The 144,179-nt window shown below is 40.8% G+C and overlaps 1 protein-coding gene and 2 non-coding genes across 6 annotated transcripts; all 3 read left to right on the plus strand.

Moving 5' to 3' along the window:
- Positions 1–11,035: 11,035 nt before the first annotated feature.
- Positions 11,036–119,828, plus strand: tnc (tenascin C). 4 transcript variants are annotated; one of them, XM_041194096.1, is made up of 24 exons: positions 11,036–11,512; positions 11,838–13,340; positions 18,118–18,381; positions 20,868–20,983; positions 26,642–26,795; positions 39,015–39,278; positions 40,510–40,695; positions 42,734–42,823; positions 53,045–53,308; positions 60,357–60,752; positions 71,137–71,445; positions 73,426–73,689; positions 90,120–90,392; positions 93,296–93,418; positions 93,874–94,017; positions 95,246–95,365; positions 97,238–97,381; positions 104,751–104,881; positions 108,168–108,303; positions 109,240–109,391; positions 111,133–111,229; positions 116,605–116,766; positions 116,973–117,136; positions 118,600–119,828. In XM_041194096.1, exons 1-24 carry the CDS (start codon positions 11,044–11,046, stop codon positions 118,720–118,722), a joined length of 6,048 nt encoding a protein of 2,015 aa, XP_041050030.1. In that variant the 5' UTR covers positions 11,036–11,043; the 3' UTR covers positions 118,723–119,828. The 4 variants fall into 4 exon arrangements, with proteins under 4 accessions (XP_041050030.1, XP_041050031.1, XP_041050032.1 ...); XM_041194097.1 differs by lacking the exon at positions 71,137–71,445; XM_041194098.1 differs by lacking the exons at positions 60,357–60,752; positions 71,137–71,445.
- Positions 119,829–138,800: 18,972 nt separating this feature from the next.
- On the plus strand, positions 138,801–138,872 carry trnae-uuc. Its single transcript has one exon. It is a non-coding gene; the product is annotated as a tRNA-Glu (tRNA).
- Positions 138,873–139,033: 161 nt separating this feature from the next.
- Positions 139,034–139,106, plus strand: trnam-cau. The gene has a single exon. It is a non-coding gene; the product is annotated as a tRNA-Met (tRNA).
- The last annotated feature ends 5,073 nt before the right edge of the window (positions 139,107–144,179 follow it).

Below are 144,179 nucleotides of genomic sequence, written 5' to 3' on the forward strand. Positions count from 1 at the left end.
AACATTTGTATTTGACATTTACAATTCTATTAGTTTATAAATCAAGGTGTGTTATTCCTGTTGTCAAATCTTATTTTCTTTCCTCACAAGTTTTGTTCATACACTTGTGTCAACATTTATCATTGTAAATTGCTATGTTAAATTCTGCTGTCAACTGTCACAATGTAATAGCAGACTTGAAACACTAGGTGGCTCTCTGAAGCCAATTTCTAAAGCCTTCCTCCCAATTCTGACACAAGCTTCAACATAAAGTAAATTACATTTGTGGATTAACTGTGGGCAATATCACAAGACAAGTTGCTAGTTTTAAATAAGAATCAAAGCATATTCACAAGACTGAGAATCAAAGACAAAGTTCAAGAAGTTTTCCAAATTAAGTGTATCCAATTTTTTGAATTATGATGCCGTCTACATTTTTTTGAATTTTTTGGTTATGATGCTGTCTATAGTGATTTACCTTCAGTCAGCTTTGCTATTTAACTTTGACCATTTCTGCTTTGCAGATTTTTATCTGTGATCCTAATTGTAGCAAAAGGTCCAGCAGGGAAAAGAAGAAGATTTTTTTGTTTGTTTTTATGAGCTGGAATGCATTACCTGGCAGGATAGTGGAAGCAGATTCAATGTAATTTTCAAAAAGAGAATTGGACCTTCATTTGAAGAGGAGAAATTTGTAGGGCTACAGGGGAAAACAGTGGTTTAGATAAAAACTTTGAAGTTCTGTCGAAGGGTCATGAGGACTTGAAACGTCAACTCTTTTCTTCTCCGCCGATGCTGCCAGACCTGCTGAGTTTTTCCAGGTAATTCTGTTTTTGTTTTTGTTTTGGATAAAAACTAATTGGATAGTTCCATCAAAGAGATGGTATCAACAAGATGGGCTGAAGGGCCTTTGTGCAAAATAATTCTAGGATCATTTCCCTCTATGTAGCATTGCCTCATGGAACAGAAAGACGGGCTTTATCAAAAGGTTACTATGGTAGACCAGGATTATGACACGAAGACAATTTCTTTTTAGACTGGGTTACAACATTTTAAGATTATTTTAATGTTTGTAATATATGCTGTTGGTCTAATTTTCTACAAGACCCTTTCTACAGTTAAACATACTAATGAGAATTGCTCGACTTTAAAAATAAGTTCTAATGTAATCTATAAATTACTCAGGTATTGTTTAGAAGTGGAGTGAATTTGAAGCATTGGGCTTTATTTTGAACCATGCTGCTTGGTGGTAAGGTGGTAGTGCATGTAACATGTCAGTTTTGGAAACCACCCGGTTTCTGTTTCATCACAATAATATGATTGACAGTCAGGCGATTTCCACCAAGGGCAAGTGATCTGCACAGGCAAGTTACTGGCCTGGTGGCAAACTTGAAAATTCTCTTCATTACCCAAGTAACTTTGTAACACCCATGATTTGCTTTTGTGCAATAATAGGAACAACATAGGAACATAGGATCTAGGAGCAAGAGTAGGCCATTTGGCCCTTTGAGTCTGCTCCGGCATTCAATAAGATGATGGCTGATCTGGTTGTAGTCTCAACTCCACTTTCCTGTCTCCCTTGATTCCCCTGTTTATCAAACATCTGTTTAACTCAGCCTTGAATAAATTCAATGACTCAGCCTCCACTGCTGTCTGAGAATTCCACACATTAATGACCCTCTGAGAGAAAAAAATCCCTCATCTCTGTCTTAAAAAGGAGACCTCTTATTCTTAAACTGTGTCCCTTAGATCTCCCCCACAAGCAGAAACATCCTCCTGGTGTCTACCTTATCAAGTTCCCTCAGGAATATGTTTCAATAAGATCAGCTCTCATTCTTCTAAACTCCAATGGGTATAGGTCCAACCTGTTCAACCTTTCTTCATAAGATACATCTTTCATCCCAGGAATGAGACAAGTAAACCTTTTCTGAACTGCTTCTAACATCTAGTGTCTTATTCAAATGAGATCGAAACTGTGCAGCAAGGCCCTGAAAAGCTGCAGTAAAACTTCCCTACTTTTATATTCCATTCCCCTTGGAATAAATGCCAATATTCCATTTGCCTTCCTAATCACTTGCTGTACCTCTATACTAATTTTTTGTGATTCATGCACCAGGACACCAGATCCCTCTGTACCACTGAATTTTGCTATCTCTCTCCATTTAAATGCTTTGCTATTCTTTCTGCCTCGTGGACAAGTTCACATTTTCCCACATTATACTCCATCTGCCAATTGTTTGCCCACTCACTTAACCTATCTACATCACTTTGCAGACTCTACTTCCTCTTGACAACTTACTTTAGTACCTATCTTGATATCATTGGCAAATTTAGTTTCCAAACATTCGGTCCCTTCGATTATTGTATGTCGTTACCATATGAACTCATTAGCACATTCAGATGAAACTCTTGTTATTTTAACAAAGGCATTAACCCTGTTATTTTAGCAATTTGATGCCTTTTCTAAAATGCCAGACAAAGGAATGTCATAAAATCATGTTGATGAGCTGGGTGTTAATATGGTTAATGTCCAATTTTACCTCATGAAACTCATGACTTTCTTCAATGGCTTAACAACAAATTAAAGAGATCATCATGAAGGAAAGACACCTGGTCAATAATAGAGTAGAAATTGGCAAAGACTTCTCCATTGCCATATTTGAGTGCCTCCTGATGCCTGGCTAAAGGCCAGCATTGGCAGCCACAGTGAAGGTTTCCTGATATAACTGTATGATTTTTCTGTTGGAGTTCAGGGTGTGAGGTCTGGCAGATTGCTAGGAAAACCAAAATGGAGAAAGTCCCTTTAGCCTCAAGTCAGCAGTTAGAAATCTATGAAATTTTGAAAGTTGCACATTGCAACTTGCACGTACAATTAAATTAAAATGTGAGGTAGACGGGGGATTTGCCCTAGATATTTTAGGCACTGAAAAGCCTCAGAGGTGGCCAAACTGGAGCCTTAGGCTGAAACACTGATTTAGCCTGCGTTTAATGCAAGGAGTTGAAGCCTACATTAAGCACGGCAGCTTGGAGGATCTTTAAGCAACTGATTATCACTTAATGCTTGCTAGTAATCATTAATGAGGTTGAATGGCACTTTGGTGGCTAGCACCTAATCTAACACTTTCTCCTAACAGCGACCAGTTGCATGGGAGTAAACTGTTTTTTGCAGAGGGTTTTAAAAGGTACTTTGAGGTAAATTACTTGTTACTGTTAGGTTGCTGTGGAGGTTTTAAGGGAACCTTTGAAGTGCATTGGGGAAATTTTCTGGAACAGTTTGTCAAGTCTGCGCCAACACTCTTATCAACATTTATTCTGGAAATCCTCTGAGGACCTCTGAGTAAGTGCTGTGCCATTCTATCATTGGACACCTTTTAGGAGTCACCAGGAGAAAGGCAGTGCTTGGTCCTTGGCATTTTGCTAAGGGCTCCCCTTGATCTGCAGGAGGAAGATGTGAGGCCTGGCAGAGCAGCTGCTGCTTCACACAAGAGGTGGAGGAGGTCAAGGTCTTTCCTCTTACGGGTACAGAACATCCCTCCTCCTTTGAACCTCTTCCACCAGGACCTTCAGTGTCATTCACCTTCTCATTCAAATCCTGAGCCATCCTGTAATATACCACTGTGTGTCAGTCAGCATGCTTCACACCTTCAACAGAAGTGGGTACATGGATTCCACATATACCACTCCATGAATATTGTGTCCAATCGGCCTTTGAGTGCTAAACCTGCAGGCATCTGTTTTGGTACCTCCAAGCAGGTTTAAATTGTGGTAACCAGCAATTAAAACCAAAATTGTACTTTCAAACACGTATGCCTTCTTAACACAGCACCTATTCAGCACCTGTTTTCATCCTTTTACTAAAATAACCCAGAGTAGATGTAAATAAAGTAACATATAATAGATTGAGAATGAGAAATGTCATATATTAGAAAACAGCTGCAATGGTAAAAATATGTAAACCCAATATATTTATCAAGCAATGATACCCATCATACCTACATAATCAACAATTGCACCGTGTAATTCATTCTGTGTTCTCAAAATGAATGACACTGACAGGGCTACATGTAAGTCCAACCCTATTTGCCTTAGAGGGTGATGGGTCACCATATCCTTGATTTGTTTCAATGTCTTAGACGATGGTTGTTCCAGAACTTTCCCTTTGAATTCTAGGACATTAGCCCATCATTAGTCCAAGTGTAGATGGTATGTAACTTAGAAGAGAAATTGTTTTTAAGTTATAATTGAGGTAAAAGAAGAGAGAGGGTGGAGAAAGATGAGCATCACACACAATATAGGTGGGGTTGTAAGGAACACAGTGGTATAGAGGTGGGGTTAGGAATTTGTCAGTTGCTAAAGGAGATATTTGGTCGCAAGTCATCATGTTAAATAATGACAAGTGTGAGAATTAACATAATTGTGATATAAATCCCTGAGATAAATCTTTTTACTCAGAGATTCCTTAAACTCTTATATATTTGGCAACTTTCACATTTGTTCTACCTAAATACAATAATGTTGTCAATGCCTTTGAAAATCACTGTCGGTATTATCTGAAGCCCCTTGGATGGAAAATAATATGCTGTAAAAGCTGGCACTGTCATTTTTGGCTTTCAGTTTCTATCTATTTAATAAAAATACTGGCTTCTGTTTTCCTCTTCCACTAAGATGGTTGATGCACAGTTGATTTGAAGGGATTCAGATCTATTTTGCCCATTAATTGGCAATCCAGATCACAAAAAGCGGCAATTTCTTTTCATGTCAAACATGTTATATGTCCAAAATGGGTTATTATTACTCAATCCTACTCTCCAGCACTGTTAAATGAAAAAAAAAGGTTTATTTTTCCTCTATAATAAAGTCAAGATCAAGATCCTAATTAAAAATCATCAAAAACCATCAAGCATGGCAATTTGGTTTGTTTGTATCATGCACCACTTTCTCGTTATGTTCTGAAAGGGCATATTCTTTGTATTAAAAGGCTACTCGTTAATTATTTAGTGTGAGTTCTCTTGACCATCTTGTCACTTAGTCTTGCCCAGCTGTGAAATTCTGCAGTGGGTTAATTTGCCAATTCTGCAACAATCTATTTTACTGCTATTATCAGCATGTTAACATTTGGCATTTAGACTGTACTGTTAATGGGAGGAATGCATAGAGTTTTGCCATGAGCTGAGATCTGAGGTTAAAAATGAATCTTAACGATAACATACATTAACTCAATATTTAGAATTAGCTTGAATATTATGTAAATGAAAAGAGGAGTTTTAAGCTTCGTGTGTATTTGATTTAGTTTAGCTTTGATTAATCCTCTGAGTGTGATGAAATTCCGATTTACTACTTCCATTTCTAGAATACCTCTAAATATTTTGAACTTATGCTATTTTACAACCTAAGATCTGCCAATGGTAATCAATGTACAGATAAATAGATGTATACAGTAACATACAATTGTTATGCAATTGATAAAGTTATTCGCTGTTCCTACATTTTATGATAGCAAAATCTGTACAGCGTATCAATACTGTGAGTCTCTTCTAAGGTCATTTTTTAAATAAATTATTATAGTTATGTTTGCCCTTTATTGTAACTTTAGTACTTGTGCTCATGGAGACAATCTAGTTTCTTAGGCCTGACTACTACTCATCTTGTATTTTGGCAACTGGTAAATCTACATGAGGGCTCAGTGCATTTTCTGAATTTCTAAATGGCTTCAAAAGTTAGAAGTTTATACTTAGAGAAGTGTCATGAGAGTTTTAATTGACTCTACTCATCACACGGTCTGCATACCCTGTCATTAACCTGGCCATGGTAAATTCCAAATTGAAGAATATTATCAGGGCGTGGTGCCAAGTGAGATTGAAACATTACTCCATAGGAAGAAAAGAAAGGTCTTCCATTATTGCAGCACCTTCCACAACCTCAGGACTTCTCAAAGAGTTTTACAGCCAATGCAGTACTTTTGAAGTGTAGCCACTGTTGTAACATGTGAAACACTTGCACATCAAGGTCCTGCAAATGGCATCGAGGTAATAAGGGATAAATATTGGCCAGGACATCAGGGAGAACTCATCTGCTCTTTGAAATAGAGTCATGGGATCTTTTACATCCACTTGTGAGGGCAGGTGGTGTCTCTTTTTAACATTTCATCTGAAAGGTGGAACTTCAATGCAGCACTCAAGCACTACCCTGAAGTATCAGGCTAGAAGGTGTTCATATATTTCGAATTGGACTTGAGCCCACAAACCTCTGACTTGAATGTCAGAGTGCTACCACTGAATTAAGGCTGAGACAAAGAGGGAAGAAAACCTAAGTCTGACTTAATCCAAGGATGTGCCCCTTCTTGTGCCCCTCATTTTAGCCTACTGAAAGTTCATAGATTTGGTGCATGAGCCAACAAGCATAAAATAGTGAGTGGGGGGAGGATAAAAATATGAAGTAATTGTAAAAGAATGAACCTGCAGCAACAGTAGTATAATGGAAAAAAAGTATATATTATTGTGCTGTAAAATGGAACTCTTTTAGTTATGCTACATATTTAATTCATAATCCATATTTTAAATGTCATTTTCGGTATTGTGTTTTATATATTGGTCCAAATAACCTATTTATCATAAAGCAAAACAGTGATTTCCATGCAGTAACAATTTTAAATTATATTGATATTTTTCCTCACACCATCAAAATCACCAGGCTCAGTAATAGATATGAGCTGTTTGACTGAAGCCTTCTACTATGTGCAGAAGACACTGTTGTTTTATTTATTTTTCAACAGGAGAACGATTTTTTAACAAATTGTGTTAGTTATGTTTGTATTTCATTGTAACTTTAGTATTTGTGCTCATGGAGACAATCGGGCCATCTAGCTTCTTATGCTTGTATCTTATACCTTGGCAACTGTCAAATCTACATGACAAACAAATCTAAATGAGGAGAACAAACCTGCCATAAGTGGACTGCATCTCTCCTCTGAGAAATTCAGAAAATAAACAATATTATTTTTAAAAATGTAAAGCAACAAATTTGTTAACTTTTAACAACATGACTGTTTACCCCAGGTTGAACTAATGCGGCCATCCCTCCCACATGCTGCTGCCAAAAGGTTAGGGACGGTGCATGTGTTTGGATCATTTAAAATATCCATTTTCTGGCCTCTGTGGGAAAGTGCACAGTGGCCATTTAACTCCTGAAGTAGAGTTTGAGCCTGACTTTGTATCATTAGCTGTCACTGTAGCTGAGGAGAATGAAATTTGGGGAAGCCTTCAGATAACCCATTTCATTCCTGTAGATAGGCTTCAGGTTAGAATCCGCAATGGGCCACTGTAATTCAAGTCAAGAACAAAGCATTCGTGCAATTGAAGCAATTCTTTGTATTTAAATTCAAGCATTTTTCAGTGCATGGAATTAGCTTTATGGCTTAAAGAATTGATTTTCCTTCGCTCTTGCATCACCTAAACTACAATATTAGACATTGGGTAATATTGGGAAGCAATTCTGTTTTGAATTAAAATTCTTTTGTCCATTGCCTGTATGTAAAACTCAGCCGCCTGCTGCCAAGTTTGCAGACAGTGAGACATTCCCAGACTCATTTACTGTACGTTAATAGTTATACCGTGTGAAAATGAAACATGCTGCAATTGGAACTTTTTCAAAGTTCAAATGTTTTTAGAATAAAATTGTTCAACTTGACTTTTCTCGTTGTATCAAGGCGATCTAATCACTTTATTTGCAGCTAGGATTTCCCTGCTAAGTTCTCCCCACTGAAACCTTCAAAGTGGGACAGATCACTGTTGCTCATAGTTTCAGACAATTGTTGTATTAAGCGCCTGCTAACTAGGCAGTGAGGATAAAAAGGCTTTGCATATACTCAATGAACTAAAACTTACAAGATGCCTTGCAGATCAGGAAAACCAGCCGTCAGTTGAAAGTGGCCATGGCAATGAAACAGATCAATAACTTGGGCACAATGGGGCAGAGTTTCCACTTCAGGCAGATCAGAGATTCCAGTGTCACTTGCACCCAAAATCATGCCAGTTTTGTAAAGTGTTTTATTCCCCCATGTTTCCACCCAGAATCATTTGCATTTTGCCAAACAAAATCTGTCATGGTCCAACACAATTGGACAGCCTTTTAAATGCAAGGTTTTCTTTAAAAATTGCATTAAAAATATTCCTTGATATATTCAGGAGTGATAACTTGGTAAAGTTAGATTAATTCAGCTAAAAATGGGTTTATCAGAAAAGCATAAGCATTTTAAATCACAGTGAAATCCAGGACCTATGAAAACCTAATTTCAAATTAATGTAAAAGACTTTTCAAAAATATATAAAACTATTTTCTGGTTAAATTGGGCTACAGAGGTCAGTACCTTAGTAAATTAAAGAAGTAATTCAAAACTTTCAAAAATGTACCTATTAGTGTCCTTGCACCGTAAAGATCCTGCTTAAATTTTGAAGCCTCCATGAAAGCCCATAAGTAAACACAATTACTGGAACTTTAGTGGACTGGGCCCGCCTCAACATGATGTTTTTAAAACCACTGTATAAGATCGCAACAAACTCAGGTTGAACTGTATGCAATATGGACCTAAGATTCTATGGTTTTATATGCCAGTTACACCAATACTGATTGAACTGCACCAGAAAAAAAAAATCAGAGGATTTACATGCAAATTCCAGGCCAACGTTTTGTAAAGCGCCCTGATGAACATTCCAAAACCTTTTCTATATTGCAGGGAGCAATCTGATATTGGTACCTACTTTACAGCCTCTTCGATTCATACGGGAATGAGTCCAATTAGAAATTAAAGCCATTCAGGTTCTAAGGCAGGACCCTATCTGCATCTGATGGCTCCTGTATGTGTTGAACTCTAAGGGTTGGATTTTTACTGGTTGGCTGGTGATCCCAATGTTGGCCTCAAATCTGGGTTGGTGACCCGGAAGTGGCTGTGGTGGGGTATTGCTCTCAATCCTTCCAGAGAAGGCCACTTAAGAAGCCACCTCCGATAGCCCTGTCCAATTAAGGATGGAGTGTAGATCAATCATGTTGGAGGCCTAATGGGAGGGCTCACAGCGATCTCTGGCCATCAACCCAACTGGGAGAGATGGGAGACCATGGGGGTAGCTCAAAATGGAGGCACTCTCTTCAGGATTGTCAAGTTTAAAAGTTTTTTTAAAAACCCCATGGCCACAACTATCAGGTCATCAGCCTAGAGGGGAAACCCCTCCATTGGATGACCTGCTGTCATCCCTATGGTTATCACATACTCAGTTGATGGAAAGGAGGCATTGTTGGTCCCCTGCCCACCACCAGGAGGCCTCCTCAAGTTAAGTGATCAGCTCTGGCCTCAGCCGGCTCCCGTCTCTGTCAGGAAGATCCCAGCAGTGTCGACATCTCTCCACCCCCCCCATTTGGTTCAGTTATGGGCCTAATTGGCTACCCAATGCTGCCAGGCAGTTAATCTCTGCCTCTGGAAATATTGCTTGGAAGTGGGAACACATTGTGTAGCTGTCATGACACACACTTTTCCACCTTTTCTCCCAGTCCCACCTCCTAACCAGCCTCCATGGGACTGGCAAAATATATCCCTAAGTTTTCTCTTCGGGAGGGAACTCTCCACTTTTCTGATTACTAACGTATGTAGAGTTATAATCTCCCAAAAAACTTCAGGTCCAATTGATTAGAGAACAGGGTCAGAGAAATCTCTACATCTCTCTTTCTAAACATTAAAATTCATGTCTGCAAAGCACCCAGCTGTCTAAGAGATTTGCTTAGCATTTTGTAGTGTGCGGTGTGAAACTCGAGGTGTGAGACTACCACTTCACAGCAGCATCACTCCACAAACAGGTGAAACTCTAACTCTGAACTCATACTTCTGTTAGCGTCAAATGGAAAGGACTTCCCACCAATGCTCAATACCCCTTAACTGTTAGTGAAGAGCTAATAAGATTACTCCCTCCCTAACACTCGCTGCTTCAGAACAGAAGGTTGAAAGGTTCCCTGCAATAATATGGTCATAGTTATATGTCAGCTGATGTGAAGCCACAATGATATGAGGCTGTCTTCAAGCTGGTGCACACACTTGCTTTAACTCAATGTGCACTCAGTTTGGTTCCTAGCTACACTGCACTTTTATAACTGGCATCAAATAAAATTTGTACATATCATTGTAATTCATTGATGCTCCTGTTATGCGAAAAACATAGAAATTTTTCATAGAAATAATAATCTGTTATTGATTGATTTGCAAAGATGGTTGAAAGAAGAAATAATTTTTTTAATTTCAGATTTTCACTGTTGCTGATCTTAGCCTGTGACAAGTACTGCACCAATTTCCTTTTCCCCATCCTGAGAAATTGGCCATGATCAGCGTTAGTGACAGTGCTGCGGCACGGAAGATCCATTGCTTGTGTGTTGAAGAGGAACATACACCCTCTCTGATTTAAAATTCCCATCTGCTCAATGCCAACCTGACTATTTTAGATAAGCCTTTGCTCTTCATCTGAACTGACAAATGTTTGGTAGCCAATTAAGTAGTAAAAGCTAAGTCAAACGTTACACAATTTGTAACCCATCCATCACACAAACCAGATCGGGGTTGACTGGAAAGAGCAATTTCTCAGTGGTTGTCACATTACTTACCTTAGATGTACCTTGCTGTGACATGTTAATGCATTTCAATCACACCTGTGACTTCAGTATTTGCAATGTATTTGAGACTGTAAAACCGCAAGCTTGAGATTAGAGTGGTTTAATCATCAGTAATTAATGAATAGCCATTGCATAACAAAGTCAGCATATAGATGGCAATATTTTTGATTTAGTTGCTTAATTTAGTTGCTTTAACATGTTTGCAAATGCAATCGTTAATTTTTGCTCCAAATGCATGAAGGTTTATGAAATGTCATGTCAGTTTGTGAAGAGAAATGGGGCCCTTTCACATTTTTCTTCTTGATTTCTTACAGATAAATTAAGCTGAAAAGGAACCCAAGGCTTTCACGTTTTATTGCTCTGTTGAACATCGGTAAAGAAAATTGACTGCACTAAATAGGAAGATCAAAAACCACCAAAATGGGGCTTAAGTGGCACATTTTAGTTTGTTTTGTGACAGCTATTCTGGTGGAACAAACCCATGAGGGACTTATCAAGAAAGTTATTAGGCAGAAGAGAGACATTTTACAGCCAAAAGAAGAAAATATCACTTTACCAGTTGGAACACAACCTATCAACTTCAACCATGTCTACAACATCAATGTTCCTCTTGGTTCTCTCTGTTCAGTGGACTTGGAGTCTCCTGATGGTATTGTGAGACCCAAAGCTGACTCTAGTGACCAACACATAGAGCACACTGTTGATGGTGAAAATCAAATTGTCTTCACTCATCGAATCAATATCCCACGTCAGGCCTGCGGCTGTGCAGCAGGTCCAGATATCCGTGACTTGCTCAACAGGTTGGAGGTGCTGGAAGGTCACGTATCATTATTACGCGATCAGTGCGCTAATGGAGTTTGCTGTGGAAATGGTGCACAGCAAGGAATAGGTATGGAAGTAGCAGCTATATGCAATAGTTAAATAATTGTGGGTGCATACATCACCAATGTAAACTGAGAACTGTCATATCTATATATATATATATATATAAAATATATAGACTTTTTTTTATATATATAATTTATACACAACTTGTGTTACCAGAAGGTATATACTTAACTTCATGTTGTTGAGTAAATTATTACAATATCTTTGGCATTTGACAGCACATATAACTGTGATGTCCAAGCAATTAATGTCTTTAAAGCGGTTCAGTCTTAGTTGCCTACTCTCTACAAATCATGTCTTACTGTACACTAACATTTTTTGCATAGGTCGTGTTGACGTAAAACCTTTTTGTGGTGCACATGGAAACTACAGCACAGATACCTGTGGCTGTTTATGTAACCCAGGCTGGAAAGGAGCAAATTGCACAGAACCTGACTGCCCAGAAAACTGCAATGAAAGAGGTACCTGCATTAATGGCAAGTGCTTGTGTGAAGAAGGTTTCACCGGTGAAGACTGTAGCATTGAAGTATCCTGCCCTAACGACTGCAGTGATCAAGGCAGGTGTATAAATGGAGTCTGCCAATGCTTTAGTGGTTACACAGGAGAAGACTGTGGTCAGGAGTTGTGTCAATTTGACTGTGGTGAATATGGAACCTGTATCAATGGAGTTTGTGTCTGTGATGAAAGTCATACAGGTGAAGACTGCAGGATAAAGCTCTGTCCCAACAACTGCAGTGGCCAAGGTATTTGTATTAATGGACTTTGTGTCTGTGATGAAGGTTTAACTGGAGAAGACTGTACGGATCTGGCCTGTCTTAACAACTGTTATAATCGTGGCCGCTGCGTGGATGGAGAGTGTATCTGTGATGAAGGTTTCACAGATCAGGACTGTTCAGAAATTATTTGCCCCAATGACTGCTATGACCGTGGGCGTTGTGTTGAAGGGGTATGTTACTGCGATGAAGGTTTCACTGGTGAAGATTGCGGAGAACTTGTCTGTGTGAACAACTGCAGTAACAATGGCCTCTGTGTCAATGGGCAGTGTGTCTGCAATGAAGGCTACACAGGTGAAGACTGTAGTGAATGGGCTTGCCTGGACAATTGCAACAATCGTGGAGTCTGTGTCGATGGAGTGTGCATCTGTAATGAAGGCTTCACTGGAGAAAGCTGTGGTGAATTGGCCTGTCCAAACAATTGTAATAATCATGGGCACTGTGACGATGGACGTTGTATCTGTGATGAAGGCTTCACAGGGGAAGACTGCAGTGAGCTCCTTTGTCCGAGCAATTGCAATAATGTGGGTAGCTGCGTCAACGGACGGTGTATCTGTGACTTTGGCTTCACCGGAGATGACTGTGGTGAATTAGCTTGCCCAAACAACTGCAACAACCGAGGCAGCTGTGTCAGTGGTCAGTGTATCTGTGAGGAGAGCTATTCAGGAGAAGACTGCAGTGAGCTGATTTGCCCTAATGATTGCTCTGACCGTGGACAATGTGTCAATGGCCAATGCATCTGTGAAGAAGGTTTCACGGGGGAAGACTGTGGTCAGCTGGCCTGCCCAAACAACTGTAATAACCGTGGCCGCTGTGTCAATGGTCAATGTGTCTGTGATGATGATTTTACTGGCGAGGACTGCAATGAACTGGCCTGTCCTAACAACTGCAATAACCGTGGCCGCTGTGTCAATGGTCAATGTATCTGTGACCCAAATTACAGTGGCCTAGATTGTGCAGATTTGGCCTGTCCCAATAACTGCAACAATCGTGGGCAATGCATTGATGGTCGATGTGTTTGTGATGAAGGCTACATAAAAGAAGACTGCTCTGAGGGTAAGTGATACCAGTTTTTGTTTCCACTTGGTTTGCCGTAGACAAGTATCTATTTCATTCAAGATCTATCTTCTTTATTAGCTTTTATTGCATTGCAGAAATTCATAATAGTATCTCCTAACAGGAATGTTGGGCAGTAACTCAATGCATTCAACTGTATCTAGCTGTGTATTATTTACAATACAAAAGGGATATGAATTATATTTTACATGTCTTTCTAACAATTTGATTTTGCTTTGGTTTCATAATGTAATTTTTAAAATCTGAAATTAAACTGTAAGATCTTTATTCATTCCCAATCTATTTTGTTACAGCTTGCTTTTAGATATTTTAGTGCTTAAAATGCATAAAAGGAAGTATGTAGGAAGTACTGGTGTATATATCTTTAAATAAATGATCCTGTGGTGAAAAACACTTAGGTAAGCAATTGATCTGCTCACTGTCTGGTTTTGAAATTTGAAAAAAAACACTTCCGTGTGAATCCAAGAGATTTTTTCCATATGCTTGATAGACCATGCCAAAAACTCTGTAGTTCATAACTACAAGTTATACACAATGGAATGAAACAAGACCTTAATCGTTTATTGTCCACCCCAATTAATTTGCTGAGATAGTCAACAACTGACAAAGTAGTAGCAATGTTTATTTTCTGCAGTCTCCTTGTCTGGTATGTCCAGAGCTTCCTGATTTTAAATAAATAAATAAATAGGATAATTATCATTTCTTCCATTCCTCCAACATGACGCATTGATTCTCCATTCTTTTTGGTCAAAAATATTTATCGTAACAAAAGCAAAATTCTACGGATGCTGGAAATCTGAAATAAAAACAGAAAATGCTGGAAAAACTCAGCAGGTCTGGCAGCATCTGTAGAGAGAGAGAAACAGAGTCAGCGTTTCCAAATGACTCTTCTGCAGAACTGGAAAGAGGTAGAAATGTGATGGGCTTTATGTTGTTGAGAAAGGAGGGTGGGGGCAGGTGGAGCAAAATAGAAGGTCAGGGATAGGGAGAAGGCAGGGGAGATTAAATAACAAAGATGACATGGAACACAAGACAAAGGGAGTGGTAATGATAGTATTAAAGGCTAAAGTATTGGTTCAAAGTAGGTGTTAATAGCAGAACAAAGGTCAGCACTGTCTGAAAGTAAAATAGCAGAATGTGTTAATAACAGAAAAAGGATCAGCACTGTCTGAAAGCAAAGCATAAGAACAAGATACAATTGCAGGAAAAAAAAATTCAAAATGGAGGGCAAAGTTCATGGTCTGAAGTTGTTTTTAAACTATTTATTCCCTTTTGTACCTTTTTCTCCTTTTGTAGCCTTATTCCTCTTTACCCATGACTGCTGTTCTCTATCAGTTCAGTAAATACGCTTTATAGATTGTTTTTTCTCCACATTCTTCCCTAAGATGGAATGTTCCATCTATGACTAGTTCTAATGAGTTTCCTCATAGTCAAGGAGAGTTCTAGGGCTGGATTTTCATCCTCAAAGTAGCTAGCGGGAGCCAGGAAAATACCTGGCTTGATTTCCACCCCCCCCCCACCCCCACCCCCCAACCACCCCGCCTTGGGATAAAGTGCCTGCAAGAATCTGATTTTCATTGTGGGGGAGTTGCCTTGAACCATGATTCTTTGAAAAGCTGGCCCAACTCCATGAAAACCAGCACATGCCTATCTCCGCAATGGAGTCAGCAGATCAGAGGCACAGGATCCCGCACCCTTAAAAGGCACATCTGAAAATCAGAGACCCCAGGAATGGGGTCAGGAATCTTGGAATCAGGTCCTGACCGCCATTTCTAAAAGGCTTCCAAGTCATCCCAACTCAGTGAAAATCCAGCCTCTAATGCCAACCAAAACTATGAAATAAACCCCTGGTTTAAGAAAAATGAAGTATTATGGCCTGCATTTGGAACAATCTGGTGAGTCTTAGATACGTCTTTTTCGAATTGGTAAAGCAATCTAAAGGCAACAGTTATATTCTCTGGAATGTTATCGATCATATTTGAAATATTACTCTCAGAATGTGGGGAATTAAAACTTGGAATCTGGCCATCAGCCTGACAGATCAGTTACAATCTACTGTACCATGAACCATACCCTAAGTGTTTCACCTCTTGAGGGAAATTAAACACTCCCTAATCTCAAAGTAGTTCAGCAATACATGCTCCCAACCTCTTATTTCGATTCCCAATTTTAATCAACTGATTTCCAAAGCACGTCAGAGTCTTTATTGCTATAACCCTCAATCCTTGTCTTAACCAGATTTCTATTTGATTATTTTCAAAGGAATTAATCAACATAGATTTTGCCTAGAATCTTTTCTGTATATTCGCCACTGTGTGAACATTGAATTCCTTATTGGTCTTCATGCTATTTTTGCATCTTTGCAAACACCCTTCATCTCCACCATCCCATCGGCCCAACTCCCTCCAGCCAGTTCTACATTCACACAGAGTTAAAACAAAAATTTGCTCAAATCGATAATGTCCACACCTTTTATGGATTATGTCACCAGCTTCTCCAGTCTTGTTCATTCTCATCTTCTGAGAGTCACTTCACAATCAGGGGCAGAAAATGTGACCTTTGTCATTCTTCTTTGAACCTTTTCCATACATTAGCATCAAAACTATACGGAACGTGTTGCTATGATCTGGAATGCACTGCATGAAAGGATGGTGGAAGCAGATTTAATTGTGGTATTCAAAACAGAATTGGACATATACTTGAAAGGAAAAATTTGCAGAGCCATAGGCGAAAGAGCAGGGATGTGAGACTAATTGGATAGCACCGAAAAGGTCCTGTTCAGCCAAGATGGGTTGAAAAGCTGTGTCTGTGTTGTGATTCTATGATTTTATAACAATACGCTGAAGGCCTCACTGATAATCAACACAAAGTTACAATATTTGTTTGAATGTATATGTTAAGAGCATGTTGTCCTAAAAAAAACAGGAGCTAATTTCATTTTAATGGAGAGACCTACTTGTAAACAACTTAAGTAACATACCCTTAAATAATGTATTTAACCCATTTGAAATCCATGCTTATTTTAAAATTATCTTCAATTAATTAAAATAAAAAACATGTCCAGTATATGGCACTGTAACATTTGAATATACTATGCAGTGAAACCTGCTCACAGAGGATCCAGATAGTTATGAGAAAAGACAAGTGTAATTTTATTGATCAAAAAATAAATGTGGGAAAGGCCTATCAATAATCCTCCTGAAAATAAGCAGGAAGTAATATACCAACAATGTCAAAAGAAAGTCAGCAACAAACTTTGTGGTGATAGTGTAATATTTTAAATTTGTTGCTGACCACACCTTTAGAAGAAAATGCTATTCATTGACTTTGTTGATAGACACCTTACTCTGACTTGACACTTCTGGATCCACTCTCTATATAAGGCACTGGAGGTGGGTTCTACCAGCAGTTTGCAGAAGTATAATCTGGTATATTAAATCACAGAATATGGGTTTCTTCCCAGATGGAAATAAATGATCTAACAAAAGTAACTGGAAAGAAAGCAAAAATTGATATGACTGTCCTCCTTGCCTCTCATGTATTAGTTAACTGTGATGGTAAGGATTTCCCAGAGACTCGCCCAATCATCCTTGAGTGGCCATACTTCTCATGACTCAGAACTGTATTCTTAAATTATTTAGCCTGGATTAACACTGCACACTGGAATTTCCATAGGATTTCCACTCCGTCTTCTGGGGTGATTACATTTCAAAGAGTACTTACTTCATTGACAGTAAAACACTTTGGGGGCGACCTAAGGTTATGGAAGGAGCTATATAAATACAAGTCTGTCTTTCTTTCTTGTTAATCTGGAATGTGGACAATATCACATGCTGGGCCTGACCTGACTATTCCACACACTTCTGACCAGTCTCCTACATTCTATCCTCTTTAAACCTGAGATCATCTAAAACTCTGCTGTCTGTGTCCGACCTTGCACCAAATCATCTTCAACCATCATCTTGGTGCTCACTGATCTACACAAGCTCCCAGTTAAGCAATACCTCAATTATAAAATTTGTATCCCTGTTGTCAAATCCATCCGAGGTCTCACCCTTCTATATTTTCCTCCAATTCCATAACCCTTGAAGATATCTGTGCTCCTCTAATTCTGGCCACTTAAACACCCCTAATTTTAATAACTCCACCATTGTTCACCATGCCTTCAGCTGTCTGGGCCCTAAGCTCTAGAATTCCTTCCCAAACCTCTCTGCCTCTTTACATTGCTTCCTTCCTTTAAGTTATTCCTTAAGACGTGTGCCTGTGAACAAACTTTTGATCATTTGTCCTAATATTTTCTTATGTGGCTTGATACCATATTTTGTTTTATAATGCTTCTGTGAAGTACCTATAGAAGTGCTATACAAATACAAGTTGTAATTACTTGTAGATAAATAATCAAATTTATTTAAACTTGGACATATTTACTAAAACAAACATATAACAAGATACTATACTATAGAGGGTTACAATACACTGTGCTATGTTGGTTTTTACCACTCATTTCATATTATACTGTTGGCTCTTTTTTACTCCCTCCCTCTTCCTTTACGTACCCTTGCCTCATCCTTATAATGTCTAATTTCTAGTCTTTTCAACAGTGGTATTGCATTCCATTAGGGGCACTGGGCCTTTGCCCAAATTTCTCAGTTTAGAAATTTTGCTTGAAGACAGGATTGTAACCAGTGTTATACTTTATTTACTTCAGTACTTTTTGTGTTCAAAACTTTACCACATATTTTGTTTCTTCCTGCAGTTTCACCCCCTAAAAACCTAAAGGTGACTGAGGTGAATCCTAAAACTGTGGACCTAGAGTGGTATAATGAAGTCCGAGTAAACGAATACCTTATCACCTATGCCCCAACTACTCCTGGTGGTCTACAAATGGAAATAAGAGTACCCGGAGACCAAATGTCATCCACTATCCAAGGACTAGAGCCGGGGGTTGAATATTTAATCAACGTTTATGCTATCCTTAACAACCAGAAAAGCATTCCTGTCAGTGCCAGGATAGCAACACGTGAGTATCGCCAGTCTCTGTAAGAATGTTAATTTGCATATTTGAGCCTGTGAACAGCAAACTTATCCATCTGTCATTTGTTAATAATGTTGGTGCAAAAGGCACTTTAATAAGCTTCTATTAACATGAGAACAGTGCTAGTTGTTAATTGGGAAAAAGCAAATTTACATCCCAGGGTCAAAAGTAATGAGGCAATAAAAGTCCCTGAAAAAATAATATATTTGACAAGCACAATTATTTTCAATTAAAAAGTGGCTTCAGCATTTGAGCTTCAGAAGGAACATGGCCTGATATTGGGAATATGCATATTTAAAACTATGGTATAATATTTATCTGTTATAAAGAAGCATAAATCAATCCACGCTTAGCTATCCACCTGTCAAAAATCAAGCTTTTAGGTGTTTTTGTTTGGAGACTTGAAGCAAAATTATAGATCATTCAACTATAGATAGAAAAGAAGTTACTGTTGTCAATAGCAACAAGAAGACTTACCCCTAACACCTGGGAAAATGAGCAGGAAACTATCATTGGTGATGAAGGCACCAATCTGCTTATGTCAAATTTCTATCTCTTCCACTTTAATGGAAGCATTAACCCATTCATTTTACGTTAAAATTACTAACACCACCATTAAAGTAGAGGGATGGTAAGAGTCCATTAGCTGTTTGCCCATTGCTGACAATTTCTATTCTGTAATACCTCCAATTGTGATCAGTTTGTTTGATGCAACAGGTTAACATTTTGATGAATTACTGGATATTAACTTGTCAACAAATGTTAATGGAATGAAGCAATATGCTACAGGTGGAACTTCCAGCAAAAAAAAAATCGACAAACTGTCACACCTGAAATGTGTTGCATTGATTCCAATTCAATGATAAACAAGAAATAGGAATTACTTCACTGGTCTAGCTGCAAAGAACTAAATTGAAAAGTTGTGCATTAAAGTATCTAAACTACATAATCTGGATGACTTCACAATTACTTTTTTGTTGCCACTTCCAATTTAGCATCCAAAACAGTGACAGTAGACATAGAGCATCAATAATGCAGCTTCACTCACAGTGATGTTTGCTTAGAATGAAAAATAGTCAAGCATTGTCTTTTTGCAGCCATTCACTATCAAAGGACTGTGTTATTTTGTAAAATAACAGGTCATTTTTTAAAAGGTTTTAAGTTGCATTAGTAATCAAATAGCAATTATATATTTGCCTCAGAGAACTCATTGGGAGTTCAGGTCTCATACACATTTATTCTGACCTTTCCGGTGTATGGTTTTCATCTTCTGTGCTTTTAAATGTATTGCCCAATTAGTAGTGTTTCATTTTGATGTGTGTGAATGAGCCTGATCCGAAATTCCAATTAGATTGGTAATAGATCGAAAGAAAGCTCACTAAGGTGATTGTAAAAGCATCTTCTTTCAACTACAGGTCAATCAGCCTTTTCTGTCATAAAAAATTAATTGCCAGAAAACTGAACAGAAATGCAGAAACCATAAAGATTACATATTTTCCAGTTAGTTCTGTTTCATTATGACCCATCATTCATCAGCAGGTAGTGTTGACCCTTAATCAGGGACATTGGTAGTGAATGCGGCTCACTGATGTCATGAAGCACAGGTTCAAGAAAATGAAATATTTCTCATTTTTAAAGTTAAATTAGCTGAAGGTTATAGGAAATTCTTGTTTGGAAGACTGGTGAAAAATTGCACAAAAGGTTGCACATGCGACCTTGAGAATATGAGAATGGCTTCAACTTTTCCACTTCAGGCATTCTAAGTTCTTTCTGTAACCTTGGGTCTACATTTTACTGTTGCTGCCACCAGCTGCAGGCTGTATTTGTACATCATGGTATTAATCTTTTTGCATTGATCTCTTGTGATGGATATACCCTGTGAATTATTTTTTTATGTGATCTCGGCAAGAATAAAAGTGAATCAAAACTGTAATATAGAAACAATTCATACTGGAATTATTCATTAGATTGATATCAAAATCAATGTAAGACGATAGCAATCAGCAGCAAATATTTCAAGTGAATGATTTTCAAGTCTGGTTGTTTGAGTAAAGCCACTCTCAGATTAAATATTTAAGAGTTACATTTTAACATGTGCCTTACCTTTCGGGCAAATTCCCTAACATTGCATATACTAATAACTTACATGAAAGAGAAATAGAAATCATGTCCTTATTCTTAGCCTTTAAAGTAAATTGAACATGTATTCCTGCAATGCTTCCTAAAATGTTGATTTTTGCTGAATGAATAGCTTGTTCCAAATTGGTAGTCTTATCAATTTTGCTCCAATGAGCCACTTTACCAACCTCAAAACAGGCCATTTTGCAACATCTATGCCTACTTAAACCACATTAAAATTAAAGACTATTGCTTGAAGCTAGTTCTGCTCTCAACCTATAATTGGTCTAATAGAAATGATCTATTTTATGTGAAGTTCCAGCTTTCTAAAATTAATCCCTCCTGCCCTGCAGATCTACCCACGCCAGATGGTTTAAGATTCAAGTCTATTCGTGAGACCACCGTGAATGTGGAGTGGGAACCTTTGGACATTGCGTTTGATGGTTGGGAGCTCATTTTCAAAGCCCCAGTAAGTCGAATGTCTATGGCTGCCACCACGTTATTGATTTCTTTTAACATGGGCCAAATTTATTGATCAATTCTGGTGCCAATATTTTCAATCCGTTGATAATCGTATACTTTAATTTTCCAATTTTTTTTTTTAATTTCATGTGAAACAAGATCCTGGATCATTTCTTGTGATCTACAGTAACTGTGAATCGTATGTTTCTTCCTTGGTATGGAATTAAAATCGAAGAAGCGTCTCCCTTTGTTATATTGACTTCAGAATCAAGTCATATTATGTGGGATCATCTATTCCTGTGTGTCTTTTATATGTGATGTTATCTTTGTAGCTGTTCCCCCTAAAAGTATTTCTAAAGGTTACCTTCATCTCAATAAAGTCAGTGGGCTGGATTTTCGGCCCCCAATGAGGTTGGGAGTAGAGGCAGACGAGTTAAAAATAGCCACACTGGCCAGCTCCATTCCACCTCCGGGCGGAAGTGAATTTGGGCGGAAGTGAATTCAGGGGGAAGCAGAGCTACCCACCCGCATGAGGTAGGTGGAGCCATCACAGCTCATTTGGAGACATTTAAGGCCAATGAAAGGGGGCTGGGTGGAATTTTCCAGTCAACATCCAGGCTCCCGCAAGCATCAGGGGTTGTTCTATCGGTGGCAGGCTGGGGCGCCAGCATTCCAGGCAGTGGGCCCATCGTTTGAAATCTTCAAGACCCATCTTGAGATTATTTCCATTTATAAGTTTTAATTTTCAGGTCCTCCATTTCAGCAGGTCATGGTTGGTTTAACTAGCGCTACCCCTATAAACATTAACGGATATGGATATTATCCTTGATGCTTATGCAACTAAAGCACTTGCAGAAGAGGCTCTCTTTTTTCTTTTCAAGAGATGTGGATGTTTATTGCCCATCACTAATTGCCCTTGAGAAAGTGGTGGTGAGCCGCCTTCTTAAACTGTTGCAGTCCATGTGGTGTAGGTACACCCATAGTGCTGTTAGGAAGGGAGTTCCAGGATTTTGACACAGCGACAGCGAAGGAACGGTGGCAATATAGTTCCAAGTCAAGTTGGTGTGTGACTTGGAGGGGAACTTGCTGATGATGGCGTTTTCATGCACCTGCTGCCCTCGTCCTTCTAGGTGGCGGAGTTTGCAGGTTTAGAAGGTGATGTTGAAACAGCCTCGGGGAGTTGCTGCAGTACATCTTGTATATTGTACACACTGCTACCACTGTGTGTCCGTGGTGGAGGGAGTGAATGTTTAGGTTGGTCAATGGGGTGCCAATCAAGCAGGCGGCTTTGTTCTGAATGATATCAAGCTTCTTGTGTGTTGTTGGAGAAGCACTCATTCAGGCAAGTGGAGAGTATTCCATCACACCCCTGACTTCTGCTTTGTAGCTGATGAACAGGCTTTGCGCAGTCAGAAGGTGAGTTACTCGCTGCCGAATTCCCAGCTTCTGACTTGCCTTTGTAGCCACAGTATTCATAAGATCATAAGAAATAGGAATGGAGTAGACCATTCAGTCAATCAATTCTGCTCCATCATTCGATGCGATCATGGCTGATCTGATTCTGGCCTTAACTCCACTTTCCTGCCTGCCCCCTATAATCTTTGACTCCACAGTAACTCAAAGATTTGCCTAACTCATCCATGCATATATTTAATGACCCAGCCTCCATTGATTTCTAGGATAGAGAATTCCAAAGACTAACAACCTTCTTAGAGAAGAAATTCCTCATCTCCAACTAAAATGGGAGAACCCTTATTTTTTAACCATGCCTCTAGTCCTAGATTCCACCACAAGAGGAAACATCCTTTCAGCATCTACGCTGTCAAGCCCCCTCAGAACCTTATCTGTTTCAATAACAACGTCTCTCATTCTTCTGAACTCCAATGAGTATAGGCCCAACTTGCTAAACCTTTCCTCATAATACAACCCTTTCATTCCAGGAATCAATCTAGAAACCTTCTCTGAACTGCTTCCAATCCAAGTATATCCCTGCTTAAGGAAGGAGACCAGAATTGCACACAGCACTCCAGGTGTGCTCTCACAATGCCCTGCACAGGAGTAGCAAGACTTCCCTACTTTCATACTTCATCCCCCTTGTAATAAAGGCAAACATTCCATTCGCCTCCCTAATCACTTGCTGTACCTGCATGTTAACTTTTTGTGATTCATATATAAAGGCACGCAGATCCCTTTGTACTGCAGCATTCTTCAGCCTCTCTCCATTTAAATAACATTCTGCTTTTCTATTCTTCCTGCTAAAGTGGACAACCTCACAATTTCCCGCATTATGGCCAGCCAGCGTGAAGCACGCGCTGAAAAGCTCAGCGCTGCTGGGGTGGGGGCGGGAGGAGGGCGGGTCAACGCAGGTGCAGGCGAGCGCTGAGAGGAAGCTCCTTGAAGGCAGGGAGCTGCAGACCCAAAAACCATGAAATAAAGTTTTGAAAATCAGAAAAAAAATGTCGACGCATCGCAATCAGGCACCTGAACATATAGATGATAAAAATGTCCACAGATTTTTATTTTTATTTTATTCAATAACAGAAATTTCATCCACCTTGGATGAGGTTTGACGAAAAATGCCAAGTCCGCCTGGCTGGTTCACCCGTCCGCCGCTCGTAAAGTTGGACCGGCCACAAAAATCGGAGACAAGTATGCCATTAATGGACTTAATTGCCCTCTTAATTGTCAGCGGGCCCGCTTCCGACTTTTGCAGGAGCCCACCGAGCGAAATATCGAATGAGCACGGGATGACATTGGGACGCTCAACCGACGTCTTCTCGCGCTATTTTACACCCGATCAGGTCGGGCACGTGCCCGCCTACAAGGCGTAAAATTCTGCCCCTGGTGAATTAAGGGAGCACTCCCTTTAAAGTCACAACGAGTGACATTTTTCCCCCAGGAGTGGGTACATAATCTAGAAACAGTCCTGACCTCTGTTTTCCACCCAGAAGGGAAAATCCAATCCAGTGAGGCAGCCCGGGCTATGTTGCCTCCACTGACCCTGATATTATCAATGGGAATTATTTTTTTGATTTACCAGCAAGCATGCCTGAAAAATGTGTAAGAGCAAACCAGCCTCCACCCCCATTCCTCAGCTCTTTTCCTCCTTCATCCAAAATAGATACCATGTTATCATTAAGGTGCGGAATTTTCTTTCATGTCAATCCTCTCATATCACTGTCATGTTTATTTATTAATTTGTAGCGCAGACAGCTGTAAAATCTTTGTACATCTGTTCCTGAAATATGCATGACTAACACATTTTCGGCTGTTACATGTTGTAACAAATGACTGTTACAAGAGATTTTCTTTCATCAAATCCAGTAAGCCACAGCTAACATGATGATACACCAGAAAATGGTGTCAGATATTTGGATTGAGTAAATAAAGAGAAATTGTTTCCAATAGCTGGAAGGCTGATAACCAGGGGGCACCGATTTAAGATGATTGGCCATGAATCAGAACTAAAACATATAAGATCCTGAGGGGACTTGACAGGGTCGATGCTGAGAGGATGTTTCCCCTAGTGCGAAAGACTAGAACTGGGGCACAATTTAAAAATTGTCTCCCAATTAAGACAGAGACGAGGAGAATTATTTTCACTCTGAGAGACCTGAGTCGGTAAAACATTCTTCCCCAGAGGCAGTGGAGGCAGGGTCATTGAATATTTTTAAGGCTGAATTACATATATTCTTGATTGACAAGGAAGTCTCAGGATAGGGTGGGGGATGGTGAGTAGGAAAATGGAGTCGAGGTCACAAGCAGGTCAGCCATGATCTTGTTGAAAAGCCAAGCATGCTCAAATGGCTGAATGGCCTTCTCTTGCTCCTAATCGATATGTATGTTCATATTGAGGAAAAGCTTTATTAAGCAACAATTGGATTTGGAATTCACTGTCTGATAGGATGGTGAAAACGATTAAGTAGTAGTCTTCAAAAAGGAATTGGATAAGTACTTGAAGAAAATAGATTGAAGGGATATGGGAAGAAGCAGAATATGCTAACTGTATTGGTCTTTGAAAAAGGCAGTGTAGATGAAACAAATGGCCTCCTTTTCTGTGCTGCACTATGCTATGACTGGGATTTGGGAAGATAAAAAGCAAAAAGAGCCAAATGTCTGGGATTCAGAAATATAAATAAATGAAAGATGCTGAAAACATGCAGAAGTAGCTCCAATAGTGTCTGAAATGTGAAAAGACAGTTTGGGGCAAAGACCCAACAACAGGCTTGGGGTAAATTTGACTCATTTTTATAATTTTAATCAATTTTAAAACGTCTTTCACATTGTTTCCTTAAACTGAAGAATGGTATGTGCAAAGAAATAAAGTTTAATTCGAAATGCATGTCCGTCGGTCTGCTTGTTTTAAGACCATGTTTTATTTTGACCTTTGGATTTTAAGATTAAAGTAATAGGCCAGAAAAAACTGAAGAATTAATGACCCTTAACTCTAAGGCTCCCAACTGTTCCACATAGCAACAATGATGTATTGACATCCATAACCAAGCTCTATAAAAAAAAATGTAATGTTCAGTCCAGCAATGGAATAAGATTGATAGGAGTGGTAACCCATATGGAGTTAAAAGAAATAAAACAGAACATACTGGAAACATTCAGCAGGCCAAGCAGCTTCTGTGGTGAGGAACAGAGTTATGTTTCAGGTTGATACTTCTCATCAAAACTGGAAGAAATTAGAGATTCAACAATTTATAAGCAAGTACAGAGCCAGGGAGAAAAGGGACAGGGATGGTCGGATTGCAGGGGTGCGGGGACAGGAGAAAGGAACAAAAGGGAGGTCTGTGATATTGCTAAGGGTAGTTCTGAGGGATGATGGTGCAAGGCAAAAAAAGCAGACACTCGGATCTACAAAGAATGAAAGGCTGGATCCGGAGGAGGTGTAACTGGGTAGAGCAGAACCATTACCAGCATCATCTGACTGAGAAAACGGGTACAGTGCTTCTGAGTGCATTGTTGCACTGAGTGTGAAGGCTGGAAGATGTAAAGTGCCTAACCAAAAGATGAGACGCTATTCATAGGGCTTGTATCGAGCTTCATTGAAACAGTGCAGGAAGCGGGGGAGAGAAATGTCAGAGTGCAAATAGAATAGAGAATTAAGTAGAGACTTAGAGGGTCCCGGTTGCAGCTAAATTCAGATTTAAAAATGAAAATGAAAAGGAAACAAATAAAAAGGTCGAATAGCGTCATGTTTTTCAAAATCTCTCATGGCATTGGCACTGCAATTTGGACTCTAACTTGCCATTTGTCTCCTTTGGGCTATGAAGATGATAGTCATATTACTAAATACTCCATGCCAAACAGTGGCTGGTGGTAATGCTAGATTATTGTTTGGTATTCTTAATAATGCTACCTAAATTATAATCTGGACTCGATGACAAATCCCTTTCTTAACAATAACATATCTCTGAAGTATGGGATTTCAGCCATCAGCTTCACATAGATACTCTTGTTGCCCATTCATTACAAGGCAGCCTTATCAAACACAATTAGTTGACATCGTTGCACTGGATGGCATCAGAAAATGCCATGCGTCTACCCACATGTCTGGGGCAAAATCTGAAATAATGAACCAAAGAAATGTAACTCTCACACATCGCTTTTATGTCTCTTTGCATTTCTTACCAAATTTGAAATATTCTTTCGGTTGCAGAAAGAAGAAAACGGAGAGATTTCCACCAGCCTGAAACAACCAGAAGTATCATTTGTGCAGACTGGCCTGGCTCCGGGACAAGAGTATGAAGTCAGCCTTCGTGTTGTGAAAAATAAAACCCACGGCCCAGAAATTAAGAAAATACTGACAACAAGTGAGTAAATTCAAATGTGTTACTTTATCCCTCTGCTTGATTGTATTCCAGCTTGTGCAACCATCAATTTGAGTCAGTGCAAGAATTAAGTTCATATCACATACTGAGCTGATTAAAGTAGACTTTAAGTGAATTATCTCTAAAAGGTCCCTTTCCTTGACTGATGATGTCACATGGTAAGACCATAGGAAATAGGAGCAAGAATAGGCTATAAAGCCTATCGATCCTGCTCTACCATCCAGTAAGGTCATGGCTAATCTTCTACCACAACTCCACTTTCACATCTTATCCTCATCTCCCTTGATTTCCTTCATGTTCAAAAATCTATCAATCTCAGGCTCAAATATATAAGGGGGAAATGGTGGCATAGTGGTAATGTCACTGGACTAATAATCCAGAGTCCCAGGTTAATGCCCAGGGGACGTGGGTTCAAATCTCACCATGGCAGCTGGTCGAATTTAAATTCAATTTTAAAAATCTGGATTTGAATGTTAGTCTCAGTCATGGTGACCATGAAATATCATTGATTGTCATAAAAACCCATCTCGTTTACCAATGGCCTTTTAGGGAAGGAAACCTGCCATCCTCGCCTGCTCTGGCCTACATGTGACTCCAGATGTGGTTGACTCTTTAAATGTCCTCTGAAATGGCCTAGCAAGCCACTCAGTTCAAGGGCAATTGGGGATAGTCAACAAATGCTGGCCTTGCCGGCGACACCCAGATCTCATGACAGAATAAAGAAAAAGAAACTCCATGACTGAGCATCCACAGCTCTCTGGAGTAGAGGGTTCCAAAGATATACAAGCCTCTGAGTGAAGAGATTTCTCCTCATCCCAGCCCTAATTGGTAGACTCCTTATTTTGAGATCAAGACCCCACAGTTCTAGACTCTCCAGCCAGGGGAAACAGCGTTTCATCATTTGCCCTGTCAAGCCATCTAGGAATGTTATTTGTTTCAATGACATCACCTCTCATTTTTCTAAACTCCAGAGAATACAGCTCTATTTTACTCAATCCCTCCTCAGAGGACAATCCTCTCATTTCAGGAATTAATCTTGAGAACCTTTGTTGCACTCCCTCTAAGGCAAATATATTCTTCCTTAGACAGCAGGACCAAAATAGTACACAGTGCTGCAGCTGTGGTGTCACTGAAGTCCTATAAAATTGCATTCAAATACATATGCAAGAGTTTGTAAGCTATTTTCAACAGGTTATAAATATTTGATATCTTAATAAAATCTCTTTGTTAAAAATAACTTAATAAAAAAGGATTTTGACCACTCATTGCAATGCATTGATACTCTTAACAGCCCAGGAAACCATGCTTTACCTAGAGTTCTGGCGCTCAGCAGAGGTGCTGCTTTATGTGTTTCAGAATCTCCATTTATAAGCCAATCGCAGAATATTGCTAAATCTGGGATTCAGCATCTGACACTTTCCTTTACTTTCGTGAGTTGAAACAAGGAATGCTATCTTAGCATCTGTAGAAGAAATTAAAATAAATAAATAAAACATTAAAGCTCTCCTATCCTTCGCCTCCATTTGGTAGATGTAGGGCCGACTATTCCACGGAATGACAATCACCATCAGATTGCCACTCCGCTCCTTTTAAATAACCTTGGTCTAGAGCTACACATTTCCTGCCCGGAATTCCAACTCGGGCCTGCTGAGTGCGGTGTGGTTGCTCCTGGAACAGCCCCCTTTTTATGGCGTTAGACAGGACAGAAAGTAAATGTGTAAGGTAAGTGGCTACATTGGGTCGAGAAGGGTGGTTCAGGTGTGTTCTGGGGGGTTGAGGTGTATAGTCGGGGGGGGCAGGGTCTGTTGGGGGATGGGAAGTTGGGGAGTGATCGGGTGGTTGGGGGTGGTTGGGAGGTTGAGGAGGCTAGCCGGGGAGCACAGGCAGGTGTTTGAGGATCACTCATATAGTTACTCAGGAGTTTCAACTGGTTTTAATCCTTCTAACTTCTCCTGGTTAACTATTCTGTTAAGAGAGTCGGAGCCATCCGAAGTCCCCAACTTTAAATCAAAGTTTTGGAGAGTTCTAGACACAGGGTAATTGCTCAACAGATGTTGAAACTTCCCGGGCAATTCCTGTGCACTCCTAGTGTGCAGTCTTCCTAAGGGTCCCCCAGCGCATCTTCCAGGGTACGTAGGTACCTCCGAGGTATAGCCCTTGGGGAACGGAAGATTAGGGCCATAGATCACTTAACTCACCTTCCTCAATTTTCTCCAATTCTTACTGGCCTCTGCTTCAACTTTACTCATGGTTTTCTTGACACTCTTCTTGGCTGGTTACAGCTCCTCAGTCGGCATCACATTCATTGAGGTGAATTACTCGATGTAAATCTGCAAAATGCTGAAGTGGGTTCACCCTAACGCATCTCTCCCACAGCTGTGCGCATTGTGAACTCCTTTGTGAACAATATTTTCAAGCATATTGCTGGTGAAGCTTTACACTGGCTCTTCACAATCATCACCTGCAGAGAGGTCCAGACCGCCACGCGCCTGCTGCTGCTGTCCCGGAGATCTGGCCAGGCACGTCCTTTTACAAGGGACTTGGAATGCACTGCCTGGAAGTGTGGTGGAGGCAGGTTCAATTGAGGTATTCAAGAGGGCAGTGGATTATTATTTAAATAGAAACAATGTGCAGGGTTACAGGGAAAAGGCAGTAGATCGGTACAAAGTTAAAATGCTCAGAGAGCTGGTGCAGGCACAATGAGCCGAATGGCCTCCTTCTACACCGTAACAATTCTGTGAGTCCGTGACTATAAGCTGTGACCAAGTTCACCAGTTCCAAGTAAAAGTCCACTTTGTATTGAAAAAAATCTACCCTAGCCTCTTATATCAGGGAAGTATTTAGCCTTGACTTAGCAACTGCCCAGGACGATATGAACGAAATCGAAAAATCATATATGAATCTACAGGGGCAGAATTCAGTCCTGTCATTCCATATTGCAGCTTGGTAGAGACTGGTCCTTGTGCAAGATTATGGCCTGAACAAAAAATGATCAAGAAACGTCTGGTGGGGGAAACGAGAGTGGGATATCAGGGTAGGGGGCCACGTTCTAGCCCACATGGCTGCTGTCTGTGCATGGTTTAAAAAAATGAAAGCATCTGAATCTTCAAATTGGCCAGGGCAGCTGGAGAAATGGAACCCGGGATAAGGTTGGGAAGTGTTTGTGTAGTTAAAATTTCTTTGCTGCGGAATAGATTTTCTTCAAGACTTCTATTTTTTTCAATCAAACAAAACATTTTCCATGCTGCTGACCCTGTTCCCAATAGGCTGGAGAGTTTTCAGCTTTACACAGCTCCCAAAACCACACATCCCTGTGAAAGTTTCCAGATCTTGGAAGGCGAGGCTCTTGAGGAGCTGCTTATGTATCTAAATGCGCCCAATTAAAGGTGTGAGAAACTTCACCTTCCTACCTTCCCACCACTCTCCTTCCACCCTCTCAAAAATCGGCAGGAATGGAGGCAGTGTGCCATGACGCAAATGTTGGTGCCATTTATTTTCTGTCACGCACCTCTATTCCGATCCAATTCCAGCAGTGAAAATCCGGCCTCAGAAACTGTTGTCAGTTTCACCAGGTGCAGAGTTTTGCCCCTGTCGGGCGAGCTCGGCGGGGGTGGGCGGGGCTGATCGGGAAGCTGACCGCCCGCTGCGATCGGGGCCGGACCATGATTTCACGTTGACCGGACAATTAAGGCTCACTCAGCGTGAACCACAAGCATCAGTGCTCAGTGCTGCCTGTGTAGAGTAGGGGCGGGTGGGGTGTGAGGAGCGCGAGTGGGGCAAACATGAACTTCATGCATGCTTGAAAATCTCCCTGAGCCACACAGCTGCCTCAGTGAGATGAACAATTTTCAAAAGAAATAACAAAGGTTTGTAAAACTTATAAAACATATCTCCTCGTGTGACTCCACCACATGAGTAAGGACATATTACAAATTAAATTTAAAAAAATTTATTTCACTTTTATTTGATGTTGGAAACCTCATCCCGCCTCTGGATGAGGTTTCCAAAAAAAGTGCAAAGGCCGCTTGGCCTTTTCGCCTGCCCGTCTACCGTTAGGTTAGATGGGCAGCGAAAAATTTCTTTCAAGTGCCCTGTCAGTGGCCTTAACAGATCTTTTAATTGCCAGTGGGCACACTGCCGATTCTCGCGCTCACCCACCGACTGGAACATCACGCGACTGCGCATTGATGTCAGGACGCTCACCCAACGTCAACGCACGTCATTTTATGTTCAAGCAGGTCGGGCACGTGCCCGCCTGCTGAGGTAAAAATTCTGCCCCAGGTAACGATGATGAATTCTGACAGCTTCACCATCATTGCAACTGCAAAATCCAGGCAAGCAAAAGGTCCTGGATACCTAATGTCACCACATCTGGCCATAAATGAAATTCTAAACAATGCAGTAATCACCCTTAAATGTAACAGCAAGCACCCATTTCATAGTTATAAATTTATAATTTCATACCTCATAAAAGTGCACCACCAGGAATAGTAGATTCTGATAATTCAAGTAATCTGCCAATATATTTATTTTATTTGCTGTGAAAATTGAACAACTGGCACAGCTGACACAATGGATATGGAAATTGTCCAATCATTGATTTTCAATTCCGTTCTGGGAATGTTACAATATTTTAGTGCAAATTCTGCTTCAACTGGAACGGTTTCCCAACGTGGCTGTTTTCACAGGGCCTGTGGAGTGTAATCATTTTACAGGACTGTAAATCATGCGCACACACACAACCACACCAAATGAATCTTCCCAGTGCTGGATAGTAAAAACTGGCAGACTGATAGATTTAATTAGGAAAGAATGAGCTAATGGCCACCTGTCAGTTGTAATAAAGTGGTGATGTGGAAGAATGTTGGAACATTCAAAAATCTGTACAGTATATGCCTGGCCTTGTTCTACAACTCAGTTTATACCTGACCAGCATAATATTCAGCATAATACTTATAGAGGCTTTACACCAAGAGATCACTGAAGTGCACGCTCCCAGATGTTTTGCTTTAATTTTTTGGATTCAAGGTATAATTAACTTTACAGCAACTGTAAACCATTAATGCTATCCTTTTCTATGCATTAAATTCAAGATTTGATCACCGTTATTACTGTGAATTTCAACTTTTGTAAGCATGCACATCATGCTACATATGATACAGTTTTAAAAATGAGAGGACGAAGGGACATTATAATTATCATTGTAAGCTTTTAAGTTCAAGCATACAGGGTTAATTTCAAAAGGTTGCTTCAAATCGTGCACCACCTTTTAGGAACCATGGGGCTTGGTTTGAAAGCAAATTACTGACCTAAATGACTAATGACAATTCTTCACAAAAGTAATTGCCAGGCCTTTTATTAAAAAGTAAAATGCCTGAAAGGTAAAATCTGCCAAAAATTTGTCTTTCTTTCTTTGTCAAATGTATGTTGTTTCCTCTATTTTCAAAGAGGTTGAAGTCAGTGAGGCAACACTGCAGGCCAGGCTTAGCCTTTTCTGACTGAAAAGGAGGAGGCATCTAGGACGTGATTTTAGAGAGATATGTGAGACTGTTGTGGGGAGGAGAAAGTAAATCTGTCTTTATTATATTAAGAGCATACGACAAGGAGACACGGTAAAAAGGCATATTTATGACTCACCTCGTGAAATTCTTCTTCATGTACAGAGCAATCAACTTGTGGAAGAGATTTCCAAATTGAGCGGTGGAAACCTAAAACTCTAAATGGAAGAATTAATCTGGGCTGAATGGCCTTCCTCACTGTAATTACCCTGTGACCTTGTAAATTGAAATGATTCGGAAAGGAGCTAGCAATATATATCTGGCAATGGAAGTTACAGTGTAAATCCATTCAGGATTTTCAACATTTAAGCTTTAGCTCATGAAGCATCTTTTGTGGATTGGTATGCTTACCAGGTGATAATTAAACTGAAGCAGTCCTTGCACATATTTAAAAGTATAGTTGCCTTTTCTGTCATTATCTTGTTTTAATGAAGTGGAAATTATCAAAAACATATTTTAAAACTCACAAGCTTTTAACGAAATACAATAATGGTAAACTGTAGATGTGATGGCTTTGGGCTTTACAAAAATATGCACACAGGCACATACACCGATGCAAAAGCACACACTCACAGGCACACAGCATGTATGCACAGGATCACAAACAAAGATACACATACACATTTACAGACACACACACGCACAGGCACACCCTCATACACACATACACACAAACACACACACAGGCACAAATCCAGGGCATAAAATAATGAGACTGAAAGATAACAGCCATTAAACAGCTGAACTCCTGCCATCATCTAGCTGGTGGAGATACTGCAGCCTTAATGGAAATGCTGATAATAAATTTGAAAACTTTGGCATTTATTTGTGTGATAAAAGCAAAATACTGCGGATGCTGGAAATCTGAAATAAAAACAGAAAATGCTGAAAATACTCAGCAGGTCTATGGAGATGCATCTGTGAAAAGATAACAGAGTTAATACTTCAAGTCCATTTGATTCTTCTTCAGAGTTGGACTCTTCTTCAGAGCAGATGTCGGCTCTGAACAAGAGTCATACAGACTCGAAACATTAACTCTGTTTCACTCTCCACAGCTGCACTGCCACAGACTTGCTGAGTTTTTCCAGCATTTTCTGTTTTTATTTATTTGTGTGACCCTGGAAATATTATTTACGAGATATTGCGTGGAGGGGAGAATTTTACATTCTAGTGAATCAGCATTGAATCACCTTGGACCAAAACTTGCTGGAATGGGGCATCCCACAACATACGCCATTAACTGTTAAGTTAGACTTTACCCTGCACAATTCAACTTAACAACTTTTGCACCCTTGATAATGGCAGAGGTAACAGGGCATCAGGGGCCTTAGTGAATGCAGGACTGATGGTTTAGCTTCTTTATCAATAAGATTAAAGGATTGGGAAATAAACAGAAGGACTGACAAGGGAGGTGAATTAGAGTGGATAAATTCAATATCAAATGAGACATAGAAAAAGAAATAATGAGAGTGAAACAAAGGTTAGATTGAAAGAGAGAGAGAGAAAAAGAGAAAATAGAGACAGAAAGGAAAAGAAAGAAAAAAATAAATTCAATGTTTTTGAAGTCTGAACAACGATTCACTACTTGAAGGAATAAGACTCAACAGTTTGAATTGCCCACTTTCCGGGCCAGAGAAGATGATTGACAGTAATTAACAATTATCACATGGGTTAATTGATATTTAAGCTATTAATCACTAAACATAAGTTTCAGTGGCAAGTTTAATGGTCAATTAACATGAAAATCCAGCAAGTACTGAAAAATAATGCTAAGAGTGAGGTGCATATGTGTGAATCAAACAGTGGAACAACATAAGTCAAACAACATGTTCTGGAGATTTCAACTCAGTGTATCTTTTAATGTCCTAAATATGATGTCTGATTTGTATGTCATCCACATGCTGTTATTTTTCAGCATGTTGCAACCTGTTGTGTTACTACCATAAGACATAGGAGCAGAGGTAGGCCACTCGGCCCATAGAGTCTGCTCCGCCATTCAATGAGATCATGGCTGATCTGATAATCCTCAACTCCATTTTCCTGACTTTTCCCCATAACCCTTGATTTCCCTTACAGATTAAAAATCTGTCTATCTCAGCCTTGAATATACTTAATGACCCAGCCTCTACAGCCCTCTGTGGTAAAGAATTCCACAGATTGACTACCCTCTGAGAGAAGAAATTCCTCCTCATCTCTATTTTAAATGGGTGCCCCAATACTCTGAGATTATGCCCTCTGGTCCTAGACACTACCACAAGGGGAAACAACCTCTCGGCATCTACCCTGTCAAGCCCTCTAAGAAGCTTATATGTTTCAAAAAGGTAGCCTGTCATTCTTCCAAACTCCAGTGAGTACAGGCCCAACCTACTCAACCTCTCCACATAAGAAAATCCCTCCATACCCAGGATCAACCTGGTGAACCTTATTTGGACTGCCTCCAATGCCAGTATATCTTTCCTCAGGTACAGGGACCAAAATTGTTCACAGTATTCTAGGTGTGGTGTAACTGGTGCCTTGTATAGTTTTATCAAGACTTCCCTATTTTTATACACCATTCCCTTTGAAATAAAGGCCAACATTCCATTTGCCTTCCCTAGTATCTGTTGAACTTGTATTTTGGCTTTTTGGGATCCATGCACAAGGATTCCCAAATCCTTCTGTGCTGCAACCTTCTGCAGTCTTTCTCCATTTAAATAATATTCAGCTCCTCTATTCTTCCTGCCAAAGTGCATAATCTCACATTAGATTCCATCTGCCAAGTTTCTGCCCACTCACTTAACCTGTCTATATCCCTCTGTAGACTCCTTGTGTCATCCTCGCCACTTGTCTTCCCACCTATTTTTGTGTCATCCACAAACCTGGTGATAGTACATTCACTTCCCTCATCTAAGTCATTAATATATATTGTAAATAATTGAGGACCCAACACTGATCCCTGTGACACTCCACTAGTTACAGGTTGTCATCCTGAAAATGCTCCCCTTATCTCAAATCTCTGTCTTCTATTAGTTAGCCAATCTTCTATCCATGCTAATATACTACCCCCAACACCATGGGCTCTTATTAAGCAGTCTTATGTTCGGTACCTTACTGAATGCCTCTTGGAAATCCAAATATATTATACCTAGCGGGTCCCCTTTATCCCGCTTGTTACCACCTCAAAGAATTCTAATAAATGTGTTAGGCATGATTTCCCCTTCATGAAGCCACGTTGACTCTGCTTGATTATATTATGTATTTCTAAATGCTCTGCTAGTACACCCTTTATAACAGATTCCAACATTTTCCCAATGTTAAGCTAACTGGTCTGTTTTTTGTCTCCCTCCCTTTTTGAATAAGGGTGTTACATTGGCCGTTCTCCAATCCTCCAGGACTTTTCCAGAATCTAAGGATTCTTGGAAGATTACCAGCCTTACTACTATATCTGTAGCTACTTCCTTTAATATCCTAGGATGCAACCCATCAGGTCCGGGGAACTCATCGACCTTTAGCCCCATTAGTTTCCCTAGTACTTTTTCTCTATTGATAGTTATTGTATTTATTTCCTCCCCCTCTTTTGCCCCTTGATTACTTAGGCCAGGATTTTTCAGTCATTGTGCGGGGGTGGGCCTGACATGCTGACGCGTAAAATGACGTACAATGATGCTGGGCATGCATCCTGACATCATTGCGATGTTTCGTTCGGCGGGCGTATGCCGGAGTTGCCTGCGCGCCTGCCGATGATTGATAGGCCTATTAAGGCCACTAACAAATTAATTAATGTCAAATTAACACTGCCTGTCCCACCTTATGGTTGGCGGGCAGGTGAAAAGACCAAGCAGCCTTTACATTTTTTTAGGAAACCTCATTCACAAACGTGATGAGGTTTCCTAAAACTTTTATGAATTAAATAAAAAGCTTTCCTGAAAAGTAAAAACATATCACATTTCATGTGATACAGTCACATGAGGGGTCATATTCCATTAAATGTTTATTGGCCCACCAGCGTAAAATAGCGGCACGGAACCAAACGCGGCCAGCGTCGGCTCCGCAGACATCTCCATCCACTCCTGCCGAGCCTGCCCAGTGTGGGAAAAATTCAGGCCTTAGTATTTTTGGAATGCTCCTAGTATCTTCTACTGTGAAGACTGATGCATAGTATTTATTCAACTCCTCTGTCATTTCCTGGTTCCCCATTATTATTTCCCCAGTCTTATTCCCCAAGGGGCCTATGTTTACTTTGGCCTCTCTCTTCCTTTTTATATATTTAAAGAAACTCTTCTTGTCCATTTTTATATTACTTGCTAGTTTACTCTCAAAGTTTATTTTCTCCCTTGTTGGTTTATAAAACTTTCAAAATCCTCTGGTTTAACACTAATATTTGCCACATTGTAGGTATTTTTCTTTCGGTTTGATACTATCCTTAACTTCCTTGGTTAACCTTGGTTGGTTTATCCCCTTCCTTGAATCCTTCCTCCTCACTGGGATATATCTTTGTTGAGAGTCATGAGCTATTTTCTTAAACATCTACCATTGTTCATCAACCGTCTTTTCTGCTAAACTCCTTTCCCAGTCCACTGCAGCCAACTCTGCCCTCATTCCTTTGTAATTACCCTTATTTAAGTTTAGCACAGTTGTTTCTGAACTAGGTTTCTCACTCTCAAACTGAATGTTAAATTCTACCATATTGTGGTCACTGTTTCCTAGGAGATCCTTTACTCTGAGATCATTTATTAAACCTGCCTGATTACACATTACCAGATCCAAAATAGCCTTATCCCTGGTTGGATTCACAACATATTGTTCTAGGAAACTGTCCTGAATACACTCTATGAATTCTTGCTCATGTCTACTTCTGCCAATTTGATTTTCCCAACCTACATAAAGATTAAAGTCACCCATGATTAATGTACTGCCTTTTTTACATGCCCTCATGATTTATTCTCTGTCCTACAGTATAGCTACTGTCAGGGGGCCTATAGACTACTCCTACCAGTGTCTTCTTTCCATTGTTATTTCTTACTTCCACCCATATGGATTCTACATCTTCCGAACCAAGATCCTTTCTTGCTATCATGCTTATTCCATCTCATTACTCACATAGCTACCCCAGCACCCCTTACTTTCTGCCTGTCCTTTCGAAAAGTCACATACCCCTGAATATTTAGTTCCCAGCTTTGATCTCCTTGAAACCATGTCTCCGTAATGGCTATAAGACCATACCCATAAACCTCTATTTGTACCGCACAGACCTGTTACTAGTGATAATTTTTGTGAAATAATGCAGGAAGGTATAGACCCTGTACTTTATAAATGCATATGTTTTACTAGAATTGCTTAAGCTATAATTGACACAGAATATTTGTTGCATTTCGATAGCACAGAGACATCTTTTACCATTTGTCACCAGTCTAAAAAAATGGGTTCCATGATAATCAGATATGACACTTTTGAAAAGAAGTATCTTCTAGTGGATAAGGGTTAAAATCAGCCATTGGTTAAATAAAGCTTTGAATTGGAATATTAGTCCCCAATTGATCCCTGACAATTTGTATTTTTATATAATCTGCACAATTCTGTTTGCTTGAAATTGAACTTTAAATGTCTAACTTGGTCTGTTCAGATGAAATTCTTTTGCTCATTATTTGAAGAGATGATAGCTAGTTTCAAATAACAAAACAGAAGAATTCCAAAAAAAATTGTTAACTGCTTATATGTTGGTATTCAAAGTGCCTAATTTCAAGGCATTTATTCTTAAATTTCTCTGTGGGAATTGACTGGAAATGCTCCAAGCTGAAAATCAATGTTCAGCTTATTTTAATTAGGAAAACAGGGCATAAATTCCTTAACATCCCAAACTTGCTAGTCTGGAGTGGAGAAGCAAGGGACTGAAATAAGTTTGTCCTCAGGCCTATAAAAAGAAATCGAGTGGTCTTGGCATCAATTAGGCACCTTGACACAACTTATTTGTTGGGGCTTTATGTATTTCAGTACACAAGGCCCAGGGTTAAGTGCAGTACAGTTAAGCTAACCAAAAGTTGGGTGCAAGGCAGCCTTGTAGCAGCCCACTGTATTCCTGCACCTTGGGACTCCATAAAATATGAACATTTTTCCAAGTTTATGGGTCTCCAGCAATGCCTTTAAGGAGTGCTGGTCACAATGCACAAGATCAGGAATGCTGATCAGATTTTGCACATTGCAAGGTCCAACTAGGCCAAATAGATTTTGGAATCTGCACCTGAAATGAGTGCAGGAGCCTTATTCCAACACTGCCGCCCAAAATAAAAGTCCCCAACCAATTTAGTGACAGCCTGAACTCTCCTATAGATGGAGCGACATCTGCACTGTGTTGTTTTCATTGCATCAGGTGTTGATGCATAGGGCAGGATTTTTCCGGCCCTGCCTGTGCCAGGTTTGTCTGGTCCCGCCGAAAGTCAATGGGCTTATGGCTGGGACACTGCATCCCCCACGGCGGGTCCGGAAAATCCCGGTTATATAAAACAGGAACAACAATGCTAAATTTACACCCCAATGTGAGGTGGAAAACTCCAGTTTCAGAAAATGATTTATTATCTTGATCGTTTGGTTAGCCCTTCTGGAAATGCACTGAGGCTCGCATGTCTTTAAAATGATGAATGATGCAATTTTCTCTCTAACCCCACAGAGATTGATGCGCCAAGCCAAGTGGAAGTAAATAAAGTCACAGACACCACCGCTCACATTACCTGGTTCAATCCATCTGCCCAAATTGAGGGAATCAGCCTTTCCTATGGGACTCCAGGCAGTGAGATGGCAACTGTTGACCTTCCTAACACCGAGACAGCCTATTCCATAGCTAAGCTTCAACCAGACACTGAATATGAAGTTTCTCTGGTTTCTAAACGTGGGAACATGAAAAGTAATCCAGCTGTCAATACTTTCACAACAGGTAAATCAATATTTTTAAACGGATGAAATAATTTATAACAATTCTGGATTGTGCTGGTTTGTCACAATTGCAAAAACATCAGCTGAGCAAAATATCTCCTTACATGGCTACGTCAAATATTATTTTATTACATAAAAGGCGCTATATAAATGCAAGTCATTGTTGTACTATCATAGCACGTCACTTCCATTGCTGGTGAGATCCAGCGTCATGGGCAGCACTGTCTATTCGTGATTCAGTTTCTTCTTTGCAGAAAAATATCCAATAATTTGAATTAATCAATGAAAACCCACAGAAATGTGAGAATTCAGTGTCAATAATGAATCAAGTTATTTTAATTAGTTACTTTTCCCCATCAAATGCCCTAAATAACATGCATTGTAAGACATCAGTGTTCTAGTTCTTCATCGACCTGTGGCCTTAAGCTCGTACGTCATTTTAGTTAGGCCTCTTGCTTTTGCCTTTGCACTGTACAGCTGGCCTGTGGCATTCTCTTCACCTGAGTAATGTCTGTGCACCTCCTTGCCAATCTCAGGTAAAGAAAGTAAAATCACCTGGCCATTCCTCCTTTCTGAGCCATGGAAATCTACTTTGAAATGTTTTACAGATGTTCATACCTTGGTATTGGAATTTTGTACAGACAGTTGAAATCCTGCTGCAACTCTGAAATAGTTCCCCGTCCTTCATACAGCTCGTGCCTTACATGATGACTCTACAAAAATAGACAGCCATTCACTAGCATAAGATCATGTTAAGTTGCATTCGTCTGAGGTCTTCACTCTAAGCTTCTTAGTGACAAACAGCTTAACTCTATGATAGGGCAATCTTGGTCATTTAGGTAATCAATTAATTAATATCAAATTAATATAAATTCAATATATATTATACAGCTTTAACTTTTGATAGTCAATAAATATCTCTGAATGTTGCTATATCATTTTATAATTAACGGTTTTTAAGAATCAACAATAAATGCCACATAATTGTGAGAGCATTAATTAATTTTCTCTACCATTCCTCAAATAAGTCATTATTTTGTTACAGTAAGTTAAAGCTTGACAATATGATTCTGATACTTAGGACTACTTTGAAATTAAGTGTCCATTAGACAGCAATGTACAGCATCCTGGTATGTGATTAAAGACTCTTATAATTCTGTGCTCTTGGTATATACTTCAAAATCCCTTTGCTTGTTCTTGCAACCCTGCTCAATGCTATTTTTTACAACTAGACCTTGATGCTCCCAAAAACCTCAGAAATGAGTCTCAAACGGATGACAGCATCACCTTGGAATGGAAGAACACCAGAGCTGCTGCTGACAATTACAAGGTTAAATATTCACCACTGGCAGGAGGAGAACACAAGGAAATTACTGTCAAAAGAAGCAATCAAGCAACCACCAAAATTAAGATTTCTGGTAATATTTACTATAAGCTCATGGTATTCTTCAAAATATGAAAAATTGACATAAAATCCAACACTGAGTTGGAGTGTTTTAACATTAATTAGCTAGTATTAAACTGAAAATGACTGGTTAGAATGCAATATCTGAGTGGAACACACTTGGGTTTTTAATGATACGTTAAAAATAAAGGAGTCCAAACTATGGCCTCTTCACTACATGATCCTCAGGTCTTGGCAGTCCAGCCCATGAAGTCCATACAACTATAATTTGCACTTGGATTTCTTATTTGCTAATTTGCCCTGTTTGATTTTTGTAAACATTGAGGTTTGGGAAGGGCTGTTTCCACTCTCCTTGAGGGGTGAAACTGGCTTTCCCCTGTAGTGTAAAATAGGCTCATGGAGAATCCGAAGCACCATTTAATGCTATTCCTGACTTTCCTCTCCATTGTAGTAGAGAAATATTGCCACCAATGCCCATTTGGTGAATAAATCCTAAATTAGCACACCAAGGCCTATTAGTATCAATTATTTGAATGATATGCAAAAAAATGCGAAATTTAGGTGTGACCTCAAAGGCTTCATTCACACCTACACAACCCACAAAAGACAAAGAGATGAGACATCCATGTGATGATGCATATGAGCATGCCCAAATCCAGGGACTGTCTCGAAACCCCCTCAACTACACTCCCATGTGCTTTTATGTTGTATAATAATGGCAATTCTTTATCATTTCCATGTTGCTATTTCCCATTTCGTGTTATCGGTTGGAAGCAGTGTTGAATTGTCACCACAAATATGGGGAAAACTGTTAATTAATCCATCAATTATCAAAACAATAACAGCCACAAACCAGAATCATTCATTTAGAGGCACCAAAATCTTCGAAACAATGATTGTTTTTTTCTTTAAATAAAGTCCAGAGTTTACTCACATCACCAGTTCATACCCACATAGGTTTTTTTTAAGAATGCTTTGTTGAAGCTACATTTTTGATAAAGTTACAAAAATGTGCACTTATAAACCTCTTTATTGCATACTGAAATGCCTCAAAGCACAGAATGGGGTTTTTTGGATCGACTATTATTATTAGGAGCAAATGATTGGAGCCAAGACGCTTTTCATAATTTCCTGCTTTTGTGTTTCATCTATCAGGATCATGTGGAGAACACCTTACCTTAGTAATTTTTTCCTCTTATTATCTTTAACCACAGGAACCCAAGCTTGGCATTCCTGAGAACCACAGCCTTTTGTTTCCGACTCTTTTCAGCCTTGATTTTCGGCCCCAGTCTATCATCAAAATCCCTCGTGTGTTTTTAAAAAAAGAACTGCTAGTTAATTCTTATTCACTCCCTGGCTTTTTGCTTCAGATAATGGACAGCTCAATCAACCTCATCACTGACTGAACTGTCATTGAGTGAGCACATTGAACAATTTACGGCTAACTGAACAAAAACATATCGCCAAACAAGTCAATGAATCTTTTAATTGACCCTTTTTGACAAGTAGATTAAAGTTTTAGAGCTGTAAAATATTAAAGTAACAAAGCGTGTTATATTAAGTAATAGGGGCCTTTTAATTCCTATGATAGGTTCACTTTGGAGAATCAATTTTCCTTGGTCTACACAGTTGCACAGGATTGCCTCAGGCAGCAAATATTTGTAAATCTGGGTCAGAATGCGCACCTGCTTGATTGTTCTTCTATTTAAATAAATAAAGGAAAATTGGCCAGCTTCTATTACAAGTATGTGCTTCAGCCTGCCCAAATTCTCAATACTCAGCCAATGCTATCAAGCATAGACCCAGGATGATCTCTCCTCAATATTTCTGAAGGATAACAACCTTATCATGGATATTCTGCATCATAAACAGTATACTATCATCAATACTTAAGTGAACTTATCTGAGTTTGTATATCGCAGGATGTTTCCACAAGCCATAAATAATGTTGTGTTATATTAAAAGAATGGCAACCTAGAGAGCAATCCTCTGCAACTTTATAGCTGCAATAAATATTTTAAATTAAATATGAACTACTTTGCATTATTCAGATCTGCAGCCTGGTACCGAATATGGTTTTGGCGTTAGTGCCATTAAAGGCAACAGAGAGAGTGCTCCTGCTACCATCAACGTAGCCACAGGTAAGACTTGGGCATCAGATAATAAACTGAGTTGATTGATTACTGTACAGAAAAGGAGAACATAAAGGAGTAACAATTATTCTGGGTGTCACATCTGAGCTGCCGATACAAGAACGCAAGAATAGATAGGAACAGGAGTAGACCATATGGCCTGTCGAGCCTGCTCCATCATTCAATACAATCATGGCTGATCTTGGGCTTCAACTCCACTTTCCTGCTCACTCCCCATATCCCTTGATCCCCTGTAGGGTGTACTGCCAAATTTTGGGGTGCCGGAGCTCTAAGAAAATGTGTTGGCCATATCATTCCTAAATCTACTATTACATTGTTTTCTTATGTACTAATCATTCTGGTCCGCAAATGTCAGTGAAACTATACTTTTGAAGTGAAAAATATTGTTGTCCCCACTGCCATTTTACCCTTCCCTCCAACAACCTTCCCCAACCCCAATGCCCTCCACCCTCCCAAGATCCTCACCCACCCCGCCCCCAGTGCTTTCTGCACCCCAAACCCCTCCAACCTCCTCTCCACGCCTCCCCAACACCGCCCAAACCCCCTCCCCAGCCCCCAAGCCCCCCTCCCCCACAACACCCAAATCCCCTCCCCACTCCCCAAACTCCCATCCTCCCCATCAGCAACGCAGCAATCAGTGAAATTGGCCTGACAGACCAGCTTCAAAAAATTAGAACATTCAGCCCGCAAGTTCTGATGTTTTTTAAGCTGGTCTGTCAGGTCTTAAGCTCTGGGTATTCAGTGTGGATGATGAGAACTCTGTTTAAAACATTGGGCAGAATCTTCTGGCTGGCGTGCGGGTGTCGGAGCCCGCACACCAGCGCTTAAAATGTCACGCGCTGACATTGCGCAAACGTCCCGACATCAGCGCGCGGCATTGCGATATTTCGGTCGGCGGGCACGCTATGCATTGGGATGGACACCCACCATTAATTAAAGGTCTCGTTAAGGCCCTTAACTTGCCAATTGTAGACGATTTTGAGCGGCCTGTGCAAACTTCAGCTCAGCACACGGGCCCAAGGTGCAGGTGGTTTTTTTTACAAACCTAATCAGTGGCGGGATGATGTTCGATAGCAGTTTTTAAAAAGTTTAATAAAGTTTTTGTTTATTTCATTAACGTGTCCCATCTCGTGTGACATTTTCACATGAGGGGGACATGTTAATGAATTTTTTATTGTTCTACTTTTTGTATTTGGCAGCCTTTCAGCGATCTCCCTGAGGCAGCAAAGTGCTGCCTCAGGGAGATGTGCGCTCTTTCATGAGCATGTGTGAAAGAGCGCACTATGACAGTTGGGGAACCCCCCCCCCCCCCCCCCCCCCCCCCCCGCACAGGAAGCGCATAGTGCTTCCCATCGGGTGGTCCTTAATTGGCCCGCCCACTTAAAATGGTGGCGGGGCCTGTTTTGCCGGCGGCAATCGGCTGCCCGCCCGCCCGCCCACCCATCAAGGGCAAAATTCTGCCCATTGAATCCAGGCTTCTCGAGCCCTGTTGGCCCCAGTTTTTGGAACCGTCCTCAACCCCGCTCTCCCAGACCTTGGCTGGAGGTGCCCAAGAAACGCGCTAGTGTGCTCCGGCAGCAATACACCCCCAATCCCCTGAGAGACCAAATACCTGTTTAACTCAGCTTTACATATAATCAACGATGGAGCATGAGAATTCCAAAGAATCACAACCCTTTGAGCAATGAAATTTCTCCTCATTTCAGTCCTAAACGATCTTCCCCTTATCCTAAGTGTGGGCAACCACAGACCCGATCGCCATTTTACACGGGCGGGCCAGTTAAGGCCCGCCCAGCGTGAATTGCGGCTCCCGAGGACAGCTCAGTCGGTGCCTCATGATGTGCCTCTGGAGTCGTCCGTGTCGCAGCAAACGCAGGAAATGTGGCCGAGTGTATGGGAACACCTGGTGGAGATACATGAGGCTATGGTTGGCTTGCTCTCCATGGTGGAGCAGTGTACACAGACTATCAATGCAATGAGCCTCACGCCCGAGCACCAAGCGTCCTCCATGGAGAGAGTGTCGACTCTCGTGGAGATGCTCCTCCAGAAGACCAATCAGGGCTTCCTAGGGATACGTTCGGACCAGAAAGCCCTCAGAGCAGCATTGACCTCAGCTGCTCAGTGCCAGTGTGGGAGATGGTCTCCAAGTTTCCCAGCTCGGTACCCATCTATCCACGGTGAGCAGGGAGGTCCGAAACGACCTCACGTCAACACAGCAGCTGCCTGTCATCGCTGTGGGCTCCTCTCGGGGTGCTCTGGGTGAGGGCGGCAGCTCCTCCGCCCCTCTCCCAGTGACCGTTGCATTCGGTGAGGCTGTGACAAATGGGGAGATGCCAGCTGTGGAACTGGCAACTCCCTCCCAGGCTGGGCTAGCACAGGCTTCATGGGCCAGAGGACGGCCGCCAAGGCATCGAGGCCAACAGGACAGCAGGGTGAGCAGGCTGTCTCAGATGCCACTCCCAGCGATGGGTGCAGCACCAAGATGTAGCACCCGGAAATGTAAACATAAGGCACCTTAGGCACACCACGGGTTTATCACTGGTGCTTTTGTGTTGGCCCAAAATGAGGTCTTTATGAGTTGGTGTGATTTTTAACACCTTTGTCATTTTGTTTTCTTAAGTTCCTTTTGTTGTAGCATTAAATTCAGACATGTCACCATGGCTGGGGGTGCCTCTTTTCTTCTGCCGGTGGATGGTTACCAATAATGTTATGAGTGATTTGTGGGACATTCAGCTTTATTGACTAGGCCCTTAGTTAATGTTCCTATCCAGGAAGATTTTGCACTCAGGTATCGAGTATGGAGCCTGCAGCCCAGGCTTGTCCTGGAGGTCCAAATGTGGTGTGCTGGCTGAAGGTTCATTGGATTAAAGCCTCCCGGGTGTCCCCGCCTCCCTGGAGTAGTCCCAGGTCAGAGTCTACCCCCTCAGCATTTCCCTGTGCGTGCTCATCCTCAGACTCACTGCTGGACTCATCGTGTGCAGCCGCTGCCACTGTGTCAACATCTTCATCGTCCACAGTGTCCCCCCTTTCCAGCACAAGATTGTGGAGAGTGCAGCATGCAACCACTATCAGCGACATACGATCTGGGGGTACTGGAGTGCTCCCCTGAGTGGTCCAGGCATCGGAAACGCATTTTGAGAAGACCGATGGCTCTCTCCACCACAGCCCTTGTGGAGGCGTAGCTCCTATTGTAGCGATGCTCAGCTTCTGTTCTTGGATGGTGGAGAGGCAGCATGAGCCACTTTCTGAGGGGATAGCCATTGTCACCCAGCAGCCATCCATCCAGCCGGGCCGGAGCACTGAAGAGCCCTGGCACCTGGGAGTGTCTGAGGATGTAGGTGTCGTGGGAGCTGCCTGGGTACCTTGCACAGACTTGTAGAATCAGCATCCTGTGATCACACACTATCTGCACGTTCATGAAGTGGAAGCCCTTCCTGTTGACGAAGACACTGGGCTCACCTGCTGGCGCCTTGATGACCACGTGTACAGCCTATTGCACCCTGGACATGGGGGAAGTCAGCAATGGCCGTGAAGCCTCTGGCTCGTTGTGTCTGGCTTGCCTGGTCCCAAGGGAAGTGGATGAAAGTTAATGCACGCCTGAACAGAGCGTCTGTCACCTGCTTGACACAAGTGTGGACAGATGATTGGGAGACACCACAAAGATCACCCACCGAGCCCTGGAAGGAGCCAGATGCATAGAGGTTGAGGGCAGCTGTGACCTTCAGAGCCACTGGCATGGGGTGTCCACCCACATAGCTCGAGATCATCCCAGGCCCAATCATCTGACAGATATAGTTGACTGTCTCCCTTGAGAGATGGAGCCTCCTTTGGCACTGCACCTCAGACATATTAAGATAGCTGCTTCGCCACCTGTATACCCTGGCAGCAGGATAGTGGTGTCTTCTCTGGCCCCTTCTGCCTTGGACTACCTCTTGGCCCTTCACCCATTGTCCCTGTGCCTGTCCTCCCAAAGGTGGCTCCCCTGGAGACTGAATGTGTACTCCTGGTCTCCTCCCGCTTCTAGCCCTCCCTTCCTCCTCAGAGTGGAGAGTTCAGTTCCCATTCCCAGGCTAAAGGAAGGCTTCCTGAAACCTGCAGGCCCAAAAAACATTCCTCACTGCAGAATGCTTACCTGAAGGTTTGAGTCCAGTCCAAGCAGCTGGAAGCGTTTTGAAGTATTGTAGATCACACAGGTAAGTATCAGTAACTTTGAAAAATCAATATTTGACAGAGCACACTCGTAACCCCATTGAGCCCTCTTATCCTGCCCGTGGATGAGGTTTATACAAACGTGTCCTACCCGCCTGCCCATTGTGCCCGTGCGCCGACCCAAAGATCACACAGGCCGCGAAAAATCGCCGTCGATTAGTGCCTCAAGTGTCCCGTTAATTAACGACGAGTGCGCATCGGATATTATCATGCGCCCGCCCAACGAAATATCGCAATGGTGTACAGTGAGATCAGGACACTCACCCGATGTCACCTCGCAAAATTTTACGCGTCGGCATGCGGGTCCTGCCTCCTCATGCCAACGGGAAAATTCTAGCCCATATATATGTCATCTTTTGCCTACTCACTTAACCGGCCTACATCTTTCTGCAGTCTCACTGCCTCCCCCTCAAAGCTTACATTTCCACCTAGCTTTGTATTATCAGCAAACTTAGATACATTACTCTCTGTCTCTTTTTCTAACTCGTTAATATAGCTTGTAAATAGCTGAGGCCCCAGCCTTGATCTTTGCAGCCCTGCACTAGTCACAGCCTCGCAACCTGAAAATAATTTACTTCCACACTCTGCTTCCTGCCATCAACTAATCCTCCACCTATGCTAATATATTACTCTTCTATCTAGGCTCTTTGGTGGAATTTAAATTCAATTCATGAACCTGGAATATAAAGCTAGCCTCAGTAATGGTGACCATGAAACTATCATCGATTGTCATAAAGCCCCACCTGATTCACTAATGTCTGTTAGTGAAGGAAACCTGCCATTCTTACCTGGTCTGGCCTACATGTGGCACCAGACCCACAGCAATGTGGTTGACTCTTAACTGCCCTCTGAAATGTTCAGTTCAAAGCCAGTTAGGGATGGGAAACAAATGCAGACTTTGCCAACAACACCCATATCCCACAAAAGAATAAAGAAACTCCCAACTCAATGCACCCTTATTTTGAATTAGCCTTTTGTGTGCCACTTTATCAAATGCCTTCTGGGAATCTGAGCATACCACATATTTTGTTTCCCTTGTATCTATCCCTCTTGTAGGGGAAGAGGGTCCTACAACAGATGTTAAATACCTAAAATGTATCCAGAAATTTATCAGTGGGATCACTGCCTATGCAGATTGGACATGGGCGGTCCAATTGTTAACCTGATGTGCTCTGTGCTCATTTTACACCCTAAAACAGGCAGAACACATAACCAATTCCTACCATAGAAAGTTCTTAAAGACAGGGAAAGACCATTAGACCCAACATAGCTATCTCTTTTTGATTGTTCTCACTCCCTCACCTGCCATCTTATCATACTATTCAAAATGCTGCCTTTTGATACCATTTAGGCTATTTTCCTTCCCTTCCTCAAAAAGAACAAACCAAACTTCTTAGTCTATCCTCACAACATTGACTCTTGAAGCCCAGAATCACTTGGAGGTGAACTTTACGGGGAGATGTATTCCTCGCCCCCACCATACCCCCACCCCAGTTGAAAAGTCAGTTGGCACCACACCGACACTGGCCTGCAGCCATAGCACACAGGAGGCTGCCTTAATGAGTTAAGAGCAGGAGTTCCATCTCTGAGGCACAGGAAGTCTCCACCCTCAATCAGATTGACCAGTAGCTCTGTGGTACCAGCAGCGCCAGAAGCAAGTAGTGGCTGCTGCTGGGACCACATGCAGTCCCCAGAACAGAAGAACATGGACACCAGACTTTAAGGTATGTCTGGGCATTTTGGTTAGCAGGAGAGGGAATTGTGTGGTCGATTTCTAGAGGCATGGTGAGGTTAGACACAAGATTGGGAGGTAGCCCCCACTAAGGAGGTACCTGCCCCTTCCTGTCCACCTTTACACATTTAATGAAACGTGCCAGGCTGACCGCCTCCCTTCCGCCTTTCCCTGCCACACATGTTACTAGGGTGGAGTTGGAATGAGGTCCTTATGTGGCCATTAATTGGCCCCTTTAGCGGTCTCAATAGGCCTAAGAGTGGGCGGGTCGGCAGACACTTTACCCACCCACCTTAACATGGGAGACAGGCTGGGGGCAGGTGGGAAGATGGTGGGCTGGCTGCCCACTTTAAATCACGTGCACCAGCCCCATCTCCACCTTCATATATGCAGGAAGGGGTGCCATAATATTCAACCCTTGGTTTCTTGTCTCTGTATCCTCTTAGGGACAACAACAGCAACAATAACAAAAAATATATTAACAGTCACTTGGTAGTACAGAACTTGAATATTGCTGAAAAGAGAGACATGTTGCTGAAGCTTGGGCAGAATTTTACTGGTCCATCATGGTGGGGGTGGGGCTGTAAAATACGGCAAGACATTCAAAAGTCCATTGACTTCAGTGGGACCATAAAATCTTGCCGGCGTAAAATTCACCCCTTTATGTCTTGCATTCATCAAGATAAATGCAAGAACGGCAACTTCCAAACGACCACAATACCTTATACAACAGGAGAAAGGGGTGCTGATTGCTTGGCAAGTTGACTCTAACTTACCCAGGATCATTGGAAGCCTATGGTTCCCTGTTGCTTTCTCCATGGCAACGTCTCAGCCAGTCAGAGCCAACTTATCATCAAATCCATACCCTTTACTCCTGTAGTATAAATGGTTGTGATTCTTCGAAATTTGGTATTCTTGCATTTGTCCATGTGAGTGCAAGATGAAAAGCTTCAGCAACATCTCTTTTTTCAGAATTTTCAACAAATGTATTGTGTTTAGATTCATTTAACAACATATGTCTATATGACACCTTTAACATAATGAGATGTTCCAAGGCGCTTCACTGGAGCATTATGAAACAAATTATGACAGGGGTCACATAAGGAGATACTAGGTCAAATGACCAAAAGCTTAGTCAAAGAGTTATGTTTTAAGGAGATGTCTTAAAGGCAGAAAGAGAGGTAGAGAGGCTTAGGAAGGACATTCCAGAGCTTGAAGCCTTGGGTCAATTGACAGCATGGCCATTAATGGTGGAGCAACTACAATTTGGAATGCACAGGAGGCCAGAATTAGAGGAGTGCAGGTATCTCAGAGGGTTGTGGGGCTGGAGATTACAGAGATAGGGACGTGCAAGGCCATGGAGGGATTTGAAAGCAAGGATGAGCCAATGTAGGTCAGCAAGCGCAGAGGTGATAGGGGAACCGGACTTGCTGTGAGTTAATACACAGGCAGCAAAGTTTTGGATGACCTTAAGTTTATGGAGGGTAAAATGTAGGAGACCAGCCAGGATTGCATTGGAATAGTCAAGTCTAGAAGTAATGAAGACATGGATGAGATTTTCAGGAGCAGATGAACGGGGCAGAGTCAGACGATGTTACCGAGACAGAAGTAGGTGGTCTTAGTGATGGCACAAATTTGAGTTTGGGAATTCACCTCTGAATTAAATGTGACACCAAGATTACGAAGACTGGCTTAATCTCTTGTTGCCAGGGAGTGGGATGGAGTGGGTAGCTAGGAAACAGAGTTTGGAGTTGAAACTAAAAACAATGACTTCAGTCTTCCCAGTTTTAACTGGAGGAAAGTCCTGCTCATCCAGTACAGAATGTTGGATAAGCAGTCTGACAATTTAGCAACAATGGAGGAGATGAGAGAGGCGGTGTAGCTTTGTCACACTATACATTTTACAATCAAACACAAGTCTTATTAAACATTAATCACCCTAGACAAAGCAGGACACCAGTCAGAGGACAAGTGCTCATCACATCAACACCGTTAACTCCTACAAACTTGCACCAGACATGGCTGTCTCTGATAAAAGCAAAATACTATGAATGCTGGAGATCTGAAATAAAAACAGAAAGCTCTGGAAAAACCCAGCAAGTCTAGCAGCATCTGTGGAGAGAGAAACAGCGTTAACATGTAAAATCCAATATGACTTCCGAAGAGGAGTCATATTGGACTTGAAATGTTAACTCTATTTCTCTCTCCTCAGATGCAGCCAAACCTGCTGAATGTTTCCAGCACTTTCTGTTTTTATGACTGACTTTGAGTCTGGTTTCTCAAAATTACTTCCACGGACGAAAATGGAAAGTGTCAATACATCTCTCTCACTTCCAATAATATAAATACTTAGAAAATGTTTAAATGGTTTAAAAAAACAGATGTTTAGTACATTTATGGGTACAACATATTGTATAGGAACTTTGGAATAAAGCTAATTCCACTTGGGAGGAAAATCTTCATCATGCCTCACGATATTGTCTCTCATGATTTATAGAGAGTTCTGGAGTAAGTTGAATATTACGAAGTTTCCCACTGTGAACTTTGTTTAATATATTAAATACTTTACAATAAACCCTAGTAACCAGACAACAAAGGCGTTCATGTCATGATAACAAGATATCACGTCCAATGCCAAAACTGTCTGTCATCCTACTACAGTAGAAAAGTTACTTGGAATCTTTATTGCAAAAGAAATACAGCTATTCATTAAAAACAACATGAACCAATCTGGCAAATTCCTTTCTGAGGTCACTAAGTTACAGATCAGTTTTGTTAGTGTTATGGACCGGAGGGGGATTAACTTAAACAACCCTGATTTCTCCTCTTGTCACCCGTCCGTAAACAGAAAGGTGCTTTTGATTTGTTTCCCCCTTTGTAAGCGGTGGTGTATTTCCCAACCCTTCAATTTTGGTGTGATCCAATTTCTATCAATAACCCCACAGCAGACTCGATAGGATGAACTCAAAGGGTTTGTTTATTTGCACACACTCAAAACACGGGAGGAGGGATTGCCACGTAAACCCCTGTGCACTCATACAGTAAAAGAGGGATAGAGAAAATAAAGATTTACAGGGCAAAGACCACAGAGAAAAGAATTATTATTTCATGTGAGTCCAGAATGCAGAATCAAAGTCCAATGATGTATCCTTTCACAGAAGTCCACACTGAAACCCGATGCTGTATAATTCACTTTTCCAGTAGAGTTGGCTTCACACACGGAGATAGACACAAAGAAATAAATCAGTTTGTAGACAATGGGACAGAAGTTCCAGCAGAAGCAGTGTAGATGGGGTCAGGTATTCAATCTGGACAGAGCCCTTTTTCTGTGCTGCCGCAGCTATCTAGATGGAAAAATGGCAGACCGAGGTATTATCCAGTACAGCAAGTTAATATTACTGGTTACACAAGCTAGAGGGATTCCATGTCAGATGACTCCCACCTTTTCACAGTGTCTTTGACAAAGGGTGTGTATCTCACAGCTGCGCTTCTGAGATGGTTAAATGTTCTACCCATTAAGACTTGAAAGCAAGGTTGCAGGGTCCTTTATCCTAACAGATGGATAGGGTCTGGTTGGTCAGGCCTGGCTTATGAAATACAGATGACCTTTGTATAGTTCTCTTTGAATTTGGTCTCTGCAGCCAACCGGGGTCATTAGTATCTCTTCAGAGATAACGAGGTCCAGGTTTCTGTGATATTGCCATGGTAGCTCCTTTTGTTCAAGGTCACAGACAGACATAGCTGCAGCCATTTTAAAGGGTCTTTGTCCAGTTTTTAAAGTTTTAGTAATTAACTTTGATATCTACATATATTTTATAAAAATATATAATGTGAGGTCTTAGTCCACTGACATTAGTTACACACCATTTTTTCTCCAATTTCTTCCTTCATCTATTGACCCTTACTATGAATGGTTAACAGCCACTGGTTGTTTTTTAGCATCTGACCTATGTATGAATTCTCAATGTATCAGTCAAGATGGTGAGAATCACAGATCATGAAGGTCAACACAGCCAAGGCCAATGGTGGATAGAAATCTGGGACAAAAATCTTGGCTGATTTCTTTCCTCCTTTACTGTTCAGTTGTCCAGAAGCCAATTGCTGTATCCCTCCTATCGCCCTACAGTAAAATCAGCTAACTTGGTCAAGAAAGAGGATCAAACTTGAGATCCTGGCCTACATGGTGAAGTTCCATATTGGGTAGTATACTCGATCCCAAGCATAACGAAAGAACTGCACTTAAAGTTTCTAATTATTTGCTACTGCAGACTTGGACAGTCCAAGAGACTTGAAAGTGATTGAGACATCAGAGAACACAATTACGCTGACATGGAAACGCCCACTGGCAGTAATAGATCATTACTACATCATCTATATCTCATCCGCTGGTAAGAGGCATGAGGAGATGGTGGCCGCCGATGCTATCTCATACATCCTGACTGGGCTCGACCCTGCGGCTGAGTACACCATTATCCTAATAGCACAGCGAGGTAAACAAAGGAGCAGGGCTTCCAGCACCATTGCTTTGACAGGTAAGGAAGAACTTTTGAATGCCATTTTGATCTCTTCATTATTTGTTTTTTTTTTAAATGCTGCTAAATGTTTAATCTCTGTTGCTTGTGTTGAGACAAACATTTCAAGAAAGTTTTATCCTTACAGAGATTCTGTCACCAGTGCTGCTTCTTTCCAAAACACAAAGGTGGGCTTTCAAGGGGTGATATTACCCTTCATCTGCCCATCATGTAAACTGACATGATTGGGTGCAACACTGGTTTGCTGGTCCACCTGGTTTTACTCTCCATTGAAGGCAATGGAGAGTAAGATTAGGTGAAGTATTAACTTCTCCTTTCCTTCGACCTGATCCTGTCAGTTTTCTGATGAAATAGGGAGGTTAAAATGGCCCTCTACATGTTTTATTTAAAAGCTGGCAATGTTAAAAGTGAAGGTACACTAGTCCAAATATTTTTGTGTAATGGATATTCCTTTTTCAACCAAAAACGTGATTTGACAGAGTTACATGGCCAGTCTGTATAACCTGGCACATATTGGTAATAAATAATACATTCGTGTGGTAATATAGAAATATTGTGGTTGAACTACATCCAGAGCCTCAAAAACCAGTAGTACTTATTGGGTGATTGCAGGTTTCCCAATAAAAGTAGCCTGTAGGTGAGACCCCTTGCTAATAGCACAGCTTTGTAGGGTCAGTTCCATCATGTATATGAATTTGCAAATGTAAATCATATAGATTGTTGGACTTATTCAGTTTGACTTTTAATAATGCAATGTTCGGACAATGCTAAATTTAAATTGTGCAGTGACTTGATTATATAGAATATATAATGAACAATGTATATGAATATTGGAATAGGGAGCTGGGTTATAGCCCTTATGAGGCTATAAGAGTAAGAATGTTAGTACAAACACAATTCGGTTATTATCCATTAATACAGTTTATACAAGCTTGCTGGGAATTCACATACAAGAGATTTTATTTTAACACTCATGTAAAATTGTGAAAAAGATCCATAGGTAGGTCAGCATTACTTTTAAATGAAAGAAAAAATAATAAATTGGATTACTATTGTACTAGCTCATGACTACTGCATAAAACTGCACAACACAGAAGATTTATAAGCTGTGTGTGCCAAGTTCACCACATGGTGTAGGAGTCAAACTTACCAGCCAAACAAAACAGCAGATTTTTATATATTTTTCTCTTCTGTATATTAAACAAATTCACTGTTTTATAAGGATAAGAGCAGCTCCCTTATTCCACTCAACTTTAACTTTTAAGACTTGTCAAATGTGACAGAAAGTGGAAGATGGAATTTATTTAATGTAATAACATTATTATTTCTAGTTCAGACTGCCAGACGTACAGTCTGCAAGTGTTTCCCTTTAGAGACACTCCAGAGAAAGCTTTCTCTGGAGCAGAGTTAATACACTGTCATTTTTTGTGTTGGAAGCAGTGCTTTCTTGACCTTTGGGCATATGTATACACTTTAATGAAAGATCTAGCTAATGGAAAGCTCATCAGTTTGTACAGGGGCAGGTAATGCACCTGCAATTTTCTGATATATATTCAAGGGGTTGGACTTCCACATCACCAGTGTCTATTTAGAAAATTGCTTCCCTTCCTCTCAATGTAGTTGAACTAGTGCAGGCAATGAAGGCGGAAGTCAAATATGATCTCCAATTTGTGCAGAGTTGCTGATCTCAAGCCGAAAATTTGGTGTTGCAACAACTGAGTTGAGTCTTCTCAGGATATTGGGGGAGAAATTAGCCAGGGAATTTGTGATCACAGTGGAAGTGCTCATGTTTGGTTGTCAGGTTGAGAGGCATTATTGGCCTCTCCTGATTAACACATATTGCTGATATTGGGAACCACAGGCAGATGGGGGCTACTTTGATGTGGTACCACAGATCAGGTGTCCATGGAACTGAACTGGAGGAAGCAGCCAGTGTAGGGAAGGAGTTGAAAGATTATCAGGGAAAAGAAAAATCAAAAATACATAACTGTAAAATATTCCCTTTCAGATCACAAACCCATATTATTTCATCGTTTGAAAACAACAAAATTCTCATTTAAAAGCAATGTTGATGCACCCATGGATCTCCTCCCTAAATCTTATATAATTAGGTAGATAGGCAGCTAGCTAGCCATAGTCCATGAAGGACTGTAGGTATCTTTCTGTTAGAGGGAGACAATTGATTCACAGGTACCACTCCACATCAAACAGGGAGGCAGGTCCCAAGTCTACCTCAGTTGCAGCAGGAATTGAACCTGTACTCTCAGTGTTATTCTGAATCACATACTAACCATCTAACCAAATGAGCTAACCAACTTGTTTATGTTAAAAAAAAGACAAAAACCTAATGGGTAAATTAATATCTGCTACATACCAATAAAAAGCAGTGGCTGCCAAAACAACTAATTAAACTTTCTAAAGAATAAGAACCTGAAGGCTTCAACAGCCGACTAAATAAATGAATATCTTTATTATTTTACTTTATTTTTTGTTATTTCCCTTCTCAGTTATTTCAAACTAATATAAAATGTACTGATTGCTTTTCTCATGTTCATTGTAATCTAAGAGTTCTCATGAAGGTAATAACCAGGAAGAAAGAAAATCTCTGAACTATCATTGTACACTTAAGTGCAACACAAGCTCCTAACTCTTTTAATACTGCATCCTCCACCAACCAGTTCCCTTCAAGTTATCAAAGCTATGTTAAATTCTCAGCTTTTACCAACCTTTTTGTACCTATTTTCAAAGTTCCTTGAAAAGCAAATAGGGATATTAACTTAGTAAACAATGAGGATGTTTCATTATTGAATTATTTGGTATGGTTTAAAGAGTTGATTTAGGTTTGGTAGGCTACTTACCCATTTGGAGTTCGACCCTCTCCAGGAATCTCCAGTATTAATCCATGAGGTTCTGCAGGCTAGTGAGGCGCTCACCTAAACCAAGCAGGAAGCTTGTGAATTTAGGTCCTATATCGTCAGTCGGACCTCAATGTAGTTTTAATCAGATTGCAAGTTGGGAAGCTGGCTCAGCTTTGCTCCCAGGTTGAAGCATGCTGACAGTTCGCAGGAAGGACAAAAAGGCTCCAGGGTGTTTTATGGGGCCTCAATGAGCAGAATTGTTTCTCAGGACTCCACAAGCAAAGTTGTGAGCTCACCTGTCCCCAGTGCCACCCACGCCCCCACCCTCTTGGGGGACTCTCTCAAAACCCCTTTTCATTATTTCCTTCGGAGCCAGTGGGCAGCCCTTGATCACCCAATCTTCCTCTGCCAATAAGCACTCTGCACCCTCCACACACTCATTTAAGGCATTTAAATGATGCTTGGCGATTAAAATCACCATGGCACCAGAGGCATACCAGCTTGCTGAAACTTAATCCACCAGAACAGGATCCCCATGGAAACTAGCCCTGAGTTTAAATCCACACTTAAGTATATTTTTCAAACGGTACAAGGGAATAAAAACTGAGAATATATTAATAAAATAAAATGTTCTTATTATATAGACTAAACTAAAGGGGGAAAAATTCTGAATCTCCAAAAAAAGGGAAAATGCTGGAAACACACAAATCCATTTGTATCTAGAAAAGGCTAAATTGGATTGATGTGGTCCTTTATATTAAACAAAGATATGATGAAAGATTTTGACAGAAACTATTTGTCTGTCATTTCTGTTTTAGATGCTGATGGACTTGCTGTTTATTTCCAGCAGTTTCTGTTGCATTTCTATATTATTATCAAGATTTTTTGAAGGGTAACCGTGCCTAAGTCTTTGGAAAAGCAGTGCCATTTTACAAAACACATTAAAATAACGTATCTAATCATGCGGGATACTTTTTTCTAACAGCTTTTTTAATTTGTATTTTTTTAACCTAGTCAATTCATGATATAAATTACATCAATTATGTAAAAATTAAGAAAAAATTAAGAAATAATTATTGACTGCAATTTTTAGGCTGAATTATTTGACATGGTTTCAATATCCCTAGTACACACTCGTTATTTTGAGAGTTATTCGTTATTGTCACACAATATGTGATTGGCTTCTTTTGGTTGAGGTTGTTTGATCTATCATATGTTCTTTACAAAGCTATTTTATAGTATGTCATTGCAAACTGACATATGTAAAATATCCTTCAACTTAGATACTATTGCACCATATTTCAGTTCTAATGCAATTATTAAGGTGTCCAGATAGCAATTTACAATGCCTACTTCTAAGAACAATAGTATTTGCAATAAGTATAACAGATAGCCATTGGAAATAAGGCGGACAATTCTCAAAGAGAATGGAGGGTAAATTGAATAACTTTGTCGTAATGTCTTTTCTTAGTTCACATTTGTCACAGTTCAGAGGAATATATAACATGGAAGTGTTATCAGATGGATTCATGTGCAATTCTCTACTCTTTAAAAAAATTTCACAGGCCTTGAAGCACTGCGAGGTCTTAAATTTTCTGAGGTAACTCCCACAAGTACCTCAGTGGCTTGGGAAGCTCCTTTAGCTCCCGTTGACATGTTTGTTGTGAATTATAATCCTAAAACCCATGGAGAAACGCAGCAGGTTATTGTGAAGGGAGACCAGACTACAGTCGCTCTCACTGATCTGAAGCCTGCCACTGAATATGTGGTGACGCTTATGGCTCTTCGAGGCACAGCAAGAACAGAGCCCCTGGTCGGATCTGTCACTACAGGTACTTTACCAGATTCTGTAGCTCCACCTTAGCATTGTTTACTGATGGTTCAGGTCATGTGCTTGCTGCTGTACATGAAACCTCTTTGAAAGGGCAAGCTATGTGCTGCAGCATATTCCATGAATCCTATAAAAGAATAGGATCTACTGGAAATATGTGATCTTTCCCACAGTTGGCTCCCTTCACCTGCTCCCTGCTAGATGTAGTCAGTAGAATACTAACTTTTCCTACTCATCCTTCGGTCCTGAATGATAACGGTGTCATCTAAGCATTTCAACTGGAACCTGCCTAACTAAGCATAAAATACAATTGCTCTTAACCAAATGACATCCATTTTAATCTTCTTACAGGTCCATGAATAGTTTGCTGACTGCTTATTGCAGATACCCCATGTTAAGCTTTTAGATCCCCAAAGCTGTTTACAATACAATAGTATGTGCAAACCAACTAATATACTTCAATATGAGAATGAGATTTAAATATTGGATGGAACTGATATAGACTTACAGGATTGTTGCTTTGTCCAGCATGAAGGCCTTGTAGGAATATTGAAATAAAAAAAACTCCCCTACTGTGGAGAATTACTTCAGTCTTTTATTTCAATAATTAATTCATTACTACTAACTACCTAATAAGATATGGCTATGTCTGTGTGTATGCATACATGCATGTAAGTAATAGCAAACAATACTATGTATTGAAAAATGTTTATGAAATCTTATTTAATAGCTTATTTGATATCAGGAAAAAGAATTCTTAATGCTCCTGCAATTTTGACAAGAGTAAGCAAAGAGTCTGTGATTTTGCAAGTTTAGTCAAACTCGATGCCTAAAGCTTTCAGGTGCAAATTCCATGTGACACAAAAATAAAATGAACTCCATTTTGAGCTGGCATACTTACAAGCAATCTGATTGGAAATATACTCATTAGGCAGTTTTAATATTTAAACCTCAGCAATATAATTTTCCTAAATACCACAATATATTAAATGTATTCTACAGACAGTCCTCCCTGCTGTGTCCACTGCAATAGGAAAATATTTTCAGTCAAAAACAAAGCATGAGAGATAAATTCCAAAATAACATTCTCCTTGTTATTAATTTGATCATCTTGCAGTTATTTTTATTCTGATCCCTAGCTGAGGACATCTTGCTTAGCAGTATTTGACTCCTTTAAGAAACTGTTCCAAGTAACACAAGGAGATATTCCTCAACTTTAAAGAGATGTTGCTCAAGAGTCCATATATCAGGAGGTGCTTTTCTTAAAAGTATTTAACTTAAGGCAGTCTTTCAAATCTATCTTTTTTGAAGTATACTTGCTCTGTGAGCACTGAGAATAAAATATTCAGAATTCCTTTTTCTGACAATTTTTGAATAAATAGTGTACTCTTCATTATCCCTGATGATGCTATTCCTGAGGTAGTCCACATTCCAACATAATCTCACTCTATCCAAAAGAGTGCTGTATCCAGTCAAAATACAAGGGAAGATTACCCTGTCCCACCTTCTCTAACCTCATCCTGGACAACAGCTTCCCACCTAATATGCATTGGATCTTTCCAGGACTTAGAGCACCTGAATTTCCTATCCAAAGCTATTTATATGGTTTAGGGGCAACCATGTAACTGACCTATCCCTTGAAAAGGTCTCATACTGATAGAAAGGGAAGTGGGGCCCACAGTTAGTCCTGCAAACTGTCACACAGCTACCAGGATGTCCCATTTCAACTTAAACATCTGGACACGGTGGAGAAACTTTTAAAGAAAATCCTACTTACAGTTTTCGGCCTGCACCTGGCACCCTCCCCTCACCCTCACATCCCAGACACTCTGTTCAGTATGGTTTGGGGTGAGGCCAAACCACTGTGTCGTGTTTAGGGCATGCCTAGCGTGGGAGTGCCTAGTGAATGGTCAAACTGAAAAATGAGGCAGGATGACAGTTCCCTATCTCATTAAACTGGCTCTAATGCACCCACACCTACTTCAGGCCCAGGTACAAATCTGTACACCTACTTCAGGCCCAGGCACAGATCTGTACCACCGCTCCCCACCTCCCCAACACTGATAATCAAATAATTCCATACTGTTGTAATAGAAAAACAAATTGATTGCTTCTAATGTTGTGCTTTTTTTTTATTTCCATTTAATTAGGTCGCTTGCAGGAACCAACATGAAAGCTAATTCAATCAATTGCATCTTTTTCAGGCTATTAACTTTTTTTTAAGGACAAGTATAATAACTGTGATATTGCAGATGCAGCAGCTGACTTTTGATTAAGCAATGCACAATTGTAACAGTTTTTTCCTCCTTCAATACTACTGAACAGATTTGCACTAAAATGTTTGAACTACCTTTTGTAGCGATGCCGGAGCCAGCATTCTCTGCTACTCTGGAGGAGGCCATCACGCCTCTTCCAAATGGAAGAATAACAGTGCCAGTTGTTTCCTTGATAGTAGAAGCTTCTGTGCCTGAGTTTTCCGGGACTGGTGATGTTGAACTCAGTAACCTAACTGCTTCCGATGTAACCTCCGATACTATCAAACTTTCCTGGATGGCAGAAATAGGATCCTTTGACTATTTTATCATAAAGTATAGAAGTGGGCTTGGAGCCGATGATGAGACAGAGATCTCCGTGACTGGTGATGATTTAGCTGCTGAAATAAGAGGCCTAATACCCTCCACTCCTTATAAGATAACTCTTTATGGAATTGCTGGTGGTCAACGCTCAGAGCCGCTGAACATTAGAGTTACCACAGGTATTTAGCTTTACCATTTTGTTTCCAGACTACCTTTCAGTTATAGTGATGTTAAGATCTACTAAAACTGGTGTTGCATAGAGAATCCTGGCTATTATGAAACAGCTAATTGGCTGTTGCCTGCATGGCCGAGCATTAATGTTCTCATCAGCACGTTGTCCCAGATCCGCTGGAATATGTTCCCCCTCTTCCCCCCCCCCCCCCCCCCCAATATATTTAGGCATCAGCTTGAGAATTAAAAAAGCATGCATACTTGTGAGTAAAGTTGACGCCAGCCCGCATGGCTTATTAATTGTTTCGAGAGTTGTTGAATGGGTTTTGTCTCTTGTCCCAGTCTTTTGTAATTTGTTGAATGGTAGAAAGTATGTTCAGCCCTTTTATCTTGTGCAGAGGAGCGAGCCACGGTGTAAAAAGCGCGTGAAATGGAGAAAAGGCTAGCATAAAATTGGAGGGCGATTGTCCTCTGTCACTTGCTTGTGCTTGTTATAGGAATTAGTGACCGTTTTCTGTCTGTGTGACTTGCATTGTTAAGAAAGAAGGCTTTAATTGTAGCTGAGGTTAGAATGCTGCCACGATATAGACAGAAGCATGATGTTTGAAACTTTACCCATGTGTATTAATATTGTATTAGTGTTTTAAAGCAGTCTACTCCTCAATTCTGAATATTTTGAACTTGCTTCATTCCTCATTTCCTTCAATACTAATTTCTCCCAGTATCATGTCGTCCTTAATAAATAGCCGGGTGCTGAAGTTTGTAACAGGCGCCTGTCTGAGAAACCAAGTGCTGCTGCTTGACATTTATGTAATGCAATTACCAGTTTTATCTTTATATGGATGCCAGATTGTTTCCAGTTACTGCTAAAATGATAGTCATTTAAAATCCCAACATTTGCCATCGTTCGCACAATTGGCCATGCACACCAAGCCCAAGTTGCTACAATTGATCGTGAGGTAAACCATTTATTTTAACGTGACGAGAAATGAGATAAAATACCGCCCATCCCAATTCATGACATTGTGTAACTGGAAACATATCTCTTTTAACAATGTTGTTTTATTATTGTTCTGCTGATGGCATAGCATTTTGAAACACTATTCCTTCAAAATTATTTTTAGCTGTCTTTAACAACCCCGTTGGCGAGCTGATAGATCAGACAACATCCCTCACTTCTCGGCTGCACAAAGACGGAAGTTTTAACCATGGGCCCTCATTTGATTCAGAGAAAGGGGTGTTGCATAGTAAACTAGGAAGCCTTACTGTGGTAAACTCTACTTCCAAAAGTATTAAACTCTCTTGGACTTTGCAAAATGGATCTTTTGACAGCTTTCTTATAGTGGTCACAGATTCCACTGGGCTTTATGGACCACTGGAAATGTCCCTAAATGGTGACTTTCGTGACACGGAGGTAACTGGTCTCTTGGATAGTACACATTATAAGGTATATTTATACGGATTTGTGGGAAAGTGGCGTTCAGATCCTCTGAATGCAGAAGCCACAACAGGTATTTTTTTTTATTCACAATCTTTTCCTATATACCCCTCTTCCCCTTCCTCTCCTCATTTTAAAAATGTACAGAACTTCCCCTACTCTTTTTACAATGCTATTGATCACAGCATGCCTTTGGGTAGTTCCTATATAAGACAAACGGAAACATATGTTTAGACCTGGGGGTTACTGATAAATGGATGTTAAGGGACAGTCCAAATGGAAAGATAGTTCTAGCAAAGCATAAAATCATTGACAACCATGAATGTAGATAGGGAATGCAAATACAGCTGTGTCACAAAATGTAGTCATTGCTGCTGACTTTAAGGCCAGGATGTTGGATAAGGTATTATTCATGGCCTACAATGTGAAAATGCACAGAAGTGATGGATCCAACCTGTTCCAAAATTTGGGATTCAGGATAATCCCAATCTGCACATTTGGATTTGGATGCCCTTGACTTTTAAATTTATCCCACATCGCAACATGTAGTTTTGGGAGGAAAGCTGTCTGAACACAGAGGGGAGGGAGTCGGGGGGAGGGGTCTTTCTGCTCTTTGTTGAATATCACCTTGAGAGTTTTTTTTCTCTAACAATGAGTAAGTTTCCAGGTTTGATCCCCAATCTGTACTGATTTAGTTGCCATTATTTGGGAGCCATTGGCAGAGTTACTAATTGGTGTGTGGGTCGGGGGGCGGGTGGGGGGGGGGGGTGTTGGAGAGGGGGCAGAGCATGGTGTTGGGAGAGTGTTTGTACCTTTTCCCAAACCACATGATAAATTCTTGGAGGCAAGACAGACTAGGGATCTACCCAGGTGTGTTCTGGTTGGTATGACTCAGCTGTTCATGGAGGGAATCTCTGCACCAGTGGGAAAGCCCTGGTACTGTACTTTTAGACTTAACCTAACATTGAAAAATTTCAACCCCTCAAAACCCCCATGACAAAAATATTCTGTCAACATTCAGAAATGTGCCATTTCCTTATCTTAATAGTGAAGCCACATTCTTTTACTTGCAATACTTATATGTAATCAAATATTTCAATGTAGTAATACTTGCATTTATTCAGCAAAACATCTCAAGGTGCTCTGCAGGACAAATTACTTTCTGAGGTGCAGTAACTTTGTTATGTGGGGTAAAGATACAGCTATCTGAGCCATCAATGACTCTCAAATTACTATGAGGCAAAAAAACAGACATTCTCTTAATAGGCGATACTGCTTAAGGGAGGAAGGCTGTCTGAACACAGAGGGGAGGGGGTCGGGGGGGAGGGGTCTTTCTGCTCTTTGTTGAATATCACCTTGAGAGTTTTGACCTGAATCACTAGAACAGCCAGACTGGATGAGCATGATAGGAATTCTCCCTAAACCACATCGCCACCACTGCTCATGTTTGCTTGCTATTTGAGTTCAGATACATATACAGAATGTTAACTTCATCCAGCAACCTAAGAATCTGTTAAAGGGGAGAGTGGAAACAAACCAATAATTTCATAGGTGCTAGAATTGAAAGAACCCTAGTTGAGCTAACAGACTTAAAAATGCTAAATTTCTATTCTCACAAAGCATAAGTGGTTGCCAATCAACTAAATTTCAGAGATCCAAATGAGGTGGGATAACCTAATTTAATTCACCGAAAGCAACCTTAATTTCTTGTCATGCAATATGTTTCCAATCCAGTACTCCATAGTCAGATAATGTTCTTAATGCTAATTCATAACACACTACTCGTATGGCAATTCTATTGAGGGGGTTTACTGTACATTCCTGATTTCCATGCTAGCATTTCTGCCTTTATTAAGTACCTGTTCATACTTTTTGCTACATGTACAAAATGAAAATAACATTGGCTGAAATGTTGTTGTTTTGGAAGTGTTCAGTGTCTGAATGGACAGTGTTGGCAAAGGTATCAGAAGTTCTTTGGTTAACTGGTTTCTTGACCCAATGAAGGAATGTTGCATCGCATATTGGATTGTAATCTCATCATGGTGCTTTAACATCTGTACCCAATGTATAGTGTAGTACTAAGCAAGATTCCTATGGTATAACTCATGCTAGTAAAATATGATGTGCATGAGGGCCAGTTAGCCTTCCTACTACATTGTAGAAGTGAATCAGCTCAGATTTTTGCACTGTAATTGTTATGACATAGCATTGGTAAAGGCTAAATTGTTTGAATCCCAGAAGGAAACTTGAACAACTGTCATAACCTATATTTTCAATTAGTATGTTTGAGATGTGGCCCTGAATTCAGGAATAAGACCACCTAGCCTTGAGGTTTTTTATATAAAACTAAATTAAACATTTAGTAATTTAACAACAAATTAAACACAACACATGTCTGCAAATTACTACCATAATAACTATTAAACAAATCTCCAAGTTAATCACTACCAGGTAAATCTTCACCAAGGCGACAATAACCCATAGGCTTTAAACAGACACCAGGCAAAGCATATTTGACCTTATAAATTCAAAATGAGGTTCCTTGCAATTTGGTTCCTTTGCAGAAACAGTTGTAGGTTTATAGGCTGGTTAGATCTTAAATACCTCTGCCTTACATACACAAACTCCTTTCTGTTTATACCTAGCTTTCCCTTAAATGTAAATTTTCCATTGTATCACCAGGCTTTTAACATTACATCTCCTAACAATAATATCCTTTCATTCCACCAATTTTATTAGTAAGCTGAAAAAATAAACACATTGCTTGGTGTCTCCTAGCTAGATGCAAGATTTTACTCCCACTCTTGAATGTTTTATTCAACAAACGCAAATCCACACTTTACCTTCTATCCTCCTTGCATTTATCCAATTAACATCTCAAAACTAGTATACATTAAAGCACCCAGACTAGTTGGCTTTAATCCAGTTAAGACACACAGTCATACACATAGACACAGACTCCACTACAATTCCATTTTAAAAATAATTTCCAATAACATTATGGACAGTATCTCTTCATGACAGTGATGGAATATTGAATTGAAAATAAATTACCTCAGGATTCATATATGAGGTTGAACATGGGCTGGTACATATCCAATAATAGTTAGAAATGACCTTGCTCACTTATCTTTAATGAAACTTTAGTGGTTTGAAATTACCGTTTCAACAAATAGTAACTCTGGAGGTATAGCTTTAATAACCTTTTATATTGCTTAGTCAAATCTGTTAAGCCTCAAAATTTGATCCCTAATGATGGCATTAATCTTATGTATTGACCTCAGGTATAACATGGATTTCTTATTTATTTCAGTCTCTAATGGTGAATCACGTAAAGAGCAAATTTAATTTCCTCCCTTTCCATTCCACTGCTGTCCCTGCAGTACTCAAGAGACCTGATCAAGTAGAGGCTCTGATTCTCCTGCCACCGGCTCTCTATATCCAGCCCCTAGGATGAGTGTAAGAGTTCTCTGGTGTGGCTCATTGCAAATTCTCTTTCTGCTTGATGAAAAGGCTTTGCTTCTGATCATCTCCCAATAGTGAGATTAATAGTTGAATTCAAGGAATCACAGGTCAAATCTACACTTGTGTCACTCTCAACACAATCCATTCCAACTCCAGTGAGCTACTATGCAAATAAACGATCCTCTTCCCTTTATAATTCAAATCCCTTTCCAGAATGCTTCTGCGTAGTTGCTAGAGGCATGTCATTTACATTCTTTTTTTAACAGGACAGCATGATCTGGTCTAGATTATTTTACCATCATTGTCAGGATGTTAACAGTTACCATGAAAATGGTATTGCTTGATCTCTTTGCTATTATAAAAAGCATTTTGCATAATACACAAAATACATAGACATCTTACATCATAACAGTCCAAACTTGCATGTGTTATGACTTGTCAGGATCTGCAAAACAATTTTCAAATTGCTAGACTTCTACAGTCACAAAAGCCTATGGTCATCTTATTTCTGTTGTGGAGAGCCAGCATCAACCTTAGAATAACACCTTCATAAAACAATAATGAGAGTGAGTTAAATATATGTAAGAGCCCCCTCGTTAATCTACGATTAGGAAATCAGTAATACCAGAAATACTATTAATATTGTTGACCTATTTCAAAGTCCCAACAATGAAAAGGAATCAGAAGAAGGACTAAAGAGTTATTAGAATTTTTTCTTTCTTTCTGCCTTATTTTATTTGACCTTTTTGGTCAAGTGCATTAAATAACTTTTTTAAATTAATGATTTTTGATATCAATGTTTTTGTGCTGCTAAATCAAGTTTCAGTAGATCAGTGGCAAACTGGAAGGTCCAACCTTTTCTCTTCAGTGCTGTAGGGGTAGGTTGTGGTTATGAAAACACCAAATGCTGTTTATTCGATTTTATACTTTTACACTTGGCTTACTACTGCATTCGTTTGAGTACCAGCAATCCCAAATATGAAAAAAACATAGCTTTACAATGGTAAGAAAAGCAGTTTTTAATTAACAATTCAGAATCTGGCATTTATTAATAGCTGTGAATTTAGGGTGGCGGTGAATTTCAGGCAGCAGTCAATCCTAGGGTTCAGGTTATCAGTACCACTTTAAAATACATTACATTTGACAAAGTCCTGGGCAAAAGGTTATTAGCAAAAATGAAAGTGCACATAATTGGACGTAACCTTGTGAACTGGATGAGTAATTGGTTGGGAGGTAGGAGACCAAGAGTAGGGATAATTGGAAAGTTCTCTGATTGTGGGATGTGATAGCTGATGTTCCCCAGGGAGCCATAACGGAGTCTCAGCTTTTCATCATGCATTTTAATGACTTAGATGAAGGAATTGAGAGTTGTATATGCAAATTTGCAGATGACGCTATGTTAAGAGGCATAGTAAGTTGTGCAAATGGGAGAATATAATTAGAGAGAGTTGGACAGACAAAAGGAATGAGTACAACTTTGGCAGATGGATTTCAATGTGAGGAAGAGTGCAATCATGATATTCAGATTCAAGAAAGACAAGCCTGAATATTTTCTTTATGCTGAGAGTCCAGGGACTTGAAGAAGCAAATATGTCCATATATACAAATCACCAAAAGCTGGTCCACAAGTTTAAAAAAAGTAATTAAAAAGGCAAATAGAATGATGATCCTTACCTCTAGGGGAGTTGGTATATCAAAATGAAGAAGTTATGCTGCAATTATGCTACAGAGCCTTAGTTAGACCCCATCTTGAGTACTGCATTGTGTATTGCGCTTTTGGAGGGAGTGCTGTGTTGCTTCACCAGAATGAGGAAGGGTTATATTATGAGAAAGGGATGCATAAAGTTGGCTTATGTTCCTTTGAGCAAATAAAATTGAGGGATGATATTTTCAACTTGTCTTAAATGATACTTAATAGAGTTTCTAAAGAGAAATGAATTTGTTTAGTGGGGAATCCAGAAAACTGGACATAATGATAAAATTAGAGGTAGACCATTTGGAATTGAAATAAGCAGCATAGAAAAGGAAGATAAAGTCTGGAATTCTCTTAACAGTAAAAAAGCAATAACAGCTTACATTTATAAATAGCCTTTGATGTAGTAAGATGCCCCAAGGCGCTTTACTGGAGCATTAACAAAGAAACTTTGACACCTGGATGTATCCTACGGGTGACCACAAGTTTAATCAAACAGTTAGGTTTTAAGGAACATTTTGAAGGATGTAGGGAAGATGAGTGGTTTAGGGAGTGAATGTCAGAGCTTAAGGCCTGGACAACAAAGCGTGGCACTCTCCAAAAGGCTGTGGATGTTGGGTCAATTGAAATTTTCAAGAAAGAGATTGGTAGATTTTTGTTAGTTAATATTATCATGGGACATGGAGAAAAGGCATGTAAAAGGAATTGAGATACAGATCAGCCATGATCTGATGGAATGGCGGAATAGGCTCAAGGGATTGATTGGCTAACTCTTGTTTCAATTTAATCTATGCATATAACTCCATTGTAGATCAATTTGCTATTGACCAATAGTTATGACTCAAAGGTTATTGGCGACTCCACGATGGCCTGTTTAATACCAAAGCTTCCAGTCCAGAAAGGAATCTAGTTCAATCCCTAGGGTATTCAGTGAGCTGAATTCATTCTGGGCATGAGTCATGTGCCCTAATTGGCCTCAGTACTATTGGCCTCAGGGGAGGAAAACTCGGCCAGGCGTCCCACTTCTAATTGCTATCCTGTGAATTCAGCTGGGAAGCCTGTGTGGGTGAATGCCAGGTGATGGCAGGATCAACCATGATGCTGACACCTCCCCCGCAGCCAAATTGCCTGTCAACACACCGGCTGGAATTTTCTGTAGAGTGGGGAGAATTACTGGCTCTGCAAACCCGACTCATGAGAAACTGCCCCGGAGGTTCCGATTTGCATTCCGGTGGAGTTGGGCTGTAATGGGAGTCGGGCTTGCCGACTCCAGAAACAATTCGGAGGCAGCACAGGGGCTGCTGGGTGTTAAGGTGGGCTGGGCAAAAGGCCAGCCTCAGTTATCCAGCAAAAGAAACAATACAACAAAATCTAGGCCCTCGCTCCCCCCCTCCCCACAACCCTTCACCTCCACCCTCCTAACACACACTCATTTCCAATGCCACCTCATGGGCCCCCACCTACCCACCATGGCCCCTCATACCCTCCATGCCAATCTATGCCCCTCCTAAAAACTCCCAATGGCCCCACAAACCCTCTATGCTAATCTAAATCCTCACTTCAGACCACCCGTAGTCCATTATAGCCCCTATGCCAACTTAATGTCAATTTAGTGCCAACCCATGCCCACCAACTGCCCCCTTTGCACTTATACCCTCCATGCTGCTCACCCAGGATCCACCATGGACAAACCTTAGGACTCATGCTGAAAGGAAGTAAAATACAGTTCTAAGTGTCTATTGATGAATTCACTATTTTAAAAAAACACTCGTTGATAAAAAAACATTGACTACATTTAAATTCCTTCAACCACTTAGTCCATTATAACAGCAAGCATTTGTATTTATAGTCCCACCTCACAGACTTTATGGACTGGATTTTACCACGGGCGGAACTCCCGACGTCACCACGCCCCATTTAAATTTTCAGGAAGGCGGGGGCATAGCAGAATCAGCTGCGGGCCCGCCGACCTGTCAGTGGCCAATTGAGGCCATTGACAGAGCAATTAAAGTGATTAGTGGACCTGCCCGTCCAACCTTTAGGTTGGTGGGCAGGCCAGGACCCCAGCAGGAAGTAGAAAAAACATCAAACCTCATCCACAGGCTGGATGACGTTTCATGTAGGGTTTCAAAAATTTTAATGGAGTTTTTTTGGAAATTATGAACATGTCCCAACTCATGTAACATTGTCATATGAGGGGACATGTAAGGGACATTTTTTTTTTATGAATATTTTTGAAAGTAGAGGCGACCTCCCTGAGGCAGCACTTGGGGAGATGAATGCGCTCTTTCATGCGCATGTGCAAAAGAGGGCACCCTCGATTTTAGGCATCCCCCTACACTCCCCACCCTCCCCCCCCACCCCCCCCATAGCACTTCCATGCAGACATGACACTGGGCGGGCCTTAATTGGCCCGCCCATGTAAAATGGCGCCATGCGTCCGATCGGGGATGCCGATCAGAAGCGCACCTACCCATCAAGTCCTCCTCTCCCCCCCCAACGGTGGAGAAAATTTCAGCCCTATAAGCATTTGGAGCTGTCAATCAATCTGTGAAATGACAGGCATCCACTGCGACAATGATAGTTTGTGAAATCAGTTATGCAGCACTAATCCTATAATGATAGTCTCCAGGCTTATGTTATCAGACAGAATGAAATAGCAAGCACTTTTTTTAACACTGTAGAAAAATTTTTTCAATTTTTTAAAGGGCACGAGATTTAAATATCTTGACAGCTTGACTGCTCCCCTGACAATTCTCTTAACAGTTCCAATCAATTTGACAGTAGTTCAAATGAGTTTATCTACTTGTTATGCACATGCATGTCTAATTTTAATAACCCCAAAGGGCACCTCACCTCTCCCAAATGTGTCCCAGGACCTTCTCCAAAACGGTACCTACCTCTCCAAAGATCTCTGCTAACTTTAGACCTTCTCTTGATAGATCCAAAGTCCAAGTCGTGTTTTGGACATCCCACTAACATAAATTGGACCTGGCTGAAGGCAGCTGTACTTTAACATATGCAGTTGTCTCCGTGAATCACTGATGTGCAAAGTGCAACCTGCCCCATTCCGCCCCCCTGCGAAAATGCTGGGGACAGGTTTGGGGGCAGGACTTCCGGATTCAGGCATCCAGCACCATTTTGGATAAGCCAGGGACCTTCATTGTCTGTACGAAAATTCAGGCCACACTGTCTCAGCTCATAGCTGAAGGATGGCCATGCAGGCAAGATACTGAAGGGTTGCTGATGCTCATGAAGCTGCACCAAGGAAGTGTGAGATGAACAATGGCAGTGGGCAAATAACTGAACAAATCAAATATAAAATAAATCCTTCTGCCACAAAATGGAATCCCAAATGCAGGCAAACACAAACTTCTGTAAGTAGAAGTACCTCTACTATTGCCGAAACATGGATTAGATTAATACATTAAATGGTAAGTCTGACTCTTTACAAATGTCAAAGTTAAACTACTATGCAAGGAAAGAATCAATAGATGCTGTTGGCGTTGGGTGGGGGGTGCTGTTTAACCAAACCTTCTTTCCTAAGGCCTCAAAATATGAGATGACAAAGCACAGGTCTTTTTTTTTTATTTTTCAGAATTCAACAAGGGATTGCTCTATATAACTAAGCTTTTAGGGGGAGAATGTAACTTCTGATGTACGTTTTTCGTACTTACAGTAACCTCAGGTGGACAGAGTCGTTGAGAATGCAAGGCTTCTCCCACCTGACCAGTCTATGAAAAAAGCTATCCCATGGATCGTTTAGTTAATTCTAATCCAAAAACATCTGTTGCAGAATCCTTTGACCGTTCCGGTACACAATTTCAAAACTCAGAAGTCGCCATGCCAGAGAATCTTGTGGTAAAAAATGTAACTTCCACCAGCCTTGGACTATCCTGGACAGCACAAAAGGGAGTTTTTGATAGGTTTCTTTTATCAATAAAGGATCTTAATGGATTGAATGTCCCTTTGAAGATTTCCCTACCAGGTGATCAGCATACAACTGATGTAACAGGGTTGGTAGCTGGCACTGATTACGAGATTGATCTTTATGGAATAGTCCAAGGCCAGCTTTCACAACCAGTGAAAGGTGTTGCAAAAACAGGTATTCCTCAACATCAAACAGTGCTTCTCTCATCAACATACCGCCTTTCACTCCTTTCCATTATTCAGGAAAGGATCAGTCTTCTGTGCCAACCTTTTATTTGCATTCCAAGTGCATGTCATTCATTGGCAGTACTTTCTCTGTGTTGAGCTGCAACCTGTTCTGTTTAGGAAGCTAGAGTATTTGTTACCTTCTGCATGTGACAAACATACATTTCTAACTCTCTCATAGCTTCAGCCAGTAATCACTGTACGTTTTCTGTCCCATTTGTTCAAATGTTACAGCATGGCATTTTATTGAAGCTTTGTTTTGAACAGGGTCGCAATGAATCTTGATGTAGTTACTTGAGGCCATCCAATGGTATAACCACTGCACTAGACTTAGTACCACTGCATGGAATTTAGTTCCAAAATGGAGCACATTATTTTTAGTGCATATCCAGGGTCTGTTTTTGAATCGAAACTTAAAAGACAAATGTAAAGATTATCACGTACAGCAACTAGCTTTCTAAACTCAGAAGTACTTGTTCGAAGCACAGCCATGAATGCCTACAGGGTAAATTTGAAAAGCTCCATTCCAGGAATACAGGTTCATTAAATGGGAATCTACGTCAGTAGCAAGTCACAAATAAAGTTGATTTTGTGACCTTACTTCTATCTAATGAGGTTTTATGTCTCAAGACAAGAGCCTCACTATTTCAGACCCTTTCAGGTCTTAATATCAATCTCAAGTGCGGAAAATACTCAGGATGCTTTATGTATTACAGCTGAAAATGACACGTGAAGAAATATATTGCTTAAGCAATATCTATTTGTTGTCTTTTAAAATTTCCTCTCCAGTTTTTTCCTTCACTCCTGAAGGTGCTGACTCATACTGGGGTCTGGTTGTATGGACAGCAACGCCCTCCAGTGGCAATTCTTCATGTGTGATCCTGAGACAGTGAGGGCTTCGTTGGTTATTTGACAGAAGGGGATTATTGCAGTTAGGCCTGACTGTGCCTGCTCCTAAACCCAAGCAACTGCATTCCCAATTAGAGATAATTTGAAAGGATTTCAAAACAAGACCTCAGGCCAATTTCCCTCTTTCCTCAACCCAGGAGTGCTGAGGGCAATTATACTGATCAACCATCTCAGCCTGATAATACTCACATGCATAGACTACCAGAGGGGAAACTGAACAGCAATCTGGAGTGGAAATTCTAGCCAATCATTCCTCTCCCTAGTCCATTCATGTTAGGAGTGTTTTACTGTCAATCGGGTAGAGATCAATTAACATACATTCCTAGACTATATTGCTCAGTGCAGTGCTATTAGAAGCTGAGCCACCAGGATAACTTTTTTATCCCACTTATTTTGTAGATTAGAGCCACCGTGACTTATTCTTTGACTAAATTCATTTCAGTATTTCAAAAGGATTTCCAGGATATGATAAAAAATGATCCATATCATGTTTTAGAGTTTGCAGTATAGCACCACCATTTCTAATAAAGTCTCCCTGTGCAGAGCAATGAATGATGCAGATAGCAGTAAGCTCTCTATCACTTAGTGACAAACTAGCATCTCATCATTGCTTGTTTGGCTGTGACGTTTTTAAGTAATACTGGGTGGCTAATAAAAACAAATTTTTAATCTTCCAATATATTCTTTTACAGGTGACCATTTTTTTTTCTAATCACAGTGGTACTGAATGGAATTATGCTGCATTCTCACCATCACTCCATACCATACTAATGCTGCCTCATTATTTGGATCACTTTTGGATTCTCGCTTACAATTCATTGCATATATGTTCCATGTGCTTTATGTATATTTATGTCCAGTTTTATAAATTTTGTGATCTGCTTTAGACCCATTCTTGTCACCTTCAAATTCATCATTATATTCCAGACTGCACAATAGCATGTTAGTGATTGTAGAACTTTACCTTGTGTAGTTTTGCGGTTCATAATTTAATATTTTATAACATTTATTACCTCACCAGAATCTGAACTTGAAAATTTAATGGTCTCGGAAGTTACCTCCGGCAGCTTCAAACTCTCTTGGACAGCTGATGAGCCCTATGACAGCTTTGTTATAGATATTAAAGACTCTGATGGGTTGTATGACCAATTAACATACACAGTACCAGGTGATCAGTATTTCATAGACATCCCACATCTGCGTTCTGCTACTGCCTATGAGGTTTCTGTCTATGGTATAATTCACGGTCAGCAAACAAAGCCGCTGTACACTGAAGCTCAAACAGGTATTTTGATTTATTTATTTTCCGCCTTCTTATTCTTCACACAGAAAAGAACAGCCTGTCCATCAGTGGCACCATTTATATTTTAATTGCACAATGTACCTCCAGTTGTCACCTTTCTTCTATTACAGGTCCCACATTGAAAAGAAGAATGGCATTATCATCTCACTCAAATCATTCACTGATTCTTTCATTTGAATTTACAGGAAATGGTCTCACTGGCTGCAGCAATGTTGGAATGTTTCTAGACAGACCTAAAAATGCATGAATTTAAATGGCATTTTGCTTTTTTATTGCAACAATTAAACATCTCTCTGCACAACTGTTAAGGAAATGCATCAGATTCTGCATCAGCAGAGAGGTCTTTACTAATGAGATTGACCTTTTTTTCCTGAAGATTTGTTGCCTGAAGAGATAGTCTGTGTGAAAATGACAAACCACCTTTTTGCGTTGTTACAAATAGTTTGGCATTGCCCCTACCTTTCTTCCTGTGGACTCTGATAACCTATCTCACTTGTAGGGCTGCTACCTTTTGCTAAAGACAGGAAGGTGGGATTATGATTTGAGTTCAGATTCCTCTGTTGCATTGGAAAATTGTTGAAAATCTAAATGTTCATTGACTTAGCAAAATACAAAAGTGAGACATGAGATTTATTTTAAAATTTACAAATTTGACCTGGTTTTTCAGGTCAAAATTTCTAAAGAGGCCATTCAAAATCTGCTAGGTGGCACCCCTACTCATGAGGTCAAAATAACTATTTAACTATTAATGTTGTATTTATAATACTTAGAATTATTATAATACTTATCGGACCTACTATTCAAAGTACTAAGGTCATGACATGCAATGTCTCAAATATCTACTAACTATTTATTATTGAATGACAACTTTGACATTTTCATAAATCTAATCCTTCTTTCTAGCTTCCTTTAATCATGGAGTCAAATAGATATTAATGTCAAACCACTAAGTGGAACAGTTTGCAAGCCTGTTATTGCAAACTGTAGAAATGCATGGCTGCAGAAACATTGTTGTCACTGTGATATACGATTGTAATATCTGCTTGCAAATGTTTGTGTTATAAATTAACATAGAAAGTCCTCCTTTAAGCTAAATCCAAACTTACTTTTAATCCTTATTCATATACATCAATATACAACCAATAAGAGTTACCTTTGTTAAGAAATGTTAATAGCTCTATGGTTCAAAGATGGATCCAATATATAGAATACACTTAGAAATGATGCTTTAATAACATGGAGTTACATCACATTACTGTAAAAGCTGTTATTTTTGTAACCAGAGCCCCATAATTTGAATGAATAATGGTAGCAGTAATGATGTATATGTACAATGCTAAGCTTCACTCCTATTTGATTCCTCACATAAATCATGTTATTTTGCACTGAACCTTAGTGGAAATTAATTATTATTTTGTCTTTTTCCAGTCCTTTAACAAATATATCGGCAGCCAGCCATGTGCTGCAGATGACAACTACTGCTTTTTTCCTCCCTCCACACCATCTTCCTTAGCTAAAATATTGACCATCAATGGGACTTAATTCCATTTATTTCAGTCACCCTGTGGTGTCCAACCAAGTAGCAGGCTAAAATGGGCACAAAGCTATTTTACCATTAACACATTACAGTCAAGCAGATTCTAGCCTCCCCGGATGTCAACACAATTCCGGAGGAGTCATTGGATAGCAATCAAGAGCAGGAATGATGGGCCACCTTTCCTTTGAATCTCAGGGTGTCAGGGCCATTTGTAAAGTCTGTTACATGGCTCTCCGTGAGATCAGCTAACTCTTTACGCACTGATCAGTGTTGAACTGCAGGCTTTCTCTGGTGTGTTTAACTCAGCTGCTCAATACCTTAACCAACAGAGCCAGGGGAAAGCCCTTGTTTTAACTTGGTATTACCAACATATGAACAAGCCCAAACTGCTTTCCATGGAATATCTCTAAGTTGGAAGAAATGTAGCAATTAAAAGAATATAAAGAATAAAAATCTAGCCTATCTGTTTTAATTCATAGGTGAGAATCGACATGCATTATTTCAGGGATGCGTGAATATCTGGATTTTCCATTGCCTCACATGATTCTTGGCCAGCCTTATCAGTTAATGTAAAATTAGAAAAAAAAATGAATGCCTTCTTTATCGGCACAATCAAGGGGGGAGAAATTGAACTCTAGTCACAAATATGTCCCATGGTATTAAAATTGAAAACTGATTATTTAGATCTAGCCAGCAGATGTAGGGATAGAATTTGGATAAGCTTTCCTAATCATCCACTGTAACTTTAGATGATCTGTAGAAATCCTGGAATAATGGCATAGACTACTATTTCTCTAGGGTGTCTCTGTCTTATACTGAAATAATGGTGGGTGATGAGGAGCACCCTTGTGGAAATTAAACCCAATAACCTCCCTCCACCCCCCTCCCCCACCCCCGCCACACTGCAATAATCCACAAAATGTTAAATAATCACCAGAATCCACACACTTGAGCAACTTCGTGAGCTACCAACTCATGCCAAGTAATAAAATCTTAAACCAGCTCACAAACACAAAAAATATATTGCTTTGCTCTATATTCTACAGTACTAATTTTTGGAAAGACAGTATTTCACATTTGGTGACAGCATTTCACATCTGACGCTGACATCCAACCAACTCCCGCTCATTAGGGATGGCAGCCTAGATATTTCTGTTGGAGATATCAACAGATGAATCCTTAACATGTTCATATGATAAGCATTTGTCCATTGTTTTAACATAAGCCTTAACGAAGAGCTCTGCTAAAATAGTGAACAACAGAATCTCCTATGAATATACATTCCTGTCTATCCAGTGATTTCTCAGTTTATATCTGATCTTAACAGTAAAAATATTGAAACTTTTACTAGTATGAACTGGTATGTTTTTGTTAAATATTTACATTTAAAAGATATAAATAGTTTGTCCATATTGTCAAGGCTCTCAAATGCTAAAGTTTGAAATTATTATGTTGATTCTGATTACAGTATTAGCCTGTCTCAAAAAGCCATGATATTGACTTTAACACTGAGAAAATATATAAATCTGAATGAATTGATAGCAAATTGCTTCCTTTTTTAAAGCATTTTACACTTGTGTGCCATGATTTACTTTCACAAAATGAGAAAACAGGATTGTAATGTTAGTGTTTTTCTTGCCATTATTTATCTTCCATTGAACTTTAGCCCACCCAGGAATCATATCTATACTCTGGCACTATTCATTGGTCGCAATGTTACAGCTTTCAAAGAGCTCAAGTCTCTTCTGCTTGTCGTTAACAGTTAAGTTTTATTGAGTACAGAAACTTGTAATGTTTTAAGATTTTTTATTTTGAGCACAAGAGATTTGATCAGTAGCTCCAAATATTGGTGATTTAATATTGGGTGTGTTAAGCGATACAATCCAGTTAATTGCTGAAACTTGTAGGTTGCATGTTGGGAAGAGTTATTGATTTCTGGTGTACTGAATATTTTCTTTCATCTAATTATTTCCTTTCCTCAGTGACTGAACCCAAACTTAGCAACCTAATGATTTCCAATGTTACCTCAGATGGTTTCACTGTCTCTTGGACAGCAAATGGCACCTTTGAAAGCTTTGTAGTAGACGTTACAGATCCTAACAGGATCTTTGAAACTTCGGAGCACATTGTGTCAGGCAACCGTCGCTCTATTGGCATCTCAAAGCTCATAGCCAGCACTGATTATGTCATTTATCTCTCTGGCCTTTATCAAGGACAGCACGTGCAAACGCTTAGTGCAGTTGCTACAACAGGTATTTGTGTTGCAGCTGGAGTTTTCGAGCTGTCATTTGATTCTACGTTTTGTTTTACAATCAGTTTTTATAACACACCTGCTTATTGATCTGTAATGAAATGTAATACGTATTTTAATTGTAATCTGGATGTGCTCTTACTAATCTTAAATGATGGTTCAGAGTTACCAATTGCTCTTACTCGTGTTCCAAATATGATGGATGAGCAAACTACTCAATAATTTCAATAAATAACGTTTCATTTTGGGGAAAAAAAATGCCAATACAAAGACTTTATCATTCTGATTTAACACAGAGAGCAGTGTGCTATAATAACTTCTGCAAAAATCTATTCCATATACTAGTTATTATGTGAATGTATACCGTTTCTTTATTGTTTGCCAAAAATTAATGTGCATATTTTTTGCAAGATTATTATTTATAACTCTGAATGTCCTTTGTAATTAGAGAAAAAACATTATGCTTCTATAGCTCAAGCTTTCATTTAACAACCAATAAGTATATTGAAATATGTGTTTGTTGGCAATAAAATCATCAGTGCAACTATAAAGTCATATATTCCTTGTTAAGGAGAAGTCATAGGCAAAATGTTGTGCAGTTATTTAATTTTCAGAAATTAAACAAAATTCTAATTATCCAGCTGAGCAGTGCAAGCACATTGTGCATTTAGCACATTGTAATGTGTCTTCCAATTCTGTATGTCAAGTGAAACCAGGTATATCCTTGAAAGTTATCATTAAAACAACATATTAAAGATATTTTCTGAACCACAAAGTTAATCCCTAATGGTTTTGAACAATATGACAATAAGGTTATGTCAACAAGTTTGAGTAGAGGATGGAGATTTATCAAATTGCATAGTTACTTCTTAAATTGAAGTTTCATATCACAGCCTAAGTAACACTGCACCACCAGACAATAGCAGGACAGTGTAGCGACATCTGATTTTGTTAGTAGGAGTGTGACAAGCATCATCTGAGTTTTAGACTGTGTCACTTGATTCTGAGCTAATCTGTACTCTTTTGTTGTGTTGCTTTAAAAGTGCTGAAGTTTTATTTCCAAAACAATCCCTATAGAGGCAGAACCTGAAGTGGGCAACCTAGTGGTTTCAGACATTACCTCAAACAGTTTCAGCCTCTCTTGGACGGGAAAGGACGAGGCATTTGAAAGCTTTGTTATAGAACTTATAGATTCTGACAGGTTCACAGAGCCACAGGAGTACACGGCACCGGGCAACACGCAAACCACCCAACTCTCCAATCTCTTAGCTGGCACTAATTATGTGATTTATTTCTATGGTATTGTCAATGGCCGACGCACAAATCCTGCATCTACAGTTGTATTGACAGGTATTGGCATTTTATCATAAAACCCTTTTTGTCTGAATTTTTATACAACAACGTCACGCGAAAAATTGTCAGAATTTGGCACTTTTTGTCTCATTTTAATTACAGTATTTCTTTCAGACATGAGCCTGTCCACGCATAACACCTTTTCCAACTAAACAAAAGCTTGGGGGACAGTCATTCCTTGGTTCATTCCCCATGGCAATGCCTTGACCAGAGTCGACCGGCCTGGTTTGAATTTGAAACAAAAGCTTGGCAGTTAACAGTTAACTGTTCTCGGCTGCATTCTCCTTGGCAATGCCTCTACCAATCAGAGTCCACTTGCCAACCAGCCAGCACCCATCTCTTGCAGTATAAATTGTTGTTCCCCTTTCCTGTTGATTTATCTTGCATAGCTGTCCTGATGAGTGCAAGACAAAAAAGCTTCAATAGCGTGTCCCTCTTTTCGGCAATACTCTATTTCTTTCCAATTTACTAACAGGTTCTTTTTATGCTATTAGTGCAACAAGTAAGGAAAAAAAAACCTCTACTGTTGATCTAATACATAACAATGTTCTCACCATCATTTATAGTTTGCATCTTTGGATGTTTTTGATGATTTGTGGCTTGCTATAAAGGCTCAGAATTTGCTGGACTGGGGCTTCTCAAAGCCTACCCCATTAGTTTGGCTTTTTCCTTCCTGTTTCAGCTCAAATAAACTGTTGTGCCCCAAATTGCTGGTGGCGCGAGCTGGTAATGTTGCAACCATTGCAACCAAAAGTCTGTCCCCTGTATCAATGAGATTTAATGGATTGAGAAAGGAACAAGAAAGATAGAGAAGGAACTCTGGTGAATTGAAGTCAAATCAGGTACGGAAAGAGAAATAAAGAGAGGGGAATATAGATTAAACTAAGGGAAGACAGAAAGGAAAAGTTTTTTTAAAAAAATTATACTCCACATTTTCAATTATTCCCTTTCTGGGCCAGATAGTTTGAGGGTTATCACGGGAACATAAATTTTGTTGTTTAAAGTGGCCTTGCACGGTTGAGTACCAGCCCTGACTTTCTCTGCTGGATGTTATTTCATAAAGAGTACCAGCCCTGACTTTCTCTGCTGGATGTTATTTCATATTGCAGCACAAATGCTACAATTTCTCAAAACTCACAGGGAGATTAAGTACAAACTGCTGTTTTCACAAGGTTAACGGCAATGCAGCACAAGTCGTCCAGCAATTTATGGTGATTCGCAACTCTCAAGAGTATCACTTCCTCACCACAAATTGTTGGACAACTTTCACTTGAATAATGGCAGCCCATGGAACCCATTATTTTCCCAGCAAATTCGATCCCGTAATCTTCAGTTTTGCACAAAACATCCAAAATGCTTTTATGTTTAAGGGGTTTCTTGCACTAATGCCGCCATAGCATGTTCTGCATAACATGTACAATTTGCAGTGAGTCTGTAGTTTTGTGTGGGGCACATATCAATAATAGTGTGTCTGTATCATTGTTTCAAGGCCTGCTCAGTAATCAGGCATGCTTTGTCTAAATTAAAATATGGTAGAGCTTTCGTATAATATTAACTAAGGAATCACACAAAATACCGTTTCCAATGACTTTGCTGATAGAGCCTTTGTCTGCATTAGTGTCATCAGGGAAGGCCACTGCATTTGATATGAAAACCATTTCAGCTTCAATTTTTGCACTTGACCTTCAAAAGGCCTCTAATGTAAATGTAGGTTATCGGCTGAGTTTTTAAATCTTATGACTGAAGATCTGCTGAGCAAAGGATTTTTTTATTTATTGAATTTTTGCTTCCAGCTTGGAATAATAACTGTAAGCAGATGAAATGCTGGGGTTTTCCACATGTGAGGCTAACACTGCCCAGCTGTTTTGATAAGTGCCAAGATCATATCGGAACTCCAGTGTAAATCTCAGAGAATGATGGCTGAAGTTACCCAGGAAGTGTGAAAACAAATTACTGCAGACTAAAAGTAACAATGCTTGGTATTTAAAAAAAGATTTCATTCAAAATTGAAGTGCATCACCTGCATTTATTAAGAAATCCAATTTCAATTATTGTTACTTATTATTTTGTCTTTAGAAAGTGTTACAATTGAACCTTTTCCTTTTAAACACATTTCAGTAAAATCTGCAACAGTATTTGATGGAATTGACTGCTGAAATGGCACTAGCATTGTACAGTCAAAAAATCAGAACCCCAAATTTGTTCAATTGATGCACCCACTTGCTATCTAACTGGAAGAAGTGGTGGTCACAACTTTAAACAATAATGCAAGTTCAAAATGTAGCTCCATTTGAATTTTGTCTTCTTACAGTTATTTGCAGTGTAATGATCTTGTTTAATTGGCAGACCTTTATTGAGACTTGCTTGTACAAACTCAGCTTGATATTGCAATTATTGCATTTCAATTTCTAGTTACAGAAATGTATTTGTTTTATAGTGCTCATGGTAGTGTTATGTAGCATGGCTGATCTTTTTGTGTGGTGCATATTGCTGGAGGCAATAAAAGGTTATCAGCTTAACATGAATTACTGTCATGAGAAGTGATGAGGGAGCCGTATAATTTTTTATTAATGCCACACAAACAGAACACATTTTTTGAATTGAGTTTTACAACCCTTTCGCGGCGCAGCAAATTCAAATCTAATGGGCACATAACGGGGAAAAAATTGCAAATGCCAGAAATCAGAAAAACTGCACATCAGTGGGCCAGCATTTGAAAGAGAAAGATGGGGCTTAACATTTTGAATGTAGCTCTGCATCAGAATGTGTTGTTGCCTCTGAAATAAATGTCAAGCAGCATTTTAAAAGCAACTACACTTTGCTTGAAACAATATCTATAATTTGCTGCTCAGATTGCAATAAGGTCTAGTGAGCACATTTACACCACAGTAGCAAATAAAGCAAAGCATTCTCAGGCTGGACCTCAGTGAGGTCAGCATGGTGTCAAACCCAAGTCACAATAAGTAGCTCAATCTATGTTTTAAGATAATTATTCTCTAATGGTAAAGTTAATGCAGTGTTAAAGCTTTCTTTGAGGGTGTATTCAACCTCTTTGAATAGTGGGGAGCTTGTACTGTATTTTATGTTGAAGATAAAACATTTTTTAAATCTCCCCGGTAACATAGAAGAAGCTAAAACTCTGTTTTAAAAAAAATAAATGATTAAACACTTCAAAAAAAAATTCTCCTGAGATTTTGAACTCTGGTAACGAGGAATGTATTTGAGAGTCCTGGATTTCAGGCTAGATTTGGGAGGCCATGAAGAGGAGCAAAAGACTGGCAGCAACAGAGCACTTGGGATGAAGTTCTAGAGTCAAACTCTTGTTTCAGAATTTCCTGGCCTATTTTCGCTACTGAATAGTACTTCACTGTTGCTTAGCTACTAGTTGTGTATTATTTAGAAACACAGAGCAGATAAATTACGCTTCACTGAAAATAACAAGGCATCAGTTAAAAACAGATTCTTGAGCTTCTGTTAAGCAGCTAACTCAGTTTTATTGCCTTAGCAATCCAGACATCTTTTATATATTATGTGGCTCAGGCAGCTGGCAAACAAATGAACACCCCTCACCCAGTACATATTTGTATTTATAGTTTTCTTTTTAGTTTAACCATTTCCTTCTGTTTGTTGCAAAAGAGATTGAGATGTTTTGCCTTTTTGTCAGTCATTCTGTTTAGCATCTATTAAGATTAAAACTTTTCACCATTAATTGTTAACAAATTTAACAAAGTTGTTTATTTTGTCCACTTGACTATTGGTAATTAAGTAGTTTCTTTTCTGGGGGGACAGTAACTTTACTATAGTGTATCACTGTTGCTGATTAGTTTGTGTGCATGTATTTTGTGTTAATTATTACAAACTCCATGTTGGAAATATACTTCAGATTTTACCAAGTAGGAACATTTGCTCTGAAATGGTATTTTGACAGAACAGGTGTGACTAAAATAAGTATTTCCATGAACCTTCCTTCCCTTAGAAGAAGAAGCTGAACTTGGCAACCTAGTTGTTTCAGGTATTACCTCAGAAGGCTTCACGCTCTCTTGGACAGCAGAAGATGAGGCATTTGATTATTTTATCATAGATGTTAGAGATTTTGACAGCTCGCTTGATCCAATACAACAAGTTCTTTCAGGCAAAACACGAACTACTGACATCTCAGGTCTAGTAGAAGGCACTGGATACCAAATTAATGTTACTGGCGTAATTCAAGGCTGGCGCACACAACCTCTTACTGCTGCCACTGCTACAGGTATTACCGCTTGCAGAAAGCATAAAAATACACCTGCTTTCATGGTTCATTTATAATACTGCTTGGATAATTTTCCTTTTTAAAATAAAATACAACTGTTTCTAGTTGTAATGATGTGGCTAACTACCATACTAATATCTCCGAATGCATTTGGAAAGAGGCCCTACTCTTTTTTTAGCATGTTTTCTTTATTAGTGTTCATATTTCTTTCTTTTCATTCCCTCAAGTCTACCTTATCGACTTAGAAACTTCTTCAACCCAATGGTGTAGGATAGGTTGCATTAGATGCACCTTTACTTTGTAAGCAGTAGTAGAGCACAGATAGACAATAGCGTTGACAGTGACAGGATGCAAAGAGAAAACACGACCAAATCAATCAAACTTGGCAGGGTCAGTCACAGTCCAAGTACCAGACCAGTACATGCTATGCCATGCCAATAGCCCCAAATTCCATTGCCATCTTCAGGTCACTCTGTGCACAATAACTAATGAGTTCTGTGTTATGCCTTCCAAATATTCAGCTTTACCACATCTACTTAAATGAAAAATATATATTTTTTTTAAAATAAAAATCCAGTTGGCCATTTTTATATGTGACTTTATATCAGACTGCAATTTGAAACCCAAGTGCTATCTGACTCCAATTTGAAACCCAAGTGCTATCTGACTCCTGTTTTCTGACTCTAACATGTTCCACAATCAGGTTGAGTTGACACTTGAGTTATAAGGGGAGATTTTCGTGGGTTTGTGCTCAAGTGCACTGGAATACCTAAGCACAGCCCGTATCTTAGAATCAGATGGGTAGGAGCACATGCTGCTCATCACAATTCAGAGCAAACACTCAGGAAATCTTCCGCTCTACTAAATTAATTATCTAATAGGTTAATTTACACTACTTTGCATTGATGTAAAATCCTTTCAAATGCACAGGGGCACCAAAGTTGTAGTATCATTGACCCATTGCACAATTAAAACTCATTGATGTTTTTAAGCAAATATCAGCTATCTGACTATGTAAAACTATTTCCAAGGATAACTAAAAATTTTCCAGGAAAGTAAATTAAAATTCAGTGCTGTTTGGTTAAAAAATGTTACATTAAGATTAAATAATTCTAACAAAGTGGTGAAAGTGAATCATTTTACTTTTTGGAACTGTAACTGTACTGCCTGCATATATTTATGTAGTTGTTGTAGTGCCATTGACTTTCTGCAGTTACCATAGTGTGTATTCCTGTGGTAAATGAACAACTGTGTTAATTGCCCACTTATATAATAGACCCATCTAGCTGCAGAAACTCTGCGGTTATTAACATGGCCAAATAGTCAGCAGTTCCCTCACTTAGAATGTGCATGCTTTGCCTTCTTGAAAAATGGGTATGCCCCAAATTTCTGCAGGATTCTCCCAATCTCCTGCTAAAACTATGTGGCCGTAGATCAAAAGAACACCAGGAAATGAGTGCAAGTGGTCAGTTTTAGCCATTTCACTGGGAATTCCACAAATCACAGGAGAACCTCTGAGGATACTCCAGGAGATGTTGTCAACTCTCCAGGATAGGCCTGGAGTCTCCAGGAATTGAAGATCAATCTCCAGGGCACTGCTATGTGCAACCCTGGAAAAAAATCATCAGGACATTAAAAAATATACCTTTCAGTCATTTTCCTTGAACATTTCTTGTTACCAGATAAAAATATTGAAAATGGGTGGGGGGTTGGGGAGGTTATTTAGCTGATGGCCAAGCGCTATCTAATTGGGTAATGTATCTTTTTTGCTTTCCAATTGGCGTAGGAAGGCAGTGCTTCACAAGGAGGATGTGTTGGCCAACTAATGGCCGGACCATGGGGTCAAGTCATGTGATGAAACCTCCTGGAATACATTTAATCACAGTTGGCAACCCCAATTCCAGCTGCTCATTTCTACCTGAGTAGATCTAAAGCAAAAGTGCCCAGAGATGAACCACTTTGCAAATGGTGGATCTGTTGTTTTTGATGTAGTTCCAAAGTTTAAAAGTCTTATGGAAAGATCAGTGAAAAAAATTATGGCGCCAGTGTTTTTATTATATAGTGCTGTTACTTCATATGAATTGAAAATTTGACATTTAACCAAAATTGCACTTAAGAAGGCAAGCCGAAGTAAGTCTATTAAAGATAATGGGGGTGAAACTAGTCTACGCCAGCAATGTGAAACATGCTTGTACCAAATCAAAAGCCTGGTATAAGCTGTGCCAGTTTTTATTTTCCATTGACTTGGAAAATATTGTCAAGATTTTTAATTTCAAACCAAGTACAAGCAACAGTGAGACTGGGGAAGATCCTCCAAAAGGTGTTTAAACTAGTGTTCTGTAAGGACATGATGAAAAATCACCTGCCAGTTTGCCATGAGCCTGTCTCACACAGCTAGCTTAAACCAGTTTCACCCACAATAAAGATAAAATCATATCATGGAAGAATCTAGAACAGTTTTACAATGATCAGACTATGGTGTAGATTTTGATTTGTATAATAATGTGAAGCATGTGATAGCGTAACACAAGCTCACACAAAAATCGAGGGAGATATAAGACTGCCAACTCACTATTACCTGCTTTATACCATCAACACAAAGATTAAAATCTATCCCTATGCTTTTCTTAATTGCCTTTCAAGTTTCACATTTGCAGCCTTTCAAGTTGAGGTTTGGTAACACCAAATTATTGCATTTAATTTTGAATATGGAAGCTGATTTTTAGTTCATTAAATAAGTACACAGATGGACATTGCTAGGGATTCCAAAGCATTTTATTCTAGTATCCTTCTGGAATAAACTTACATTCTAACTCATTTGTCATTGGAATGAGTGGGGGAAAAGGGTCTGAAGTTGGGACCTTTTGAAAACTTACATCTAAATAGATATTGCTTACATTAAACTGGCATTTGGATCTCACTGCATGTGAGAAGTAGAGAAGTTGCCCTGTGCGATAATTCATGGGCTCTCTCTTCATGCGCCTCTGGCTATGCAGTGACATTCTGATGAAAGATGATAGTTCAAATTGTGTACTATAATGTGAAATGATCTTCATCAGCACTTGATTAATATACTAAGCAGAATATTCCATGTATGGCAAAAATAGATGTTTTAAACTCTCTTAACTCCATTGACCAGATGGGCCATTCAACATTGGAAAATTTGGGTTAATCAAGGCATGCCACTCAAGGGAGATAATGAGCAGTTAGATCATAGAATCCTAGAGCACAGAAGAAGGCATTTGGCTCACTGTGCCTGTACTATCTCTGAAAGAACTGTAAGAAGACATGTAGGGGAAGAGGAAATAATTAGGCTAATGAAAATGAACTTTCTTCAGCCTTCTTGTTAGACACTTATGACAGATGAAAAGAAATAGCATGCAACACTTACTGTCCTTTAATGTCATACCTTTGCATGTGTTATGGAATACTCTGTGGAAATACTTTAAGTTGCACAAATTGCTATGTATCCTTTATCTTCCATAAGCCTGCCAATAACTTAGTAATCACCTTCTGCATGCAAGATTTAATGATAACCATTTATAGTAGTTATAATAGAATGGAATTGCTTAGGGTGTGACAAATTTCCTATTATTACTTTGTGATTAAGTAGCAGAACAGAATTGTGTTTCACTCTTGAGAATATTCCACTGGCCTCCAGCTGAAATCAGCTTGCAATTTTTAAATGAGGACTTAACTTGTCACAACTCCATACCAGAATCTTGTTGATGTAATTATCCTGATACAAAGCTCAAGTTGAATCTGTTGCTGAGAGTTCATGCACCTTTTAGTTTCAGTACAATATTTTCCTATTCGCTTATATATCAGGTCATGCATGATCATGAGCCATTTGAGATATTTTTGTTTCTCACCCTTGCCTCTCCTAAATAAAGTGCCTCATGTTGACATATGATCCCATGAGCTTTGACAGTCCCTTAACATGACCATTTGTCATGTGTGTACCGAAGTGGTGTTGGCTGGCTGACTTTGGGAGACACCATTTGCAAGTCCAATCCTATCCTCTTATGTCCACACTTTCACTAGATAGAAATAGAGTGGGAGCTGTTGCTGATTATTTTGTTTATCTCCTCCTAGTCTAGGAACACTTAAGACCAATTGTACTACCCATTTGTGGGCCTGGCTGAAATCAGCTAACTCAGGGCATTGAGGGTACGTATATCTCAGTGATACAGCATCTGTGGAGAGCCCAAGTATCTTGTTCAAAACATTCCCTTTTCATTGAGCCGAAAAGGTGCTGCTTCAGTAATGACCTCCCTAACATCATAAAACGTTTTTCGGAATCCTTACATTTAATGTTGACTAGTTTCTTTTTGTTTTAGGCATTTAGTACATGGCCAATGGCCATGTCTGCGAACCAGTGAAGTGTGAGTGCTAAATAAGTTCATAAATTTAAGTCAATAGTTGTGAAGTCATAGCCAGGTACTGTTTGATAAGAACTTTAGACAAAGCATGAATATGACAGCTGTCTTTCATTTATAATGTTCTTCCTAAAATAATTCCCTGTTTCTCCAGAGGAAAAGCCCAAAATGGAAAACCTAGTGGTTTCACACATAAACTCCTACGGATTCAAAATCTCATGGAACGCAACGGATGGGGCCTATGAAAGTTTTGTTATAGTGGTTAGAGATTCTGGCAGGTTGTTGGAACCAATGGAACACAGAGTGTCAGGAGATCGTCACTCCATTAACATCACAGGCCTGATCACTGGGATTGGTTATGATATTAATGTCTATGGTGTAGCCAGTGACAAGCGCTCTAAGCCCCTATATACTAAGACGGCAACAGGTATTTTTAATCAATTGAGGTCTCCGTTGCTTGTTTGTGTATGTCTTTATTGACAAGAAATTTTGTTTCTCTTTCAAAGTAACACATTAACTCACTGCAAACTTTATTCAGACTCAGAGCATTCTCGAACATCTTTACATTAATGGTTGTTTGTACTGTGTTTTTTTCAGAATTAATCAATTTAAATAAGTCTTTAGGGAAAGGGCTCATGGATGAAACACTCATTTTGGATTATATCAATTGCAAAGTAAAATGACATTAAAATTTGATTTTTAAAAAATTAACATTGTGAAATATCTTCAAAGTTGATGGGGGTGAGGAATTGTTCTACACCAGCAGTGCAAAATGAACTTGTGGCGAATCAGCAGATGACTTTTCACTGAGCCAGTTTTTATTTTCCATTGGTTTGAAAATATTAGCCAGATGTTTAATTTCGAACCAAGTAAAAGCAGCAGGGAGACTCGGGAGCAAGTCTTCGCAAAGAGTTTGAACTATCGTTCTGTGAACATCAGTGGAAAGAAGATCAGGGGCAGTGAAAACTCAGCAATTCGCTCCGAGCCTGTTTCAAATTGCTGACGTAGATTGAATTTACCCACTTGTGTTTAAGCTCTTCACTTCCCACACTGCACTTGATGTGGAACAAGCCTAGATTTCAGTTCAAATGGCTATTATCAATTTGTATTCAAATAATGGAATACCACACCATTATGCAGCTTTTTATGAGTGAAAATAATGCAATTCAAAAATAAATGAAACAGTTTTAATAAGACATTAATGTGTGAATTGACTTTTGGGAACCTGAATCCAGTTGCTAATGGACATGAGCTCACACCATCTATCCTTAATTTAGCGCAAATGAAGCCTAGGTGGTCTGAAAATGGAAAGTGACACATTGGCACTGTACAAATATTCTGAGGATGGAGTTAATAGCAAAATAGGGGAAGCTGCACTCTGCCTTTGAGTATCATTCCTCCCTGAATGTGCTTGAAGCTGACACACCTAAAGTGGAAAAAAAATGTTCAATTTCCCATGATTCCTCATCTTGATGAGAATAACAAAAAAAAATTTGTCTCCTAGTAGGCAATAAACCAAATGAACATTAATAGATAACTTTGCAATTACGACTTGTGTCATGATGAGGGGAATGATCTGAACTACATTGAAGGCCTCCTGAAAATGCAACCTTTATGTTTATGCATGGCCTTTTCGAATTGCTCAATCATTGTTACGGTCTTCTCCTGAAACATTGCTTTCAATCAGAATCGTGGCTTTTAACTGTTGTCAGACTGTGTCTAACCTTTTTACCTGTCTCCTTAGAATGTACTGGACTTAATCCGTGAAACAAGGGTTTCATATGGAAAATGCTGACTGACAGTGTGTCCAACGTGCTGTGTTTATTTTCTTGTGAATACTGAAACCTATTACCTAGTTGTGGACAAACTAATCACTATGTTCTTCCAGCATTCATTTTTTTTTTTACTGGAACAATATAATTGCTTATGATTACACTTAAATATTCCTTTGTGATCCCTCTTGTTTTCAATAACCAAATTATTTATTTTGTATGTCTGAAGCACTGCTTGATGCTTTCTTTAGAATTGATACTTCGTGCATACAACATTCTTATGATGAAGTTCAATCAATGCTTGTACGAAATCTAATGAATATCCTTGCCTTTTTGTCGTTGTTAATTTTCCATTGCTCGTATGTGTCTCATCTTCCCTTTACCCTGTCGCTTGGGTTGATTACCATTTTCAATAAGCCCTACACTCTTTCTGAAACAAAGTGGACTGAGATCCTTAGTGCTGGAAAGAATCAGGGTTGGCTGAACTGTCAGCAACCCAGATTCATCCACAGCAGAGAGGTGGCATTAACAGCCATTAAGGAGTGTTTCTTCCTTTAGAAATGCCACATAATCAATTAATAACTGACTTAACTTGTAGGTTTATGGCTGGGTTTTTTTTTCATGATTCCAGATTGTTAACAGAACCAATAGATATTCCAATAAAATTGTTCTACAAATTTTGGAAAATACACTGATATGTGATTAAGTCATTCAAGTTGGAAAACTGTTTGCTTTCATTATCCATCGTCCTTACTGTCCTGTGAGAGCAACTTTTGTTTCTCGAGAAATTAACGTTAATAAGAAAAGTTATTACTTATAATTGAAAGGCATAAAGGAAAGCAGAAACTTACATAACTTGTTTCTCCCTCAGAGGCCGAACCTGAAGTGGACAACTTAGCAGTTTCCAATGCTACCTCAGATGGCTTCACACTTTCTTGGACAACAGATGAGAGTGACTTTGATAACTTTAATATTAGAATTAGGGATTCCAGAAAGGAATTTGCTCCTCTGGACTATACAGTATCGGGTGACCTACGAACAACTAGCATCACGGGCCTCCCCGATGGTACTGAGTATGATATTTCCTTGGTTGGCATTGCAGAGGGACGACATTCACAGCCAATAAATACCATAGCAGTCACAGGTATTACTGTATTTTTTTTTAACAGACTCTGCACTTATTTCCTTTTTACATCTAATTGACTAGTGATTTTTCTCCAGGTTCAACTTTTTTTTGTTTTCAGAAGACTATTGACAAGCACAGAGACTGCACTTTGTTTTCTTAAACCTCACTTATAAATATTTCCACTTCTATTTTTGCCCCTTTTAGGACTCTCCTCTGCCACCTTTCTTGCTTCATCAAATAGATTTCTCTGGTGCGCCATCAACCAGCAATAGGCAATTCTCTGCAGAGTGGGGCAGTTGTGTCAAGCAGGAGACACAACTGCACAGAACATAAGGCATAGTTGTTAAGAGTAAAAGTCCCAGTTCTGTCTAATGATCCTGCATGTTAATAGAATCCAAGGCAGTTGGTGAAGTCAAAACCAAGACACAAAGCTTTCCTTTACTGAGAGAGTTTATTGACTTTGTTCAGTCTCATAATTCTCCTCAACCTCAGTACCCCAGCTGTCCCCTATTTATATATGCTCAAAGTATTTAATTAAACAATGTCCTGCACCTGTATATCCTGACAATGCAATTAACAAACCAATAACACCGCAGTGAAGAAGATTTGATTCTGCAGTGCTGGTGATGTGACCTTATTTAAAATGTATAGTTCAGCAGCTTAGCCATGCCCTTGGCCTGTAGCCTGTACCTAGATGCATTCTGCCACTGGAAAGGCCTTTATCCAGACTACACAGTTGATTCAGTTTGAGTGGCCATTCAGATATATAGAAGTATTGGAGTAGGCTTTCAAAAAGGTCCTGCGTTAACATTTAACTCTTTCTCTTTAACAAAAGATTGAATTCAGCTGCATAACATGGCAGTTTGGAACCTATGCTCATTTGTTTGGTGAGGGAGGGTTGTGATTGATGGTAGTGGCAGAGAGCAGGTTAGAGTTGAATAGAAAAGATGTTGAGGATAAACAAATATTCTGGGGTTTTTATTCTGTAACTAGCTTTAAGAGTCAAGGTATTATCTCACCAAATCTTTCTATAATGACACAGCCAATGGTAAAGGCTGAATTATTCAAATCCCAGAGGGAAACTTGAAACAACTCACTTTTGCGATTTATATGTTTCTAGATGCAGGTTTTGAATTCAGTAGTAATAAGACCACTGTGTCTCAAAATGCTTTTTATAAAACTAAATTAAACATTTATTAATTCAATAAAGATTGTAAACACATATGTCTACAAAATTACTACTATAATAACTGCAAAACTCCCCTAATTAACCTGACTCAATTACACCCCCGTTAAGGCAACTGTAAAACTTATATATATAATATATATATATTTCTCTTTGAATATAAATTTTCCATTGTATCACCAAGCTTTTAACTTCACTTCTCCTAACAATAACATCCTATCATCCCACAATTTTATTAGTAAGCTGAAAAAAAAAGCTTGGCGTCTTCTAGCTAGGTATAAGATTCACCCGCAGTCTTGAATGGTTTCTTTCAACAGATGCAAATTTACACTTTACCTTCTACCCTCTTTACATTAATCTAATTAACATCTCAACAGTACTATACATCAAAGCACCCAGACTAGCTGGTTTAAATCCAATTAAGACATGCACAGACACACATAGAGACACAGACCCCACTAGAACTCTATTTTAAAATAATTTCCAATTACATTATTATATCATCCATCAACACAATGCTTAAATGAGTAAATTGTACAAATATCTATGGGCTTTAAATTAAACAGTTTTTTTTTATTCTGTTTTCTCCTGTCATTTGTCAGTAATTCATTGAAGCCTTCCTGTCAAGAATTCCTGCATTCTACTTACTAAAAGACAGTCTTTTTTAATGATTTGTTATCAGAATGTTTGAAGACTATCACATTTGGTGCTGTTGCGTTGATTCTTACTTTGTACAGATGCTTTGAACAATTTTGCTCTACAGCTGTGATGTTTTAGTTGATTTGCCTTTTTTTTTGCTGTTTGATGCTGTAGCAACGTTTTGGCTTTCAGTGTATGTGCAGAGCTGTCAGTGAAGTGTAACAGAACCATCAATGCTCTCCACCTCCCTGGATTCTTCACTTAGCCTGGATGAAATTGCTTCTGCTTTTCTTTCATAATCATGAACACATTTTCCATCTTGTTTCATTTACAAGAACTATTTATGCAGCTGCTGTGTACACAGCTTTGATTTTGCGTCTAACATCCTCTTCCTTGCGCTGTGAAACACTACAATTGGGATTTAAATGCATGCTTTGATTGATTTGTACTCCTTTGTGAAACAAAGGATCTGAAAACCATATATGAACCAAAAAGACATTCTAAAGATAATTAGTTAAAAGGACGCTGTCTCATGAAATGTGTTCAGCAAACATTTTTGTTTGGTGAGGAGACCTGTAGTGTTCTATATAGTTTTTGTCGCAACATTGACATCATAAACAGTGTTGCATTTTACTATTTCATGTTTGCAGACAAATGGACATAAAATGCCAATCACATTTTCATAGAGATGATTGGCCTGTTTAAGGATTAGGTAAACTAGTTCACAAAGTTCTAAGCCTGTGATGCAAATGCATGGCTTTTGCTGTGTTTTATGGTAGTTAGTGAGTTATTATTGCGGGATCTTTTTATTTTTATTTACTGTTCTAAAGTTTGCTTTGTCTTATTCTAGTTCTCTACTTTTGTGTTTGATCGTATTTTGTTTCAATCTTAAAATAATGGTATCTATGCTTTCAGATAAGATCCTATATTGTATGTCTGCTAAAGTAAGACATTCAATGTGTAACATTAGAAATCAGTTCTCCTCTTAACCTGTGTTTGTTCGAGTCTTGTCATGGTTTTCCACAGATTTGCTAAAATGTCCATTTAGAATGCAATTAGACTATGTTTGGCTTTCTTTTCCAACTCTTTCTAACAGGGCTAGGATCTCCTAAAGGCCTGCAGTTTGCAGATGTCACCGACACCACATTGGCAGTCTGGTGGGACCTTCCCAGAACCTACATCACCAATTTCAAGATTATTTATGTGCCAGTTGATGGAGGTAAGATGTCGCATTGGCTTGGCAGAATGTCTATTTATCCGGTGTTCAATATAAAACAAATCTGCATCCAATCATTGACTTTACAATGTAATATAGAGGACCTTTCAATACAGTCATCATCAGTGAAATGGGCCCAAATTTCTTGATCAACCTGCACCAATTCCTCACTGATTCTGAGATTTGTCAGTTGATTTTGCAAGGGTCACAACCTTCACTTGCCCCTTATACTGCCTGAAATGATGGTAGAAGCACATTCAACAGTAACTTTCAAAAGGAGTTGGATAAATACTTGAAAGGGAGAAAGTTACAGGGCTATGGGGAAAGGGTAGCTGGAAGTGGGGGGCGGGGGGTGGGTAGCTCTTTCAAATAACTGGCACAGGGCATGATGGACCAAATGGCCTCCTTCAGTGCTGTAAGATTTGTAAGATCCTACAATTCTGTATCTATTTTCACAGGTCCAAGCAATACAGTGACAGTTGATGGCAGCAAGACTCGAACTACACTGCGAAAGCTGACCCCAGCCACTGAATATGTAATCAAGGTCATCTCTGTTAAAGGGTTTGAGGAGAGTGAACCAATTTCAGGCACAGTGCAGACAGGTAAACTAATGGACAAAGCAATTACAGAGTATACATTCCATATTGTCAAAATATCGTATTGTTCATGGATAAGTGACCATCTGCCCAAAGTTTAAAATGTTTATTGTACAAGTGCAGCACTTTCCATTGGATATTTGTGCATATTTGTGGAAGTAACAGGAACTAAAACCTTAAGTAAACGTTGATATTTAATGGTTTGAATGACTGGCAATAAAGCAACTTAATGCAGGTTAAACTTAACTGAAAAAGCATAAGAAGTCTGTGGTCCAGCGAGCAGGGAATCTCCAACAACATAAACTGAGCCAAAGCCTCACTTGCACTTCTATTTTCAGATTGGGTTATGCCAGGAACTGTCCAAAAATATTTCAAGACCACAGTAATCCAATCAATTGCAGAAGCATTGATCTCTTCCTGTTGGCTGTATTCCACGGTGTAAATCAGGCCAGCTTCCAAGATTCAGCCCATCACAAGCCATGAAAGTATAGCTCTAAGATTCCGCTGTCAGGATAAAGAAATTAAATTTCACTATCTAAATCCAGGGAGCCAGGCCATTTTCATGCTGTGGGTCTTGAAAGGGTAGGCTATGGAGACTTAACTGCAACTGAGCATAAAAGTGAGAGCCATATGCAGAAGTTGCTCCATGTAAAACAGAATTCAGTGATAACTGAAGTATGAAAGGGTCTTCACTGCAGTCACAGCACCTTAATAATAGTTTGTGGATTCAAAAAAGGTGGTGGATAAGACTCCCATCTTGTTATGAGAATGTGCAATGAGCTTTATCAAAATGGTTTGAGGAGATGGAGAGCACGGCTCTGACAATTCAAAATTCTAAGTTAATGCATAAGAGACCCAAGAACACGACATTAAGTGGCAAAAGATGTTGCTGATTTTCCGTCTGGGGAGTATTAGTCCATCACCACTGTTCTCCTAGTTCACACTTCCGGATCAGAGCATGGATTGAAGTTCTGGATGGGAATAGAGTATAATTGTTTTATTCCGGGACTATAAAATGTTGAAATACACTTTAAAATTATACTTTACAATTGTACATACAAACAGCATATATGTCTACAGTTCCTGCTCTCAAATAAAATGGTTAAAATGAAAACAAATTTTAAGAATTGTGTTCTTAGAGTTAGTGGAACAATATTCTAATTTTATTTTTTGGGAATCTAGATTGCACAGATTTGAAAGTAATCTATTGTGAATTATTTTCGTTGATTGACAGCCTTGGACAGTCCATCGGAATTAGGTGTTGTGAAGGTCACAGATTCTGAAGCCCTGTTGGTATGGAAGCCCACTGTTGCTGCAGTAGATGAATATCTCATCGCCTACAATGCTGAGGGCGGTAAGGGCAAATCAATCAATCATGTTAAAGAATCAATTTAATGTTAAGCATCAATCATATCCTGCAGAGATTTATAAGAAAAAGGTCTTACACAGTGGAAAATTGATTTATGATTTTTCATAAAAATATCTAGGGTTGATTTTATTAGTGCTTTTAATACAAAGCCTAATGGTTGTTAAATTGTGGGTGAAATGCAGATCTCCCTGTCTGAATTCACACTGGCTCATAAAATGATCCACCTACCCTGTGAAAATATCGTAAATGTCTTCCTGAAGACTGCCTCTGATAGGTAATAAAATATTTATGACTTCAACAGAAGCACCAACCAAAGGAAATCTTCAGGAAAACATTTACAATGTTGCTATGCATGACCCATAATGATTCTCCGTCCCATTTAGATTCCTGGTCCATTAATTATTATACGGGCAGTTTAGCAATTCCCGTTGACTTTACAGAGTACTTGCATTTTTTTAAAATGCACAACTGGCTGTCAGCCTCTGTAAGAAGAAAAGATAAGCTCCAACATTGTAAGTAAGTGCCCCTTATCAGAACTGAAGATTAAAATTAAAAGGCATTTTAATAGGGCTGGAAGAAAGAAAGAGGGGAGGAGGGAGAGAATCATGGAGAAGGAGGCCTGCAAACTACTTCATTTAAAATATAAAAATAATATAGAAAATGTGCAGTGAGGTATGGGAGTATGAAAGGACAGAAGGATATCCAAATAGTTAGGAAGGTGAAAAGACCTGGGAGAGGTACATGCAAACAAAATAACAAGATAATGGGAGAACAGAAATAGAGGAAAAACTGGCGTTGCCATTAAATCATTTAACCCTATTCATCTTCAATAACACCAGTTTTTGCATCTTATATAAAATCAGACTTTTGTACATCACTTATCTGTGGCACTGAACGAATATCAAGAAAAAAAATCTTGCATTTGTATAAAACAAAGAACTTTATAATTAACCGATTTGTTTTTAAAGTAATGTCACTGTTATATTATTGCTCATTTTCACACACAGCAGCCCAACAGTGAGCAAATGACCAAATGAGCTGTTCAGGTTGTGGTGGCTGAGGAAGGAATAGTAGCCAGGACATTGGGAGAACTCTCTGTTCTTCTTAAAATAGTGCCATGGAACTTATTACACCCATTACACTTCTTATCTGTAAAATGGCACTTCCAATAGTGCAGTTTCCCCTCAGTATTGCACTGAATTATCAATCTAGATTATGTGCTTACATCCATAATAGAATTTGAATCCAGAACATTCCAATAGTATTAAAAAGAAAGTCTTGGCATTTATACAGCCCCTTTCATGATCTCATGAAGTGCTTTGCAGCCAATAACTTTTGAAGTGTAGTCACTGTTGTGATCTATGAAACACAGCAGCCAATTTATACACACAAAGCTTCCACAACCAAGTGTTGTTAATAGCTAGATAACCTGTTTTAGTGGTGTCAGTTGAGGGATAAATGTTGGCCAGGACACCAGGGAGGACTCCCCTGCTCTTCATTAAAATTGTGTTTGTTCACACCCACCTGACAGAGCAGGCAGTGCCTGAGTTTAATGTCTCATCCAAAAGACAGCGCCTTCACCAGTGCAGCACTCCCTCAATACTGCAACCAGTGTGTCAACCTGGATTTTTGTGCTAATGTCTCTGGAGTCTCTTGAATCCACAACCTTCTGACTCAGAGGCAAGAGTGCTACCAACTAACAACTGAACGAAATTGACACAAGAATTGAATTCTATTTCTTGTTATGTAAATAAAAGAGCAGTCTTAATTATGGCTTTGAAATGAAAATGTGTAGCTGCATATCAAATAAATGAATAACCCTTAAACAAGATAATAATCCTCCTTTTTCAACTTCAGAGTCTCCAATAACAAAGCAAGTTTCAGGATCCCTGGTACAGACTGAACTCAGCGCTCTTTTACCTGGCACCCTGTATACTGTGCGGATCCATGCCGTGAAAGGCTCCCTCGAAAGTTCTGCCTCATCCACTACCTTTACTACTGGTGAGTTCTACTCTGCCCTTTACAGGGCCAAGATTTTCACAGGCTGCACACATTGGTGTAACATCGTTTTCCGTAAATGTGTACTGCACAGTTACGCCCTTTTCATTTCTGTGCGGTTCTGTGGACAGAAAGAAAAAGTGAAAGAATTTTTTTATTCATTCATGGGATGTGGGCTTCGCATTTATTGCCCATCCCTAATTGCTCTTGAGAAGGTGGGGGTGAGCTGCCATCTCGAACCGCTGCAGTCCATGTGGTGTAGGTACACCCACAGTGTTGTTAGGAAGGGAGTTCCAGGATTTTGACCCAGCAACAGTGAAGGAACAGTGATATATTTCCAAGTCAAGATGGTGAGTGGCTTGGAGGGGAACTTCACTGACGCAGGTAAACAAAAGTTATTCACCTTCATCATTCCATTCGGTGTTTTCATTTCTTCTTGAGGTATGGAATGCATGGTCTAGACAGTATTTACCATCCAGCCCTAGTTTTCCTGAGTACATTGAGAGTCGACCACATAGTACGAGTGGTCACAGATAGACCAGGCTAGATAGGAGGTAGCAGCTTCCTTTCCTGGCAGGATATTTGTGAACCAGTTGGGTATTTACAGCAAAAAGGGTAGCTGTCATTGTCATTTTCCTGCTGCACTCACATATGCTGTCCATGCTTATCAGGCAGACAGATCGGCTATGTGCCTGATATAGGCTATGTCAGGCAGATAGCACTAGCCATTTACCAGTACCTTTAAAGTCAATCACAAAGATGTCGCTTTGAGCATGTTAAGCATGCCAGCTATTTCAGACAGTCCATTGACCTCGCGACAAAGCCCTGAGCAGTATTTACTGATGTTCTTATCGCCGACAAGAACTGCAGAGAGTCTGCGTGCTGCCCTGGGTGTTCGCACAATCTTTTCTCAGCTGGTTGGTTCGCATTTTCAGCTGGCATTTCTCTAGCTCAGTACAGGAACTGACTGGAAGATCTACCTATTACAAATCGGCGTTTTAATAAGTAAATTCCACTGGGATTACAGTGGGTGGAAATTGGCTTTACTGCCCACTGCTTATAACAGATAAAATCATGTTAACACAAATATGCTTGCTATAAACCTCCAAGTTACCAGATTTATTTAAATCAATTTCACAATTGGCTCTGGTGGAATATGAATTTATGACATTTGAGGTTGATCATTTCATACAGTAACTGGCTGCTGTACCTCTGATTCAAATCTAAATACATAAATATTTCTGTAAAGCTAGTGCAAGTAGACTCAGCGGTAGTTTCATTCAAGGGAGTTGGATCTCGAGTTAAAAAGAAACATGCAGAGCTGTTGGGATAGAGCAGGAGGGTGTGATTAATGGGTAGCTCTTTCAGAGAGTGGAATCTTGTGCCCTCCCCATGGCAGGTTTGGTGGTGGGGGGCATTTAATCGGTGGGAGGGTGGCAGGTGAGAATCCTGCCACCCCAATTAAGACCGTGGAGTCAGGCCAATTGAGGCCTTTAAGTGGCCATTAATCAGCCACTTGGCCCCCACTGGTGTTAGCCCAGCAGTGGGACGTGGGCTCACTTTGGGGGAATCATATGGCAAACAAATGCCGGTGTGTTTGCTTGCAAACTCCCAGGGGGTCCCTCGTTCAAAGGCACTCAGTGCCTGATCATGAGACCCAGCATCAGCAAGTGTGGGAGCCCATTGAGAGGCACCCCTCTGCCCTTACTGCTGACCCCACCCCCTTCTCCCTCATGACCCCACACTGTGACCCCCCCACACCCCCACCTTCTCCTGCCATCGCTCGTCTCTAGCCTGGGATCCAACGACGAACATAGGCCTTGGGTAGGTGTTGTACCAGCAGCAGCCACTGCCACCCTGGTGGGGCTGTTGTTCAATACAGCCACCCAAATCTGATTGGCCGACAGCCCTTGACAAGCAGTCAAGTGACCTGGAGTCCTTGATCCTGGGGGGGCGGCCTGCCGTTGGCCTTTCGAGTGTCTGGTTAGCACATGATGTGGCGGCCTTCCTGAAAGGAAGTGAATTGGGGATCTTGACGGCCCAGTTACCAGTTGTCACCATGAGATTTCACCCAGAGTCAGACAGTGAGAGAAAGGGCAATGAATAACAGGCAGAGGGAGAGAGGGAGGGAGAAGGCAATGAACAACAAGCAGAGGGAGGGAGGGGCAATGAACAACAAGCAGAGGGAGGGAGGGGGCAATGAACAACAGGCAGAGCGAGAGAGAGAGGGAGGGAGAGGGCAATGAACAACAGGAAAAGGGAGAGACAGAGCAATGAACAGCAGGCAGAGAGAGAGAGCAATGAAAAACAGACAGAGAGGGAGAAAGAACAACAGGCAGAGAGAGAAAGGGTATGGACAAAAGGCAAAGGAGAAGAGAGGGGGCAATGAATAACATGCGGAAAGAGAGAAATGAACAACAGGTGAAAAGGGAGAGGGCAATGAACAACAGGGAGAGAGGGCAATGAAGAACAAATAAAGAGGGAGCGAGAGAGCAATGAACAACAGGCAGGGGGGACGGGGCAATGAGCAAAAGGAAGAGAGAGTGCACAAGAGAATAATGAACAGCAGGCAGAGAGTTAGCAAGTGGGGGAGTAATGAACAACAGGAAAACTGGGAGAGAGGGCAATAAACAACAGGCAGATAGGGAGAGGGAATACAATGAACAACAGTCAGGGAGAGAGAGAGAGAAGGGGGCAGTTAAAAACAGGCAAAGGGGGAAAGGGAGGGCAGTGAACAACAGGCAGAGCGAGAAATGAACAACAGGCAGAGGGACAGAGAGCCCAATGAACAACAGGCAGGAAGAAAGTGCAGTGAACAACAGGCAGAGAGAGAGAGCGCAATGAACAACAGGCAGAGAGAGAGCGTGCAATGAACAACAGGCAGAGAAAGAGAGAGAGCGCAATGAACAACAGGCAGAGAGAGAGAGAGCGCAATGAACAACAGGCAGAGAGAAAGAGAGCGCAATGAACAACAGGCAAAGAGAGAGAGGGCAATGAACAACAGGCAGAGAGAGCGGGCAGTGAACAACAGGCAGAGAGAGAGAGAGCGGGCAGTGAACAACAGGCAGAGAGAGAGCGGGCAGTGAACAACAGGCAGAGAGAGAGCGGGCAGTGAACAACAGGCAGAGAGAGAGCGGGCAGTGAACAACAGGCAGAGAGAGCGGGCAGTGAACAACAGGCAGAGAGAGAGCGGGCAGTGAACAACAGGCAGAGAGAGAGCGGGCAGTGAACAACAGGCAGAGAGAGAGCACAATGAACAACAGGCAGAGAGAGAGCACAATGAACAACAGGCAGAGAGAGAGCACAATGAACAACAGGCAGAGAGAGAGCACAATGAACAACAGGCAGAGAGAGAGCACAATGAACAACAGGCAGAGAGAGAGCACAATGAACAACAGGCAGAGAGAGAGCACAATGAACAACAGGCAGAGAGAGAGCACAATGAACAACAGGCAGAGAGAGAGCACAATGAACAACAGGCAGAGAGAGAGCACAATGAACAACAGGCAGAGAGAGAGCACAATGAACAAGAGGCAGAAAGAGAGAGAGGAGGCAGAGAGTGGAAGAGAGAGAGCAATGAACAACAGGCAGAGAGAGGGAGCCGGGGTGATAAACAACAAGCAAAGGTGGAGAGAAGGAGTGGGCAATGAACGAAGGGCAGAGAGAGGGAGAGAGGGCAGGGTGGGCTGAATGGCCTCCTGTGTTGTAATTTTATTTTAACTAGTTCAATGGTCCTATCAAAGCAGTGTTTACCAAACAGAAAGTTTAATTATAAATTCTATGAAAGTTCCCAAAGTACCTATTTTTTTTTTAACGGCCAGGGATTTCAAGTCTTCATCCACAGACAGCAGCACTTTAATCATATTGATGTATGCCAAGCATGTTTACAGTTTCCCAGCATCTTTGCTTAGGTTGAAATGCAACTGGATGAGAAAATGAGTCACATTTAATGATCTGTAAAACAAATATTTTTTTTATTATTTATTTATGGCATGTGGGCATCATTGGCTAGGCCAGCATTTATTGCTTATCCCTAATTGCCCTTGTTCAGAGGGCATTTAAGAGTCAACCACAATTCTGTGGGTCTGGAGTCACATGTAGGCCAGACCAGCAGATTTCCTTCCCTAAAGGGCATTAGTGAACCAGATGGGTTTTTACAACAATCAGCAATGGTTTTATGGTCATCTTTTAATTCCACATTTTTATTGAATTGGAATTTGACCATTTGCTGTGGTGGGATTTGAACCCAAGCCCCTGAGCATTATACAGGGTCTCTGGATTGCTAGTCTAGTGACAACACCAATACTCCACCTATGCAGAATTTAAATAAATTTGAATCTGGTCCATGGTGACTGAGGAATGTTATCAGCGAGCTTGCAGAAGGGGATGATCCTTCGGGTGGTGAAGGGCCTTTAACTGTTCTAATACAGCTAGCTAATGAGTGACAGAGGCTTTGTGGATAGATTTCTAAGCAGTTCTCAGCTGGGAATAAGTGATCTGTGGAGATTCAGTTTGTCCTTTACCAACAAGGCAGCCCTCCTGGGATTGGCATTAAATTGAGCCAAAATTGGTCCCTGGTGCTGGATTCTGGCCATTACAGATGGCAGCTGGGAAATTTCATGAGCATGCAACTGAAGCCAAGACATTGTTTATGCCTTTTGCAATGGCTGTAAAAGTTTGAAGTGTATTTTAATCTTCCCAAAGGTAATTTGAGGTACAAGAAATGGATTGCAATAAATATCGAGGCAGGGAACAGAATCTCTGAGCAATTGACAGAATGTGCTGCAGCACAATCTCATGATTAATGGTTAAGCAAAACAGACGTGCTACCAAATGAAATAGGTGTGAGGAGGGTTACCCTATCTGGCACTCTGTGTCACCCTTCCTGAGATCAGCATGCTCAACAGAGCTGGCAACAAACATGTTGAATATGGAGGTGATGTTGACTTTCATTGGCAGTGCTATCCCTGTGGTGCAGCTTAGCTGCAGGGGTTCTTGCCGCAGATGACACCGATGTGCTCCAGGCTGCAAGGATGTCCAGGAAGGCAGTTGTCTTCGGGTATTGAAAATTGGAGATGCCCGGATCTTCAGATAAACTTATTGGCATAATTATGGGAATGGACATTGTGACTCTGACACATTTTCTTTTGATCAACAGTAGCTGTGGTTACCCAACTGAATTTAAGCCCAAAAAAAATCAGGCATGTTTGAGTTGGATGTGGCAGAGTGTGTAGGGGGGGGAATGTGGGGAGAGAGAGCGGTGGAGCAAAGAGGGGGAGGTTAAAGTCTGAAAAATCTGTTTCCCGCCTCCAGCCCTCCCATTTCCGGCTTTATCTGAGATCAGATGGTGGGTGAGCAGCCAACCCCCTCCAAGGAAGGGGAGTGGGTTGGTATGATAATGAGACCACGAGCATCACAGTCTTTCAGTTTTTCAACTTTAACTGCTATTGGCCAGGTTTCTACAGGAAACCTTCACCGAGGCAAAGATTTAGTAGATTCAAGGCTTGAGAGCCTTTACACCTAACTCCCCTGCTTGCCTCAGGGTTTCTGTGATCGGGGACACCCCACTGACCTTCTCCTCTAAGGACTCAGATCCCACCACAAAGCCCATGATTTGCCCTTCCCAAACCCCAACTGGCTTCCGATCCCACCCCCGCCCCCCCAAATCACAACAGGTCTCCGATTTCTCCTGCCATGGAGTTAAAGCTCACCTGATTGGCCACCCCCTTCCCCTGCTCCCCTCCACCACACTCAGAATCCAAACCCCTCCCTCACTTTGATTTCCCCCTCCCCATCAATTGAACCTTCCCCTGCTATCCCGACCCCTGCAATCAACCTGCCTCTGAGATCACCCACACTCCATTACAGATATAACCTGGTCCTCCAGCCTTCTCCGACTGGCTCAGTGTGCAAATGGAAGCATGGACTGTCATAAAGGCTCGGCTTCTGGATGAGGAACCAATCAGTGACATCGCACACACGCTGTGGATTTAAGCGTGTAGGGGAATCCAGGCTTCTGGGTTTCCTGCGCTATTCAGATTCACCCATCCCCCACACACCAATCAGGCAGGTAAAAATTCTGTTTGCCAGAAGGAAAAAACAGTTCGGACCAATATTCTCGCTCCCCAGTTTTTAAGGTATACAAGACCAATTCTGACCAGTATTCTTATTTCCCAGTTTGTACTGTTTTTTTCATTCTGGGTGATGCCTTCTCCCATCGATGGTGGGTGTGGTCACTCTAACTCCAAGCATGAAGTGTGATTGTTTCACAGCTTTATTACTCATGGAGCTTCCCCATCCAAAAGTAATGAAGAGAACACCAACCTTAGCACCAGGCAGAGCAGATGGAAAACCCCACTAAGCACCATCGGACTATATTATAAAATTGAAATGAAACTATGGCTGATTTTTTCTTAGCAAGCCTGGTTTAAAGCGCCAGCTCAATATGCAAGTGACACTAACTCTCCAGTTACCAGGCACTTGTCCTGCTGCTCTGCCTTATGGACAAGGAAATCCATCTGACCATTTCCTGACAAATGGGTTGTGTATTTACAAAAACTACCTCTGCATTGCCCTGGTGCCGTGTCAAAAAATTGGTTTTCCTAACACCCACAACAACAAATTGCATTTTATATAGCACTTTTATTGTAGTAAAACATCCCAAGGCACTTCACAGAAGCATTATCAGAGAAAATTTGACACCGTGCCTCTTAAGGAGATATCAGGACACATGACCAAAAACTTGGTCAAGGAGGTAGATTTTAAATTGCGACTTAAAGGAGGTTAGAGAGGTAGAAAGATTCAGGGAAGGAGTTCAGGAGCTTAAGGCAGCTGAAGGTCAGGCAGCTGGTGATAGAGTGAATGAAATTGAGGATGCACAAGAGGCCTGGGTTGGAGTAATACAGAAATCTTGGAGTGTTCCTCCCAGGTACTGGCCTCAGTATATCTAGTTTGTTTGGATATTGCTGCTCAGTGCATGAAGCCCAGACTTTGGGAGCCAACAGCACTGGTACAATATAGTAACAGCTAAAGATTCGACTGTATAGAGAGTGCAGCAGAGTGTAAAGGAATTACGCCTGAGAACATGGAAAAGGGAGTGCATATGGAGCCAGGAATCTTTGATAAATGTAACTGAAGAGTACAGAGCCATGGATCAAATCCCTCAACCCTCATTTTAAAAAAAAGCTAACTTCAAGTGGCAGTTGTTTAAACAACGTTAAACAACGAACTGAAAGCTTTCTTGGCTGTAATACAGTCAGTTGCACAGAAAACATGTCAGTGCTTATTTCAAAAACATCATTTTCAGATCCACAGATCTAAGTGCAATCAGTTTTCATTACTTTAATGGTCACATATTTTTATTCCTTTCAAGCCATTGATCCACCCAGAGACTTGAGAGTCGGAGAAATTACAACGAACGATGCACTTGTTTCATGGAAACCTCCACAAGCTAGGATCGATGGGTACATTCTGACAGTTGAATCTGAAGATGGAAGACCACAGGTAAGTCCTGTGGAGTAGAAGCTTTGCTCTTGAACATTTGGAATGACATTCCTGTCATTCGCCACTCTTGTGCTCACATTGACTTTATTCACTGAAATTGGAGAAGACAAGAAATTCACCCCCCTGCTGATCAGAATCAAAAAGAGCGAGGCAAAATATTCAACCCTAAAATAAAATGAGAAGGTGATGAATCATTGGGTAGGTTTTTGTACTTCAGGCCTGGATGTTTAGCATCTCGGACCTCAGGCTTATATAAGAATTATAACACAAACAGGACATTCTACGCAGCAAGTCTGTGTTATCCTTCACTTAAGCAGTAGTCCTGATTCCAAGTGCCTGCCACATATCTTTCTTTTCCTTGAATCACTTATCTAATGACTTCTTGTATTTTGATATGGGTATTGCTTCCATCTCCAACTATGCTAATGCTTTCCATAGCCTCACAATCCTCTATATAGAAAAAATTCCTCCTCCTCTGTCCTATATCTCTCACATTTAGGAACATCGAACATAGGAAATAGGAGCAGGAGCGGGTCATTTGGCTCATGGCTGATCTTCTACCTCAATACATTTTTCCCACATTACCCCCAGATCCCTTGATACCTTTAGTATCTAGAAACCTATTGATCTTTGTCTTAAATATACTCAATGAAAGAGCCTCCACAGCCCTATTGGATATAGAATTCCAAAGAACCACCACCCTCTGAGTGAAGAAATTCCTCCTAAATGGCTTGCCCCTTATCCTGAGACTATGTCCCCTGCTTCTAGACTCCCCAGCCAGGGGAAACTTCCTGCATCTACCCTGTCGAGCCCTGTAAAAATGTTGTTGCTTCAAAGAAATCACCCCTCATTCTTCTTAACTCTAGAGAATATAGGCCCAGTATCCCCTCATAGGACAATCCCGCCATCCCAGGAATCAATCTGGTGAACCTCCGTTGCATTACCTCTATGGCAAGTTTATCCTTCCTTAGCTAAGGAGACCAAAACTACACACAATACTCCAGGTGCAGTCTCATCAAGCCCTACATAATTGCAGCAAGACTTCTTTACTCCTTTACTCAAATCCTCTTGAAATAAAAGCCAGCATATTGTTTGCAGCCTTAAATGCTTGCAGTACCTGCATGTTAGTTTTCAGTGACTAATAAACAAGGACACCCAGGTCCCTTTGAACATCAACACTTCCAATCTCTCACCATTTAAGAAATAATCTGCGTATTTGCTTTCTCTGCCAAAGTGGATAACCTCACATTATATTCCATATGTCATGTTCTTGCCCACTCACTTAGCCTATCTAAATCTTCTTGAAGCTTCCCTGCATCCTCCTCACAACTCACATTCCTACCTGGTTTTGTATTATCAGAAAACTTGGAAATATTACAATTGATCCCACATCCAAATCATTGGCTTAGATTGTGAATAGCTGGGGCCCAAGTGCTCATCCTTGCGGTACCCTGCAAATCACAGCCTGCCAACCTGAGAATGACCCATTTATTCCTACTCTCTGTTTTCTGTCCCTTAACCAATTCTCATGCCAGTACATTATCCCATCTGCTCTAATTTTGCAAACTTACCTCTTGTGTGGAACCTTATCGAAAGCCCTCTGAAAATCCAAATACACCATATCCACTGACTTTCTCCCTTATCTATTCTGCTAGTTTCATCCTCCAAAAACTCCAGCAGATTTGTCAAACATGTTTTCCCTTTCATAAATCCATGTTGACTCTGCCCAGTCCTGCCATATTTTCTAAGTCTCCAGTTATCACATCCTTTATAATAGATGCTAACACTTTCCCTACTAATAATGTCAAGCTAACAGGTCTGTAGTTCCCCATTTTTCTCTCTCCCTCCTTTCTTAAATAGTGGAGTTACATTTGCCACCTTCCAATCTGCAAGAACCATTCCAGAATCTAGGGAATTTTGGAAGGTGATCAACAACGCATCCACTATTTCTATAGCCACCTCTTTCAACACTCTGGGATGTAGATCATCAGGTCCTGGGGACTTATCAATTTTCAGTCCCATTAACTTCTCCAAGGCTACTTTTTTTTTACTATTTTCTTTCAGTTCCTCATTCTCTCTAGTCCCTTGGTTCTCTACTATGCCTGGGAGGCTTTTTGTATCTTCCTCCATGAAGACAGACACAAAGTGTTTGTTTAGTTTCTCTGCTATTTCCCATTATAAATTCTCCTGTCTCTGCCTGCCGGGGGCCCACGTTTGTCTTTGCTCACCTTTTTCTTTCTGCATATCTATAGAAACTTTTACAGTACATTTTTATATTTCTCACTAATTTACTTACATGTTCTATTTTCCCTTTCTTTATCAGTTTCTTGGTCTGCCTTTATTAAATTCTAAAATGTTTCCAATCCTTAGCCTTACTACTCTTTTTGGCAACTTTATAAGTCTCTTTCTTTGATCTAGTACAACTCTCAATTTGTCTTGTTAGCCACAGTCAGATCACCTTTCCTGCTGGGTTTTTGTCCCTCAAAGGAATGTAAATTTGTTGTAAACCATTTATTATTTTTTTAAATGTTAGCCATTGCCTGACTGCCATTATACCTTTTAACATAGTTTCCCTATCTACCACAGCCAATTTACCCCTCATACCTTTGTAGTTTCCTTTGTGTAGATTTAAGACCATCGTTTTAGGTTGAACCACATCACTTTCAAACTTAATGTAAAATTTCATCATATTGTGGCCACTCTTCCACAAAGGCTCCTTTACGAGATTACTAATTAGCCCTTTCTCATTGCACAATACTAGATCTAAAATAGAATAAATTTAATCTTATGTCATTGTCCCCTGGTTCTAGTTCACTCAATTACTGGCAACAATCTGTTTTGATCTACTTTGACCCATTCCTTTGGTAACTTCAAATACCTCTGTCCATTCGTTTTCTAATCTCATCTATTCTTACAAAAACATCCCAAATTGTCAACAGCTTTTTTGTGTTACTTTTTGCCTATACTAGCATTTTACCAATCCCACAAACTCCAGCAGAATGAGCACTAGAGGTCACCAGCAAATATGATCTCCGTGTAACCATGGAGATGATGTGTTGAGGAATTTTAGGGCCCATAAGTTGTTCCTCGGCGGTTAAATATGCTGAGCCATGTGAGCAGTCAGGTATCTTTCTCGTGATACATATCAGATTAGTGTTTTTGGCTGCATTGTTATTTTGCCTCAGCTAATTTATGGCTTTTACTGTTCACGTGTATATTTACATCAAAATAAACAGGCTGAGTATTCTTTTTACAAAGTGGCTTTTTATTTTAAATGGTGCAACAGAAAGTTGAATACTTTGGAGCTACAGATAACTCATACAGCATGGACCAACTGGTTGCATCAATGAAATACAATGTGAGACTCCAAGCCTACGCAGGATCAGAGAGAAGCAATGTAATAGAGACCACCTTCACAACAGGTATGGGCAGTATATAATTGAGTATGCCAATTATATTGTTACTTGCATGCTTAATCAGAACATAGGGGTATAGACATGGCAACTCTCTCTCATCACTCCCAATTCTCTAACCTTTCTCCATATCCCTTAATACCTTCACTTCCCAAGTAAATGTCTATCTCCCTTTTAAATATATCAATTGATTTTTACCTATTGCACTGTGGATCAGTGCATCCCTTGCCAATAAGGAATTACTCTACATGTAAATACTAACACTATTTTTAAACTTTAAAAACCGTATGTACAATTAGGTAATTAAAAGTACTTTATTGATCAGTGCCTGTGTATAATTCAGTTGAAACATCCACAAATCTAACCATGGCTTGACATGGTTATTAGTATTTTTTTTTGTATTAAAATCCAGTTAAGCAACACCATTTTAAAATTCTCATCCTTGTTTGCACCTCTCTCCATGGGGTTACCCCTCCCTAACTCTGTAACCGTCTAGAGGTCCATAACCTGGTGAGTAACTCTGCTACTTCTGACCACTTGAGCACCCCTAATTTTAATTGTTCGACCATTGGTGACCATGCCTTCAGCTGCCACACCCCTCTGATCAGCAGTTCCCTCCCTAAGCTTCTCCCTCTCTCTCTCTCTCCACCTTGCTTCCCTCCCTCTAAAATGTTCCTTAAAGCCTACCTCTAAGGTTTTGGTAACATGCCCCAGTATTTATTTATGTTGCTCAGTGTCAAATGTAGCTTTATAATGCCCCTATAAAGCATCTTGGAATGCTTTGTTATGTTAAATGTGCTATATAAATACAAGTTGTTGTTGTAAAACATTTCTCAGAAAACATAGAAAAAAAATTACATCACAGGAGGCCATTTGGCCCATCACTAAAATGAAAGATTTACACTCATGTTACCGGAATTATGTACTGCTTCCCTTTTTCTGCAGTTGGTTCCTTGTATCCATTCCCCAAGGATTGCTTTCAGACGTTGTTGAATGGTGAAGCCAATTCTGGACTTTATACCATTTTCTTGAATGGAAATCGCTCTCAGCCACTTCAGGTGTACTGCGACATGACCACTGATGGAGGTGGCTGGATGGTAAAATAACATTTTTATTTATGGGAAACCCATGGAGGTGAAACTCTTCCTGTTGATAGCTTTAGTGCAGAAGTTGGTATGTGTGCAAAGCAGAAGGCTCACTTCAAGCCAATCACCTTGCCTAAAAAATCAACAGGAAGAATTCCATCCTCTTTTTTCATGTACATGCAACGACTGTCAAATGCTACAAATGCCAATAAAGTCATTAGTATAAAAGCTAGAAAAAGAGAGATTACTAATGAATTAATTTAATGGAATATATTGATGGACTGCATGCTTACTAACAGACTCCCTGTGGATGAACTGTGATTCTGAGGATATGCAGTTCGATTATAATGGAAGGGTTATCAGCAAGGTGTGAATGGAGATTGTGACACCTATGGAAAGTGTCTGCCTCTCAGTGTGCTGCAAGTAGCTAGCAGCCACAGTAGCACTGCACTTTTACGAGCTATAATGCCATAGAGAAAAATAAGATAAAGAAATGGAAAACCTGGGGAAAAAAAACTAAGCCATGAAGATATTGATTCTGAACAGAAGAAATTTACTAAACGTTTTGAAACATTTAAAGAATTTTTTTTTAAACAATTGTTTTTGAAACTAAGCGAACTTAGAGTAAAAGAAATGGTGTCGCCTAGTGTAGGAGGACTGCACGGTAGCTATAGTAGACAAGGTGGGACTGTGTTACCTATTTAAGAACAACAAATAGGTAATACTTTTATGTGTTACTAACTGTCACAGCATGTTACAATTTTGCAACACAGGAAGTGGGAACAGTTGCAAGTCGTTTAGTACTCTATAGATAACCAGCCGGATAGAAATTAATAAGAATGCTTATTATTCATCTTCAAGAGCTTAGAAAATGTTCAACTAAGAATGCCTATTTTTTTCAATATAATGAAATCTAGATGAGTAGCAAGGCCCATTATGCCACTATGTTTGAATAAAGTAGGAGACATGATGAAATAAATCAAGAATTAGTACTTAAGTGACATCAGAGTAGAAAAACCCTAAATTTTAACATCTTGTGAGAGAATTAATTTGACTAAGAGAATGCAATTACTCTGATTCCCACATATGTGTGGAAGAGCATTTAAGATGGTCGATTTGGAGCTTAGCAGGAGCAATAGAGTGCTTCAGAGGAGCACCAACCACGTTATTATCAACAAATAGCGCCACAAAATATGGAAGAATCCACCTGGTGGAATTGCATTCCAAGTGCGGGGCCATGTTCCCCTCCCCAGCCCCATAGGCCTGTTCACCTCACACTCCTGCTGTTCGTTCTAGGGAGAGGAAGCTCTCCACCATGAGATCCATTCCAACAAATCAATCCTAGAAATAGAGCTGTTAAATCATGTTCTTTGTAATCCTATGTCATTGATGCCTACTTGCTGATATTAGCAGACAAAAACTTAACATGTTCGTATGACATTCCTTCATTCATTATTTTAATGCAGGTGTTAACCCACTTATATAATCCACTGAAGTAATGGTCCAAGAAGTGCCATACAAACACCATGAGCATTCACCCCTAGTATTCCAAGCTGCAACTTCCAGACTTTGACCTGCAGTTTAGCTGGTTGACAGGTTACAAAGTCTAACTTAGTACCATGCTGTGCATTACAGTGGAAGAAAGGTTTCAACCTAATCCTTTCCTCACCTGTAACAATTCCAGAAGCAATATTTGTGAGACATTTGGGAACTGTCAAAAATCTTACTGACCTTCTGTAAAAATAAATTCTAGGTCTTCCAGAGGCGCGAGAACGGCAAGGTGGATTTCTTCAGAAACTGGAAGAATTATACCATTGGATTTGGCAACCCTTCTGATGAGTTTTGGTTAGGTAAGAGTGGCAGCCCGAACACTGAATAAATGATTGGATATTTTACTGTGCTATATCAAAAGGGAGACTTAACTTTTCCTGATTTTTTTTTTCCCCTCTGGTATCTTCATCGGCGATGGATAGCACAAATATTTTTACATCAAAATGGCAGAATGATTTCTGTTTCTTTAAACATATTTCAGATCCAATAGATTTTTTTAAAAATATATTTGGCAGGCTTATATCCATCTTTCATGTCAATGCAAAGCTAGCATTAAAATAAAAGCAAAATACTGCAGATGCAGGAAATCTGAAATAAAAACAGGAAATAATGGAAAAAGTCAGCAGGTCTGGCAGCATCTATAGAGAAAGAAATAGAGTTAATGTTTGGAGTCCGACACGGACTCCAAACGTTAACTCTGTTTCTCTCTCCGCAGATGCTGCCAGACCTGCTGACTTTTTCCAGCATTTCCTGTTTTTATTTGGATATGCATTGTTGTGAATGTGACAGCACAACTCAGGAGACAAGTTAGCTGTCTGGCTCCAATACACTGGAATACAGTGTGCACTTCTCAGCAGACGCAGTATAACTCCAACCTGTTAAGAAGCCACATTCTAAAAATGTACAAGTGGCTTCCTCAGCTCTTTGGAAACTTATTTTGCAATGCTTTTAATCTTAAGAGAAAGTAGGTGCTCCTAACATCAGAAATTAGTCTGATTTTTTTGTGTATGTTTGTCAGGTCCTCATGATATAAATTCCAAACTCATTATCAAAGCTATTCTTAAAACCAGTTGCTAAGAGACAGGTGAGAGAAGCAATGACGTTGTCACTCCAATATGCCACCCTACCTGCAGGATGTTTGTCGCATATGCTCCTGTCACTCAACACTAGGTCAAGTTCGTTTTTTTTAAAAAAACAAGAATCAACAGTGCATAGAGTAACCCTCTAGACTCTCACTGCCACATATCAACATTAAAAAAGTACATCTTCTACTTTTTAAATGTAAAGGAGAAGGCAACTCTACAACTCAATATGTGCAACTCTATTGGATACGACCATTTTAACCAACAGCTAAGAGGGAGCAAGATGGAATTTTATAGAATAAGGCAATTGCAATGCATCCATTCATAGTCAATGGGGGAGGTTTAGACAGGGATGTCAGACAAATGATGTCAACTTACCTATCACCAGTACAACTCAGAGATAAAAACAAAAAAACTGCGGATGCTGGAAATCCAAAACAAAAACAGAATTGCCTGGAAAAACTCAGCAGGTCTGGCAGCATCGGCGGAGAAGAAAAGAGTTGACGTTTCGAGTCCTCATGACCCTTCGACAGAACTTGAGTTCGAGTCCAAGTCCAAGTAAGAGTTGAAATATAAGCTGGTTTAAGGTGTGTGTGTGGGGGGCGGAGAGATAGAGAGAGAGAGAGGTGGCGGGGGGGTGTGTGGTTGTAGGGACAAACAAGCAGTGATAGAAGCAGATCATCAAGAGATGTCAATGACAATAGTACAATAGAACACATAGGTGTTAAAGTTAAAGTTGGTGATATTATCTAAACGAATGTGCTAATTAAGAATGGATGGTAGGGCACTCAAGGTATAGCTCTAGTGGGGTTTTTTTTATATAATGGAAATAAGTGGGAAAAGGAAAATCTTTATAATTTATTGGAAAAAAAAGGAAGGGGGAAACAGAAAGGGGGTGGGGATGAGGGAGGGAGCTCACGACCTAAAGTTGTTGAATTCAATATTCAGTCCGGAAGGCTGTAAAGTCCCTAGTCGGAGGATGAGGTGTTGTTGCTCCAGTTTACGTTGGGCTTCACTGGAACAATGCAGCAAGCCAAGGACAGACATGTGGGCAAGAGAGCAGGGTGGAGTGTTAAAATGGCAAGCGACAGGGAGGTTTGGGTCATTCTTGCGGACAGACCGCAGGTGTTCTGCAAAGCGGTCGCCCAGTTTACGTTTGGTCTCTCCAATGTAGAGGAGACCACATTGGGAGCAACGAATGCAGTAGACTAAGTTGGGGGAAATGCAAGTGAAATGCTGCTTCACTTGAAAGGAGTGTTTGGGTCCTTGGACGGTGAGGAGAGAGGAAGTGAAGGGGCAGGTGTTGCATCTTTTGCGTGGGCATGGGGTGGTACCATTGGAGGGGGTTGAGGAGTAGGGGGTGATGGAGGAGTGGACCAGGGTGTCCCGGAGGGAGCGATCCCTATGGAATGCCGATAAGGGGGGTGAAGGGAAGATGTGTTTGGTGGTGGCATCATGCTGGAGTTGGCGGAAATGGCGGAGGATGATCCTTTGAATGCGGAGGCTGGTGGGGTTATAAGTGAGGACAAGGGGGACCGTATCATGTTTCTGGGAGGGAGGAGAAGGCGTGAGGGCGGATGCGCGGGAGATGGGCCGGACACGGTTGAGGGCCCTGTCAACGACCGTGGGTGGAAAACCTCGGTTAAGGAAGAAGGAGGACATGTCAGAGGAACTGTTTTTGAATGTAGCATCATCGGAACAGATGCGACGGAGGCGAAGGAACTGAGAGAATGGGATGGAGTCCTTACAGGAAGCGGGGAGTGAGGAGCTGTAGTCGAGATAGCTGTGGGAGTCGGTGGGTTTGTAATGGATATTGGTGGACAGTCTATCACCAGAGATTGAGACAGAGAGGTCAAGGAAGGGAAGGGAAGTGTCAGAGATGGACCACGTGAAAATGATGGAGGGGTGGAGATTGGAAGCAAAATTAATAAATTTTTCCAAGTCCCGACGAGAGCATGAAGCGGCACCGAAGTAATCATCGATGTACCGGAGAAAGAGTTGTGGAAGGGGGCCGGAGTAGGACTGCAACAAGGAATGTTCCACATACCCCATAAAGAGACAGGCGTAGCTGGGGCCCATGCGGGTACCCATAGCCACACCTTTTATTTGGAGGAAGTGAGAGGAGTTGAAGGAGAAATTGTTAAGCGTGAGAACAAGTTCAGCCAGACGGAGGAGAGTAGTGGTGGATGGGGATTGTTCGGGCCTCTGTTCGAGGAAGAAGCTAAGGGCCCTCAGACCATCCTGGTGGGGGATGGAGGTGTAGAGGGATTGGACTTCCATGGTGAAGAGGAAGCGGTTGGGGCCAGGGAACTGGAAATTGTTGATGTGACGTAAGGTGTCAGAGGAATCACGGATGTAGGTGGGAAGGGACTGGACAAGGGGAGAGAGAAGGGAGTCACCATGGACGTCCAATCCCTCTATACCTCCATCCCCCACCAGGATGGTCTGAGGGCCCTTAGCTTCTTCCTCGAACAGAGGCCCGAACAATCCCCATCCACCACTACTCTCCTCCGTCTGGCTGAACTTGTTCTCACGCTGAACAATTTCTCCTTCAACTCCTCTCACTTCCTCCAAATAAAAGGTGTGGCTATGGGTACCCACATGGGCCCCAGCTATGCCTGTCTCTTTATGGGGTATGTGGAACATTCCTTGTTGCAGTCCTACTCCGGCCCCCTTCCACAATTCTTTCTCCGGTACATCGATGATTACTTCAGTGCCGCTTCATGCTCTCGTCGGGACTTGGAAAAATTTATTAATTTTGCTTCCAATCTCCACCCCTCCATCATTTTCACGTGGTCCATCTCTGACACTTCCCCTCCCTTCCTTGACCTCTCTGTCTCAATCTCTGGTGATAGACTGTCCACCAATATCCATTACAAACCCACCGACTCCCACAGCTATCGCGACTACAGCTCCTCACACCCCGCTTCCTGTAAGGACTCCATCCCATTTTCTCAGTTCCTTTGCCTCCGTCGCATCTGTTCCGATGATGCTACATTCAAAAACAGTTCCTCTGACATGTCCTCCTTCTTCCTTAACTGAGGTTTTCCACCCACGGTCGTTGACAGGGCCCTCAACCGTGTCCGGCCCATCTCCCGCGCATCCGCCCTCACGCTTTCTCCTCCCTCCCAGAAACATGATAGGGTCCCCCTTGTCCTCACTTATCACCCCACCAGCCTCCGCATTCAAAGGATCATCCTCTGCCATTTCCGCCAACTCCAGCATGATGCCACCACCAAACACATCTTCCCTTCACCCCCCTTATTGGCATTCCGTAGGGATCGCTCCCTCCGGGACACCCTGGTCCACTCCTCCATCACCCCCTACTCCTCAACCCCCTCCTATGGTACCACCCCATGCCCACGCAAAAGATGCAACACCTGCCCCTTCACTTCCTCTCTCCTCACCGTCCAAGGACCCAAACACTCCTTTCAAGTGAAGCAGCATTTCACTTGCATTTCCCCCAACTTAGTCTACTGCATTCGTTGCTCCCAATGTGGTCTCCTCTACATTGGAGAGACCAAACGTAAACTGGGCGACCGCTTTGCAGAACACCTGCGGTCTGTCCGCAAGAATGACCCAAACCTCCCTGTCGCTTGCCATTTTAACACTCCACCCTGCTCTCTTGCCCACATGTCTGTCCTTGGCTTGCTGCATTGTTCCAATGAAGCCCAACGTAAACTGGAGCAACAACACCTCATCCTCCGACTAGGGACTTTACAGCCTTCCGGACTGAATATTGAATTCAACAACTTTAGGTCATGAACTCCCTCCCCTATCCCCACCCCCTTTCTGTTTCCCCCTTCCTTTTTTTTTCCAATAAATTATAAAGATTTTCCTTTTCCCACTTATTTCCATTATATAAAAAAAAACCCCACTAGAGCTATACCTTGAGTGCCCTACCATCCATTCTTAATTAGCACATTCGTTTAGATAATATCACCAACTTTAACTTTAACACCTATGTGTTCTATTGTACTATTGTCATTGACATCTTTTGATGATCTGCTTCTATCACTGCTTGTTTGTCCCTACAACCACACACCCCCCCCACCGCCACCTCTCTCTCTATCTCTCCGCCCCCCCACACACACACACCTTAAACCAGCTTATATTTCAACTCTTTCTTGGACTTGGACTCGAACTCAAGTTCTGTCGAAGGGTCATGAGGACTCGAAACGTCAACTCTTTTCTTCTCCGCCGATGCTGCCAGACCTGCTGAGTTTTTCCAGGTAATTCTGTTTTTGACCAGTACAACTCATCTATTCTCAAGTGCCAACTCCTCTGTTGTGTTGAGTATCCAAAGTGCCTAGTTTACACCCTACAAATACGAGGGTTCAATTTTAGGCTTTATATCAGTGGGTTTGTGTTCTAACCAGTGTGTACTGTACATCTGCTCATACAATGAGGATCTCCCCTTTGTGGCACCAATAACCAATAAATGGTGCAATGTAAAGAAACTGAATAACTGCCTAAATTTGTCAAGTGTTGTATTTCCTATTAATAGCAGAATTCAATTGTTCTGTTGAGTTGAATGGAGGATTAGAATGATCCTTGATAAATCTAACATGTTTGCAATGTATGTTTTTCAGGGCTTGAAAACCTTCACAGGATTACATCACAGGGTCGTTACCAACTGCGTGTGGATTTCCGAGATGAAGGAGACTCTGCTTATGCAGTATACGACAAGTTCCTTGTCACTGACTCCAAAAGTCGATACAAACTGCATGTTGGAGGGTACAGCGGAAATGCAGGTAAACTTTAAATTTCATCTAAAAATGATAAGACACACAATAAATGTGAATAATTCTCAAAAAAACCTCCCTGTCCAATTTTGCATCTCTGTTCACTCGGGCCAAGCTATAAGTGATCCATGTCGGAGGGCAGTGCTATGTTGGATCACATTTTTTTTACTGCTTTGATGTTTAGTACATGTTTAAAATTCTATTTTTCTGCTCAGGTGACTCTCTGACTTACCACAATGGCCGTCCATTCTCCACAAAGGACAGAGACAATGATGTGGCCGTGACAAACTGTGCTCTGTCTTACAAGGGAGCCTGGTGGTACAAGAACTGCCACAGAGTAAATCTGAATGGAAGATATGGAACTCAAAGCCATAGCCAGGTATGTGAAAGCTAGAAATGGAGACAAGAATCTGTCACGATTCACTGTGTTAGCTTGAATAAACTGAAGGAAGGGAAACTGGCATGGGGCTGTGTCAATAAAGCATTCCTGCTGACAAATCAACTGCATGGCATCATTGATTATGAATATTTATGTATCTAGTTCCTTTTCCAATCAAAGAGGACAATGCAAATATGAGATTCGGAGTAACTCCAGCCTACTGTGCTACTCGGCCTTCTCTCTGTATTCCACCAGTGACCTGGAGGTTCCTTCATGGATATAAGCTAGAGGTTCAACCTGGAAATGCACCCATACTTATGCCCATTTTGCCAATGTCAAGCTATGCCCCAAGTATCCTTCCAATCTCATTAAACATAAATGATCATAAATCAGCACATGTCACTAAAAATTGAAAAGGTTCCCTGCTTGCAGGTTCTTAAGCATTTTAGGTACCAGCAAATTCTAATGAGATTCACACTGAAGAATACGCATACTTTGAAGATGTATAAATGCAAACATAAATTAGATAGATTTAGGGTGAATAGATTTATTTCAGGAAATAACATTCTGGGATACTTGCCTGGATGGGTGCAGCTCCAGCAACATTCAAGTAGCTCAACACCATCCAAGACAAAGCAGCCTGCTTGACTGGCACCCCATCCACCCCCTTAAATATTCTCTTCCTCCAACACTGGTGCACCATGGCAGCAGTGTGTACCAACTACAAGATGCACTGCAGCAACTTGCCAAGGCTCCTTCAACAGCACCTTCCAAACCCCTGGCTTATAGTGCCTAAAAAACAAGGGCAGCAGGCCAATGGGAATGCCACCACCTCCAAGTTCCCCTCAAAGTCATACACCATCCTGACCCAGAAGTATTTCATCAGTCCTTCATTGTCAGTGGGTCAAAAGCCTGAAAGTCCCTATCTATGAGCAATGTTGTTTTACCTACACCTCAAGTACTGCAGTGTTTCAAGAAGGTGGCTCACCGCCATCTTCTCCAGAACAATTACAGATGGACAACAAATGCTAGTCTTGCCAGAGACACCCACAAACCCATGAACAGATTTTTAAAATTCTGGGACACCTTATTTGGATAATTTGACATGTATTATATGGATTATGTAGCATGTTTTGGGGGAATAGGTGACTTAGGACTTATGGTAGCCCAAGACCTCCACCATGAGGGCTGGGGTTTTTTATCATGTCATTTTTGTGTCTTTTGTAGTCTAATTGATAGAGATTGATTGCTATGATCAGTTATTAACTCTATTATCATTGTAAGATGTGACTATGAGGCTGGTAGAAGATGAGCTAGATGGATCTTGGTCTTTTCTCATCTGCCAGTTCTTATGTTTCTACGTTCCTAATTATAACACCCCTGCATACCTATTACATTTATTACTGTAATGTATTATAAGCCCTCTTGCTCTAGGATTAAATTTCATTTCATGTTTTGAACAGGGTGTGAACTGGTATCATTGGAAGGGTCATGAGCATTCGATTGAATTTGCTGAAATGAAATTGAGACCACACAACATCAGAGACCCACAACAGAGAAAGAAGAGAGCACAACAGCAACATTAAATAACCAAATCATCCGTCAACAATAAAGATTCATAATGTACAGAAGCATCACTAATTTAGCTCACAATCGAGTTACTGTGTAATATGAGCCTTGCTAGTAAAGTGCTCTCATCTTACATGGGTTTAGCTCCACTCAGTTTAAACACCAAAGATAATTTTGACAATAATTAACATAGGTTGTTATTGCTTTTAGGGTCATAGCTTTATGTATGTTGCTCGGAGGGTGGGGGTGGCTTTATATGTACATCATTACGCCTGCACAGACATCAGAGTGTATTGTTTGTCTTTGTTCATCGTGTTGGGGATATATTGCCATGGCAACAAACTGACCAGTTGTTATTAAAAGGTTAATGTACAGAAGCTTCATGTTTAACCATCAAGTATATAAGCTGACTGTTTAAATGTGGGTGCGGAGTTTTTTTTTAACATGGAGCTCCATATTTGTGGTTCTTTACTGAAAGGGAGGTATTGTTTGAAAAAGCACAAGTTGTTTCTTGCCATTGGTTAGCAATTTCAGGTACCTTGTTTTAAACAAAAAAAAAATCAACCAAATGTTGATTCTGTTAAAGGGTAGAAGAACAGTAATGTATATACACACAACTAGGAGCCCTTACTAAGGCCACTTTTTCACAAAGTTTCATTTGCTCCCTGGAATAGGACAATTTTTTTCTCAGTAAATTACCAGTCTCACACACAAAAAAATACATTATTAAATGTAATTTTGTGAGTTATTTTTCCTCGTGGGAAGTTATGTCTGCATTGTTTAAAATAATCTCAACGCTTCCGTTTATTTAAATGGCATAGATACTGTGCTGAAATAAAAGGGAAAAATAATGAATTGCTTTTAAGGAATTCTATTTTCAACGTAAATGTAAAAAGTAATATTTTTGTCTTTCAAATGTCCACAACCAAAAATAAAGTTTTTTTTTTCCCCGATTTATATAATATCCTTATCGTGGAAAGGTATGATCACTAGAACCCAATTATACAGTACCACTAAAATCATGATATACATTTGTAAAATAATGAGTGTTTCTCACATGAATAATTTCAATGTACGTTTCTGTGTACTCCTAATTAAAATAAAGTAATGGTGTTTTAACAAATTTTGCTAAGAGCTGGTTTTTTTGGGACTTATCGGGGGAGGGGAGGGAAATGTCCATTGATGCATTGTGGGTATGAGTCTCCTGGAGCTTTCTTGACTGCCTGAGGGAATAGAGCAACTTTCCTGGAGTTTGTTCTCAAATAGGTCACATGTTTCTTTTTTGCCTTGTCCTAGGAGTTAGTAATTGAGGTAGACTCTGCACAAGGATGAGATGATGGTTATTTTTTAGCACGTTGTTTCAAATATTCCTTAATTCTCTAGTGGGCTTTTGATGAACCATCCCCCCCCGCCCCCCCAAACCCCACCAGCGATCAATGGCTTCTTTGGTAAACGGTGTAGGAAAGACCTGTACTAACTAGTAAGATCTCAGGTTCAATCTCTGCTCTATAATGGGTCAGCAATACACCTCAGACAAGAATTTTCATCAGAAACAAGTGAATGAATTCTCTTTGGGGCACAATGAGTTTCTGCCCATCAGAGTGTGTAGGGCAGGCATCTGTGGAAAGTGGCCAGCCAACATTAAATGTTATGGGTTATAGGATGAATTAATATCCTGGAGATTCTCTTTGTTATTGTCAGAACCACATGAGATGTTTACTTGTGGTTAACCTAGTAAAGGAATCTGGCACATGTCGGGTTAATATGGGACTGAGTATAGTACCGCCCACACAGCGATGTAAGAGAACACATCACCTGCACATGCAGGTCAGTTTAGTGTTGGACAGAGCCATGTGCACAAGCAAGCGTGGAGACAACTCTTGGCTTGAATCCTTTACTGTATATATTTATATATATGTACATAGTTCTTGTGGTTAATTAATACATATAGTTAACCTACTTAAGACTACAAAGACTTCATTAAGACCTACTGAATGGTATCGAGCACCCTACAACAGTTAGTTCCAATTGGGGCTGAGTAATAGCTGTAGTCATATTGATCCGTGAAGTGGAACAAGTTTGATCAATCTATTGTCTTCCTCCTGTACGTGGGGGAAAAAATAGCACTAAGAGTGGATGCAAGCACACAACAACCGTGGCAGTGATGTAAAGGGTTTTCACATCAGACTGAAGTTACAAGGGGCTATTTTCTTCTACTTTGTATCCTCTGTTGAGTTTTTCTGTGAGAGGGCTGTATTTCTGTTTGGGTTTTCCTGATTCATGGTTGTTCCTTTCTGTAGTGCCACTAAAATCCATAAACCCCTCAAAACGTATTAAAGACTTGACTATTCCAATGATCTCCTGGTCTGCCTCCTTAAAGGTCATCCAAAATTCTGCTGCCCCATATCCCATCTCACACCAAGTCCCATCCACCCATCACCCCTGTGCTCCCTAAACTACACTGGCTTCTGGTTAAACAACACCCTGATCATAAAATTCTCATCCTTCAAATCTCTACATAGCCTCACCCCTCCGTTTCTCTGGAATTCACTCCAACCCTACAACCCTCCGAGATATCTGTATTTTGTAACTGCTAGCATTTTGAGCATCCCCAATTTGGATAACTTCACTATTGCCAGTCATGCCCACAACAGCCAAGGCCGTAAATCCTCAAATTCCCTCCCTAAACTTCTCTATCACTCTTCTCTCATTTAAGTTGCTCTTTAAAACTCACATCCCTGACCAAGCTATTGTTTGTCTGCCCTAATATCTACTTATGTGGCTTGGTATCAAATTTTGGGATGTTTTACTATATTATAAATACAAATAGCTGGTGTTATTACAAACTCCAGACAATTCAATTTAAAAATAATATGGAATTGGTATAAACATGACAAGCTTCCAATGTTCCAAGTGTATCCTAAAGTCAACAATAGTTGGGATTACAAGAAATCCAGAACTTATTCTATCTGTCCAACATCTGTGGATTCCAAAACCTGGAGGAAGGGGGTTCAGAGATGCCTACACAAAACAAAGACAAGTTTACCACTGTCAATGCTGATTGAGGATGAAGGAGTGAACTTACTGTATATACATTTGCCTTCTGTGACCAGTTAACACCACAGCAAATAGATGGACATTTGTAATATTATCATACACTTGTATAATGTCCCTTTGGTGAATTGGGACTTTGCTACTTCATTTTAAGCATCTTTCACTTTAATTGAATGCATGGTTCTCTTCAAAAGGGGCATTGTAGTGTTTGTTTCTGTCAGGTGACACTGGGGGCAATTCAGTACTACTCCTTTGGTGCACTCAAAAGTTGACCCGGATATATTTCCAACAATGTCATGGCTGCGAGACTTTACTAGTTGGAAGGCTTTGGGGATATCCAGTCAGAGGGAATTCTGTTGCAGGGGTCAGTTGAGCCACTGGTGCTGAAAGCCATGTATCTACTTGAATAGACTGTTAGTAATTACAGGTCACCTGATAGAAAACAATATGAATAGAATAATAAACTGTGGTAATGTGAGGCACAGAGAATGGAAGTGTACTGATCATGTGACAGCACTGACAAATCACTGTACAACGCAGGCAACTGAGAACTGTAAGTCTAGTTCTGGAGGTTTCTGAGTGATCTGATGTTCTGCTCTATGTCTCAAGAAACCATCACTGTTTATTCTTACATCAGTCTCCCCATTACTGATTGTAATCAGCAATTGATGAGAACATAGGAAGGCGTGCAGTTAGAGTTCGGTTGGCCAACAAACTCACTTACCCAAGACATAAACGTGGTGACAAGGGAAAAACATTGCAAGGCCCCTGAGTGTGAGTCCACAAGATGGATGAGAAAAGCATTGGAAGTACAGGCAACAGCCGGCAATCAGAGCAGAAAGCAGTGCTGCAGTTTAAAAAAAATTTTAAATCCTGCAGAATCTTGGAGATGATACTATCCAAAGGCATTTGCCAGCCAACTCTAGTCTAGACTTCAATAAGGCATTAGAATTAGCTACCATGATGGACAATGCTGTTAGAAATTCCGAAGTTATAAAAGATACACAAAATGGCGCCGTCCATCTGGTCAAGCAGGACAATCTGGCAACAAAATGTGCAAAAACTTCAGGCTCCTTGGAAAGACGGGAAATGCTCTCTAGCTCTAGAACATTGAAAAACAACAATACTGCAGTGAAAACCCATAAAATGAATAAGAAATACATCCAGGCTTCCAGTGAGCGAATGACAACTCTAACAAGTTGAGTGCTTTTTCTGCCACCGCTATGGCCACATAAGGCGGCACTACGGAGAAAGGGTAAAACAACACTATAAAGGCAGAGGGAAGAGCCAGAAGAAATAGAATCAGACATCCAGTCGCTGTATAACCTCAAAGTGGGTAGAACCAAGCCAATCCAAGGAGTCATTACAGTTAACGGACAACCCATTAAGATGGAGTTGGTACGGGAGCGTCAATGTCCATCATTGGAGAGCATACATTTAGATATCTGAATTAAGAACTTTGAAGTTAGAAGTTTCGGACACAAAGCTGAGGACATTCACGAGTGAAGAAATAATTGTGAAAGGGGTATGTCAAGTCAAGGTGCGGTATGAGAAACAGTCTGCAAAATTACCCGTATTTGTAATGTCAGACAAGGGACGGAGTCTCCTCGGAAGCAACTAGCTGGGAGAGATAAATCTTGAGGGCCTGCTAGGTTCCCAATTCAAAACCAGAAGTGTTGCTGCAAGAAAAAATGTGTACGCAATGACCCAACAGGAGAAGCCGATAGAAGTGTTACACCAGGACAGAGTTAAAGCTGAAGTCAGCATCCTTCAAAAGGAAATGGAAAATCAATTAAAGGACTTCCGTGTGCTACAAAATTCAATCAGCTCCCAATTTGTGCCATGAGAAAGGTATGAAGAAGAAAAGGAAAAGTTGAGCCTGTCTCTGGCCAAGTTAAGGAATGAATTAGCTGAGAAGGGGCAACGATATGCAATTCTCAAGGAAACAATTAATGAGAATAGGGAAGAAATGGAAGAGCTGAAGCAGCAGTTGCGTAAAAGCCCTGAAGTTTTAAAAGCTAGAAGGCCCTGAATTCTCAGAAGAACTGTCAGAAAACCCAATTACTGAGCTCATTCATATTCCACTCGCCCCAGTCTGGTCCAGCCAACAGTGAAATTAAAGAGAAGACGAGATACAGGTCAGTGCTACCAAGAAAAGGACATGCAGGAAAAAAATGATAAATTAGGGACAATCTTCAGAAAGAAAAACAAAAAGTTTTTTTTTCCTTTTCCTCTTCCTCCTCACACATCATGTAGCTTATCACTGTATTGCTTTGTGCTTGTTGCCCTTCATCTGTTTCAGCCTGGAGAGGAGGGGCAGCAGGAGTGAATATGACTGCACCCAGTAGATGGTGAAATCATCCACTGAGGGACATAGTGGGCAACTGCCTCTGAAAAGGAGGTCTCAGAAACACAAGCCAATGTTGTTTGACTATGATGCCCAACCTGTCAAACAAGGCCTCCTGAGAAACTTGACCTGCAAATAGTTATTATGTAAATAGTTAACATGTTTTCAGCTTGTCAACTGTACTTTTAAGTAAAGGGGGAGGGATGTGGTAAAGTGAGGTACCCTGTCCCTTTACAAGAATGCAAGTGTACTGATCACGTGACAGCACTGACACATCACTGTACAGAGCGGACAATTGGGAAGTGTAAGTCTAGTTCTGGAGGTTTCTGTGTGAATATCTATGATCTGGTGCTCTGCCCTATGTCTCAATAAACCATCACTGTTTATTCTTACATCTCCCTGTTATTGATTGCAAGCAGCAATTGATGAGAACATAGGAAGGCATGCAGTTAGAGTTCAGTTGGCCAACAAACTCATTTACCCAAGACAGAAAATAAACCCTGGATCATTATTAGCAAATTCTGAATGTTAATAAGGCAGCCTCAGGTCAAAATTAAGCACCTATCAGCCTAACAGTACTGAAATCCATACACCTGTTTGAATTGACTGTTATAGATTCTTAACGATTTGAAATAAATACAGTATGAATAAGGTAGATTGGGATAAGCTTTGGTCATCCTGAGTAAGTTTCTCATATGACTACCACTGGCATTAAAAACCACGCATCTGTTTGAACAAACTGGCACAGGTTCCAAATTATTTGATGCAAAATTGATGTAAAATGGTAGCAATGCCTGGGTCAGATGAATCAGAAATCTACTTGTGACCTCAATAATAGTTCCTGTCTTGGTAGCACTGACTGCAGGCAGGACAAGTAGCAGCCTTGTGGTGCCACTTGCATATGCAATGTGTCTTCATTGCTGTCGGCACATTTATTAATTGTATTCTATTTGTTCCTCCACCCTCACCTCCAACAGCAGTGTGAGGAGCTCATGAGCTTCTTTGTCACTATTCAAAGAGAATTCAAACATTTAAACCCAAGGTCTCTCTTCTAATGACTATTTTTAATGGGTGCTGAACAGCCAGTTCAACAGCCACATTAAGCCTTAACAAGCCTCATTTCCATTTCAAAAGGAGCCTTGTTAAGGTTCACAACCAGTTAGTACTCCAGATATCTTATTGCCGACCCACTTCCTGGAAGCAATTCCCTACACAAGAAACACAATGGGTCTCCATGCCCAATGATGAAGGTCTGGCATCTAAAATTAAGTTCTGCTGTCATAGGTCACATTATCACCCTTGTAAATTTCTAATTTATCAATGTTTTTTGGGCTCTGGCTATCTCCATTCTGACTCAGGTTGCCAACCCACTTGGATTATTTTGGAGTCTTCAGGAATTGAAAAGTACTCTCCAGGATACTGCTGGGAGCAACCTAAGAGAAAAATCATAGGAGCATTTCAAAAAAATCTGCACTTTGTTTACTAGTTAGTCAAGTGGGTTTGGGAAAGAAAGGGCTGTTTGGATAGTTCTTGACTGTCAGGTAATAAAGAGGCTGTTTACTGTCCAATTGACATAGGAGGGTGTTGCATCATGAAATGGGCATTTTGGGTGACTGTTGGTGGGAGGAACGCATAGGATGAAACCTCCAGGAACACTCCCAGTCAGAGTTGACAACCCTAACACAAAAGCAAAATACTGTGCAGATGCTGGGAATCTGAAATAAAAGGAGAAAATGCTGGAAATACTCAGGAGGTCAGGCAACATTTGTGGAGAGAGACAGAGTTAATGCTTCAGGTCAATGCCAGGTCATCAGAACATACCCAATTCTGATTCGCTCACTAATCTGAAGTTAGGTTTGCTCAGGTTGCATTCCATTGGCTGTTTTCATACAGAGGTGAGATTTCTTCTGGTCTCTCTCAGTCATAAAGGGCTTTGGGATGTCCTGTGGTCATGAACGGTGCTAAAATAGGTGCAAGTTTTTCGAGATCATCTGCTGTCATGATACATGGTCTTAGCTTGTCATTCTTGTGCAGAATAGTTGCTGGTCTTTTGTTTGTTTTAATCAGGTATATACATTCATTCAATCTCCTGGTTCAGTGATTTTTAAAGGATGAAATCCTTAACCATAGTACATCTTTTGCATTTAATTTTTGTACTCGAGCTTTTGTGAAACTTTTTGATATTTTTTGTTTAAGGAGTCTTTTCCCATCAACAAATTGTCCTGGTAAAATGTATCCCTTGTTTAAATTGTGGTTTGAGTTGATGCTTTGCTAAATTTTCAGAGCTTTATCCTTCAAACTGCTGGGGAAACTGTCCAGTAAACTGCTTCTTGTAATATGCAGTCACATTTGCTATTGGTTAGCTTACTGAACTTAACAAAATGTTGTCCATGATTATTAAATAATGAAATTGTTTTTGGAAAAATTTTTATGTAACCATGGAAAACTTTACCATCTGTGATTACTTTGGAACATTCATTATTTGATAAATTTTTGTATTTTTAATATGCATGTCAATTAAATTATTGTGGAAAAATTGTTTTAAATTCATCTATACAAGATGTTTAATTTAGATTTGAAACTTAACTTCTTAATTTTCCAATTCTCTTTGTGGTTTCATTGGTTTGATCTTGTGCCTTGAAGTGAACAATAGGTAAAACCACTAGATGGAGCTGTAATCCTTTTTTAAAAAAGCCCCATTTGAGACCATGTACAGTGGCTGAACAGTGAGATCCTTTCATTATATACCTAACTCTTCTTAATAAGCATACTTGAAAGAGAGACAATAGGGCTGGGTGAATGTTAAAGTCAGTAATCCTCATTAGAATGTTCCAATAATTTAAGGAGAAGAATAATCTGACATACAGTGACATGGAGCCAAGGGCAGACATTAAGACAGGTGATTAAAAAGCTCGGTCAAAAAGGTGAGTTTAAAAGAGGAGGGAGAACGACTAAGAGGTTTAGGGAGTGTATTCCAAAGCTTGGGGCCTAGACAACTGAAGGCATTGCTGCCAAGGGTGAAGATAATGGAATGCACAAGTGGCTAGAGTTTGTTTTTAATCGTTCATGGAATGTGGATGTCTCTGGCTAGGCCAGCATTTATTGCCCATCCCTAATTGCCCTTGAGAAGATGGCAGTGAGCCACCTTCTTGAATCATCTTCTTGTACTGCTGCAGTCCATATATTGTAGGAATCCCCCTAGGAAGGGAGTTCCAGGATTTGGAGGAATTCAGAGTTCTCAAGGGGGTTGTAGAGATGGGATGAGGCCATGGAAGGACTTGAACACGTGGATGCAAATTTTTAATTCAAAGTTTAAATTGGGGGACAAGAAGCAAATGTAGATCAGTGAGCACAGGGATAATGGGTGAGCAGAACTTATGCAAGTTTGACTAGGGGTTTTGAATGCGTTCAGGTTTATAGAGCGTGGGGGATGGGAAGTAAGCCAGGAGAGCATTGGAACAGTCAAATCTGACAGGACAAAGGACATGAATGAGAGTATCAACAGCAGATGGGTGGAACTGACACTGTTACAGTGATCTTAGTGATAGAAGTCAAAAGCTGAGATTGGGGTCAAACAAGATGCCAAGGCAAATGAACTTAGGGGTCCTATTGAGGTGTCCTTTGGAAAAACAGGGTCATTGATCTGAACTCAGCAGATGCCTGGTCAATTCTGTTCAGGAAAACCAGCAGCACTTAAAGGGACCTCTGTAGGCCATCACCAAAAAGGTAAGATTTAAAAAGAAAAATACCTACCTGAATGGAACAAAAAAGTGCTTCTCTCGACTCTACACTAAAACCATAGGTGCTGTCAGCTACTGCTAGCTTCCCTTCCTCCCACTACCAATCGCTTCTGCTATCCATTTTTCCACCACGCCCCTCCCCCCACTTTCCAAGACATATCTACCACCACCACCAGCCCATAATATCTTGGCTATCGGGCTGCTGGAAGAGCATCCAACAGGTGCCTGCAGTTTGCCACTCTGACTTAAATGAGGCCTGAGTCCCAATATCAGGTGAGCTTTGGGCCTATCAGCCCAAAGTGCATAAGGGTTGTTCCCTGTGCCCAGCTCATGCTGCCAGGTTGGTACAAAACATTTCTCTGCATCAGCGTGTCATGTTCCTCAAGCAGAGATTAAAACTATGAGCATTTCATTCTTAAACTTATTTTTTTTTAGCAGAAATATCAATCCTACTTTGAACTTCAGTTTATCCTGAGACATGCAGATAATCTCAATATCACCTCATTCATGTATGAGGTGAAGGATGGTAAATGGATATCACAATGAAGCATATTCCAGATAGATATCATTTTTCATGTCTGCATTAATCATACACAATGCAGTGAGGAAATTATTTCACACAAAGCAAAAAAGCGATTAATTAAATTAAGGAGAAAAACCTCTTTGCTGGCCAAAGTAAAGGAAGCAAAGTTTGTGTTTCAACAATAGGTTGTCTTCTTCAGTTTCTGGAAATAACTTCCAAAAATGTGTTTTTTCTCTCTAGAAGTTTATAAAAAAATTTGGAGTGGTCTAATTCAGTTCATCTCAAATTGTTTATCTTTAAGTTTAATTATTTCTTATGCTACTTTGGTTGTCTCTTCTGTTATTGACATTACTTTTTAAAATACACAAGTGGTCATCTGCATCACCTAGTCTCCAGCCTAATCTGCACTAATGAATCGAATCCTTTCTCACTATTTCTGCAAGGATATTTGTAAATAAGTTTGTCCATGCTTTGGCCTCCCAGAAGCCCTTGAGCTAAAGGACCATTAGTCCTTTTCAATCATGAACTAACTCCTGATCAATCACTGGGGAGAGGCAGCATAGTGGTAATGTCACTGGGCTAGTAATCCAGAGCCAAGGCTGATGCTCTGGGAACATAAATTCAAATCCTACAATAGCAGCTGATGAGATTGAAACTCAATTAATTAATAAATCTAGAATTGGTCTCAGTGACAGTGAAACTATTATTAAAGAAAAACATATATTTTACTAATGTCCTTTAGGGAAGGAAATCTGTTGTACTTACCCAGTCTGGCCTACATGTGATACCAGACACACAGCATGTGGGAGGGCTTCTTCCATTGTATCTTCAATGTCTTAACTGCCCTCAGATTAAGGATGTAAAACAGACATCCACACCCTTTGAAAGTGAAAAAGATAAATCTATCACCTTTCCCACCTTAAAGGTATTGATCACAGAGAAGGAATTTTTTTTTCATGAGCTGTTCATTACTTTCAGCATAGTTCAGGGTCATCGCTGACATGGTTTGATTCCCTGTTGGTGGCAATTTGATCTGCCTTAAGTAAATGCTGACTGAGCAGGATGATACTAGTAATAAATCAGGTCAAAAGTTAATTGCAGAACACAAACCTAATCTTGATGGTTCAATGCTTCAAGCTTTTTAAATGATCGATAGAGGTGAATCACTAAATCACTAACAATATCTCTTTCTTCCAATTATTAATGTTTATTTACCCTACAGAACAAGTTAGGTGTCATGTGCTTCAGAGGTTCAGATGATGGTCTAATTTCAGCTGGAGATTGAACAATTTACACAACTTCCTGAATCCTGAAAATGTGTTGTGACCTCAAACACCTTTCAAAGGTTACATCAAAATCCTGATTCATCCTCAGGCAAAGGCTGGAGTGTTAGATCCTAGTCACCAGTTTGTTGGAACCTGTTCGCATGCTTTGTTGTAAGGGGTAGCCAAGTTGGCACTAATGATAGAGTTGAGTAGCAGACACTCCATAGGTAGATGGTCTGTGTTTATTTACAATGATACTCAGTGGCAACTAAACATGTGCTTACACTTCAAACTCTATCTCTATATTCTGCTGCTACTGACTACTAACAACAGAGGTAGCCCACACTACTCTGCTATTGGATACTAAGATCATGTGATCTCCCATTATAACATTTTTTTTAAAAGGTATATTGCACATCAGATAACCACATGTAGTATACTGCTTCTGATCACCATTATTCACATAACACATACACAGACTGGGAGCACTTACTGCTATTTTTCAAACACTGTGTTTACTGTGAAATGTTCTAAACCAACTCAGAACTGGTGACCAGCTTAAAACTTCAGCCAGGAGATGACACCTATAATGATGCAGCTCTCTCTCTCTTGGTGCAATTGTTTATATAGTTTATATAGTCAAGTCTGAATCCATCACCTGATCTGGAGGCAAGGGTGCTTTAACTGAACTAACCTTTAAGGCTGCCACAGTTTTTCATCACAAGAGGTAGGTGAGGCATTTTCTAACAAAATATTCGACAACGATTACAATAGGATTGAAAGACCAGGGTGTAGAAAACTCTGTGTTAAAGTTATCGGTGGTGATTTTCTACAGGTCCTGATTGTCCACTATAACATTAGCAAATAGAGCTGTGCCAATTTGATGTACACCGTTTTCCAGCTCTTCCTGACAATTACAGTGGACAATTGGAAGAACCACACAAATTCATCCCCATAGTATTCTTATGTAGAAGTAGAAGCCCTGAATAAGACCATTTTTGTGACGTCCTCAAAGTTGTTACCTTGTACATTCAATGTCATTTTTTTTAAAAATCACATGGATTTGAATGTAGTGGTGCAGTTTTTATGGTTGTCATACATTACTTTGAGAAGGTAATAACTTTCACTTTTACAGAGTTTTATTCAGAGCTGAAGTAAAGACATCTGTTGATGTCATAAGCATTGCCTTACAAAGAAGAATAGATCATGTCTAATAACAAGTCTCTATTTTCTAGCTCAGCACTTAACATTACAACTTAACATTAATGCTACACATTTTCATTCATTTAGAATATGCATATAATAAACTTCAATATACCATTATTTGCTATTTTTGCTCTGCTTGTGACAATCGGTCTGCAAACTCTTCCCAGGTGTTCCATGTGATGGATAAAAAGGATTCTACCTGCGTCCTTTACTCACAAAGGAATGACATCAGAAGTCACATGACTCAGACAAGCCACAGGACACAACATGCACAGTGCTCAAAAACAAAGGCATTTCTCCAAATACCAAATTTGGAATTAAGCAAGCTCCCTCTTCTTTCAGATTTTCAGCCTATTTGTGTAAAACATCCAAATGTTAAAAATAATGCAACTTCCATTGAGCGATCTCTGTCAGAATAAGATTCGTTTCAGGGACCAAACTTATTCCTATTCCCCTGAATGGAACAATATTTGCTGGTTGTGAACTATAGGTTTTTCTGCTTACTTTATTGAGCCAGTTAATGAAATGAGTTTGAATTATATACCGACTCTCTGAGGCTACACTACAGTTTCAGTTGAAGAATGGCGTTTTTGACAAAAGGAATAAGATTTGGCATTTAATGAACATTAAGTTCGAGCCAATTTGCAAAACTATATCTAAAGGCTCACATTTCTCCTCTTGACTGTACTGGAAAGGATGTTTCCCCTCAACACAAGGAATGAAGAATTCCCACTCACTCGGTTCTAATTACATCCATTTTTTTCCGCCCCTTACAGCTTAATAAGCAAACTCCAGCTCTTGATCACCAGGGATTGGAGTCCTTTGTTACCACCCACTTGCTTTGGAAACTAAATGCAAATGTAACCAAAGATGCAAACTCCAGAACCAGACCACCCAGAAAACCTGAAGATGCTAAACAACTGGAGGTTGGAGATCACTCCTTCACTCCACCCGCTCGCTTGACGACCAGGGACAAGTAGGCATGTTGCCAGGAATTATTGTGGAAGCTGGAATGAAAAGGCAGCTTGACACTCTGGAAGGAACATTGGAATGCTTATCTCTCCATCCCACATCCTTCCTTGTTTGCTTACTGTATTTCCGTGCAGCATCTAATGCATTTCTTATGGATAGTTGGAACTCTCACAACAATCTAATGAGCTAGGTCAGTACAAGTTTTTTTTTAAATCACTTCAAGTGGCAAGTCCTGTGTTTTGATGAAAAATTAGAGGGGGAGAATTTTTTCCCCGTCGGGGGGCGGGGTTGTGCGGGAACGCGCGCAGCCAATCACCGCCCGCGATCGGCTGGGCGCTGTCATTTTGCGTGGGTGGGCCAATTAAGGCCCACCCAGCGTGACGTGCGCCCAGAAGCGCTGAGTGCCCCCTGTGTGGGCGAGGGGAGTAGGCTGAAACGGGGTCTGCGCTCTTTCATGCAGAAATCTCCCTGAGGCACGGAGCTGCCTCAGAGAGATTAGTTTAAGTTTTAAAAATCTTAATAAAGGAAAAAAAAATGTTGACGACATGTCCCCTCATGTGAAACTGTCACATGAGCTGGGACATGACTATGAATTTTATTTCAAAAATTTTCAAATCTTTAAAAACCTTCATGAAACCTCATCCCACCCGTGGATGAGGTTCCATGAAAAATGCAAAGGCCGCCTGGGCTCTTCACCTGCCCCCCAATGTTAAGGTTGGACGGGCAGCTCAGTTTATTGTTTTAATTGATAGGTAACTGGCCTTAATAGGCCTTTGACAGTTCAGCGGGCGCACAGCAGGCTTGAGTGTGCGCCTGCTGAACTGAAAATCGGAATGATGCGCGGTGACATCGGGGCACAAGCCTGACATCACCACACATCATTTTACACCTCAGCGAGCGGGCCCCGCCCCCACTTGCCAAGCCGAAGATTCTGCCCTAGCTGAAATCCTCTCATACCCAGTCCTGTATATTCATGCTGGGGATGTAATAAGTTGTGATTTGTTTCTAACAAAAATTGCAGCTGCTTCTTAGTGCTATTTTCAAATAATCTTTATTTAATAATCATCAGCAATGAGAATAAGGGCCCACTTGCCGACATGTAAAATGATACGGGATGATGTTGGGCAGAACTCCCGACGTCACCCCGCCTCATTTCAATTTTCAGGTTGGTGGGGGCTTAGCCAAATCAGCTGTGCGCCCGCCGATCTGTCAATGGCCAATTGAGACCATTGATAAAGTAATTAGCATAATTAGTGTACCTGCCCGTCCAAACTTAAGGTTGGCGGGCAGGCCAGGAGCCCTGGCAGGCATTAGAAAAAGCATGAAACCTCATCCACGGGCAGGATGAGGTTTCATGTAGGTTTTTAAAAATGTAATAAAAGTGTAACTAAAAGTGATGAGGATGTCCCAACTCATGTGACAGTGTCAGATGAGGGGACATGTCAGGGAATTTTTTGTTTTCTATTTTTAACATTTTTAAATTTGGTACCTATCTCCCCGAGGCAGCACTTAGCCTCAGGGAGATGAGTGCGCTCTTCCGTGCGCAAGTGCGCTCTTCCGTGCGCAAGTGCGTGAAAAAGCGCACTCTCGGCTCAGGGAATATCCCGCCGCCCACACAGGGAGCGCACAGAGCTTCCTTGCGGACGTCACGCTGGGCGGGCCTTAATTGGCCTGCCCACATAAAATGGCAGCACGCCCCCAATTGGGGGCACCAATCGGAGGCACGCCTCCACACGCCCACTCCTAAACTACCCCCCCAATGGGGGTAAAATTCTGCCCAAGATGTAGTGATAGCAGATCTTTAGTAAGATTTTGTTGTATTGCATACTACTAGTTTTTGAATTGTAGGCCAGCCTGAAATGACCTGAACTGGGTAAAATCTGTATGAATGAAATAGACCCAACGCTCTCATTTTAGGAGACCATTTAGATTATTACATCGGTGGTTAATGTGATAATCAAAATGTAATTAAACTCAGTGACCTACAGTGAGTGAACTATTATTGTAATTCCAATCTCTCTACAAGTTTGCTGAACTTCTGTTAGGAAGTGCCATTGGTTTATAAAAAATATTCATTAGAAACAGTTATGAACATAACAACAACTTGCATTTATTAGTGCCTTGTAATGCTGTCAAATGTTCCAACATGCTTCACAGAGGCATTATTAAACAAAACTTGACACTGAGCCACATTAGGACATATTGGGGCAAATGGCTAAAAGCTTAGTCACAGAGTTAGGTTTCAAGGAGCATATTAAAGGAGGGGAGAGAGGCAGAGAGGTTTAGGGACAGAATTCCAGATCTTAGAGCCTAGACAGCTGAAGGCTTGGCTGCCAATGGTGGAGCAAGTAAAATCAGATATGCAAGAGGTTCAAATTGAAGGAGTCAATATTTGCTACTTCTTGAAGTTTACAATCACAGAAAATGCAAAGCGAATTGGTTTGGCCCAATACTCGCGTGCAAGCTGTCTGAAGCACTTACTCCCTGGTACAGATTTTGAGTATCACTCCTGTAAGCAGATCCTGCAACCCTTATGAAATGGACTTTGGCTTTATTGGCCTACATCTAATTCTTCAACCAAGAACAATGCAACCAGTATTATCTGAAGATACTGTAATCTCCTATGTGGGGCCACGTGCATTTCCCCAATCTTCTAAAAGATGGGCTGATTAACAATTTAGTGAGTGTTGGCTTTCGCTATCTTGACAAATATAAGCCATGGAACCTGATGGACCCCTAGCATCCTTACTTGGACCAGCATAGGTCTACGAGTGATTGATGCCTGACTAGGCTTGTCAAACTGCTCTTCAATTAGCTAATTCAAATTAAGTTTCAATTTTAGTTCAACCTTTGATTTATTGAGTGAATAAATTAATTCTGCCTTCCCAAGTTTTCAGGAAGTGATCAGGTAAACAATCATGAACTAGAAGGCTGTTTATTGGCTACAAAATAACAACTTAAGCTTGAAGTTGGGTACTTAACCACAACTTGTATGTATATAGCATCTTTAAAGTAGTAAAATTTCCCAAGGCACTTCACAGGAACATTATCAGAAAACAATTGATGCCATAGGACAGGTGATCAAAAGTTTGGTAAGGGGACAATTTCAAGGAGTTTTATAAAGGAAGAATGCAAAGTGAAGAGGCAGACATTTTAGGGAAGGAATTCCAGAGCTTGGGTCCCAGACAGTTGAAGGCATGAGCTCCAATAGTGGGATAAAGGAAATTGGAGATGCATGAACATAAACAGGCAGTTATCTAACAGCCGCACCTAATTTAAAAGACAAGATCAAATTTTATTTGGTAACATTCCCGTAAAATGTTTTGGGATATGTTATTACATTAAATAAGTAGTAGTTGTCTGTCCATGAGCTGGTCCTCTACTCATTGGACAGAAATTTCCGCTCCCATTGGGAGTGGGTACGTTTGGCAGTGTGAGTGGACAATATGGCAAGAAGGCCAAAAATCCATTTTATGCCATTGTGAAACTGGTTTGTGATCATGCGCTCTGCCCATCAATGGTGGGCTGTGTTTCACGTCATCAGACATGGAGAGCTTAACTTCAATGCATTTGCGTTATTGTGGCCACGCGCCAGAATCATACCCCCACATCCAATTTACTCCCCACGTCGGCGTGACTTTCAGAACAATGTGATTTACGACTGCCATTAAAAGGTGTGCACCTGGCGACCTGAGCTTCGAGGGGAAATCAGTGGTGAGGGCACAAAACCTTGCTCGCGAGCATCGCCTGTAGGACATCATGGAAGAGAAGCCACACATTCAGGGTGGGTGGGTGAGGGAGGGTGGGGGGTGTGCACAGGCAAGTCACTTTTTCCTGGCTGGCTTTCGGTGTGGTGCCAGGGTAAGGGCTCCGTGCAGGTGGGGCTGGGGTGTGGCAAGACAGCACAGACTGAAGCAAGTGCACTAGCACATGCCGGGGTGGGATGGGGGAAGCGGCCACACACTTGGAAAAGCTTGTCAAAAGTGAGCATTCTTTTGCAGCTGAGACTGTTCAGCTGCAGCTCCATTGACATGCTTGGAGTCAGGCCTCCACCCCCCCTACCAGGAGCAGACTGCAAATTAATGCCCGTCTTAGGGGACAGCAGAACAATTGGACGATTGGACAGGTTGTACAAGCCCTTTGCGAAAGGTGGCCATGGCACAGTCACTGGTTGAGGCACTCACAGCCCCTTGAAATGTCTTCATTAAGGTGTGGACCACTATCCCTCATGGTTCAAGCCAACAGTGCAGCCTTGCATTGTGGGTTAGGAGAATGCCTGCACCTGAGCTGACAGCACAGCATGCAGTCCAATGGGCAAAGCTGCCGCCAATCGGTCAAGTGGAGAGGCTGGAGGTGGGTGGGGTTTCAGACAGCCAACGAGCACACCATACACTGGACATCCAAGTGGTGGCCAGCACTCTGGGCATGTATGAAGGGGCCTTGATACTGAACAAAGAGAGATTTTGAGGACACATATGCTAACCCAGGCTTATTTCTCTTTGATCTTGCAGGAGGAGAACCTCAGTATCATGGAGCCTGGTGATCCAGTGGTATGCCTCATGGCTTACAGAGAGCAGAGAAGAAAGAAGAGTACGACGGAGACGCTGTCTTGCCAATGGGAAGAGCAGCGCCCTCAAGATGAAGGTACAGCAGGGGCTCCTGCACACACAGCTAAAGATCCACAGTGAGTCCTCACTCGTAGGTGCCTCGCTAGACCCAAGGTCTATAGACGACATCTGTCATTTCTACAGATGACTGAGGACCAGTGTGCCCGAAGACTGCACATGTCTAGCTAACTGGTTGTTCCCATGTGCCACCTGCAGCAGGATTTGGCACCACAGGGACATGGAGGGCATCCACTGCCAGTGGATGTGAAAGTGACCGTGGTGCTCAATTATTATGCCAGTGGCTCCTTCCAGGGCTCCACAGGTGACCTGTGTGGGATCTTGCAAGCCTCCACACACGTGTATCCAGGAGGTCACGGACACCATCTTCGCAAAGGCACGGAACTTTGTGCATTTCACCTGGGATCAGGAAAGCCAGGAAGCAAAAACGCTGGGATTTGCGCGGATCTCAGGTTTCCCACAGCTGCAGCATGCCATCAACTACACACACTTGGCGTTCAGATCTCCGTGGCAAAAAGCAGTCGACTATGTCAACTGTGAGGGCTTCCACTCGCTGAATGCTCTGCTAGCCTGCGACCACAAACACACCCTACAACTTTGCGCACGATTCCCAGGGAACATCCACAACCCCTACATCCTCAGCAGGTCTCAGATCCCTGACATCTTCCAGGATCCAGCAAAGCTGCAGGGTTGGTCCCTCGGGGGCAATGGCTATCCACAGAGGATGTGGCTGATGACACCTGTGCAGTGAGTGGCCTCAGACTGCAGCAGAGCGACGGTATAATATGCAGCAACCTGGACTTTGGTGGAGGAAACGATAGGCATATTGAAAATGAGGTTCCGGTGCCTGGACATGTCTGGCAGAGCATTGCAATACAGTCCCCAGACGGTATCATGCATCATTGTAGCTTACTGAACACTCCTGGCACTGCAACACGGGGAGGACCTGGTTGAGGAGGAGATGGAAAAGCTGCACGTATCCTTGAAGGGGATGAGGGTGATGAGGTCCTCGAAGATGAGGATGGCAGCAATGAGGCCATCGCACTGGCCAGACAAGGCAGATGCGCTCATGAGTCCCAAAAAGCCACAAGATTCATGGAGGATGATGACGAGATGCAGTGAGGACAATCCGGGCATCCTCACCTTGCATCTGTGAATGTTTGACTCCTGTGTGACTGCTGGCACCACACATACCCTCAGTGCCCAGGCTCATGTCATGGAGATGTAGTGGGGGCCCATATAGTCACATGATTCCAGGAGGATGATGACAACATACAGTGAGGACACTCCATAGATCTTCACATAACCTCTGAGAATGTCTGACTCCTGTCCGACTGAGGGCAGCTCGCTTGCGCGCTGCGATCAGGGTCATGCCCTGGAGATGCAGCTGTGAAACTTTAAGTACACCTGATTCTTTGTCGGCCTTCAGCACCTGTCCCCTTGAGGAACACACCGTCACCAAATACAGAGGTTGAAGAGACAGGAGCAAGCCCCATCTCAAAGTTACTGAGAGCACATAGAGAGAATGATGGAACTCTATGACGCCTGACCACAACATTCTGGCAGCAATGACAAGCACCATCGAGGTGCAGGCATCACTAATGTGTCCAGTGAGTGTGAAGCTGGACCATCACTTTGCTCTGAATGTTACACACTGCACAGGGAAGAGGCCCTGGACTGAGACACCAGCCTTTATCTTGTGCAGGATCGAGGTTTCACATCTGAGTGACACAAGCACTGCTCATCATAACAAGGAGCCATAGGCAGGGAAACATTCTTGGGAGTTTAATAATAATCATCAACATTATGTACAAGTGATTAACACCTGGGCCCAGGCTGTGCAACTACATCTTCTTAACATGCTTGGCCTGAATAGCCAAGTGGTTATGGTACTGGGTTTGTAACCCCAAGATCAAGAGTTCAAATCTCACAATGGCAAACTATGAAACAATGTAACTTCATCTGAAACAGATGGAAACAGGTTTGTACTCGAAAGAGTTACATCTTCTTGCTTGGCCTGAATAGCCAAGTGGTTATGGTACTGGGTTTGTAACCCCAAGATCAAGAGTTCAAATCTCACAATGGCAAACTATGAAACAATGTAACTTCATCTGAAAACAGATGGAAACGTGTTTGTACTCGAAAGAGTTACATCTTCTTAATGGCTTGGCCTAAATAGCCAAGTGGTTATGGTACTGGGCTTGTAACCCCAAGATCAAGAGTTCAAATCTCACAATGGCAAACTATAAAACAGTTTAAGGTTGATGGTCAAGACAGGAGTCCCTACAGGAACAAGAAAAAACATGAAACTTCATCGATGGATGGGATGAGGTTTCACATTGGCCTTAAATAAATTTAGAGCTTTCCTGGTGGTCTAGGGGTTAGGATTCGGTGCTTTCACCGCCGCGGCCCGGGTTCGATTCCCGGTCAGGGAACGTCGATTTATTGTATTCATTGAGAGTGTTGATCACTCTGATTAAAAACGTTCAAAAAAAAACTCCACCATGAACAGAGGAGTGAGAGTTTAATTTTGGTGATGCCTTTCACCTGTACGGCTTCACTCGAAAGAGTTACAAACACGTTCCCATCTGTTAGTACCTTCTTAGCACAGTAGGCAGTGCGTCAGTCTCATAATCTGAAGGTCCTGAGTTCAATCCTCAGAGAGGGCAAGGAGCTTTATAAAAAGCTTGGCCTAAATAGCCAAGTGGTTATGGTACTGGGTTTGTAACCCCAAGATCAAGAGTTCAAATCTCACAATGGCAAACTATGAAACAATGTAACTTCATCTGAAACAGATGGAAACAGGTTTGTACTCAAAAGAGTTACATCTTCTTAACATGCTTGGCTTAAATAGCCAAGTGGTTATGGTACTGGGTTTGTAACCCCAAGATCAAGAGTTCAAAGGGCTTGGCCTAAATAGCCAAGTGGTTATGGTACTGGGTTTGTAACCCCAAGATCAAGAGTTCAAATCTCACAATAGCAAATTATGAAACAATGTAACTTCATCTGAATAAACAGATAGAAATGTGTTTGTACTCAAGAGAGTTACAACTTGTTAACCTTATTTTGCTTGGCCTAAATAGCCAAGTGGTTATGGTACTGGGTTTGTAACCCTAAGATCAAGAGTTCAAATCTCACAATGGCAAGCTATGAAACAATGTAACTTCATCTGAATAGGAACAGATGGAAACGTGTTTGTACTTGAAAGAGTTACATCTTCTTAACATGCTTGGCTTAAATAGCCAAGTGGTTATGGTACTGGGTTTGTAACCCCAAGATCAAGAGTTCAAAGGGCTTGGCCTAAATAGCCAAGTGGTTATGGTACTGGGTTTGTAACCCCAAGATCAAGAGTTCAAATCTCACAATGGCAAACTATGAAACAATGTAACTTCATCTGAAACAGATGGAAACGGGTTTGTACTCAAAAGAGTTACATCTTCTTAACATGCTTGGCCTAAATAGCCAAGTGGTTATGGTACTGGGTTTGTAACCCCCAAGATCAAGAGTTCAAATCTCACAATGGCAAACTATGAAACAATGTAACTTCATCTGAAACAGATGTAAATGTGTTTGTACTCAAAAGAGTTACATCTTCTTAACCTTCCTAACCCTGACGCTTGATGCTCCCTCGACATCCACGGTGGAAGTGGAGGCAGCCTGCTGACTGCTAGGCCCTGTTACCTGTATTGACTTTGGTGGGCGTCCCCTGGAGGGCCAAGACCCGGAGAGAGCCGGCCTGCTTTGTGTATGCTGCTGTGCACTAGGTGCACCCTCCTTGGCCTGTGGAACTGGAGATCATGGGGGGTCACAGAAAGAAGAGATTTGGATCAGCCGGACATTCCTAGACTCACCAGGGTGGATGGGCCCGGAGTGTCGAGCTGCTTGTCCTCCTCCTTATGGGTGCCCAATGGCCCCTGGCTGACTCCTTGAGGAGAAGGGGAAGCTGGAGTGAGAATGAACTGCCCCACATCCATCTTGTGTTGACACTGTTAGAGGCCAACTATGGCGTCAGTGATGGAGTTCAGCCTGCGCAGCAGTGCAGGACTGATATCCTGGATCAAGGTCTCCATGACGGTCGCCCATCCTACCAGTGTTGACCTTGGTGTGTTGGCACCTCAGACCGAAGGCAGACGGATTCCTCCATCGTCCCTTGCAATCTGAGGAGTGCACCAGACATCCCTTCCTGATGTTCTCATGATTGTCTTTGCAGCTCCTACAACTGGAGACTGAGTCCAGAAGCCAGTAATCTGACACAGACTCAGCAGATTCCTTGCCTCCAGCAGTACTCCGAGTGCAGGTGACCTCGAATGTTCCTGCCTCCGCTTGCTGTGAAACCGATTATGTGCTATGCTCACCAGATTGTGATCCCAAGTCTGCTCTACATCTAGGTCCCACCGAGGTGTGTGTCACTGCACTGGTGGAGGGTGTGGGTAAGTGCTGTGATGGGCCTTCAACTGATGGCTGCCTTCAGTGTCCTCATCCGAGATGCTCTAAGTGCTGGGGTCAGGGTCAAGTTTGCCTGAGGGCAAAGTGGCAGATGTGCCTAGGAGAGAAAGTGGACATTATTAGTGCTTGGCAGCCACATTACACACAGAACTGTGGACTCAGAGTAGCGTTGACAGAGGGATGATGTAGTGCAGGATCATCATGTGGATTCTTGCCACCGACCTCACTATCGTGCAGAAATGGTCCATGTCCTCTCTGGCCAGCTCCAACACAGGACTCTTGAACAGAGAGAGGACCTTAATGTCCAGCACCCCACTCCCGGTCTGGGACCCCTCCCGTTGATTGTGCGTGATCTTGTCCTGCATAAAGACAGATGAAGAGAATGTGAGCAAGGCACATACCAAAATGAGAAGGGTGCCAGGTGTGCGTGTGTGCTGAGTGGAGTCATGAATGGGATAAGGAGACAATCTCCAGAGGAGATGAGGCCAGGTGGAGATGTGACGGTGTGTGTGAGAGTGTGAGCGGTGATTTCCCTTGAGCTGGAAGTGAGTTAGATGCCAGTGAATGTCTGATGGGCTTGTGGGTGTGTGAGTTGAGAGTGATGAGATAGTTGACTTACCCTGGCTACAGGGATGAGATCATTCATCTGTTTTCTGCACTGGATGACCAACCTCTTGTGTGCAGCATTGACACTGTCCACCTCTGCCACAAACTGGAGTGGTGAGGCTGAAGGGCCTCTTGCAGCCAGAGTGGGGGTAGACGACATCGGGGTGGCCTCCACGGCATCCAAAAGGCATCCCAGGGATGCATTACTCAATTGGCAAACTGCACTCTTCTTGGCTTTGGGTCCATGTCTTCACTTGAACAGTTTCCCATCATCTTCCTTGTGTACTTAAAAGAAGCACAAGTCGTCTTCCTGAATATACTCCACCTGCAAGTGGCCATTGTTCCTCAAGGTTCTAGCACCACAGCCACTGAAAATTTGCTTCCTCCGCCGTTGGCCATGGTTTGTAAGCCTTAACTGGGCCTAGGGCGACTCGCCAAAGGGCAGGAATGACCACCCCCTGACGTCTCAAATGATCCTGCCATCCTAAATAAATGCATCTATAAATGTAAGTTGTTGCTGTGTAGAATGAATGGACCAAGTCACATCAATGTGAGTGCCTGAGATTATTCAGACAAATCTATGATTCACAATAAATTACCATCGACAGATGCTGAGTGTTAATTATAGCAGTGATCAGATTCTCAGGTTATTGCAGGTGAGGGTATGTAAAGTTTAACCCCTAGTAGCTGGCCAGCTAACAATTTTTACAGCCAGTTTACTGGATATTTGGTAAGCAATGCTTCAGAACTTAAATAACCTCTCAGAATTTGGCCACAGCAGGAAACTTCCAGGAGGAACGCTTTAGGGATGTCCTCAAAGGACTCCTGAAGAGGTGAAACATCCCTGCCAGCTCATGAGAGCCCCTGGCTTGTGCCTGATTAAAATGGAGAAGGTTCATTCAAGAAAGCACCAGATACATCAAGAGAATTTGTCAGGAATATGCAGAGACGAAGTCAAGGCATTGGATTGAATGCACAAACTTCCAAATAATCTTTCTACCCAGCCCTTCAAACACCACCTGCCCGTCTTGTGGAAGAGTCTCCAGATCGCGCATTGGACAAATCAGGCATTTCAGAACCCATCAAAACAAAGTTGAAGCAAATCATCTTTAATTCTGAGGGACTACCTAAGAAGTAAGACACAATTTCTGACCTATGAGTGCCTTAGTTTAGTAAGTCTTCTTTCTTTCTTTCCTTTCTTCTTTCTGTATGGAACTGGCTAGTGCAGCTTCACATGCTTACTCTGTACATTATGTCCTGTCTTAATACATGTTATCCAAAAATGACCTTTCTGTGGCTGCTACAGAAAGATTTTTGCAGAAAAAGAGAACTTAAGTGGCTCAACCTTTATTCAAATTAAGCCACTAGTAAAATATAATGAGAAGTTTAACAACTTGAAATCTGTCAGGTTCCAAAAGTGAAAGCAGGAATTATAAACTCCAGACAATTCCTTTTAACTGTTGCATAATTCCTTTACTTTTGTACAATTCAGACGGCAAATATAGTTGCTTTGGTAAGGGTCAAATTAAAACAAAAGCAATGTTTATTAGTGTGACAAGGCTTCACTGATGAATAACTGAATGTTCCTTGTAAACAAATAAATTGGAACCTAGGGAGTGCCAGCCATATCTCGATCAGATGATCAGAGGAGGCCCAGGTTTTTGGCCTGAGTAATTGTTTTGCTGCTTAACTATTAAGTACAATGCAGGAAATAATTACTGTGGATAAAGGGATACAGACTGCAAAGTTCTTGAGTGTTGAGTCAGGATGGGTAACATACAGTGCAATAGTTGTGAGAAGCTTTGCTGTGATGAAGTCTATTTATGCCTTCTTAACAAAACTACCTTCATTTAATTTTATGTTTTAAAGTTGTGCTTTACATTGAATGGTTTTATGCCCATGTCATCGTTCTCACCCCATGCATCCACTCACTCAAGACAGTTAGTTGTGTTCAGGTGTGAACTATGTCCATGTTGATCTATTGCTAGCTGGAATAGTGTGTGCTGAGTTTTGAGTTGATCTGCCCTTATGTTTTTGTCGCCATGCACCTAGGCCCATCCTAAGTCTACCAGATAGGCAAATGTTGACTTCCTGTATTCGTTACCAACATAAACAAATGTAACTCATAAATGATACGTTGGTTGTAAAGTGCTGTTGGACATCTGAGGGTGTAATACAGTGCAACTTGGTGCTTTGTGTTACTCTTGTAGGTCACTACCACTGAAGCTGTACAAAAAGCAACATAAGAACAACTTGATAAAAACAAAAAAACTGCGGATGCTGGAAATCCAAAACAAAAACAGAATTACCTGGAAAAACTCAGCAGGTCTGGCAGCATCGGCGGAGAAGAAAAGAGTTGACGTTTCGAGTCCTCATGACCCTTCGACAGAAGGTTCTGTCGAAGGGTCATGAGGACTCGAAACGTCAACTCTTTTCTTCTCCGCCGATGCTGCCAGACATGCTGAGTTTTTCCAGATAATTCTGTTTTTGATAAGAACAACTTGGTTTGGCTCAGCATTCAGTGCTGCCACCTGGTAGCCTAGCTAGGAAATTTTCCTTGTGAATAATAATAAGCACAAATGCATATCTTATCATTCCGTGTGGCAGAATGTTGACCTGCAAAGTGCTGAACTAGTTAGACATTCCTTTCCCCATTAACTCTGCCATGTAACTGGACTGTATGCTCAAGA

The sequence above is a fragment of the Carcharodon carcharias genome, chromosome 8, assembly GCF_017639515.1.
Source record: "Carcharodon carcharias isolate sCarCar2 chromosome 8, sCarCar2.pri, whole genome shotgun sequence".
Taxonomy (NCBI): Eukaryota; Metazoa; Chordata; class Chondrichthyes; order Lamniformes; family Lamnidae; genus Carcharodon; species Carcharodon carcharias.

What these genes read in the sequence shown, in the direction of transcription:
- tnc (XM_041194096.1), top strand. Translation starts at nt 11,044, where the DNA reads ATGGGGCTTAAGTGGCACATTTTAGTTTGTTTTGTGACAGCTATTCTG. An exon ending in TAAGAAAATACTGACAACAA is followed by an intron (nt 26,796 to 39,014) that starts GTGAGTAAATTC and finishes CTAACCCCACAG; the next exon opens with AGATTGATGCGCCAAGCCAA. An exon ending in AGGGTACAGCGGAAATGCAG is followed by an intron (nt 116,767 to 116,972) that starts GTAAACTTTAAA and finishes TTTTCTGCTCAG; the next exon opens with GTGACTCTCTGACTTACCAC.